This window comes from Gorilla gorilla, chromosome 12, assembly GCF_029281585.2.
Source record: "Gorilla gorilla gorilla isolate KB3781 chromosome 12, NHGRI_mGorGor1-v2.1_pri, whole genome shotgun sequence".
In the NCBI taxonomy this organism is placed as follows: domain Eukaryota; kingdom Metazoa; phylum Chordata; class Mammalia; order Primates; family Hominidae; genus Gorilla; species Gorilla gorilla.
Genome location: NC_073236.2, coordinates 121,596,035 through 121,740,213, shown reverse-complemented (window position 1 = coordinate 121,740,213; position 144,179 = coordinate 121,596,035).

Sequence of the window (144,179 nt, the reverse complement as noted above, 5' to 3'; positions counted from 1 at the left end):
TGGAAATAACTGGGGGGGGGGGGGGGGGGGGGTCAGAGTAACTCTATCTCTATAAACTTTTATCAGACTAGAACATTTCCAGAGATTAAATAGTTTCCTTTAAGAGCTGCATGAACCAAGTATCTGATGCCAGTGTTCTTCAATGCACAGACACTGCCTGGCCTACATAGGCAGAAAGTAGCCTGCTTTGTGCACCTAGGGTCAAATTTTTAAGGAATTCTATGCTGATGAATACTTGTACAGAGCCTTCAATGAAGGAATGTGTAAGAATCAGAAAAGTTGCTCATATTTCTTAGTAAAAATGAATTTTGTATTCAGCTCGTTAAGAATGTACTTGCCTGGGGATTGATGGAGGCTTATCAACAGTGTAGCCTCATACATTTTCACACACCTGGAGACTCACTGCCTCAAGGCTCATGGCTCATTTCAGAAGAGCTGTAGCAAAAGGCAGTCAGGGAGGAAAGGGATTTCAGGGGTTCAACATTCAGAGGCTCATTGACTTTTGTGCAAATGACTTGTGCCTGCCTGAGTGCACATTTCTAAAGTAGAACCTGTTTCTGTTTGCTTTTATTAAAAAAATCATATAAAAATCTGCCAGACCAAGTGCACGTTAATGAGCAAAATGTCTGTAGCCAGCCATGTAGAAAAGCAAACTGTTTACCACAGAGGCTGATAAAAACTGCATCATAAATTCTTAGTGTACAATTGTGTTTTTTTACTTCATCATGGAAAAACCCTGAAACAAATGAAGATATGTTGACGTCATGTATAACAACTTCACAGTGCCTACAAGTCTGAGTCTCCTGAGTCAGTGACATGTGGAAAAATGGGCTTTGTAAGGATCTGCTGGCAGCCCATAAACTCTAACTGAGCTTTTGGGGAGTTCTGTAATTTTGAGGAACAGAGAAGCCTTCCATCCTCCTCACTGCAGAGAAAGGCAGAGAGGCCAGAGGCAGGGCAGCTCCAGTGCACTCACAGAGGCAGCAGGCACAGCAGGGTGGGAGGCTGTGTGCAAGGAAGACAAAGGGGTCCAAGCTGGCAATGCCCTCTTTGGCCATGGTGGGAAGGTAATGAGGAAGGCAGGCCAGAGGCTGTTGTTGCGTTGGAAATCATTGGACGACAAGACTCTGACTTTTTTCTCTCAGTGTCTGACTATTTCCTCTTTATTGACAGGGCAGGAAGGCTGGACAGGATGCTGTGATTGTTGGGGATCGTAAAAACTACATGAGTGGCTCATGCTGAGCCAGTGCTAGCTGAAGGTCAAGTAGGGCATCAGTCTCTCTTGATATCATATTAACTGATCTCCATTTTTTCTTTCTTTTTTTAGATTACACTTTGAGTTCTGGGGTACATGTGCAGAATGTGCAGGTTTGTTACATAGGTATACCCATGACATGGTGGTTTGCTGCACCCATCAACCCATCATCTACATTAGGTATTTCTCCTAATGCTATCCCTCCCCTGGCTCCCAACCCCCTGACAGGCCCTGGTGTGTGATGTTGCCCTCCCTGTGTCCATGTGTTCTCATTGTTCAACACCCACTTATGAGTGAGAACATGTGGTGTTTGGTTTTCTGTTCTTGTGTTAGTTTGCTGAGAATGATAGTTTCCAGCTTTATTCATGTCCCTCCAAAGGACATGAACTCATCCTCTTTTATGGCTGCATAGTATTCATGGTATATGTGTGCCATGTTTTCTTTATCCAGTCTGTCACTAATGGGCATTTGGGTTGGTTCCAAGTCTTTGCTATTGTGAAAAGTGCTGCAATAAACATACATGTGCATGTGTCTTTATAGTAGAATGATTTATAATCCTTTGGGTATATACCCAGTAATGGGATTGCTGGGTCAAATGGCATTTCTAGTTCTAGATCCTTGAGGAATCACCACACTGTCTTTTTCAATGGTTGAACTAATTTACATTCCCACCAACAGTGTAAAAGCGTTCCTATTTCTCCACATCCTCTCCAGCATCCTCTGTTGTTTCCTGACTTTTTAATAATTGCCATTCTAACTGATCTCCATTTTTTTCTCCAGCCATATTTCACACTATACCATTCCACTATATTTTGGAGATCGCATGGAACAATGGAAAACACATGTACTATACAGTTTTGAACTTGAAGTCTAATTTCAACACTGAACTTGGGCACGCTACTTACACTGTCTGAACCTTAGCTTTTAATCTGTAAAATTTTTGTTTCAGAGGTTTTGGTAAATATTAATTAACCATTAATAGAGTGCCAACTATGTGCTAGACACTGTCTCACGAGTACTGAGAGCCAGGATTCTCATAGAGTTTGCAGACTAGTGAGAAAGCTAGACATTAATTTAAAAAATCATGCTAATGACTGTGTGATTGCATTGTGAGAGGGACCAGTGCCCTATGGCTGTGCAAGTTGTGTACTGCACAACTCCAAGGGGAGCCATTTATATCATATTCTATGAAAATGGTGTTCTGTGAAGTTGTGCAGGACATAAACTGTACAGCGGTGCATGGTAGTCCAGTCTGCAATAAGGGCTCTGAAGGAAAGGAAACTGGCTCTGTTAGAGAATATGCAAAAGATAATTGATTTAGACTGGTGAGTTGGATAATTAAGTTAGACCTACAATTTGCTTCTGCAAGGAAATGCTACTTAAGTGGAAATGCAAAATAAATAGTAGTTTAGCGCTTAGTACTGGCCCAGACATAGTATAGAATCTATAGTGCACTTTCATTATTGTGTGTTCTTTCTCCTGAAAGTGTCTCTCTTGGGTCTTATTCTCCTGATATGCGGTGTCATTGGGTAGATTCCTGAGCAAGGCAGGCTCTAGAGCTAGGAAGGGACTGGACCAGGAAGCTGACTATCAGAGAAGGAACTCACAGAATAAATCCACACTTTTGATATCCGGATGGAATCTGAGTTATGATTGAACTAAAGTTGGGATGTAGTGGCTCTAGCTTGGGGTAGAGGCCGCAGATAAGGAATGAAACACAACAAGGCCTGTGATATTATTACTGTTATCAATGACACTTCCAGGTCTGGGTCAGCTCCCAATGATGCTCTCAACCCAGGCTGTGGAAAGCAGGTTCAGGAAACTGACACTAAGATCCACAGCCTGCCTGGCTCTCTTCACCAATCTCTGATGTAGGTCTTGGAGCAGGGGAAGAGGGCCAAGGCAGGAGAGGGTGAGGTGTAGGAGGAGGAAGCACAGCAATTGTGGTGGGGCTCAAAGTGGGAACTGAGCATCAAGGAGCGGAGTCTCATGGCTTGCACCTGATAAGGTAATGCCACTTCCCTAAGGCTGGAGTGAAGACTTTCACAGCTGGCTCCAGTCTGGGGAAGGAGGGGTGTCTCACCTCCCACCTAACAGCTCTGTGGGTTAACATGCTCAACCTCTCCTGAGGCAGGTCTTTGCTCATCCTGTGACTTTGGCCAATCCTGGACAGAAATCTTTGTTGGCCCCTCCAGACTTACTGTATAGCCTTCTTCACTACACTCTCCACGTGGAGAGGCTGGACTGCATGGATGATGTCAGTGGGTTGCCTTGCTCTTTGTCTTCTGGCTTCCACATGGGCTTGGCCAATGCGGTGACCCATGTAAGTGATTAGAAGGAAGAGAGTGAGGTCACAGTATGCATCTCCAGCTCTCACCCCAGAAGGTCACCTCAGACTTCCTTGTCCCTTGACCAGGTGGTCACTGTTGCCTTCCAAGTGTCCAATTCTGCATGATTCCCTCTTTTCAGGTTTTGATAACTGCATTCTTTCCAGCCTAGGGTTGGTGATAGTGCAGCTTCTACCAGCCATGCGTTACTGCATTTTAACCTGGGTTACTGTGATTTCTTTCATTCCCACTTTTTGAAGTTGTCTTTTTGCAATGCCTTCTCTCAAATAATCCCATTTTGAGATTTCCATTTGCTTCCTATTGAGAGTCTGACCCATAGAAATACCCTTCCACTTCTTTCCTTAACGTGAACTTCAACACATATTTCAGGTTCTAACTGAAATGCTGGCTTTTTTCTAGAACACTTCCTACTACCCCACCTCACCACTACACACAGAATTACTTAGCCTGTACTTGGACTACCCACAACATGCCCTCGTGTGTTATTGTTCTTTTGGGGTTTTATGGGTGTTATCTTTTGCGTGTCTAGTTCACGTTTCCCTTCTTCACACTAGGCTATGAGCTCTCCAAGTCAGGCGTGGGTCCCACTCCTCTTCCTATCTCTAGTGTTTTGCTTGCAGCCTGCTCCTTCTGTGAGTTTGCTGAGGCCCAGCCATGAGGAGCTGGCCAGAGCCACTGTGACTTTTTATTGGTTACATCATCCTTTTTGTTGGGACTTGTGACAGTTAATATATATAGAGCTGTGTGTGTTGGTTTTCCAGCCTTATTGAGAGTCTTGGCATAATGACATCTATGTAATCAGGGAGCCAGAGGAAGTGAGCTGATTTGATGAGACTTGGAAGAAAAATTATGCTTTGTAAACCCAATCAAGTCATGGCATAGAAACCACTGTGGATTAAAAATCTACTATGTAATATGCACATCCATTATACATCAATAAAAAAGAAAATAATCTATGTGCTAAAAGCTGCATTCATCCTAGTGGGGTGCCATGACTTTCACATCAGAATTTTGGAATGTTTGCAAAGAACTCTGGAAGAAACATAAGCAGAAACAAAATGCAATTGCTTTTATTTTGAGCCTCACGTCAAATACCTGCTATTCCCTCACAGGGTTAGGCAATCATATCAGCTCAAGAAGTTACTGAATCTTTTCTTCCCTCCTCCTTCATTTTCTTTCTTTATTCTTTCTGGCAACAGATGTCTGCAGCCTAAAATGCCAAAGTTTTATAGTAAATAAACATTTTCTTCATGCTTAGAGTTTTCTCATGGCAGGCAGAGGTGTTTGAAGCCAAGTATGACTCATAGTAAGTTTCTAAATAGTGATTTAATAAATACATAAAGTAACTTAACTTGGTTATAATTGAGAACGCAGAACTTAGATGATGCTCCATGGTATCAAAGGCTTCCAGGCAGAGGGGTCTACTGTCCACCGTTCAGGGCCTCTTGGTCACCATCTCCTCTAATCAGCATGCACAGCGGAAATCCTACTGATAACAGCCCATGTCCTGGGGAACACTGATGCTGCTCAGGTCAGTGTGTCTGGGGACTCAGAGTAATTGATCCAATAACAAGTTCCAGAGCCTCCAGAACAGAGTCGTGAGTATCTGCCATCTTTTTTTCACCTACAGAAGCACAACAAATGTCTTCATTTATTCTCTCTGGGTGAATCTTTGTAAATTCCACTCATCTTTCTTCTTTGGACTTTTTGATTAAGAATCCTGTCAGCAGAGCAATTTGATGTCCAAGGGAAGATGCTGTTTGTGAGGCATTTTTCTTCTTCCTCTTCTTCTTTTTTTTTTTCTTTTGTAGTTGAAGTAGAAGATCCTTTTATGCTTGAAAACCTTTCTATTACTTTTCCCCACCATGAATGTAAAGTTAACTTTACATTGTGACAGAATGTGTTAATGTTTCTTTCCTGTGCAACTTTGCCTGCATTGCTCTGGGACTGTGCACACAGCTTTGGATTCCGCAGGTGCAGAAACACAGCTGCAGCTGCGTGCTGTAGGTGCAGAGGGGCAGGGATCCCAGGTGAGGGACAACTTGCCTTCCTTGCCAAAAGGTGCCTGTCCTGCACGTGCTGATTGTAGGTAGGGACTGAAAAGTGACAGGGCCAAAAGCACTTTCAGAGAAACTACAGGATGAAGAGCAAATTCACAGCCTCTAAATCCCTTTTCCTAGCGCTTGTTTCCTAGCCATGCCATGCCAAGCTAATTTAAATATATGAATATTAATAATGGATTTGAAAATTATTTAGCATGAACCTACTAAGTGCCTGGCACCATGCTAAGCATTATGGGTAGAATGCAGAATTACATCCTGGAGAAGCTCAAGTCTAATGGAGGAGACAGATACATATACCCACACATCAAGTAAGCACAGGGGGTGTTATGGAAGTGAAAAGGAGGGTCTCCCTAACCTGGATCTGGCAAATGCTCCAGACTAAATCATAGCCATTGACTGCAGGGCTGCTGGGAGGACAAGGTCATTGTGCACACTCATGTGGGTTGTCCTTTTGCTCTTCCTCAAGGTCTCAACCACTTGGCTTAGTAAACAGGCATTTAGTTTTCAGTCTGGTGAAATTGTCCTCTAAGGCTGATAAAATGAAAAGCCTCCAGAAGCTTCTTAAGAAAATATAATTTGAGTTAAGGCAAATACCTTAAATGATGCATCTGAACCTCAAGGAGGAGGCAGTGGTGTACACAGGCTGCTGGAAGTCAAGTACTGTTTTTTATATTCACAAAACCTAGGGCAATGCCTGGTAAAGAAAAGAAACTCAGCACCTACTGCTGGCATAATGAGCTGGGAGTTGAGTGATCTGTGTTCTGGCTGAGTAGCATTGGATCCTTCACTTTTCCCTTATCTTTGTTTCCTTATCTAAGAAATGAGGAGTCATATTTGAAAGATCTCCAAGGACTCTTTCTCCTTTGATATCCTCTGGGTCGGCCAAAAAATCTAAAGCACCCCCACCCCCCAAAAAATCCATCCTCTCAGAGAGAAAAGAGACCCAGGGAGGCTGACGGTACCCAGGAGGGAAAGGGCAGTTCTCTGGAGGGTATGTATAACATCAGCTCATAATGTAAAGTGAAATCAGATAAGCTCAAAGCCCAATGTATTTTACAGTGGAGAATTCATGGTTGATTGAACAGTTTGAAGATTAAATATTCAAGGTTAAGTATACATTTCCATTAAGGGGATCTATATCCCCGTGACACCGATTTTTTTTCAGTATCTCTTTGTTTATGGAGTTATTTGGAACATTAAAATGCTAGGAAAAGAAGAGTGGTAATCATATTGCTTCTTGGATTTGGAAGAAAATTAAGATTAGAGGCTTGAGGATAATTTATGAAATTTGTCATAGTTGATTGACAGACGTCCATGATGGAAATGGGATATTGCATCCCTCTCCCATCTAAGTTTTGAACAGGTGAAATGCTTCCTGGCAGTAAGTGATTTACCTGGAAAAAAAATAGGACCACACACTGTTACTTATTTCCTAATCATATCCATAGTTCAATATGAAGTACCACTGTGTTCAAACTCAAAATGCTGGAGGCTCTGAATGGGGAGCCCAATGCTACTAAACCATGTTTGTTGTCTGAATATCTTACCTAAAATTTGGCCCAGAATTTTCACTTGAATCTTATGGTGACATTTGAGGAGCTCTGAAAAAGGAAGAAGTCATGTCTCAGAGGCTCTTGCTTGCTTGCTTGCTTTTCTTCTAGATTCAGGCATGAAAGGACATGAGTTTGAAGTTTTGTCACAAATTAGGTGATTAGTGTAGTGAGAAACAAGACAGGCGGGACAGATGAACAAAGTAGAAATATCACTAATTAAGAATTTTGCAGAGGTTGTACCAGAGAGTAATTGATATAAGAGATGTAGCCATAAAAATATTTTGTTCAGGGACAGAGAACATAATTCTTATAGAGAAGGAGTTGGTAGGTAAGGCAGGGAAGGGCTTGGGAAGAAATCGGAGTTCAGGATGTTAGTCATAGAGGAACCGGAAGCAGGAACCCTTACATGCATTGATTTGGAGCAGAATAAAGAAGATGGTCAAAAAAAGCGGGACCCATGAGTTGTTTCCATCATACTCCATAGCAAATGCCACTACACTTTATGGACTCTACATACCCTTCCAACTGCCTCCAGTATTGACCTCAGAATCCAGGGCAGGCTGAAGTGGAAATCAGCTAGTTGCAGCTTCCAAGAGTGTGAGGTCAGAGTTTTGAATGAGCCATGCAATACCTGTATACTTAGAAAAGTCATATCTCTAAATGCCCTTGTTTCAGAGGGTTTCAGAATTTTGAGCACTCTTAAATTCTTTAGGAAGGGCTGGAATAGTTAGCTGCTCAGTGTTAATGATATTAATAAGTATGTCATCTGTCATGTCCACCAGTGTGAAACTGTCATCTGTGCAGATTCCACCCCACGTGATTCCCTGTTGCAGTTTGCAGGCTGTAGCTCATCCTATGCTGGAAAATAGAGAAAATGTGAGGTCTCCTGCATTTTTCTAAGGGTCTGCACAACCCTCAAGGTAAATCCATTTCCATTTCAAGTGAAATAATTACTTAGGATGAGGACAGTTGTAGTTTTCAGATCAGTTCATCATTAGCTAAGCTATTGTGTATCTGATAATTCCAAAGTTATGGATTTATTTTGGGAAATGAAAATAAACAAAAATTTTAAAAAATGAGACCAGAATCAGTTTCATAGGCTGCCAAACATAAAAGATACCATTTGAATTTGTGAATAATGAATAGACAGGCTTTCACTTGGATTCAATTTACTTGGTTGCTACCAACTTCCCTATGAAACATACAAGCATTAACTTACCTGCTGGTCACTTCTCAGGACACATTGAGAAATATGACAGGAACACTAGATGGTGTCAGAAATCATTGTTAGTGTGAAAGGAGTCTACTTTATTACTTTTGAGTTTCTTACCCTTATAAAAGCCTTCAAGTCTAGAGAAATGCTGAAAATCTTCCTAAAGGAGAGCATTCAGATCAGCTAAATTAATACATGGGCAAGAAAGTTTCCATATCTGATTCTTAACACTGTGATTCCACCCAGGGCTAGAAGAGAAACAGGGTGGATTAGGAAGTCAGAGACTGGTTCTGGTGATGCCATTTAATAGCTATTAAATCTTAGACAAGTCTTCAAGTCTTCTGTTATCACTGGCAACTTCATAAAAGCTACTTACAGAATTGTTTTGAAAACTAAATAAATGAATATAGAGGGATATCACTAAACCATAAAGTATGAGTATTTTAGGTCTAAATCCATTTCTTTTACATATTTAGGCTGCCTATATTAAAATGGAAAGGTACAAACACATTTTCTGTAAATAAGGCATTATGACTGCATGTTTGTATCCCCTGAAGTTTATACCTTGAAATCCTCACCCCTAAGCTGATGGTATTAGGAGGAGCCTTTGGGAGTTGATTAGGTCATGAGAGAGAGTTGAGCCCTCATGAATGCAATTAGTGCCCTGATTAAAGAGACCCCAGAGAGCTCTCTTGATATTTTTTTTCCCACCTGTAGGATACAATGAGAAGTCAACAGTCTGCAACCCAGCAGAGGGCCCTTACCAGAACCTGACCATGCTGGCACCCTGTTCTTGGACTTCTAGTCTGCAGAACTCAGAAGAATAAATTTCTGAGGTTTATAAGCCACCCAGTCTATAATACTTTGTTTTAACAGCCTGAATCGACTAAGACAGGAGTGACTGGGTCTATCAGGGTATTGCTTGGATGAAAAAGTTTTTTGGAAAGAGCATGCATTTCATAGGGGAATATGGGTTTCCTCATTTAAAAATTGCACCAAATGATTAAAATAGAAATCATTACCCACCATTTTTTTTCTCTTTCTTTGAATGTGAGGGAGAATAGGATGATGTAAACTATCCTAAGAGTGGCAGCCATTTCTCCAACACCATCTCTCAGCAGACAGGGTCTTTACCATAAAATTCCTCCTGGGTCAGGCCTTTGTGATTATCAGAATTCAGGGAGCATGACATGAACCTGAAAAGGAAAATCTACTGCCATTGGCAGAATTTGTACTCCAGTTTCTACTCTGGCCTATAAACTCAGACTCACAAACAAGTGATGTGGGTTGGCTGTGTCCTCACCCAAATCTCATCTTGAATTGTAGTTCCCATAATCCCCACGTGTGTTGGGAGAGATAAGGTGGGGATAAATGAATCATGGGGGTAGTTTCCCCCATCGTGTTCTCGTGATAGTGAGTTCTCACAAGATCTGATGGTTTTATAAAACCTTATATGTTTTATAAGTACGCCATCACTGGGCACTCATTCTTCTCCTTGCTGCTGCCATATGAAGAAGGATGTGTTTGCTTTCCCTTCCACCATGATTGTAAGTTTCCTGAGGGCTCCCAGCCATGCTGAACTGTGAGACAATTAAACCTCTTTCCTTTATAAATTACCCAGTCTCAGGTATGTCTTTATTAGCAGTGTGAGAATGGACTAATACAACAAGTGTATCTCTACATTTGAAAATTTGGGCAGCATTTGAAAATATTAAACTTTATTCTGCATAATTGTGTTCCTTTTATTTGGAAGAGAGACCATTTTGAAGATAATGAATGCTGTTGATCTTTAATTTTTCTCTCATGCTATTCTTTCCCGGGACTACAGCCTACATTATTGACAATGTCTCATTAGTCCTCATAAAAAATGATGTCCCCTGTGATTGTCTTTTTCTCAAGTTTCTCCTGAAAGACATGAGTTTGGAACCATCGGTGAGAAATTGAAGAATTCAAAAAATTTCTAAGAGTTGAATGAAAAGAATTTACATTTTTCAATTGGAAACAAAAATCAGCAGGGTCTCTTGAGAAACACAATCTACTGTTCACCTTCCTCTGAGAGACGTGTGCTTGCAAAACCAAATCTGCCAACAGTACACTTCAAGGACTCTCTTGAAACTGAACCCAAGTGCATTTAAAATACAAACTACATTTGTTGGTTTCTGTTTTTTGCATATCACTGGGGTCATAGAATGATGAGGAATCAGGGTTCTTATTTGTTAAATGAAATGTTATTAAATTCACATAGTAAAAAATGTCAAATAAATTTATAGGGGAGACAGAGTGAAAATGGAAATTGCAATCATTTAGGTATGAGCAATATTTTGTGTTTATTACCTGATCCTTCTCAAAGGAATTTAAGGAAATTATATAGTCTTAAAGATTGGAAGAAAACATTACTGAATCACACTTGAGAATGACCTGCAAGTGGGGCAAATCACCCCTGAAAGGTCGTTCTGCTTCAGCGTGAACATTGCACAATGACTGCATCTCCATCCCATTGGTAGGCAGCTTGCAGGTTAGAAGCTTCTTATATTGAGTCTAAATTTGTCTCATTTGTTTTATCCACTTGTCCTAAATTCCACCTCACCAATATATAATTTTTTATTGTAAATTACAGCCTTTCAAGAAGTCAAAGATAAATCCTTTATCCTATACAAGTTTTCTTCAGAGGAATCTGAAAGGAAATTACATGTTGTTTTCCTTTATGCTTCAAATATGCTTGGTAGATGTTTGCAGAAGTCTGAAAGTCTTTCATTCTATGGATGACACCTCTTCCTTACTCTGTTATGATGAGAGTAGGCTGTTATAACATGGCGCATCCTCAGCCAACAGAGATATTGAGATGTCTGTCACAGATATAAAACAGAATTGTTCTTTTCTCCTGGATCTTTGATTTTCTAAGGCAATACATGTAATTTCAGCTCTGCTATCTCATCTTCCTAGTATCTGTTAGCGGAATGGCCACGGATGTTGAAACCCGAGAAGCCAGTTCCAGATTTTCTCTGATGACTGAAGTCCAGTCAATTTTGGGCTTTACATTCCCTTCTTAGTTGATAGTAATTGAAAGTGCCACTGAAGCAGCCAATGATACAATTGATCAGCTTGGACTGATCAATAACTGAGTACCTAGGGCCTGATTTGTGTGTTGCCTTCCAGTTTCTGAGAAAAAAATAAAACTTTCCCCTAAATAAAGACATCAGTTGGGTAGCTGAGATCAGAAACTCAAGGTCAGTGTGTGACTCAATGGCAGAGCGGTGGCCTCAGACTTCCCCTGCCTCACTCCACTTTTGAAGTTGGTTGACTGCCCTGTGACTGTAGAGAGGTCCTAATGGTTTACCCATTACACTGCTTTGTTTGATGTGTACAGTATTCTTATTGCAATTCCCCTGTCTTGATGAATCAGCTCTATCTAGGCAGTGGGCAAGAAGAACACATTGGGCAGTTACATTTTCAACTCAGAAAGATCACTTTGCTGTTTGTGAAGTCCTCCTCTCTTATTTGTATGTACATTACATATATATGTATATATACAATATATTGCTTATCTATTTTTATATATGTAAATTATTTACAGATGTTGGAAAAGAGATAGCAGAAGTATGATCACAGAGAAAAGGGAAAGGATACTTTTACTTCTACTCTGTAATATTTTCCCAGAACTCTATCTTATCATTTTCTGTGCTTACTCATCAACTCTGTAAGAAATGGGGGGAAAGATTTCTTCCCTTAACTTTCTGTCCTTCTCAAGTGCTTGTGTGTACAACTGTTTTTTGGTCAACATTTTATTTTGGATATTTTTGTAAACTAATGAATTAAATCTAAATTATTGAAACCTGAAGATTAAAGATTTATACTATGTTTAAAATGTGGAGTAAGTATAGTTGGGATAAATTATTGATGTCAAAATGAGGGATCCTCTGGCCTGGTGAATAGATTTCTTATTCTTCTCAGAGAGCCTTTGGTGGTTTCATCTATTATTTTCATCTGTTTTTAAATTTGTTATAACATGTAGCCATAATTTTTCAATACAGAAATACAATAATTTTTAAAAATCCACCAGAAGTGTAAAATAAAATACTTACTGGAAAGTTAACCATTTTCTGAGGGTGCCATTTCCCCATTTGTTCTGGACTCCTGGCATTTAGATTTTCTTGACTTTACACACCTGGTAAACATTTGGAATGGGAGGAATACATCATAAATGTCTGAAGAAGTAAAGAAGATTAAGCCTCTGTGAGAGTACCAGAGCTTCTTGGTTACTTACATTTCTCCACCACAGGTTTAGGAAAAAACTTGATGAGGCACAAACATTTCAGTTTTCTCACTTCCCTGTATCAGCCTGTACCTAACATAAGCAAGAAACGCATTAACTCCCAACTTTATGGATCTCTAGGGATTGCCTTAACCCAAGGAAAAAACTTCGCATGTATCAGGAGAGGAAGACCATATGATCTAACTTGGTAACTTGTTTCCCTAAATGTTCAAGGCTTTCTCACATTTTTTAGTTAAAGTCTTATCCCCTCTCTAATCCAAACCTTGCCCATAGTATTCTGTATTCCAGGAATGTCCCCCTACTCTGTCCATAAGGAAACCTTTCGTCACTATCAAATCTCGATTCAAATGCTTCTCTATGAAGTTTCTCTTTCTTTACCAGGTAAATACATTTGCCACTTTTTTATTCTGCCTATGTACTCAATACAATAGTAATCTCATTGGATGTGGTTATTTACATGCTGATATATACACTAATTTTCTTGAGTGCAGGGACATATGATACGTATCTCTCTCTTTTTTTTTTTTTTAATGAAGTCTTGCTCTGTCACCCAGGTTGCTGTGCAGTGGCATGATCTTGGCTTACTGCAACTTCCGTCTCCTGGGTTCAAGAGATTCTCCTGCCTCAGCCTCCTGAGCAGCTGGGATTACAGGCATGCACCATGATGCCCAGCTAATTTTTGTATTTTTGGTAGAGATGGGGTTTCACCATGTTGTCCAGGCTGATCTCGAACTCCTGACCTCAAGCCATCCACCTGCCTCTGCCTCCCAAAGTGCTGGGAATACAACATGAGCCACCATGCCCAGCCAATATATATATATCTTTAATACAGAAGGCTTGCTATGATTCAGATCCTAATGCTTAGTCATCCAGATATACGGAGACATTCTTTAAAGTGGGTATTACCTACTTCTTTTCTTTGCTATCCATGGGCTGTAAATAGTTACTGGGATGGTCTCTCCAGTATTTTGGATCATAGAGCTGCTTCTCTGCTCTGCATTAAGAAGAAAGAGTAATTAGTCTCAAATTACTTTGTGTTTGTATTAGATTACACATTTACATTTGAAATAGAATCAGTTCAATGACTAAGATGAAATACATAACATTTATCCATGCAGTCACAATAACTGTTCCTTGTTACAGAAATCATGGAGAAGGTGATATTTTGTTTATTTTAGATTTTCTTAGGTTCAGTTCGCAGTATCCTAAAATAACAATGATGTTCTAAGTCTTTGCATTTGCACCAACTCTTACACTTTATATATACTCCCTTCAGGGTACATTTTCAATTCATGAAGATGCTTGGTTGCAGGCAGTATGCTTGGCACCTGTGACACAGAGAGTAATAATACAAAGTCCTTGACTTTTAGAAGTCACGGTGAGGTTGTATAAAATACTTTATAACAGCTTATAAATACACACACACACACACACACACACACACATGCATACATACATACATATACCTACACATGTAGATATACAGCAGGACTCAGCTGATAGGGAAATACATTCTATCTACATTTGAAATCTATTGACATGGATTATCTTCTAATCTTGATAAGAATCCTGTGAGGCAGGTATATCAGTTAGGTTTGTATTTAACAGTGAATGATAGAAATCCATAAATTGGAGACTTACACAAGATATGTATTTATTTCCCAAGTGAAAAAAAAAGCCGGGAAGAGGAGCACCAAGGCTGTTTAAATGGTGATTCTACAGCCATCGAGGAGGCAGAGTCCTTAGAGCTTTCCTCCACGGAGTGTCTAGATTATGGCCCTCATGTCAGCAAGGTTGATAACGAATGTTTGAGCTTGGAGGAGAAGGGAGGACACTTTCTCTTTCAAGGAGACTTTGAATGTCTCTTGCAATAATTCCAGTTTGGTAGAGAATTAGCAGTCTGTCATGGAACTTTGCAGTTGAAGAACTGCGGGCTCAAGGAGTGATGTGGTGATGCATGGAGTTAGAAGACCTGTATTCTCGGGCAGCTCAATCATTTACTAGAGATGGGATTTGGAGCAAATCACTCACTTCTGTACATGCTCGATTTGTCACTGGAAAAAAAAAATATCTCCAGTGTGAGAGAGCTTTGTAATAATTAAATGAAAGAGTACATGCGAAAACCATTGCAGACCATAAAGTACCACACTAATTAGTTATGGGTGGAGCTGAAAGTTTGGTTACATTACACCATTAGTCAAGTCAAACAATGATTTCAAAGCCAGCAGGTATAAGATTTTTCAAGAGTTTGCAGCTGCATATCACTTCCTTTAACAAATGTGTGGATTTGTTTCCACCTTTCACTTTAGAGTTCTAGGTTATATTGTTCTGCAGGAAAGATCAAAATGTACATATTTCTGTGGATGTTTCTTAGAGTAAAAAAGTGAAATCCAGCTTCATTCTAGTTTGTGTTCAGAATGAATGAGGCTGAGAAAACACGAGAGTGCTGAGACAAAACAACTCGAGAGGAACATTGTCTCTTGCTGCCTTGGCCACCTGGCGGGAACGGGAAAACCAGAGCCACAGGAACCAGAGGGTATCCAGGAGAGTTCTCCAGCAGCTCTGGTCCCATACTGTACCCCAGCCTTGTAGGGATGAATTTTTATTAGAGCCCTGACAGTGAATGTGAGGACTTCAGGAAATTTATCCACTTGTTTGGGGACTTACTTTCCTCTTATAGGACATAAACATTTCTCCTTGGATTTATGTTTCCTCAAAATCTTTTTCTATTTTTTCTGATTTAATTATTAACTTATAAAGTAGATCTAAATCAATTCATTCCATGAGGGAGAAAATGAGGTGCAGAAAGAAATAACAAGAAGATGAGGTGTTTACAGTTCTGGCTCTGCTGCTTACCAGTTCTGAGTTCTTGAACAAGTTATTTAGCATTTCTGAGCTTTGGTTTTCTCACTTGGAAAATGGGGTTAACAACACCTACCTCTCAAAGCTGTTGTGAGAGTTAAAGCAAATAGTGCAGTGCAGACACACAGGAACTATTCATCATTCAATAAATGATGCTTGTTATTCAGTCCAGGTCAGGGCTGCATCGAGACACCCAGCACTCCTGATCAAAGTCTAATGCTCTTTCTACTTCATAAAATGCCTTTGCTGACCCCTTCCTGGCCTCAGTCAAAATGTGGGCTGCCATCTACTCCTCTGTTTATCTGGGTGGGAGGTAAGAAGAGAGAAAAGAAGTTCACCTGAATTATGGATGGTGTGATGTGGTGAGCGATCTTAGATGGTAAACAGAGACAGACCTAAGAGGTTTATACCTGCCTCAATTCACAGATGAAGAAACTGAGGCCCAGAGAGGGGAGGACTTGCTAGAAATCAACAGCTTTTCTTTTCATGACTTTCTATAAACCTTTTTGGATTGCAGCAAAGCCCAAGTATTTATGGATTTGTCTGTTCTGCCTTGCCTGGCCTCATATGTGCAGGGGCCACATTAGGCACAGAAGGAAAGTAAAGCCCAATTATGGCTGTCTACAGCAGCTGGCACAGTTAGGATTTTAATATACACTTAACAGTGGTTTTATAACCCTCAGTTTGCAGCAGACTGGCTTCTCCTGCATGTCACTAATTAAATGTATTACTCTGGTTCACCGTGGATAGAATGGATCAATGAGTGTTGTAATACATTGAAGGAGATAAAGCACTATTCAAAGGCTTTGTATGAAATGTCATTGGTCTTATTAGTATTTCTAGCTTGATTCTTAAAATTCTCAGCAGCTTAGCAACCAGAATGATTCTTTGAAGTATCATTTTAGTCCACCAGTCAGAAAGCTAGCCTTTGGTTGGGAAGGAGGTGGGAGAGGTCTAAGTCTATAGGAGTGATTCTGTTGGAAGACTTCTAGTACCATGGTCCTCAATAGGTCCTTAAAGATTGCGAATACACATCCCTGAATTTTCATATAAGGAAAAAGACCCGGAGAAAGGATGTAATTTGCTCTAGGTTACATAATCAGATGGTGAAAGAACAGGGATGAAATCTCCTGATTTGTAAGACAATATACAGAACTTATGCATAGTTTGTTTTTGTTCTTTAGAATCCATGGAAAGAAGTAGAGAAGTAAGGTGAAACATTGCCTAGCAATTTGAATTTAGATGGTTAAGTTCATGGGTAAAAATTAAAAGTGTGCCAAGATAAAACACTGCCTGGTGAATACTCTTCAAGCAAAATATAAGCTCGATAGTCATCTCCTTGAACACAGGCTTTTTACCCTTGTAGCACTGTGCTGAGCACTTAGTACATATAGGAGTGAGCAACTGATCAGCTGAGAAGGTTCTGAGATGAGCTGTCATTTCATTTCTTGAGTAGTAATTGTCTTTTTTATTACCTGTGCAAGTCCAGAGAGAGAGGAGGGGTACCGGTCTACCTGCTTATCCATGTCAGTGCTCCAGTTCACAGGTTGGGGTCACTGATCTGTTCCTGCCTTTCCAAGCTGAGAGGTCAAATCCTTAGCCATAGAGCTCTTTTTGCTGAGGTGTAATTACTGTAAAGGGTGCATTTGGCTTTGCTGGGCCCTGGCTGTGTTTTATGAATATTGGACATTTCTCACTTCAGAGCCAGTGCCTGGCTGAGGACAGTGATGCATTTAAAGCTAAACAATGCTAGGTCCATGGTAGGGCCCAAGCACAGCTGCACAGTCATGCTGGAGCTGTGACAGGGGATTTCAGCCTTCCAGAAGTCCTATGATTTGCTGAATGTGCCTGTGGGAGAGGGCTACTTCCATGCAAAGACCTCAAGGGAGACCCAGAACAGCGGGGAAAGATTTCTGTTGATGCTGGTGCAAAGTTGGGCTCCACTGTGGGCCTCTTTTTTTGTACCTCACAGATATGGGTCTGATGCTGTCTGTGCCCCCAGCCTGGTGCAATAAACTCAGAAGACAGCCTGTTCTAAAGACAGCCCCTGTCAAAGAAGCATAGTTCTGTCGTTACTGCTGATCATCCTTACTCCTCCAATGCTAATATAGCAGAAATAATTAAAAGAATAGCATATACAGTAATAAAAAGAACCATAGGGAAATGACAATGGATTTCATATGCTTTACAAATATTATTTTATCTAAACTTAGCACAATCTTTCTAGGAAGGTATTATTTAACCCATTTCACAGATGTGGGCCTTGAAATTTAGCACAGAGAACTAAGTTGCTTCTAAGGACCAGATGTACTTGAAACATTCCTCTTTGGCCCCTAAGTCATTATCTTTTATACAACATGACATATTTGCACATTTCTTTACAATTTATAAACTAAATTCACTTCTGCTAACTCATTTGACTTTTAAAACAACCCCATAACCTCGTTTTTCTTATGATCTTTATACATTAGTTAATGTCTCAAATTTATATTTCTGGAAAGTGGCAGAACATTAAAAGTCAGATATCTAGGTATCTCTTACATTTGAAAACAAAATGAATGGAGTTTTGAATACATTGATGTTGTAATGACCTGTGATTCCAAGAATACCTGCATTGTGCCTGGATCACATCCACTGCTCCTCATGGGTTCCCCAGGGAGACATGCTTTCAGGGAGTTAGGAAAAACAGAAGTGAACAGCACATTATTATTAGCTGAGATTTGGCATAAACGCCAAATGCAGAGAATTCTGACCATCTGAACTGTGTAGAACACTTGTTATTAAGTAACTGGGCCTCAGCCTAAAGCAGGCCATGAGGCCAGCTGCGCTGGTTCATTACCAAACTCAGCATGCATCTTGGATCTTACCCCAATGTGGTCCTTTGAATGGAAGGACCAGCAAAATGGAATCAAAGAACTACAACCAGGCTCTGATTTTTAGTGCATGTTGACCTGCAATTATTAGTTTAGCTTTGACCAGGATGGGAAAGGCAACAGAGGAAAAATGTGGGGAAATTAAATTTCTTTGTATTTATTCATATCTGGCATTGGAGGGCAAACTCCCATGTTGCCTCTTCTTTCTTCAGATTCCTAAGACTGTTGGATCTGGACCTTTACCTGCCTTTCTCTCCAAATTAGCTCTCTTTGTAATTTGTCAGATGACCAGGACACTTCACTTGTTGCCTGCTCATCTACTGGATTCTTGTCAAACCTTTCAGAATGCCGGAGATCTGTTATTTTCCCCATGCTTGGCTGTTGACCCTTCTGTTTCTTTGAGGGCCATGGTTCTCTGTCTGTTATTAATAAGTGATGCAAAAGATCTATTGATCCATCCACTCATTTAGCCTCAAGGTTAAAAAAAAAAACCATAAAGTTGAGTATCTTTCCAGTGTCTGATTTTGCTAGTATAAGAGCAACATCTGAATATTGATGGAATCAAATAAGAACATTTATAGGGAAAACAGCTGTGGGTGGAATTAATCCAATACTGAGATCAAGGATAAATATTGGAGCAGTGATGGGGAGTTATTATATAATTTGCATGAGTGACCACCATATTTCAACTTAGACCAGACTCCAGCACCATCCATATATCCGTGTTTATGCCAAATGCAAACAAAGTTATTGGTGGTCAGGTTCTGCTATAATTTAGCTCTGCTAAGTTAGACATGTGGAAAATGAATATCTAAACAGGACATTAAGCAGGTACTTGCTATTCAGTGAGTATTAATGAGGAGCAGATGATTTCTGGGATGGGAGTCAGGCTATCTGGATTTTCAGCTTGGACTTGCCACTAACCAACCTTATAAGCTGGGGCTAACTCCTCTTTCTGGGTGTCAGTTTTTTCATAGTAAGATGAGAGGAGGGCAGCTCTTAAATGCTGTGGATTGAGAATTTCATGGCAGTGGGGTTATTTGCAAGAGGAAGAGCAGCAGATTGTCTGAGAACCCCTTGTTCTCTTCATCTCTGAAAGTCCAATTTCAACTCCTTTTTCAAGCTTTTGCTAAAATAGCATCTCCTCTGTGAAGACTGTCCTGATTGCCCTGCTAAAGTGACTTCTGTCTTTCATCCAATGCATTTCAATTAGTGCAGTCTGTGCCATTTAATACCTTGTACTTTGTATTATTATTATTTGTGCTTGTATCCTAGTCTTCTATTAAGCTTGTAGAAATCCTTAATAACATTTGATATTGTTTGGTTGTGTGTCTTCACTCAAATCTCATCTTGAATTGTACTCTCATAATTCCCACGTGTTGTGGGAGGGACCCAGTGGGAGATAATTTGAGTCATGGGGGCCCGTTTCCCCTATACTGTTCTCATGGTGGTGAACAAGTCTTATGAGACCTGATGGTTTTATCAAGGGTTTCTACTTTTGCATCTTCCTCATTTTATCTCGCTGCCACCGTGTAAGAAGTGCCTTTCACCTCCCGCCATGACTCTGAGGCCTTATGTGAGTCTGTAAGTCCAATTAGACCTCTTTTTCTTCCCAGTCTCTGGTATGTCTTTATCAGCAGCATGAAAATGGACTAATACAGTAAATTGGTGCCAGTAGAGTGGGGTGTTGCTGAAAAGATACCCGAAAATGTGGAAGTGACTTTGGAACTGGGTAACAGGCAGAGGATGGAACAGTTTGGAGGGCTCAGAAGAAGACAGGAAAATGTGGAAAGTATGGAACTTCCTAGAGACTTGTTGAATGGCTTTGATAAAAATACTGATAATGATATGTACAATGAAATCCAGGCTGAGGTGGTCTCAGATGGAGATGAGGAACTTGTTGGGAATTGGAGCAAAGGTGACCCTTGTTATGTTTTAGCAAAGAGACTGGCAGCATTTTGCCCCTGCCCTAGACATTTGTGGAATTTTGAAATTGAGAGAAATGATTTAGGGTATCTGGCGGAAGAAATTTCTAAGCAGCAAAGCATTCAAGATGTGACTTAGGTGCTGCTAAAGGCATTCAGTTTTAAAAGGGAAGCAGAGCATAAAAGTTTGGAAAATTTGCAGCCTGACAATGCGATAAAAAAGAAAATCCCATTTTCTGAGGAGAAATTCAAGCCAGCTGAAGATATTTGCATAAGTAATGAGGAGCCAAATACTAATCCACAAGACAATGGGGAAAATGTCTCCAGGGCACATCAGAGACCTTTGTGGAAGTCTCTTCCATCACAGACCTGGAGGTCTAGGAGGAAAAAATAGTTTCATGAGCAGGGCCCAGGATCCCTGTGCTGTGTGCAGTGTAGGGACTTGGTGTGCTGCGTCCCAGCCACTCCAGCTGTGGCTGAAAGTGGCCAATATAGAGCTTGGGCTGTGGCTTCAGAGGGTGCAAGCCCCAAGCCTTGGCTGTTCCCACATGGTGTTGAGCCTGTGGGTGCACAGAAGTCAAGAATTGGGGTTTTGGGATCTCCACTTAGATTTCAGAAGATGTATAGAAATGCCTGGATGCCCAGGCAGAAGATTGCTGCTGGGTCGGGGCCCTCATGGAGACCCTTTGCTAGGACAGTGTGGAAGGGAAATGTGGGGACAGAGCCTCCACACAGAGTCCCTACTGGGGCACTGCCTAGTGGGGTTGTAAGAAGAGGGCCACCATCCTCCAAACCCCAGAATGGTAGATCCACCTACAGCTTGCCCTGTGCACCTGGAAAAGCCGCAGACACTCAACACCAGCTCATGAAGGCAGACAGGAGGGAGGCTGTACCCTGCAAAGCCACAGAGGCAGAACTGCCCAAGACCATGGGAACCTATCTCTTGCATCAGTATGACCTATATGTGAGATCTGGAGTCAAAGGAGATCATTTCAGAGCTTTAAAATTTGACTGCCCTGCTGGATTTTGGACTTGCATGGGCCCTGTAGCCCCTTTGTTTTGGCCAGTTTCTCCCATTTGGAACAACTGTATTTACCCAATACCAGTACCACCATTGTATCTATAAAGTAACTAGCTTGCTTTTGATTTTACAGGCTCATAGGTGGAAGGGAATTGCCTTGTCTCAGATGAGACTTTGGACTGTGGACATTTGGGTTAATGCTGAAATGAGTTAAGATTTTAAGGTACTTTTGGGAAGTCATGATTGGTTTTGAAATGTGAGGACATGAGATTTGGAGGGGCCAGGGGTGGAATGTGTGTCCTCACCCAAATCTTATCTTGAGTTGTACTCCCATAATTCCCACATGTTGTGGGAGGCATCCTGTGAGAGGTAATTTGAATCATGGGGGCCATCTCTCCCATACTGTTCTCATGGTAGTGAACAAGTCTCATGGTTTTATCAGGGGTTTCTGCATTTGCATCTTCCTCATTTTGTCTTGCTGCCACCATGTAAGAAGTGCCTCTTGCCTCCCGCCATGATTCTAAGGCCTCCCCAGCAACGTGGAAATGTAAGTCCAATTAAACTTCTTTTTCTTCTCAGTCTCAGATATGTCTTTATCAGCAGTGTGAAAATGGACTAAAACAACATTCTATATCTCTCTTAGTCCCTAGCACAGTGGTTGGCACACAGTGAATATTTGTTTAGTGCTTTGTGGTAAAATAATTAGGTCAATCTGTGTGTGTGTCTGGCTGACTGAATAAATGAATGAATATACACATGAATGAATGAATGATGTATGAGGAATATAGAAATAGACAGATATGTGTCTCTAAACCTAATATTTTTCAGCGTAATATATCTTTGTTTGAAGCATGATGCTAAATATATATATATGGTCTTACTGAATTTCACAACAATCCAGTAAAGTAGGTATTATTCCCCTTTTAGAAAAACTAAGCAATATACTTCCAAAGGTTTGGAACCCCAATGTGTCTGACTACAGAACCCACATTCTTAGCAACTGGACTACATGCCTGGAATCTTCAGCTGATGAGGCAGAGAGCAAGGATGCTGCCATACATCAACTATTAGAGAATAATTGGATGAGTCTTCTCTCCAGTATTTGTCATATGTGTCTATTTTCCTTTTGGAGACTCAGAAAACATGACAATCTCATTTTCAAACAATGTTCAAGCAACTTGTGGCTGTTCCATCTCAGCTCACAGAAGAGTTTCAGGCTTATTGGCCAACAACTCATTATATTGGTTCAATGTCAACTATAGTGTTCATTTTTGTTGCATTTTAGACTGACTTCTATGCAATTATGCATAGTCTTATTGCTATTTATTTGAGAGTTCTAGAAATCTCCTCTGATTTTAGTGAGATATTGGTTTAAGAGATTCATTGTAGTGAGACCTACATTAACACAACTTGAAAATGTTTTCCTTATGGTCCCTGAATTGTAGGGCTATGTCATATTCCTGATGGTTAAGATTGTTTTGGATGCTAACTGTTAATGTCAAAACCAAGTTAGCGATGTAAAATAACAAGCCAAGAAAATCTGTGATTCAACATTGCCTTCATACTTTGCAGTTAGGATGAATGTCTGGGGCAGTAATGGTGAATAACATCATTTATTTTATTTTTAAATTAAAATTAAAATTAAGTTAAAATATTTAATAGACTTTATTATTTTAGAGCAATTGTAGGTTCTCAACAAAATTTAGCAGAAAGGACAGACAATTCTTATATACCCCTTTTCCCCACACAAGCACAGCTTCCTCCACTATCAACATCCTGCACCATAGTGGTACATTTCTTGCAACTGATAAACCTGTGATACATCATTATCACCCAAAGTTTATACTTTACGTTGGAGTTCATTCTTGGAGTTGTACGTTCTATGAGCTTGGACAAATGTATAATGATATGTTTCTACCATTATAGTATCATGCAGAATAGTTTTACTGCAATGAAAGTCCTCTATTCTTTACCTATTCATACCTTCCTCCTCCCACAACCTTGCAAGTACTGATTATCTTACTATCTCTATAGTTTTGCCTTTTCCAGAATGTCATACGGTTGGAATTGTACAGTATGTTGCCTTTTCAGCTTGACTTCTTTTACTTAGCAATGTGCATGTAAGATTTCTCGAAATTGTCTCATGTCTTGACACCTCCTCCCTCCCTCCCTCCCTCCTTCGCTTTCTTCCTTCCTTTCCTCTTTCCTTTCTTCCCTTCTTCCTTGACAGAGTCTCATTTTGTCACTCTATTGCCCAGGCTGGAGTGCAGTGGTGTAATATTGGCTCACTGCAGCCTTGAATTCCTAGACTTAAGCAATCCTCCCACCTCAGCCTCCCAAGTAGCTGTGACTACAGGTGCACGCCACCATGCCTGGATAATTTTGTTTATGTTTGGTAGAAACCAGGTACCAGTATGTTGCCCAGGCTGGTCTTGAACTCCTGGGCTCAAACAATTCTCCCACCTTGGTCCCCCAAAGGCCTGATTATAGGCATGAGCCGCCTTGCCTGGCCCTCATTTCTTTGTATTGCTAAATAATATTCCAGAGTCTGGATGTGCCACAGTTTATTTATTCATTTATCTACTGAGGGGCATTTTGGATGCTGTCAATTTTTGGCAATTATAAATCAAGATTCTATAAACACCCATATGCAGGTTGTTTTTGTGTGGACATAAGTTCTCAATTCATTTGGATAAAAACTACAGAGTGCAATTGCTGAATTGTATGGTAAGACTACGTTTGGTTTTGTCAGAAACTGCCAAACTGTCTTCTAAAGTGGCTGTACCATTTTGCATTCCCACCAGCAACGAATGAGAGTTTCTAATGCTCTACATCTTCACCAGTATGTGGTAGTGTCAGTTTTCTGAATTTTGACCATTCCAATAGGGATGTGATGGTATCTCATTGTTTGATTTGTATTTCATAATATGGAGCATCTTTTCATAGACTTGCTTTCCATTTGTATATCTTCTTTGGTGAGGTGTCTCTTCAGGTCTTTTGCCCCCATTTTTTTAAGTTAAGTTGTTCATCTTTTTATTGAGTTTTAAGAATTATTTGTATATTTTGGATAATAGCTAATCAGCTATGTCTTTTGCAAATGCTTTCTCTCAGTTTGTGGCTTGCCTCTTTATTCTCTTTACAGTGTCTTCTGCCAAGTAGAAATTTTAAATTTCAATAAAGTCCAGTTTATCAGTTACTTCTTTCACGGATTGTGTCCTTAATGTTGTAGCTAAAATGTCATTGCCATACTCAGGTCATCTAGATTTTATACTGTTACCTTCTAAAAGTTTTATAGTTTTCTGTTTTACATTTAAGCCTACAATCCATTTGGGGTTAATTTTTATAAATAGCGTAAGGCCTGTGTCTGGTTTCACTCTTTAGCATGTGAATGTCTAGTTGTTGCAGCACCATTTCTCAGGAAGACTATCTTTTCTCCATTATGTTGTCTTTGCTCCTTTGCCAAAGATCAATTGACTATATTCATGTGGGTTTATTTCTGGACTCTTTATTCAATTATATTGAAGTATTTATTCTTCCATTAATACCATACTGTCTAGATTACTGTACCCCCTCAAGGTTGGGGGTATCAGTCCTTTCACTTTCTCTTTCTGCTTCAATATTGTGTTGGCTATTTTGAGTCTCTTGTTCTCGATATAACTTTAGATGCTTTGTCAATATCCACAAAATAACTTGCTGAGATTTTGATTGAGAATGCATTGAATTTATTGATAAAATTGAGAAATGACATCTTGATGATATTGAATCTTCCAATCCACAAACATGAAATAGCTTTTCATTTTTGTAGTTCTTCTCTGGTTTCTTTCATCAGAGTTTTGGAATTTTTCTTACATATGAGAAAAATAGATCTTGTATATGTTATGTTAGGGTTAAATCTAAGTATTTTATTTTTGGAGGTGCTAAAGTAAATGGCATTATGTTTTTAATTTTAAATTCTACTTGTTCATTGTTGGTATATAAGAAAATGATTTACTTTTGCATATTAACCTTATATCATGAAACATTGCTATAATTACTTATTACTTCCAGAAATTATTTTTGTTGATTATTTCAGATTTTCCACGTAGATTTTTATGTCATCTATGAATAAAGACAATTTTACTTCTTCCTTTCCTGCCTGTATACCTTTTTTCTCCTTTTCTTGTCTTATTGCATTAGTTAGGGCTTCCAGTATGATGTTGAAAAGGAATGGTGAGAGGGGACATTCTTGTCTTATTACTGATCTTATTGGGAAAGCTTCTAGTTTCTCACCATTAAAGATAATGATAGCCGAAGGTTTATTGTAGATATTCTTTATTGAATTGAGAAAGCTCTCATCTATTTCTAGTTAGTCAATCATTTTCATCATAAATGGATGTTGGATTTTGTCAAATGCCTTTTATTGCATCTATTGCTATATTTATGTAATTTTTCTTCTTTAACCCATTGAAGTGATAGATTACATTAATAAATTTTCAAATGTTGAATCAATCTTGCATACCATAAGACAAATCTTACTTGGCCATCATTTATAATTCTTTTTCTACACTGTTGGATTCTGTTTGCTAATATTTTATTGAGGATTTTTTTCATTTCACCACTTATTCTTGTTGCATCAATTATCCCATGATTCAGATTAAGTCAAAATACTTTGTATTGTTGAATCCAATAAAAATATCATAAATATAGTATTCTTGTATAGACAACACAATATGATAAAAAAGAAAGTGAATATTTATTGGTTATTCATACTAACTATATTACTTAATTTAATTCTCACAAGTAATGTAGAAGTATTATATATTTTTCAGATTAGAAAATAATTCTCCCTTCATTTAATCATCAATGCACTTTATCTGTACACAGAATACATTGTAGAAAATAATTAGATTCAGCTTCAGTACCTATCCAGGAAGTAGCAAAGCCAATACTTCAACTTGGGTCTACCTGATTACAAAGTTTATGTTCTTTCTACTATAGCATATGGAGGCCAGTTTATTTTAAACTGATATGTACTATCATCTTTGGAAGTGATGCTGAAATGGGAGAAAGTCATACGAATTTATAATTCTTCAAACAGTAGATGTAAGGCTCTGCCTGAGCTTAATCCTTCTGAAGGCTTTAGGCCATCTGTTGTAGCCTCAGGGCTTCCTAAAAGAAGGATGCATGAGAACAAGGTTTTCCCACCCCAGCTGACTCTCCAGTCTAGAGTCAAGGACTTAAAATCTGACAGTCATTGGTCCAGTCATTCAGTCACAAATATAACCTCCCATGTGGCATCAATAATACCTCTTTTCTTTCAATTGGACTCTGGGGAGTGTCTAACTGTTTCAAGGATGAACCATGGACAACCAATGAGTCTGCATCCTGTAGGTGGCCGAGGGTCATGTCCATAGGCAAATTGTCTGCCTTGGAACACTTCTATAGTTGTAAACAGATGCTCAGCCCACAGTGGGGTTATGGGCACAATATCAGCTCACTGCAATCTCTGCCTCCCGGGTTAAAGCAATTCTCATGCCTCAGCCTTCTGAGTAGCTGGGTTACAGGCAGGTGCCACCACACCTGGCTAATTTTTGTATTTTTAGTAGAGATGGAGTTTCGCTATGTTGTCCAGGCTGGTCTCAAACTCCTGACCTCAAGTGATCCGCCTGCCTCTGCCTCCGAAAGTGCTGAGATTACAAGCGTGAATCACCACACCCAGCCCCATCCAAGTTTTTGTCAATCCCTCTTTTCTTGTCTTGCATCCCATTTCATCCCCTTGGCCACTACTCAGAGCCTTATTGCATATGTATTGATTTCCTAGTACAATGGGCAACAATAATCTAACTCTGGAGCATCTGCTCAAAGTCCAGACTTCCTGCTGCTATTTTCAGTTTACCTGAGCAACGGCATAATGGAGATTGTGACCATCTCTCCTCCCACATGCCTACTGTCACCTGAGCATCCTGGCTGTCCTTTCCAGGACTGATACCTGGAGTAGGTAATTCTCGTGTTCTCAGTGTTTCTGCAGCCCTATCTTTGCATCAAGGCTATGGCAGGATGTTACAAATGCCTAACGCAGGATGCACTGTGAAGTCCAGTTTGTCATATGACTTCTTTTCAGAACTGTGAAGAACCAGCCTTGGCTGAGCTGTCCTGACCAAGAGGGCAGTCAGTATTATGACAACTTCCCTATTAATACTTTCCAATGTGGGCTGTTTCAGGCTTGGGGAGATTGGGAATTCTGATTAGCTCAAATGCATTGTATTTAAATGATTGCATAAACAGATGTGATCGATGATGACTACTCATTAATCTCACAGAGCGGCTAGACCAGTGCAAACTCAACAGCATCTCAATTCCACTGCCAAATTAGTCCAGGCTGATCCTAAGGCTAGACAGTCCTTTGTTATGAGTAACTCATGCAGCTGTACAAACATGCCTCAGGTCTATTTGTTTCTTTAATCCAATTGAATTCCACTAGGACATCTTTTCATTCTCTTACTGCTTTGATTTATGGCTGTAATGATAAGCCTTCTGTAATCCTAAAGCTTAAAGAACTTCAGCACCCTGGCCTGGGGAAGTCATCAGGTTTAATGGAAACAGAATTGGTCTTAGCATCAGATACTCTACCTCAAAGTCATGTGGCAGCAGATCATAAAGTTTGTCTGTTCCTTCTCTTCCCTCCACCTCTCTCTACAGTCTCTTTGGCAAATTGATGAACATATATGCTATTGAATTAAAGCTAATTTTAGTCCCAAAGCCATTACAAAATAAGTTCCTGGGGGAATTTAAAGTAATTTCATTTCAGCTGATTAAGATATTTAGATATAATGCATCACATTTTATGCTCGAAAACACTGTCAAAGTCAAAAGCACACTAAGTATAGTGTGTCCTATGAGCTAACATAGTGGTAGTGGTATCTATTAAAATTTTTGACAACTCAGAGAAAAATTCCTTAAAAGCTTTCCTAATTTCTTAGTCATAAGAGAAAAGTTCAGAGTATCTAGACACCTGTAAGATGGATTCCTAACCATCAAAGATCTGTTTGCAAATTAATATTTTTACAGTTTGCTCTTAACTTAGATGTAGCCTTGTTTCTGAGCCTGTTTTTATTCCCATTTTGATTTTAGTCTTATTTAATGATTTCTAATCCCTATGTCTCAAGAACCATTTAGCCATATACACAGAGTTAATTACCAGCAAATCCCATGTGACAGGTAGTAAAGAGGCCCTTGAGAAAATATCTTATTAGTCTTTTATATAAAAATAATGTCATGCCCAGAAATACATAGGCACTTTACAAATTGCCACTGGCTGCTCTTTACATACATACCAAGCCTATAAATAGAAGACCAGATTAATATTGTTATCCTCAGTGTATACACAGCCTTCTACACAATACACAAACATTCCTTAAGTACTTACTATGTGCTAAACATTTCACTGGTGCTGGACATGAACCATTTCATTTAATTCTGATAATAGTCCTAATACTCGGTTCTGAGATTACTTCTCTTTTAGAGATGAGAAAACAGAGGCTTCAAAGGTCTTAAATGACTTTTCTGAGATAACGTATCTAGGGATTTTTGGAACTGGGATTTGAATCAAATTAGTGTAATTATAGGGCTCTGACGTGTAACCATCATATGACCCTACGTATGGAAGCACAATGTACGATTTTTATATAAAAGAGTATCGTGCAGCGTTCTCTGGGATCAAGAGGAGGCATTACCTGCCTTTGGTTTACTTAAGTACCACTTATGTGACAGCCCTGTTTCATGAATGCTGGCCATGAATATGAGGAGGAATGTTCCAACTGGGAGCCACCCTGGGTGGCATTGTGTTAAATTAAAGGGTATTTTTAGAGCCCCCAACTCCTCACCCTAAAACACTTTCTCCCTTACTAGAGACCTCTTTCTACCTGTCCCCCTTAAGACAGTGTTCTTGTCACTACAGTGTAGTACAAGGAACAGGGAATTTGCTGTCAGAAAGATACAAGTTCAAATCTCTGGTCCATGATTTGCAAATTTTATGATTTTGAGCATATAACTTCAAACCTCTGAATTTAATTTTACTGTTATACAAACAAGAAATTATACAAATGGGGATTTATACAAATGAGTATATTACTGTTGACTTCAGAAGCATATTTGGAGAATAAAAGACTAAAAGGGAAGAAAATGGGTGAGACATGACCGATGAAGCTCAACACCTGCAGTGCCGTGTGTGCTCAGCCAGTGCAGCGTCTCCTTTGTTCGCAGGAAGGTTTTTACATCACTCTTTGTAGTTTGGTACAATCACACTCCAAATTAGATTTTCTTTCTCAAAAGGACAGCTAAACACCAAGCTCAACATTTCACTGGCTTCCTCTTTTAAAGGAAATTAAAATGTTAAATGTTTTACTAAGGCTGTGTTTTAGGGGTACGTATTAGTGCTGCAAAATTCATCTCCAGGACAGGTAATTTTTCTTGGGATGTGTTGTTTCTAATCTGATAGTTATAAGCACTAACTGGAAAATGGATGAGAGAGTTGAGTCCAAAGAGATGTTCTAAAGAAAGCAAAACTAAGTTCTCTGCCATAAACTCTAAAATGTAATGAAAAGGTGAGGGTCCATGGGTTCTTTCAAACTCTAATGTGAAGTTTCTATTTCCTTGGACAGCGATACCAAGGCATAGCTCTGCTCTGCAAAACTACACTGGAGTTACCGTATTTCCAAACAGCTCCTTCCCATCAGTAAGTAAGCAGTCTTGGTCATAATCAATATGTGCAATTAGAGAATCAGTGACTGGGCATCCCATTCCTTAAGCTACTCACTATAATGCCATTCTCAGATGATTGCCAGGCAAAGAGAAAGCATTTTGATCATCATTCCAGTTAGTTGAATACATTTATTTAGTGTTAAATTCTTCTGCTTCGCCCCAAGACCCACCTCCACATCCCAAAGAATTGCATCAGCTGTGACTCTACATAACTAACATCTTTTCCTTTCAGTTTCCTCCTGCTCATATCCTACCTTCTTTCTCTTCCTCCTCCTCCTTTTTTTTTTTTGGAGACATTAAGGGTTCATGTGGCTAAAATTATTTTTTCTCTGTTCAGACTTCAAGTCTTTGGTGAGATTAAATAAACTATTTTTCAATAATGAAATTTTTAACTTTCTTAGTTTTCTAGGGTGCTAAATATGTTTTTGTTTTCAAAGTCCTGTGTTCCTTTACTCTTTCATTGTATGGATGCTCGCTGAGCACCTTATAGGTGTCCTCGCTGAGCACCTTATATGTGTCCTGGAATATAGACGCCTCTATCCTATGGTTCCTGCTCTGAAAGAGCTCGTAGGAAGTAAAGATATGACTAAAATTACTTAAAAAACAGAAAAAAAGTGATATAGGAAGATCAAAAGGGAATAAGGCACTGTTGATTGAACCTTGATTGTTTACTGAAAGTAGTGAAACCAAAATGCTTTGTGGTCAAAATACACAGGAAGGATGGATAATTAGGGATCATCCCTAATTAAAGCTGTTCAGCTTCTCTGGAACCCCAGGTACATAAAGGGAAGTGGTAGGAGATAAGGATAAGGAAAGGTAGCTTTATGCCGATGGACCTGAGGTGCTAGAGGAAATACAGGATAAATGGGTCGCCCCCACACACTCATCCAGTGATCTTTCTTTCTTTTTCTTTCTTTTCCTTTCTTTTCTTCCTTCCTTCCTTCCTTCCTTCCTTCCTTCTTTCTTTGTTTCGTGAGACAGAGTCTTACTCTGTCGCCCAGGCTGGAGTGCAGTGGCACGATCTCGGCTCACTGCAACCTCCACCTCCCGGGTTCAAGCAATTCTCCTGCCTCAGCCTCCCGAGTAGCTGGGGATTACAGGCGCCCACCACCATGCCCAGCTAATTTTTGTATTTTTAGTAGAGAGGAGGTTTCACCATATTGGTCAGGCTGGTCTCAAACTCCTGACCTCAGGTGATCCACCTGCCTCGGCCTCCCAAAGTGCTGGGATTACACACATGAGCCACCGTGTCCGGCCCAGCGATCTATTCTTCACACTGATCTCTCTTTTCAGTGCTCCTTTTAACATGATCTGTTGCAGCAACCCCATAGTACTGCTCAGTGTCAAAAGATTGGGTTGGAGGAGGGAAAGATACCCGAAAGAGAAATAGGAGAAGGCATCAGCCGCTGTGAGAACCACGATGATGCCAGATCTTGCCCTCTCACTCCTACGCGGTGCCCGCAGCCCCGGTGACCTGTTGTTGCAGTTTTTACCCAGTTTGCTAAAGAGGGGGCTATTTTGAGATAGAAAAAAGCTGTGATGAGGAAGAGGGGAACTATAGTGATCTTAGTACTTTTTCTGCGAAAAGCAACAAAAAGCCAATTTGATTATTATCAGAACACAAAATTTAAATTAATCTGAAGTCAAAGAGACTGGAAACATCTTTTGTCTTTTGAATAGTACCCTGCATTCATGGTAGAGCAAAACATCTCCCAGTTAAAAAGCTTTTTATTGATAGACTGGTTGTTCATATTGATTAAATATACCAAAGCCAAAATTTATGGGTAAAACTCAATGTTTTCTAGCAAAATCACCATTTTCATCAACTAGGGTATATTGAGGGTATTTATTTCTTTTAAATAATAATATGCAATGCTGAGGTCTGTGTAGGAAACACAATGAGCCCAATAAACTGAATTTGAGTTATTTAGCACAGTCAATAAAAAGCAGGTTTGAGAAATAGACTAATAGTAGATATATTTGCAAAAGGGAACAGTTTGTGTCAATGGCATGCCACAACTCATTTTTTATATTTATTAATGAAGAAAAGCATAATATCTCTATTTGTCAATATATTATTAATAGTTATTGAGAATCTGTGCATACCCATGAATAATCTGAACTTGCTCATTATTTAAAAAGTTGCTTGACTTATAATTTTTCAAAATTCAGACTGATTTTCCATTTATATTACTAGTCAACAGTGTTTTGTATTATGCCAGATATTGTAGAATGGAAGAAATAAAACTCATAAATAAATTTGCTTTCGTTGTTTACATAGATTAATAAGTTGGCTTGCCATATATAAATCCTCTGTTCTGGAAGGCTAACAGAAAGATGTTTCTTTTAGTAGTTAAGGAAATTAGTAGTTACATGACTCAGTTCTTTGCATGGGAAAACAATTGAATGAGACTTCTTTCAGACATCAGTAATAGAGAAACATACTGGACTATCACATTATTTTTTAAAAGAGGAATCGAATAAACTATGGACTAACAATAAAATTTTCTTTGTGATTGAGAACCAAATCTTTACTATATAATCAACTAATGTTCATGTGACCTAGAAGAAGTCTGACTTAGAGTAAATATTTTATCAAGGTGAGGTGAAAATTTAACCTGAAAAAGTAGGTTTTGATTTTAGTTTGCATGTAAATAAATAGAAAAGATCTTCACTCTTGTGGTAATACTAAGAAAAAAAGACAAGACAAAATAATAATTATGCTTTCTGTGAGACAACTGAGAATTAGCGGACAAGAGGAAACCTAAATGAATTGACTTTCACAGAGAGAAGCCCTTCAAAGGTGAGTGGTGGGCTGTGGCAGCTGCCTGGAGGCTGGAGGAACAAGAAGCCTGCCAGAGGCTTTGCCTGGCTGGAAGAGGCAAGCTGTACTGTGGGTGATGGTTGATGTACCCAAGATGGATTGAAACTGGAGTACCTCAAACACAATAATATTTCTGTGGCCTGAAATCTCTTCCTGCTCTCCTCTAAATTTTACTTTAGCAGGACAGTGAAAGAGAAGCTGAGACACAGAAAGAATTCATGAAGTCTCGCATATTCTCATTGTGTCTGGAACTGGGACCTCCTGTGTTAAATCCAAAGGTGGAATCTCAGCTCACCTCCTCCTGACTCAAACATGAATAATATCAAAGAGATTCAACACCCCAAACCCTCTCCCCTCCCCACCACACGCACACACACACACACACACACACACACGCACACACACACACACACACACCTGTGCACTCGCAGTGGGACTGGGCTGAAAAGAGATGAGTTTAATCTTATTAATGCTGAAATCCAGTTCCAGATCAAACTGACTTCTGGCAAAATCCAAATGACTACCTAATTGCTTCAGCTGCCAAAATAGGAAAGAGTTTGTATTCTTTGGGAGGAGATAAAAATGACCTAAAAGAAACAAATCAATGAAAATCCTCAAAACTTTAGCGTTCTTCAGATGCCACTGTTTTTTAACACAGTGTCTGCTATAAAATAAAAAGGTTATGAGATGTAAGAGGAAACAAGGAGATGGGACCCGCAATTAGGAAAAGCCCTTCTGGTTTTAGCCTCCCAAGTAACCCTTCAGAGACACCTGCTGCCTCCAAATACTGAGCCTCCCAGAACACCTCGCTGGTTCTTGTTCTATGCTCTCTACTGGCACCTAAGTTTCTATTTGTGCCTCATGGTTGTGTTATTTACCACTCACTTGTATACTTCCTTCTTCGAATTTAAAAAAAAAAAAAAGGAGTGGGAGGCGGGGTGGGCGCTGTGGCTCATGCCTGTAATCTCAGCACTTTGGGAGGCCGAGGCAGGCGGATCACCTGAGGTCAGGAGTTCAAGACCAGCCTGGCCAACATGGTAAAACCCCATCTCTACTAAAAATATATACAAAAAAAGTAGCCGGCCATGGTGGTGGGCGCCTGTAATCCCAGCTACTCGGGAGGCTGAGACAGGAGAATTGCTTCAACCCAGGAGACAGAGGTTGCAGTAGGCTAACAGTGCCATTGCACTCCAGCCTGGGCTATAGAGTGAGACTCCATCTCAAAACAAAACAAAAAATCTGGCCGGGCGCGGTGGCTCCAGCCTGTAATCCCAGCACTTTAGGAGGCCGAGGTGGGTGGATCCCCTGAAGTCAGAAGTTCAAGACCAGCCTGGCCAACAAGGCAAAACCCCATCTCTACTAAAAATACAAAAATTAGCCTGGCGTGGTGGCATACACCTGTAGTCCCAGCTACTTGGGAGGCTGAGGCAGAAGAATCGCTTGAACCCAGGAGGCAGAGGTTGCAGTAAGCCAAGATCACACCACTGCACTCCAGCCTGGGTGACAGGGTGAGACTCAGTCTCAAAAAAAAAAAAAACCTCTCATACAGTGTTTATTTTTATTCATTTAATGCCATTTTCTCGTTGCTTCAGGAGGAAGAAGAGGTAAATGCATATATTCAATCTGCTGTGTATAAGCCCAAATTGTTATTTTGATGATGATAGCTAGATTGCCGCTGAACTCCACTGAGATTGTCTTTTTATTATTCTCTTTACACTTCGAATATATAAAAATTCATATATTTATATATGTAAATTAGTATATACAGCTGGCTCTTCATATCTGTGGGTTCTGTGTCTGCTGATTAAACCAACCACAGATTGAAAATATTTTTTAAAAAGAATGGTTGTGTCTGTACTGAACATGTGCAGATATTTTTTTCTTATCGTCATCCCCTAAATAACACAGGATAACAACTACACAGCATTTACATTGTATTAGATATTACAGGTAATCGAGAGATAATGTAAAGTACATGGGAGAATGTTCCTAGGTTATATGCAAATACCTAGCCATTTTATATAAGGGATTTGAACATCCACAGAGTTTGGTATTTGCAGAGGTAGAGGGAGACTCTTGGAACCTAATTCCCCATGGATACCAAGGGATGACTGTGTGCGTGCGTGTGTGTGTGTGTGTGTGTGTGTATTTATATATATATATGTATAATTCATAAAATGAATATAAAGTTCAAGATTACAGCCAGGTGTAAGATAACTTTGACATGGTCTTGTCTCTTAGATTTCCACAGTCATATTATGGTTTGTGGAGTCCTAATTTCCCTGATTCTCTCTCTCTCTAGGTATCTGTCTCTCTATCTCTGTCTCTACCAGCATTTTTAGCTGTTTTCAATGGGAAAATTGTTTTTTTTTTTTCAGGGTCACTAATCTGACACATTGCCAGAAATGATAGTCTCTAGGTTCTTCTTTACGAATAAAATTGACAACATGATAGCCTGGCAGTTGGGTTCACGTTTAAGTTCAATGATTCAACATAGTCAGGCCTAAGTCTCTTCTAAACCCCTTGTAACCAAAACTAGGAATGTGGAAACCAAAGCCTGAGTCTTCATGTGGACAACAGCGTGTATTTCTTCCAGAAGACCCAGATGAAGGAAATTTTGAAGGGCTGCTGATATTGGAGCTAGGGCTTTGAGATCGGACAGATCTGGGATTGATTCCTGATTTCCCACTTTTGCTAATAGTGTGAATCTTCTCAGATTATTTAACCTCTCCTGAGCTTGTAACTTTATCTATAAAACAAGTATAATCATGCCTACCTCGTTGTTTCTATGAGGATTACTCACAACTGAAAACAATATTTATCACTATGTCTAGCACAAAGTAGTTACTCCAATGGCAACTATTAGAAAAATAATTTTTCATACTGTCATTCTGTGATTTGGGATGTCTCCGAGTATATATGTGAGGAGCAAGGCCGTGTAATGAATGCCCATACTTTCTTGCTTAAGAGGGAATATTCTGAATCTATATTTTGAGATTAGATTTATGGGCTTAGGTAGAAGTGATTCTTTACCAATTCTCAGCTTCCCATGAAACATTAGGGAGGCAATTTGTGCAATGTTTTGTCGTGATCAATCTTTAGACCTTCTGAGCTCAAATTGCACCGATTGATGGACATCAATCTGATGACCTCATCACCTGGTTATGATGTCTTGAACAGGTATGACAATCATCAGCAGATTTTGCTGGGTGTCTTAAGTTGAAAAAGAATGGTTCCTTACCTCTTTTGTGAAAAAATGACTGGAAATGAATATACTTGCTACCTATGGCATAGTTATTATCTTTAAAACCTGAGCTGCAGTGACGTAGATAAATTATTTAGAGGTACAATGACTTCTTTTATATCAAATAACCTGAAATGATTCTCCAAGGGTGTTTCAATGTGGCCTGTCTACATCAATATGACTGAGGAAATAAAGTGTTGCACCAGTATTTCATTGCAGCAAATCTTCAATCTTGTTGTCATACCTTTCAGAGGAAAATAAGTTCTGGATTAAACATAAACAAGTGGATTGGATAATGCTTCTCTTAGGAAATCATTTCTTATTCCTTATTTTAAATAAAACTATTTTTTTTTAACAAATCAAAGGAATTTTCAGGTAGAACAGTTGTATTTTATGAAACTCAGAGTAAGGCAATAACCCATTCCTGTGCTGCTTAAAGAGTGATTGGAAACACTTAAAATACAATTATAATTTGATCTTTGAAGTGAAAACATCATGTGCATTGATCTGTTGACAGTTTCCTTTTCTTTGTTATTTTATTGAGTTAACAGAATTCCCCTCAGTCTTTCTCCTACCAATATTATTACTGAACACCTAGTGCATGCCAAATGCTGGAGACAGGAATGAAAGAGACTTTGTCTCTTTCCTAAAGAAGGTTACTGAGAAGAACAAGGAGCCTAATGAGCAAATCAAAACTGGAAGATACTAAATGTAGAGAAGGAAGATGTTTACTGTTTTAGGAGGTTGGTGTCCTTTGAAGCTAAACTGAAGCAATTACTGTGAAAAGGTAAGGAGAATGTTGTTTGGTTGGTGCAAATGTAATTGCATGTTTTTTTTGCCATTAACCACAATTACATTTGCTCCAACCTGAAAATTCAAGAAAAAGGAATGGCAGGCATAGAAAGAGGTACAAGAGATCTTTGTGAATTTAGGAAATAAGACATCATAATTTAATGTGATTAGAATTAAGGGGAGATACAGCTCAAAGACAATTTGATAGTGGACACCCCTAAATGACAAGCTTAGCATGTCTTTCATCTTCCATGCCACTAGGAGCCAGCAGTAACATGATATGATCAGATTTGTGTTTTGGAAAGATTCTTATAGCAGTGTAGGAGAATTTGGGAGGATTTTCAAGGAATTTAAGTTAGATTTAAACTACAAAGCACAGCACAGATATTAGTTATAAATACTACCATCAACGTTTTGGGGATGAGAGAGACTAAAGGTGGAGAACTTCTGACTCCTTTCTTTGGCAAAGACTGGGGCTTACTGGTAGGTCCTACAGAGATGGATGGCGGCCACACAGGGCCTGTTACCCAGTAAAGCTCATGGTGCTAGAGGAAGATTCTCAGGTCATGTCCAAGTGTGATTCCTGAGCTGATTCTGTGTAATATGCTGTAGATAGGTGGTCGAAACTGGAAGCATTCCACATGTAAATCAGGAGACAAAACTTGGACCAAAACATGTCAGTGAGTAAATCACAGAGATTAGTGCAAAAAATGTCAGCAGAACTGGCAGAAACAAGAAGTATGGACAAATTCCAGAGTGGAGAGGCTGATGAAGGATTATTATTATTATTATTGTATATTTTTTGTTCCAGAATCTATTTCTCGAGCAGGTTTATTCAAATGGGCCAGGTCCAAATAAGCAGAACAGATGAGAGATGATGAGGGCACAAACCACCAGCGACACCACAGAGGATAAGGAGAAAGGAAGAAATTCCAGAGATGTGAAGGAGACTTCATGGCTGATTAGACTTGATGGCTGATTAAGGCAAACTTAAGATCCTTTTTTTGTTTTTTGTTTTTTGTTTTTTGTTTTTGCCTGAACAACTTGGGCAAACAGAAGTAGGACTAGATTTAGGAAGCAAGTAATAATTTCAGCTTGGGAGATTCTGAAGATCTAAAAGAAATGGTCAAGGTAGGAAGTCAGCGTGTAGGGTTGGATGTTAGGGGAAAGTTTAATGCTAAGCATATAAATGAGAGAAGAATGTCAAATACCCTGCAACAGTAGTCTGGGTTACCTCCATCTGTATCAATAATGCACTAGGCTCCCCAGCTCTGCTAGGTTGTGATCTAATGGACCCATTTGTAGGGCTAAAGAAAAGGGGGATGGAATGCAGACAAAATGGGGGTGAAAGCCTGGGCAGTCACCTGCAGGTGTGTACACAATTACACATCAGAGATGCTATTTTGGGAGAAACAGACATATGTAATCCAGGTGAAACAGGGTCCTGGTAGTGTTTCTTACTGTCTGTGAGAAATTGGAGAAGTTGTTCTTTTGATTCCCTGTGCTTGAAGAAGGTTCTGCTGTCAATGGTTCCACCTAGTACTGTACAGGAGAGGACCCGTTGGAGTGCAGAGGTTGCCACTCAGATAATCTCATTTAGGCCCAAAACATATTGAAATACAATGAAGGTTGAAGCACTTGTTTCACTGAGCTTTTCCAGAGCAATTGAAGCAAACTGGAAACTAAGACTTAAACTTTGTTCTAGTAGGGAAGGGCTCACTCTTCCAGGTCTTTAGTGGGTGTCTCAAGTAGGATTCCAGATCTCTTTCTCACTTTTAACTTCTTCATCTTCCTTGTGCAGTACCTCAGCCATTCTTCAGAGTCTGTCCCCATTCCCATACTGAAAAACATCCCATCAGAGGGCTTGTGAATGTAAGTCCTCTGATGTCAATCGACATGTAAATAGTAGCTTTCTCCTGCCTAGATTTGGCAGGCAAAGTCTTCAGTTCTGTTGCCTCACCTGGGGAAGGTAACAGGGATTTCAGATCACATCTAGTCTCTCCACTCTGGAGATTTGAGGCTGGTTTCCTCTTGCCATGACTAAAAGCAACATATTTTATCTGGAGGAACATTTGTGTTCTCTTGTAGGCAATAGTCTTGTTACAAATGAGGATGCTGTGTATTTGTTCTCAATATAATTTTGACCATGAACATGGCATTAATTGTACAAAGGGGCACGTCACTCCTTCTGACCCTGTCACAATGGAGGGACCAGCACATTAGATGATAGTGGCTCTGTTTTTAGCCACCAAGATGGTAGCACTTGCTCCTGGCACATTTTTTTCTGATCTGCCATTTCTTTTCTGAGAGGAGGGATGAAGTGGCCCTCTGTTTATAACATCACCTTTGTATCACCGAGAACTGGTTTTGGGAGTATCTGCTACTGTATTTGTCTATGATTTTTCTCCTCTCCTCTTGAGCTGGTGGCTTGGAAGGAGTTGTGTCTTCCCAAAGTTCAGAGTAGCACACTTTCCTTTATCAGAAGAGTGGGGATTAAGGGTACTGTTAGCAGAAACTCTCTGTTAAAAAGTAGTACATGGCACATATTAAAAACATCAAGTCTAAGTCATACGTTTTTAAAAATATGTTTTTAAGTACCTTTTCTCACTAAATATAACCAGGAGTCCTTGGAAAAATGGCTTATTTCAAGGCAGAGAGAACAGAATATGAATAAGGAACATTTCATGTCAGAGGGTAACGAAGAGTTCAAAAAGGAATGAAGACATGTCAGAAAAAAATCAAAAGCCAACTTCAAGATGCCTCTTCTGGCCAAATCTGAGACAATTTGAGCATCAAAATTGATGATAACAATGGACTATAATCTATTGCAAAGGATCCATGAGTCTATATTGAAATAAAAAATGAGTGTAAAAATGAATGAGAGAAAAAAAAACTCTCTTACAATGAGCCTCTCTGGTCTTAATAAAATACTATTACATATGGATATAATGATGGAGATTTAAAAATCATTATTTTGCAAGCATAATAATTGATTTGGGCAGGATTCATTAATTAACACTAAAACTGTAGGTGACCATTTGGTAAGGAGCAGAATATATAGTCTAAAAGTGTCTCTTAAATTTACTATTAATTATAAAGGGAAAATAGTGACTTTAGAGTGGGGAAGCCTGGTGGACACTTCCTTAGGCAAGTGTTCAAAGTTACCGTCACCACTAATGGGACAAACCTGCATGCTATATCTCCTAATATGATGCACTGAGAATCTATAAAATAACTACTTTCACTGTCAGGGTTTGAAGAGCTTGGGGGAATGAGTAGGGTTTTCGTGATGCCTTTTTTTTTAAACAATCTAAAGTGACTGATCTTCAACCAGCACTATCTGTGCCCTTCTCTCTTTCAGGAAGTCCCTTAGCCACAAATGCCCTTCCTTCCTCATTGAGACTACCGGTAACCCATCTTTAAGACCCTAGTCAACTTTGTGTCTTCGAAACTTTTCAGGATATTTCAATTTGTAAGCTGGAAATGATTTTCCCTACGTTGGACTACTACCACATGTCTAAGTCCTCTTTTGAGGTACTATTTCCTACTTATAATTTGTCTACTTGTGCACGATTATTTTCCTTACTAGACTATAAGTTCCTTGAAGAGCAGTATCATGTCCAATTTATCTTTGTATTATCAAGTGCATCTTACACATAGGAGGAGTTTCATAAATGTTTGCTGAGTGAATGTAAGAAGGACCATCTTGTTAACATTTATGATCATAAATAGCTTTGAGGTTAGTGATTGGGTAAGTGTCTGAAAAGAGCATCAGTGTTTTGGATTAGTCTGGAGTTGTGATGTTAAATATGGTATCCATTAGCTATGTATCACTATTTAATTTTAAATTGAGATAAAATAAAAAAATCAGTTCTACAATATCACTAATCCACAGTTGAAGTGCTTAGCAGCCACATGTGCCTAGGCACTACCATACTGGAGACAGCAAGTAGCAAAACATTTCCATCATCACAGAGAGTTCTGTTGTCAGTGGATATTTGGATTGTTTCTGCTTCTTGGTCATTACAAATAATGCTACAATGGATATTTGAATAGAATGTCTTTTTGTGGGCATTTGTTTTTATTTCTCTTGGGTATATAGCTAAGAGTAGAACTCCTGAATTATATGATAAATCTGTGTTTAGTATTTTAAGAAACAGACAAACCATTTTCTTTTTTTTTTTATTTTTTGAGACAGAGTCTCGCTCTGTTGCTCAGGCTGGAGTGCAGTGGCACAATCTCAGCTCACTGCAAGCTCTGCCTCCTGGGTTCATGCCATTCTCCTGCCTCAGCCTCCCAAGTAGCTGGGACTACAGGCGCCCACCACCACGCCCGGTTAATTTTTTGTATTTTTAGTAGAGACAGGGTTTCACTGTGTTAGCCAGGATGGTCTTGATCTCCTGACCTTGTGATCCGTCTGCCTTGGCCTCCCAAAGTGCTGGGATTACAGGCGTGAGCCACCGCGCCCGGCCCCGACAAACCATTTTCTAAAGTGGCTGCACCATTTACATGTCTGTGAGTATTATATATTGTTCCAGTTTCTCCACATTCTCCCATATCTTTGCCAACACTTGTTATGGCCTGTGATTTTATTATCATACATATTTACTAATATGACATCTCATTGTTTTAATTTTCATTTCTCTAATAACTAATGATATTGAGCATATTTTATGTGCCTATTAGCTAATCATTTGTATATCTCCTTTAATGAAATGTATATTCAAATATTTTGCCAGTTTTAAACTTAGGTCATTTGTCTTTTCAGTATTGGGTTATGAGAGATTTTTATATATTCTGGAACAAGTCCTTTATCAGATATATCATTTGCAAATATTTTCTTATACTCTGTGGCTTATATTTTCATTTTGATAATGTGTTTTGAATTTCAAAATCATTTATTTATTTATATATTTTTGCACATAAGAACTCAGCAGGTAATTTATTTGCTATTGTGATAGTACAAGTTTCTCAGAATTTTGCTTCTGTTTCAAACTCATCTGCTAATTTTTTTCTACATATTCAGTGAATTTTAGAATAAGAACATGCATCTGCTTCCTGTTTAAGAGGAGGGTATAAAAAAGAAAGTTTCCCCATCCCTGTTTTTAAGTTAAAACATTTATGTTCTGTTTTGTGAATTTCAGAACAATATTTAAGATTCTGCTGACAGTTGAGAGAATATGTTCAGGCTTTGTTTATTGAGCTGGGAGAGAGAGAAGATTCCAGGGGTGGTTGAGACTTTAGGAATAAAATGATGCATTTTTATGCAGTGTCAACTTTTACTCTGTTGTACAATGTAATTAATCTTTTTCTAAAACTTTTGTTTTAGGTTCAGGTTTATGTTATTTTATTTACATGTGCAAGTTTCTTACATAAGTAAATTGTGTGTCATGGGGGTTTGGTGTACAGATTATTTTATCACACAGGTAATAAGCATGGTACCCCATAGGTAGTTTTTCAGTCCTTTCTCTCCTCCCATCATCCACCTTCAAGTAGCCCTGGTGTTTATTGTTCTCTTCTTTGTGTCTTTGTGTATTTAATGTTTAGCTCCCACTTATACATGAGAACATGCAATATTTGGTTTTCTATTCCTGCATTAGATTGCTTAGGATTATAGCCTCCAGCCATAATCCATGTTGCTGCAAGGGACATGATCTCATTCTTTTTTATGGCTGCATAGTATTCCATGGTGTATATGTACCACATTTTCTTTATTCAGTTTTCTGTGGATGGGCATTAACGTTGATTCCATGCCTTTGCTATTGTGAATAGTGCTACAGTGAACATATGTGTACATGAGTCTTTATGGTAGAATGATTTATAATCCTTTGGGTATCTACCCAATAATGGGATTGCTGTCAAATAGTACCCCTGTTTTAAGTTCTTTGAGAAACTGCTACACAGGTTTCCACAGTACCTGGACTAATTTCATTCCCACCAGCAGTATATAAGTGTTCCTTTTTTTCTGCAACATCACCAGCATTTATTATGTTTTGACTGATATGGTTTGGCTGAATTCACACGCAAATCTCATCTCAAATTGTAATCCCCATTATCCCCATGTGTTGAGGGAGGGACCCCTTGGGAGGTCATTGGATTATGGGGATAGTTTCCCCGATGCTGTTCTCATGATAGTGAGTGAGTTCTCACAAGATCTGATGGTTTTATAAGGGGCTCTTCCTGCTTTGCTTCCATCACACACTCTCCCATCTGCTGTCATGTAAAACATGCCTGCTTCCCTTTCCACAGGATTGTAAGTTTCCTGAGGCCTCCCCAGCCATTGAAAACCATGAGTCAATTAAACCTATTTTCTTTATAAATTACACAGTCTTGGTATTTCTTTATAGCAGTGTGAAAACAAACTAATAATGGAAACTGGTACCATGGAGAGTGGGGCACTGCTATAAAGATATCTGAAAATATGGAAGTGACTTTTGAACTGGGTAACATGCAGAGTTTGGAACAGTTTGGAGGGCTCAAAAGAAGACAGGAAGATGTGCGAAAGTTTGAAACTTCCCAGAGACTTGTTCAATGGTTTTGACCAAAATGCTGATAATGATGTAGACAATGAAGTCCAGGCTGAGTGGTCTCAGATGGAGATGAGGAACTTACTGGGAACTGGAGCAAAGGTCACTCTTGCTATGCTTTAGTGAAGAGACTGGCGGCATTGTGCCCCTGCCCTAGAGATCTGTGGAACTTTGAATTTGAGAGAGATGATTTAGAGTATCTAGCAGAAGAAATTTCTAAGCAACAAAGCATTCAAGATGTGATCTGGATTATTCTGAAAGCATTCAATGTTATGCATTCACAAAGAAATGGTTTGAAATTGGAACTTACGTTTAAACGGGAAGTTGAGCATAAAAATCTGGAAAGCTTGCAGCCTGATGATGCGATAGAAAAGAAAAACCCATTTTCTGGCAGGGGAAGTTCAAGCTTGCTGCAGAAATTTGAATAAGTAACGAGGAGCCAAATGTTAATCACCAAGAAAATGGGGAAAATGTCTCTGGGGTCTGACAGAGACCTTCATGGCAGCTGCTGCCATCACAGACCTGAGGCTTAGGAGGGAAAAACGGTTTCATGGGCTGGGCTCTGTGTGGCCTCAGAACTTGGTGCCCTGCATCCCAGCCATGGCTAAAAGGGGACAACATACAGCTCAGACCATTGCTTCAGACACTGCAAGCCCCAAGCCTTGGCAGCTTCCATGTAGGGTTAGGCTTTGGGGTTCATAGAAGTCAAGAATTGAGGTTTGGGAACCTCCACCTATATTTCAGAGGTTGTATGGAAAAGCCTGATATCCAGGCAGAAGTTTGCTGCAGGGGCAGAGCCCTTATGAATAACCTCTGCTAGGGCAGTGCAGAAGGCAAATGTGGGCTCAGAGCCCCCACACAGAGTTCCCACTGGGGCACTGCCTAGTGGAGCTGTGAGAAGAGGGCCACCCTCCTCCAGATCCCAGAATGATAGATCCACGGACAGCTTACACCATGCACCTGGAAAAGCTGCAAACATTCAATGCCAGCCCGTGAAAGCAGCCAGGAGGTGGGCTGAATCCTGCAAAGCCACATGAGTGGAGCTGTCCAAGACTGTGAGAGACTACTTTTTGCATCAGCGTGACCTGGATGTGAGACATGGAGTCAAAGGAGATTATTTTGGAGCTTTAAGATTTAATAAATACCCCACTGGATTTCAAACTTGGATGGGGCCTGTAGCCCCTTTGTTTTAGCCAATTGGGTGTATTTACCCAATGCCTGTGCCCCCATTTTATATCTCCCACTGTGTCTTGGAAGTAACTTGCTTTTGATTTTACAGGCTCCTAGGTGGAATGGACTTGCCAAAGGTGGATGAGACTTTGGACTTGGACTTCTGAGTTAATGTTGGCATAAGTTAAGACTTTGGGGGACTATTGGGAAGGCATGATTGTGTTTTGAAATGTGAGGACATGAGATTTGAGAGAAAGCAGGGGTAGAATGATATGGTTTGGCTCTGTGTCCTCAGCTAAATCTTATCTTGAATTGTAATCCCCATTATCCCCACATGTTGAGGGAGGGAGCTGGTGAGAGATTATTGAATCATGGGGGCAGTTTTATCCATGCTGTTCTCATAATAGTGAATGAGTTATCATGAGATCTGATGGTTTTATAAGGGGCTCTTCCCCCTGTGCTTCCTTCACACGTTCTCTTGCTTGCTGTCATGTAAGACATGCCTGTTTCCTCTTCTGCCATGATTGTAGGTTTACTGAGCCTGCCCCAGCCTTGTGGAACTGTGAGTCAATTAAACATCATTTTTTAAAATAAATTACCCAGTCTTGAGTAGTATCTTTATAGCACTGGGAAAATGGACTAATATTAAATACATTGACTTTTTGATAATAGCAATTCTGATTGGCGTGAGATAGTATATCATCGTGGCTTCAATTTGCATTAAAATAATTCTCTAATGATTTGTGATGTTGAGCAGTTTTTCATATGCTTTTTTGCCATGTGTATGTCTTCTTTTGAAAAGTGTCTGTTCGTGTCCTTTGCCTGCACCCCTACCCTGGTCTTTTTTTTTTTGTAGAGATAGAGTCTCGCTCTGTCACCCAGTCTGGAGTGCAGTGGCATGATCTCAGCTCACTGCAACCTCCACCTTCTGGTTCAAGCAATTCTCCTGCCTCAGCCTCCTGAGTAGCTGGGACTACAGGTGCACACCACCATGCCCGGCTAATTTCTTTTGCATTTTAGTAGAGACAGGGTTTTACTGTGTTGCCCAGGCTGATCTTGAACTCCTGAGCTCAGGCAATCCACCTGCCTTGGCCTCCCAAAGTGCTACGATTACAGGCATGAGCTACTGTGCCTGGCCGGCCTTTATTTTTTGAGATGGAGTCTTGCTCTGTCACCCAGGCTGGAGTGTAGTAATGTGATCTTGGCTCACTGCAACCTCTGCCTCCCAGGTTCAAGTGATTCTCCTGCCTCAGCCTTCTGAGTAGCTGGGATTACAGGCATGCACCACCACACCAAGCTAATTTTGTATTTTTAGTAGAGATGAGGTTTCACCATGTTGGCCAGGCTGGTCTTGAACTCCTGACCTCAGGTGATCTGCCCACCTCAGCCTCCCAAAGTGCTGGGCTTACAAGGGTAAGCCACCGTGCCTGGCCTGTATTTGCCCATTTTTTAATGTGGTTGTTTTTTTTGTCTGTTAAATGAAGTTTCTTGTAGATTCTGGATGTTATACCTTCGTTGGATGCATAGTTTGTGAATATTTTCTCCCATTCTGTAGGTTGTCTGTTTACTCTGTTGATAGTTTCTTTTGCTGTGCAGGAGTTCTTTAGTTTAATTAGGTCACAATTGTCCATGTTTGTTTTTTGTTGTAATTGCTTTTGGCATTTTCATCATAAAATCTTTGCTGAAGCCTATGTCAAGAATGATATTTCCAAGGTTATCTTCCAGGGTTTTCATAGTTTTAGGTTTTACATCTTAGACTCTAATCTATCTTGTATATCATGTTAGATAGGGATCCAGCTTTAATCTTCTGCATATGGCTAGACAGTTATCCCAGCACCATTTATTGAATAGGGAGTCCTTTTCCCATCACTTCTTTTTGTCAGCTTTTCCTATCCATGAACATGCAATGTTTTTCCATTTGTTTGTGTCATCTCTGATTTCTTTGAGCAGTGTTTTATAATTCTAATTGTAGAGATCTTTCATCTCCCTGTTTACCTGTATTCCTAGGTATTTTATTGTTATTATTATTATTTTGCTACTATGAATGGAGTTACACCGTTTATTTGGCTCTCAGCTTGAATGTTGTTCATGTATAGAATTGCAACTGAATTCTGTACATTGATTTTTGTATCCTGAAATCTTGTTGAAGTTCTTCATCCAATCTAGGAGTTTTGGGCAGAGATTATGGGGTTTACTAGATAGCGAATCATATTGTCTGCAAACAGAGATAGTTTGACTTCCTTTCTTTCTATTTGGAGGCCTTTTATTTCTTTCTCTTACACGATTGCTCTGGCTAGGACTTTCAGTACTATGTTAAATAGGAGTGATGAGGCTGGGTGCAGTGGCTCACACCTATAGTTCCAGCATTTTGGGAGGCCAAGGCGGATGATCACTTGAGGTCAGGAGTTCGAGACCAGCCTGGACAACATGGTGAAACTTCATCTCAACTAAAAATACAGAAATTAGCCAGGCACGGTGGCACATGCATGTAACTCCAGCTACTTGGGAGACTGAGACAGGAGAATCGCTTAAGCATGGGAGATGGAGGCTGCAGTGATTGAGATCTCGCCACTGCATTCCAGCCTGGGTGACAGAGTGACATTTTCTCCACCCCCTCCCCAAAAAAAGGAGTGGTGAGAGTGGGCATCCTTGTTTTGTTCCAGTTCTCAAGGGGAATGCTTCCAGCTTTTGTTCATTCAGTATGATGTTGGCTGTGGGTTTGTCATAGATGGCTCTCATTATTTTGAAATCGAAAAATTCTTTGAAACTAATGAGAACAAAGATACAATATACTAGAATCTCTAGGACAAAGCTAAATGAGTGTTAACAGGGAAGTTTATAGTGCTAAATACCCACATCAAAAAGTTAGAAATATCTAAAATTAACAGCATACCTAGAGGAACTAGAGAACAGGAGAAAAACCGACCTTAAAGCTAACAGAAGACAAGAAATAACCAAAATCAGAGCTGAAATAAAATAAACTGATACACAAAATCGTACAAAAGATGAACAAATCCAGGAGTTGGTTTTTTGAAAAAAATGAATAAGATTGATGGACAGCTAGCTAGACTAATAAAGAAAAATAGGGAGAAGATCCAAATAAATACAATCAGAAATGACAAAGGGGACATTACCACTGGCCCCACAGAAGTAGAAAAAAAGCTCTTAGAGAACACTATAAAGACATCTATGCACACAAAGTAGAACACCTAGAAGAGTGGATAAATTCCTGGAAACATACAACTTTCCAAGATTCCATCAGGAAGAAATTGAATCCCTAAACAAACCAATAAAGAGTCCCAAAATTGAATCAGTAATAAACAGCCTATCAACAAGAAAAAGGTGAATTCACAGATAGATTTACCACCAAATTATATTAGATGTATAAAGAATAGCTGGTACCATTCTTTCTTACTGAAACTATTCCAAATAATTGAAGGGAAGAACTCCTCCCTAACTCATTCTATGAGACCAACATCATCCTGATACCAAAACTTGGCAGAGACACAACTGGAGAGAAAACTTCAGGCCAATATTCCTGATGAACTTTGAACGTAGATGCAATGATCTTCAATGAAATACTAGCAAACTGAATCAAGAAGCACATGTAAATGCTAATCCACCACCTGCAAGTAGTTTTTATCCCAGGGATGCAAGATTGGTTCAACAAACACAAATCAATATATGTGATTTACTATACAAAAACAAAAGCACACAATCATCTCTATAGATACAGGAAAGACTTCTGATAAAATTCAACATCTCTTCATGTTAAAAATCCTCAACAAACTAGGCATTGAAACAACTTTCCTCAAAATAATGAAAGCCGCCTTTGACAAATCTTTTAATTTTGATGAAGTCCAATTTATATGCAGTTTATTTTTCCTGTAGGGATAGAAAATCATGCAGCTTTAGGGTTGAACTGGGTAGAATATAAAAATATAAAAAATTGACTTCTTTCCCCATTTTAAATACATTTTACCTATTCAAATTAAATTGTTCCATAAAAATTACTGGCTTTGTTGGAAATATCAGTTTCATTAATATTTAAGAAACAACTTTGGCACAGTACATCTCCTAAATAAAATTTTTCTTTTCCCACATACCTCTTTCCTGAGGATAATTTCTGTGTATAGCCCCTCTGCACACTATCACTTCCTTTATTAATCTCACAAGTTGGTCAATATCACCAAACATCCCTCTGCCTCAAAATTTACTGTTTTCTTTGGTGTCCACACCTGTATTTTATACAGGAGGAAGAATATCTCATCTATGTTGTTTCTATCCAGAACATTTTATACATTTTGTATATTTACCAAGTGGCATCAACTTCTCTGAGGGTTATGTGACCTGGGATTACTTTATATCAACATTTTCTCATACTTTACAAGGGGGTGAAATGGTTTTTCCTTATAAGACCACGTCGGTTAAAAATTATTAATACATTATTGTCTATGTACCATGTCTAAGCCCTGTAATACATGTTTTATATAAAACTTTTCATTCATTTTAGTTAATTGTTAAATAGATATTATTATCCCTGTCTTACAAATGAAGAACCTAAATCTTGGAAATGTTAAGTAATTTAATAGCTCCTAAACCATGGATGGGATATTTTACTGACCCTAAAACCTATAGTCTTCAATGCCATTTGTTCTTAACAGGCATCAATTGGCCACAGATGTGTATATTTTATGTCTTAATTTATCTGAAGCCTTTGAAGAAAAAAATGTTTATCCCACAATAGTTTTATTTGAATATATTGTTTACTTGATATCCCAGTTTTTCTTTTGAATCCAGAATTCAAACCACTATTCCAAGGGTACTGTGATCTTATCTCAAAAATTACGGAAAGCATTTTGCAAAGTATTAAAAAGTATATACTAAAGTGCTTTGGAATTGCCATTATAAAATAAGTGCATAGAATTACAAAGTAGTTAAATGATATAATGTTGAAATGATAGTTTGATTATTAAATTCTTTACCATTTTGTGAATTTGTTGCAATTAGGGTGAAAAAAATAGATGCTGACAGCCTTAACAGTCTTATTTTTAGCATCCCTACTGTATTAACACTGATGGCTTCATCAGTCTGAGTGTCCTTGGTATTTATTGTTTTCAGTGAGGGGTAGTATTTATAATTGTCTTAACGAGAAATTCTAGCCAAACCTGCTTTCATGTCATAAGTAAAGGGAGTTATTCATGTTGAAAATGATGTAAGAAGTGAAGCATAATTTCAAATATATAAATTAACATTTCTTTTTAATACATTGCTCACCATTTTGTTCTTAATATAAAATAAAGAAACTGTGACACAGACAGTGAAAAATGACTAAGAAATGCCTGTCCTTTAAAAATCACTTATAGGAAGAAGTTAGGACTTATCTTTTTAATCCAAAGAGTTTTTCTCAAATAAGACTCACTAAATTTTTTTTTAATTGAATGTAATGATCCATCGCGTCTTTCTTTGCCATGTCTTCCTGTGACCATCAGCACTAGTGAGTTACAGATAAGTACTCACTTTGTGGAAGTCTGTCTCAATTCAAATAATGGTTTAAAACTTCTGCAGTGATCTATGGACCTTGCTTCGGGAAAATGGGGCAATATGACAGAGATAATTTGGTCAAAATCCAAGCTAAACATACTATAGTTTTCAAAGTCCTTTTGGCTCTGATACAGACAAATCAGCTCTGGCTGAAAGTTGGTACTTTTTTCCTCAATATTTTGATTTTGTCCTTTGTAAGCTAGCTCTAAACACATGTTCTTTATCTCAGAGTTACTTGTTAACTTATTTGATGGCAAAAACAATTTTAAAAATCTATGAATTTCCTCAATAGGGCTGACCATCAAAGTTTTGGGAAACTGGGCTAAATAAATAAAAACAAACAAACAGAAAAACTTCTCTTGCTTTGTAGTCTACCTCTCTTAAGTCCTGGTGGGTGTTTACTCTAGATCCCTAGGCTGATAACATTCTTTGCCGTATAAAGGGCAGTGTTTCATTTTGAGTCAGCTAGCTAGCACGAATAACCCACCTAATTTAATTGAATAAAAAACTTTGGCCTAATGAATACAAAACTATGCTATAGAATATATCTTGACTAATACAATTGTCTTACTAAGGCACAACCTTGATCATAATTCTTCTCATTCCCACACTCACTGTCGTAGTCATTAGTGATATTTCCCTAAAAATTTCCATCTCTCTTCCACTCCAGGTAGGATTGCTCTTCTTGGCCTCTTATGTTTGGATGGGACGCTCTAATTATTTCTGGCCAATGAGATGAGAGCAGGAGTAACATGTATCCTTTCTGAGCTGAAATTTTACTTGACAGTGCAAACCCCGAAGAGCTCTTATTTCCTTGATGAACAGTGGTGTTTGAGATGTGACTGCTTCTTAGACTGAGACCCTGGGTGATTGCAATAAGCAAAAGCCTCCCTGCCAAACCATAATGAACATTTAGCGTGCACATAAAATAAGCCTTTATTTTTGTAAACTACAAAAGTTTGGGTCTTGTCTGTAACTGCAGCATAACCAACCCTATTTTAACTGGTACATTTTCTGACACCCTTCCATTTACTAAAACACATTCAGTAAATACAGGATAAAGTATGAGCTGTCTGGCACTCAAGAGTCTCTTAAATTTGAATTCATTCTACTCTTTCTTTTCTCAGCTTGATTAATGCATTTTGTTTTCCAGTAGAACTGGACTCTATGTCCTGTCTTTCAATTTCTAAGACTGAGCCTTCCCTGAGAACCTCATTGCTTTTCACTTGTGATGAATGTTCTTTTTTTGAATTCCCATTAGTGTCTTGTTATTGTTGTCATTATTTATGAGACTTTTAATTCCATATTTTACTTTACTTATCTGTAAACCTGTTATTCCCTTTACAAAAAACTAATAAGTGAATTTGAGGGCAGGGCCTATGCCTTATTTATATTCATATCCTTATAGACATTAGCTCTGTTTTTAGCTCACAGGAAGTGTTCCATAAATATTTGTTGTATTGCATTGTCTTCTGGTTAAAAATGTAACTGTTAAAACGGTAGGATTTTTTTTTCCATTTTTTTGGATCCTGTCTTTCTTCAATTGAAAGTTACTCACAATAATTTTAAACTGATGGAAAGAAGTAGAACAACTCTATAAATTAATTATTCTCCCGGCTTTCTATTCTGACTCTTATCTATTATCTATCTATCCATCCACCTATCTATCATCTCTCTCTCTCTCTCTCCTATTTATTATTATCTCAATCACCTATTTGCAACTATATGAAAGTAATATATTTTCATGGTCAAAAAGGTACATTTGACCTTATAAGTAATAATCCACTGCCACATTTTGACCTATTACCACCTGTACATCCAAGAAATAAATACTTTAAAGCACTTCTGTTTTGGGTTCTTCTGGAGTTTCTGCCACGTTTTAAAACAACATGCATATGTAGTCATTAATTGATATATTAACCTTAGACATTGACTATTGACTTTCTAATGAAGACTTATCTATTGCAATAATCCGAGACACACACCCCCTTCATTGCCATGTTCTTATATCAATATTTTTAGTATTTTTATTAGTTAACTATTTTAATATCTTTAAAATTCTGTTTCTTGTTTAATCACTTTTGATAGTATCTCTTGACTGCCCACTTGGGGGATGAGGATATGAGAAGCCCATATTTCATCTTTTTCCCACTCACACTGACCTACTTCTCTTATCTTCACCTTTACTCTTAAATTTTCAACTTTTACATTCTGCTTTGTAACCCTAGTTAAGTCTTCTGTGCTTTGTCCAGAGGGTCATTCTAAAAGTTTAAAATCAATAAAGTGCATTTATTTTATTGACTAAATAAAACTATTCACTGCAGAGCCTGAGTACTATGACTTAATTTGCTTCTTGTTTGGCCATTTAGTTTTTTCTTCCTGTTGTTTTCAATTGCCTTTTAAAAGGGTCTAGCATTGTCTAACTTTATAACAATATTACATTTTGCCAACATTTCAGTAAAATTCTTTAACCTAGGACTCCCCTCTTGGTGGGAGGTCCTGGTTCTGACGTGGTCCCACTCCAGTCTGTACTGACTCTTTGTAGGCCTGCCTTCTCTTTATTGCTGGCTTGGGTTGGATTCTGAATCTCATTCTTTCTCTTTCTTGGCTTATCCCCTTACTTTCCTGGAGCATATATTTAAGCAACTTCCTATTAAATAATTTGTGAGAGGAAAATTTTCTGAAACCCTTCATATCTGAAAATGTTTTTATTCTGAGCTTATTTTCATATATTGTCTGGAATAAAATTCTAGGTTCCTTTAATGATGTGAAGGCATTGCTGGTGATAAACTAGATGCCAGCATGATGACTCTTTTTTCTATGCAAGCTTTTTTGTTTTCCTATCTGTACCCCTTCCCTACCCACTTTCCCCCACAAACACACAAAATTTTAGGATCTTCTCTTTATTCTTGGTGTTCTGAAATTTTACAAGCATGTATGTGTATGAATTTTGCATTTAAAATCTTATGTATTAATTGGTAGGCCCCTTTAATTTGTTTTCTTCATTTCTGCAAATTTTTTTTTTTTTTTTTTTTGAGATGGTGTCTCACTCTGTTGCCCAGGCTGGAGTGCAGTGGCGTGATTTTGGCTCACTGCAACCTCCACCTCCGGGGTTCAAGCAATTCTTCTGCCTCAGACTCCCAGGTAGCTGGGGTTACAGGCATGAGCCACCAGGCCCGGCTAATTTTTGTATTTTTAGTAGAGACGGGGTTTCAGCATATTGGCCAGGCTGGTCTCAAACTCCTGACCTTATGACCTTCCCGCCTCGGCCTCCCAAAGTGCTGGGATTATAGGCGTGAGCCACTGCGCCCGGCCATTTTGCTTGTATTTGCTAATTTCTTTTCATTCTTTTTCTTTGTTCTCTACTTCTCAAATCTTAGTGCTCTTGATTTAAACTTTTTTTTTTTTTTTTTTTTTGAGACCGTCTCGCTCTGTTGCCCAGACTGGAGTGCAGTGGCATGATCTTGGCTGACTGCAACCTCCACCTTCTGGGTTCAAGTGATTCTCATGCCTCAGCCTCTCGAGTAGCTGGGATTGCAGGCATGCACTACCATGCCTGGCTAATTTTTGTATTGTTAGTAGAGACGGGATTTTGCCATGTTGCCCAGGCTGGTCTTGAACTCCCGACCTCAAGTAATCCACCCACCTCTGCCTCCCAAAGTGCTGGGATTACAGGCGTGAGCCAGTGTGCCCGGCTGATTTAAATTATTTTGTCTTTGGTAGTTTTGCTTATATTGGTCTTTTTATTCTTCGTTTGAGATTTCTTGCCTTTACATGTACATGCTTCTGCAGAATGATTTTTACTCAGTAAGCATTTTATTTTTCTTTTAAACTAAATTAAATGAATTTTTAATTAACTTTTTTCTTCTTTCTCACTGCTTTTTTCTTATACCAATATGTCATCATGTTCTTATTTTATAGTGGCTTTTGAAATTTATGTGTTTGATGGATGCTCTGTTCTGCCACCCAGATTCCCCTTCCTATAGGGAGGCACTCATTCCTCTACACCCTGCTGCTCAGTGTTGCTTATGAGTCCTTTCTTGGGAATTATACAAACCTCTTCCATGGGTAGCCTGAATCCAATAACTGATCAATGGGGGTGGGGGTGGGGTTGGGTTCGGTATAGAGCTGGCTTCTTGCTTTAATTCTAGAAATATATGAAGGACCATTCCAACCCCGGAGCACCTCCTAGGGTTACCTGAAGTGTCTGTTGCAATTGTATCACTTTTTAACTTTTTTTTCTGTTCAATCCTGCTTCTCTTACTTGTTCACTCCCGTCATTTGGGACCAGGCAAATCTCTCTCAAGCCTATTTCCCTTGGAGACTGGCCTAAGGCATTATATGAAGATAATATTTAAAGGTTTTTTTTTTAAAAGAATTTTGTTTGTGGCTTGGGGTAAACATTGGGCCAGTTTTCAATTGTATGTTTAAGAGGTGTAGGAAGGTAGGTAAAGAGGGAGTCAGCTCCTCAGAATGACAATTAACCACTTTTTAGCCTTTTTTTCCTCCCATGCTCTCCATTTTTACGTCTACCTCTTCTGCAGGGTTTTGCTCTGTAGGGTAGGGTGCCTCCTCAGTCTTCACTGACATCATCTCTGCCGACCTTCTGCACATTGGCTTGTGCTACTCTATTTTGTCAATCAATAAGCTTAACCTGCTTTTTGTGTTCCAGAAGTACATTAGCTTATCTCTTTTGTTGATACTCCCCCCCTTCTTTCAGTTGTAGTGCTGAGTTGGATCTTTTTATTCCTTTAGTGTTCATGCGATCCTAAGAGAAGCACTGTTCTGTACTCTTTCTTAAACCTGAAGTCTTTTCTTGACTTTTATTTGACTTTAGGAAAATTATATTACTGATTGACTTTCAGTGAATGAAATTTCAATTCTCTAAGATGGTATAAAGATTCTAGACTTTCCCAAATTCCATGGTGGTTATTTGGGAAAACTACCAAATGTAAACAAATGTTTTTATATCAAGTATCTGGGGAACTTAGGACTAGGTGCAATTATAGGCATTTAACTGTGTTTCTTATAATTATGTAGTCAAATCATGACTGAACATCTCCTCTGTGTCAGACTCTGAATATAGTGCCATGTATAGGTTAAAAAACAACAACAACAAACAAAACACATAGTGTCTGGACTCATAGTCTAATGGAGGTGGCAAAAACAGTAGAGATGTTTTTACTGCAAAATAGCAAATGCCAACTAATAGTATTAGTAAGCTTGTATAGAGCTAAATGTTTCAAATGTTTACTATTGCTGGGTCCTCTACAAATGCCTTACATTTATTAACTAATTAATATTCACAACAAACTTTTGATATAGGCTTTATTCTCTTCCCCATTTTGCAAATGAGGGCACTGAGGCGTTTGCCCATGGGCTGACAGCTGTTAAGTGGTAAAGCCAGGAATCAAATCCAGAAAGTCTGGCCCAGATACGGAACTCTTTGCCACTGGCTGCATTGTTTCTCGAGAGGAGAACGGAATAAGCAGAGCACAGAAGTCAGACTCCTGATGGAGTTGGAGATGACGCCCTGAACACTTTCTTTTGTTTTGTTTTGTTTCTATGGGAGGAGGGAATTCACAGAACTTTTTATCTTTTCTTGATAATCTTTTGGAAAAACCATTCCCAGCGTGGGCCAAAGTCCTTAAGCCATGGTCCTTTAAGAAAATACTCCATGTTCACCTAAAGTTGATGTGGCTATGTATGAAAAAAATTCAAAAGAATTTTATTGAATTCTAAATAATTTTGATAATTACAGGTTAAATAATTTTATTAAATATTTAGGTATTTTGTTAGTTTTTTTCTTTGAAACTTGCCCTTTCAAAGAATATTTAAGGATAAAATATTACCCTTACCAGTTTGTCAAAAATGAAATAGCAAATGCCAAGTCTTGGCAAAGATGTGGAAATGTGGGAATTCACATATACTGTTGGACATTGAAACTACTTTTGAAAATCATTTAGCATATTCTAGTTATTGGAGTGTGTTTATTTCCTATAACCAAGGAATTCTACACATAGGCATGCACTTTGGGGAAGCTGTTACATATAACCTCAGAAGAAATGTAAAGGAATATTCTTGGAAAGAACCACTGCTTGTTATAGCAAAACTCTCGAAATGATACAAATGTCCATTAAATGAAGAATAAGTAAATCAACTTTAGCACCTTAATAAAATAGGATACGAAGTAGAAATATGAGTGTCCAAATACATTTCACTGGATACAGTACTTTGTGTATGTGGTATATTTCATAGCATAATTTTTTAAAGAAATAACATAATATTTTTAATTGGCTTTAGAAGAACAATGGCCAAGATTTATATAAGAAATTAATGTAACCTTAATTAATGTAACATTACTTCAAGTAATAATAGCAGAATTCCTAAGTCACTTCAGACATTAAGTGCAAACAGGCTTTACACTAAAGACTTAAAGAATTCAGAACTATTAAGCTGGTTAAAGTTTCTCCTTTCTAAAAATGCAACTTAATAAGGCCATGTGGGTATCTGTGAGATCAACTACTTTCACTTTTATTGGTTTTATTCTTCAGAAAGGATGCTTAAAAAACAAATAGGAGTTAGCCAGGCAAAGGAAAGGGGGAAGTCCTTTTTAGAGGACAAAAGCAGCACAAACAGAGTAAAAATCATGGTCCTTTTATCTAACACTCTCTCTGTGGCTGCTTTAGCCTAAGATGGCACAGCTATAGTTAGTCTGCTAAATCCTTTGAGGTTCTAAATCATAATAAGTGTCAAATGTATTTTTAACACATGCCATTCACTTATTCATTAGTTCACTCACTAATTTAACAAACATTTATGGAGTACCTACCATACGCTAGTTCTTGTGCTGGGGAAATGCTAGTGAACAAGACATATATAGTCCCTGCCCTCATGGAACTTACTCTTTAGAAGAGGACAAAGAAATAGCCAGAAAAAAATGGACTTTCCCTTAAAGCAACTTTTATATTGACTACATATCTAGTGCTAAAAATTGACTCAGAGATATTAACTCAATGAGTTAATAGATCTCCATAATGATCTATACAGAGATCAGTTATAATGGGAATAGGATGCACTATATAGAAGTCGTTTGGCCTGAAGGATGTTCTGGGTGGAATGAATCCTTTAAACAATTCAATTACTAGGTTCTTTTATGTGTGAGGCACTGAAAAGAATAGAGAAGCAAATCAGGCATAGACCCTACATTCAGTCAGGTGACAGTGGTCAAATTCTGCCCACTTCCCATCATTTCTGCTTCCTGGCTTCTCCCAGTGAAGCTCACTGATCTTTCTTTGGGATACTCAGCTAGAACCTAGTTTCAGACCCATTTTGGTGGGAGGGAGTTCTTCTTTCCTCTGGTATCATGCTCTTTTTTGTTTGTTTGTTTGTTTGTTTGGGATGGAATTTCAGTCTTCTTGCCCAGGCTGGAGTACAATGATGCGATCTCAGTTCACTGCAATTTCCGCCTCCTGGGTTCAAGTGATTCTCCTGCCACAGCCTCCCAAGTAGCTGGGATTACAGGCATGCACCACCATACCTGGTTAATTTTTTTAGTAGAGAACGGGGTTTCACCACATTGGCCAGGCTGGTCTTGAACTCCTGACCTCAGGTGATCCACCTGCCTCGGCCTCCCAAAGTGTTGGGATTACAGGCGTGAGCCACCACGCCCAGCCAGGTATCATGCTATTTTTTGATGTCTGCTATTAAGGAACTATTTCCAACTCAGTGTGAGGTGTTGCTTGCCCCCTTCACTGCATTGCTCAATATTTTTAAAAAGAATTGGACTCATATCGTTAATGTAAACCAGTGTCTCTGTTCTTTGCTCTAACCCTCACACTTCTCCATTATGTATGACAATCCTTTTGTTACAGATAAGGAAAGGAGACTACAGTTTGACAAGTTTTCCCAATGATATATCAGCCCAAGAGTAGTAGAAGAAGAATTTGGCCCTAAACTCCAATTTTCCCAAGAAGCTCTATTGCCTCTCTTACAAAAATTCATCTTTTTTGTTTTGTTTTGTTTTAAGGAGGTTGCCTGGCTTTCGGTTTTTTTTTTTTTTTTTTTTTTTTTTTTTTAGAAGGAGTGTTGCTCTGTCGGAATGCAGTGGCGCAATCTTAACTCACTGCAACCTCTGCCTCCTGGGTTCAAGCGGTTCTCCTGCCTCAGCCTCCCAAGTAGCTGGGACTACAGGCACATGCCACCACACCTGGCTAATTTTTTTTTTTTTTTTTTTTTAGTAGAGATGGGGTTTCACTGGATGTTAGCCAGGATGGTCTCCATCTCTTGACCTTGTGATCCACCCACTTCAGGCTCCCCAAGTGCTGGGATTACATCTGTTTCTTTTATTGGTAATTTTACTCTTCTTTCTTCTTATTTCTGAGTGTCCACTATCATAATTCAAAATTGACTTGTCCATAAGTGATAACACAGGACTCCAGTGTCTAGTCCAATTTTCTTTCTGTTTCCCATGCTGCTGATGGATTTAAAGTTCTCCTTTGAGTTTTAGCAAAGCTAAAGCTCTGAAGCATCCATCAGAGTGAAGGTTTACTTCATTCTCACTTTGTAAAATCCCTACGAACTAGTAAAACAAAGTTTTACTTCATTTTGACCGTGTAAAATTCTAGACACATAAATATATGAATCCATGGAAGGAAAGAGATGATCAAGGTTTTGTAGGTAGGTCATACTAAGCCCAAAGTGAAAGGAGCAAACAGATGCAAGGGAGTTTGACATTCTGCCAGAGCAAAGCCTATGGCATTGACACATACTATAGGCTTTCATTTCAGTATTGTATAATAAGCAATTACTGAAAGTAGCTATGTATTCATTAATAGTATTCATTTCTTCATTCATTTATACATTCTATAAACATTTTTTGAGTGCCAAACAAGTATCCAGTATTATTCTAGGCACAGGGGATATAGCAGTAACCTCCAAGGTTGAGATTCATGTCTTTAACGTATTAGCTGGTTAGTGATGAAAGACAAATAGTAAATAAGTGGACACATAAATAACATAATTCTTGGTAGTGATAAAAGCAATGAAGAAAATAAAACAGGTAATAAATTATGATTATTTGGGTGAGGGCTATGGTGGGTGACGTCTATCATGGCCCCTAATGACCTATCTCAAGACTGTATTTAAGGACTCAAGACCTTATGGGCTCTCCTAGCAACTTCTCATTAGTTGCTTCTCATCAATTGAAACTGGAAAAGATGATGGGATGTTACTTTCATGATCAGATTTTAAGAAATTTATAGCTTAGATCTTGGTAGCAGTCTCTCTATTGCTTTGATAAGTGAGCTGCCATGTTGGAGAGCTCAGTATGATAAGAAAATATGAAGGCTCTTTAGCCAATAGCCAGTGAGGAACTCAGGACCTCAGTCCAACAACCCTCAAGGAGCAAATTCAGCCAGCAACTTGAGTGAGCACAGAAGCAGTTCCTTTCTGACTTGAACTTTCAGATGAAACGCAGCCCTGACCAAGCTGATCTGAGAGAAAACCTGAAACAGAGGTCTCAGTTAAGCCTACCTGGATTCTCGACTCACAGAAACTGAAATAATAAATATGTGTTGTTTTAAGCCTCTAAGTCTATCATAATATTGTCATGCAGTGGTCACGTTTGTGTATCACACATATATATCACATATATATGCTTAAAACTTACAGGAATCTCTTTTAAGTTGCTTATGACAGTGGAAGGCTTATTTGTTATCTATGTTGTACTGTTATATAACTGGGTTTTTAGCCTCTTTGTGACAAACATTGATCTCTATCTTCTGATATGGTTTGGATTTGCGTCTGCACCAAATCTTATGTCGAATTGTAGTCCCCAGGGTTGGAGGTGGGGCCTGGTGATTGGATCATGGGGACAGATTTCTCATGAATGGTTTAGCACCATCCTCTTGGTACTGTCCTTTTGATAATGAGTGGGTTCTCATGAGATCTGGTTGTTTAACTGTGTGTGACACCTCCCTTGCATGCTCTCTCTTGCTCCTGCTCCTGTCATGTAAGATGCCTGCCCCCACTTTGCCTTCTGCCATGAGTAAAAGAGTAAAAGCTCCTCAAAGCCTTCCCAGAAGCAGATGCTGCCATGCTTCCTGTAAAGCTTACAGAACCATGAGCCAATTAATCCTCTTTTCTTATGAATTATCCAATTATCCACTTTTGAGTCTCTCTTCCTTCTTTCCTTCCTTCCTTCCTTCCTTCCTTCCTTCCTTCCTTCCTTCCTTCCTTCCTTCCTTTCTTTCTTTCTTTCTTTCTTTCTTTCTTTCTTTCCTTCTTTCTTTCTTTCTTTCTTTCTTTCTTTCTTTCTTTTTCTTTCTGAGTCTCTCTCTGTTGCCCAGGCTGGAGTGCAGTGGCACGATCTTGGCTCACTGTAACCTCCGCCTCCCAGGTTCCAGCGATTCTCCTGCCTCAGCCTCCTGAGTAACTGGGATTACAGGCACGCACCACCATGCCTGGCTAATTTTTTGTATCTTCAGTAGAGACAGGTTTTCACCATGTTGATCAGGCTGATCTCAGACTCCTGACCTCGTGATCTGTCCACCTCAGCCTCCCAAAGTGTTGGGATTACAGGCATGAGCCACCACGCCTGACCTCAGGTATTTCTTTATAGCAATGCAAGACTGGGCTAATACACCTTCTGAAGTGTCATTGGATTATTTGAATCCTTTATTTCAATATCAGTTATCTAATTTGTGCCAGGTTATGTGAGTTGCTAAAAGAATCAGCTTTAATGAGGTCTTTTTCACTTTCCACATTTATCAACTTCTCTTTAAGATTTTACAGGCTTATTCATGGACTATTACAATTAATAATGTTTAAGTGTGCTAAGTGGTAATACCTTGTCAAACACCATTTTTCTTTGAGACATTAGGACTTATTGAGGTTCTTGGTCTAGAGAAAATTCCAGGCTTACAGAAATAGCAATAGTGCTAATGTATTAAAAAAATCATATTGAGTCTATTCTGTTAGAACTCCATGGGAGTCTGCGTGAAGATCTGTGCATGCAGCCTGTGCCTGACAGCTAGTGGTTGGGTTTTAGACGCCACCATCTAAACATCTTTGGTACCATTTCCTAGAATGAGCTCAACATAACATGCTGCCTAGTAGCTTCTGGAATCAGCTCTTAACAGAAAATCTTCAGTGGAACAGCTGGGCCTGCATCTGTTCCATGACTTAAGCAGAGATTCATCCACAGGCTGGCCTGCAGGAGAATGAACAACAACAAAAAACTTTCAGGAGGATGACAGGGAGAGTGAACAAGAGCCACACAACCATACATGTCCTGAGAGAAGCAAAGGATGGAGAGACAGGCCACTCAAATTGTTGGATCAGCACCCTGGGTATGACAGAGGATACCACATTAAAGAAAGACTAATTTCAAACAGGGAAAATTTTCTAAAAATATGTGATAGATAAAGGGACAATATGCATAACGTATAAAATCTACCTACAGATCAATTAAAAAATGGCCAAATCGAAAATGGGCAAAAGACATGAACATAGATTTTATATTTAAAAACACACAGCTCAACAACATCATTATCAGAGGAATGAATATTTAAAAGACAATGTCTTGCTTACCAAATAGCAAAATTTAAAGGCTGGTAATACTAAATTTTAGTCAGTAGGTATAAGAGAAAATAGGTATTCTCTACACCGACAGTAAGAATATAATTGATTAAATTTTCCTACAGGGCAGTATACATTAAAATTAAAAACCACTATGTTCTTTGATTCAACAAGTACATTTTAGGGCATTTTTCTTACCAAAATATTTGTAAAAGTTGACAAAGATATTTGTATAGTAATAATGGTCACTGCAATATAGATTTTTAGTAACAGAAAATTACCATCATTCCACACTTATTTAATATTGGTTACACAGATGAGCTTTACTGAATGTAGAGGGAGAACAGGCAAGGCAATGAAGAGGTCCCTCTTTAAAAGAGCATTCTTTTCTTGCTTCTGATTGTAATAATGCAGCCTCTGGTTTCCTGGTCCTGATGGGGATGTGTGAGCTTGACATTCATTTGGGATGTGGGGGCCCACTGTGAGTCTAGAGCGATGGTTCTCTGTGCTGGCTTCACTTCAGAGTATTAGTGTCATATGGGTAAATCAGTTGTTGGGAGACTGGCTCTCACATCAAGGCAATGCAGGGGACAGACAGCAGATGGCTTCCCTCCAATCTCTACTCCTCCTGCTGTGTCAAGAGGCTCCTTTTTCAGGCTTGCCCCTGTCGTGCCCTCTTCCTGCCTCCATGCACACACACCAGCTCGTGAAAGCCTTTGGCCTCTTAAGGTTTTTATATTGGTTTAGCAGATAAAAATTTCCCTCTCCTGTGTTGTTTTTCTGGAGTTGATACTGGAGGAAAGAACTAGCAGCCCATGCTTGTTCAGCATCTTAGCAAGAATTACAAGTAGCCTTTATATTTTAAAAAATCAAATGAAACATATCAGAATTTTAAAATATTAATTTTCTTTTGTTTGAGTTCATGATGTGGCTCTTTCTAAAAGTATTCTGAATTTAATATTTTTTTCATATATTTATAGGGAACATATGTTTCTTTTAAAAAATATCAGGAAAGCTAGATCAATACATAATTAAGGAAAGGGTTTCCGCAGCAGAGCTAGGAGATGACATATGAAGCTTTGTCATTTCCCCTGGGGAGTTGGCTGGAAGCAGCAGCTGCAGCTTTCTGAGCTCATCCCAAGGCAGGGTGACTGAGGGAGACTTTGCACATTGGGACCAACTCCACCTCCAAGAGTGAAGGGTCTGACGTGACTTGGCCAATGTAGAGCCAGCTCAGCAGTGGAGGTCACCGTGGGACTTTTTGAGGTCCCTTTGGGAAGGGTGTTCTCTCTCTGGTTCTGGCTCTAATTCTGCAAGCACCTGTTTTTTTTTTCTTGTCCCAATGGGGACATGTGAGCCTTGGTATTTATTTGGAATTTTGGGGCCCACTGATGCTGCACAGCAATAGTTCTCAGAGTGGTTGGCTTCTCATTACAGTTACCTGGGTGCATATGTTGGTTCCTATGCCTCCCTCCTAATTGGTCTGGGGTTTCGCTTAAGCATTGCTTTTTGTTTTAAAGGTCCTCAGCTAGTGGAATGCCTCATCTCACAACACAGCTTAAGCCAACCCTTGAGGCAGGAGGCACCTGCAATTATAGATATGGAAAATCATGCTTCCTTCCATCCTACTGCCATGTATAGAGCAACTAGGGTTACTCTCACACTCTCCAAATTCTTGCACCTCTCCAAAGGGGTCACATGCTGCCCATGTCCTTCATTACAAGCAGCCAAAGTCAAAAGGCTGATCCATCGGTGAACCCACTTGAGTGGGTAAACAGATGTATGTAAACTTCACAAGGTCAGAGCATTTTTGAAGAGACCCAGATCATTAATTAAGCATCTTCCAGGTGGACAACATTATCACAGAGGGAAATAAAGTAATTTATTTTGTATAGTTGTGTTGTCAACTTTTTAATCAGCATAAAAAATAGTTAGACCAAATTCATAAATTGATTTGGCAGAAGCAAATGGTGTAGGAGACCAGAATAGAAATGCCAGGAGGCTTTAGTAGGGAAAAACAAACATGGAGTACAAAATAACCCACCCTCTAGGAAAAAAGTGACAACACTCGTTTTTTTCTAACCATTTTTCAATGGTTCTGTTGGTAAAAGAAAACAGAATTCTAGTATTATGCTTCTAACATGTAGAATTCTGGTCTTAATCAAGACTTGCTATGTTTTTGAGCCTTTTTTCCCCCAAGTCATATTTAAACTAGGGATAAAGCAAACTAAGTATTTCCCCAAATCTGGTTCTATTTAACAACGTATTCATGTAGCGTAGTGTTATTCCTGCAAAAGTGAAACTTAATTTGCATGTGAATTTTGGGTCCCAAATTTTGCTGTGGACTGTTGTCTGCATTCTATGAAACTGGTACTTCCAAGCCTTCAGAAAGAAAAGACCTAGAGAATCAGGCTCCTCTGTGGGATATGGGGATGCTACCATGTGTTCAGGAGACCCAAGTTTAACACACACACACCAGAGTGTGTAGGATTTTTACTATTGACTTTAGAAGACTTGTTTGGCGTTAAGAGCTCAAGTGCAAGCAGTCACCCCGGATAAGATCAGTGGGCTCTAAAGATCTAGATGAAGCCTCCCGACATTAACTAGCTAGAAAACAGATAAACACAATGAAGGTGGACTAGAAGGAGTTGAAGCATTGCTAAAACCAGTACAGTTGAGTGACTCTTTCTAGCATTCCCCACCATCAGAGCTAAAAATAATTTTTATCATGACTGGAAAACCAGGCAATGTTATCAGGTACTAAACCTCTTATTTCAGAACCCATTTAATCTCTTGGGCAGTGAAGTAGAAACAAACAAAAAAAATAGCTTTACTATGGAATTGTGAATGAAAAATTACAGAACACACACACCTTCTGTTTTCCATAAATCCCTTAAGTGCCAGTATAAAACCTCACCCTTTCGGGAAGCTGAGGCAGGAGAATGGCGTGAACCCGCAAGGTGGAGCTTACAGTGAGCCAAGATAATGACACTGCACTCCATCCTGGGCACACAGCAAGACTCCATCTAAAAAAAAATTAAATACATAAATAAAAAGAAAAGAAAAGAAAAAAAAAACCTCACCCTTTGTAGCTTCCCTGAGGCAGCCTGATTTTATCATTCAAAAACTGGAAACACTAGGACAGAAGGTCTATTAGATCTATGAACTTATCTAGGAGGTCTTAGTACAATGTCTAAAAATACCTGAAAGTTAACTTTCAAAATAACCTGGCTGACAATTTGGCTATGGAAAAAAATATAAAGGACTTTGCGGTTTCTTTCCTGCTTTCCAACATTTCCCCATTGTTCCTGCCACGCACTGCTGTGTTTGTTTATATCAGTACTGCATTATGGGTGGCAATGCAGACTGAAAACAGACAGCTTATTTGAATTCCAGCCTGCCACTTTCTTGCTGGGTAACTATGGACGGGTTACTTAAACACTCTGAACCTCAACTTTCCCTTATTTAAATTACGTATGGGTAATAATAGTACCTACTTTATAGAATGTGGCTAGGATTAGATAAAAGGCCCTCTGGTTAATGCCTGACGCATAGCTAATGCTAAGTAAAAGTTAACCCTTGAAAGAGTGAAAAAGCTGTTCCAGATGAAAGAGTGAAAATTAATTCAGGCTGTTACTGGGGCTGGAAGGTCAGACATAGAAAAAGCCAGCTAAAACATTAACAAAAACCACTATTCCTCCCCAGGTCAAACAGCAGCTGTAGAATTCATAATGACCTCTTCTTTGAGTGGGTCCAGCTTTCCTACCTATGACTCCCTGAGACCCATCTTGAAATTCCCTAATATTATTGGGGATATCCAATTGCTAGATGACTGTATTAGACTGTTTTTGCATTGCTCTAAAGGAATACCTGAGATTGGGCAATTTATAGAGAAAAAAGGTTTAATTGGCTCTCAGTTCTGCAGGCTATCCAGGATGCATGGTGCCAGCATCTGCTCATGGTAAAGGCCTCAGGAAGCATACAATCATGGTGGAAAATGAAAGGGGAGCAGGTGTGTCACATGGCGAAGGCAGGAGCAAGAGAAAGAGGAAGCCTCTTTTAAAAGAAAAGCACTGCCAGGCTCTTTTAAACAATCAGCTATTTTTTGAACTAATGGAGTAAGAACTCACTAATCACCAAGGGTGTGGTGCTAAACCATTCATGAGGGATCTGCCCCCACGATCCAATACCTCCCAGCAGGCCCCACCTTCAACACTGGAAGTCACATTTCAACATGAGATTTGGAGGTGACAAACATCCAAACAATATCATGTCACCTTTGCCTCATGACCTAATTCCTAGTCAATCTCTGTTTCTCTTAGTCCAGCCTCAGGATAAGCAACCAAGCCAGAATTAATTCCTGCTTCCTTTACATCTCCCTTAAAGCCTTTCATCAGGATCTCAAACCTTAAAAAAGACATTTTCCTCCTCCCTCATGGTATCTGGATTGCCCTCCCTCACTGTTGAATCAATTAATCTGATCTGCCAGACAGCAGATTTGTGGCTGGTAGTCTCTGCTGATAAGGTTTGGCACTATGGCTGTTGTTATTGTTGTAGTGACAGCAGTAATAGCAGGTGCAAGGTGTTCAGGGACCTAGAGATGCATTGCATATGTTCTAGAGACATTTTATTCATTTATTACTTACTTAAGATAGATTTTGTATATGTGTGGGTAGGGTAGGGGGTCATAAATTTTTGTTAAATCTTTGAGTAAGAGCCCCGTTCTCTACTACAGGAGTCTCATTGGATGGCAATGAGAAAAGCCCATGTCACAGAAAACTTCAGGGAATCTTAGAAATCTGGGCATCCAAATACCAAGATGTAGGTCAACAGGACCTTTGTATGTGGATTTTTGGTGCCTTTTCCCCAAAAGTAACATTGACAGTTTACCCAAACAAATAAATGCTCCCATATTGATGGAAAAGTTTACATATCAATCTAAAGAGATATGAAAGTAGTGTGGGGATGAAGAGGCAGTATACAATTCACTATTAGTGAGTCCTACCACCTTTTGAAGAAACACAGTATACTGCATTTTCTAGGTATAAGTGCCATAGTGCATTGGCAGAGAGAATGCAACGGGGTGCCCATCGGTTGGGGAAGGCTTTGGGAAGCAATCGGTCCTAAAATGATGTTTGAAACCTGGGCAGACTGGGAAGGGCATTCTAGCCTGGAAAAAGTGTATGAAGGAAGAATGGTATGAGTCTGGCATGGAACAATGCCTTCTCTCTAACCAGTGATTATCCATTATTGAATAGAATGGGGAAACATATCACATGAAGCTGGGCCAATTTTTAAAACTCACAGTGCCCATAGGAGGGAAAACAATAGTTCATCATTAGTGGTGAAGAAATTAGAAACTACTAATCCCTGCCAGGTTCTTGTGTGTGTTCACTGTACCATCAGCTTAGTGGTTCAGGGACAAAGCCAGATGTCAGATAAGTGAGTAAGATCCTGGGACATCAGAGGTCTTGAGCATCCAGGCAAGCCCAGGCCTACTTTTACTTCTGCATCTACAATAGAGCTTCAGTGGAATTTTCTTTTATAATGAAAATGTTTTATATCAGTACTGTCTAATATGGTAGCTGTGTGGCCATTGAACAGTTAAGGTGTGGCTAATGTGACTAAGAAACAGAATTTTGACTTTAAATTTGACTAAAGCTATTTAGATTAATTCAAATTTCAATTTGTATGGCTAGTGGTTATCATATTGGACAACACAGAAAGAATTGATTGACTCCTGAATTCCATGGCAGAATGCTGGTTTGACATATTAACAGTGTTCCTCTCATTGATGGCAGTTTCCAGAAAGAGATCATCTTTATAAATCATGCTTACTCTTTTCTTTAGGAATTAAGGACAACACAAGCTACCAAGTTCAGAGCTCCTTAGAACTGAATGTTTCCAATTTCTAGTCTCTGGCTACACCTGAAGGGAATTCTTGGGTAAAGCAAATAAACAAACTAAAAATGAAAATCAAACAAATACACTTTAGAAATGGTGACCAAGTTGCTTAGATGTTATCAGTTGATACAGGTGATCATTTGGGGCACTTATTTCTGTTTTTAATTCTCAGGATCTAAATCCCTATTAGCAGTGGAATGAGTTATAACATGTTTTATTTTCATGCTGTTCATTAATTTAGCCATGGAAACGATGTTTATTCATTAAAGTATTCAAGATATGTATATGAAGAATCGTAATCCCCTCACAAGCTTGATTAAGTTCTGATGTTCTGTTCTAAGGTTGGGAACACTTGCTTTTCCCACACTGTTGAGCTGCCTAATTTTTGAGGGGAGTAAGTTGAATCAGGACCTATGTTTGGGGGACCATTCCAGGGTCCAGCCTGACACAGGTGTTAACAGAAGTCTTATGACTTGGTAAGCCAACAGTCGAGATTGGCCTGGTTTGGAACCCATCTTTCCACTTTCCTCTAAGAGTACAGGCTGATGTTTTGCAATCTTGCTCTTTTCTTTGTAAAGGTTAGACTGGATTTTAATTTTAACCTAATACACCTCAATAAAAGTATGATTAGGAGGCCCTACCATTTGACTTTCCACTAGGTCTAGTGTTTCAAGACAGGTTACAATATATTACCACTGGGATTGAAAATACTTGTTTCATACCTGCTGAATAACTTGCTTCTGATTGTATTTCTTCTGAAAAGCTCTTCTTTAGTAACTATAAATGATGCATTATGCAAAAAAACTGATCCATTATTAATCATAATCTATATCCCTTGAGAAGAACAAGGCAGAGTCTCAGCTTGCCAAACAAGGCAGTCAGCAGATGATACTCTTCAGGACTCAACAGAATTGATAACTGTAGGAAACCAAAAGATTTCCCAATTGCTAAGTGTATTAAAAAAGCTAAGAAATACCTTTGTTGTTAGCAAAAAAAAAAGATATTGGTAAACACTTCTGTTTTGTGTTCTAATAAAAGGGAGGCCATGTGAAAAACGGATTTGTATCTGTTTTATTTTTAAATCTATTCAGTGTTATGTGGTGTTTTAGTTCATTTTCATGCTATAAAGAAGTACCTGTGAATGAGTAATTTATGAAGAGGTTTATTTGACTAACATTTCCACATGGCTAAGGAGGCCTCAGGAGACTTAAAATCATGGCAGATGGTGAAGGGGAAGCAGGCACCTTCACAAGGCAGCAGGAGAGAGGGGGGAGGGGAGAGAGAGAAACAGTGTGAGCAAGCATGAGGGCTGATGTGCCACACCTTAAACTATCAGCTGTTGTGGCAACTCACTCACTATCATGAGAACCACATGGAGGAAACTGCCCCCATGATTCAGTCACCTCCCACCAGGTCACTCCCTCAACACATAGGGATTATAATTCGAGATGAGATTTGGGTGGGGACACAGAGCCAAACCGTATCATGTGGAGAGCTAAGAAATAGACTACAAAGGGTTTTCCCATAAAAGCCCATAATCCACATGGATATGCAGCTTATGTCACAGTGCCTCATTTCACTTCCACATTTTGCTCTGTGACTTTCATCAAATTTTATTTTAATGAACATTTTTTTCCTGAATTAAATTTGCCAGAGCTGTAGTTCTACTTTTGTTATTTACTCAAAGTAAAAAATGTTGCAGCTTTTTCACTCCTGTTGTTTGGCAAGTAGGAGGGAGTTTTACAGCTCTTTTACTCCCACCACTAGTAAGCTCCAGGTTCTTGTTCCATAACCAAGAAGAATAAGCCACGCAGACATTGGAGAGTGAGTAAGGCAGATTTGGATGTATTAGGTGACAGGAAAGCTCTCAGCAAGAAGAGGGGACTCGACAGAGGGTTGCTGACTGCAGGGCTTTTGGGGGGTTTTCAATGGGCTGGAAAGAGGGAGGAGTGTGCTGACTGGTCTGCAGGCCAATTTGGAGAAAGCACCACTCAGAGAGGGACATGATAGTAGAAAGAATCAGTTGGAGGCAGAGGTGAAGCCTTGGTCCAGGACCTTGGCCCAGGACCAGTCAGGGGCTGAAGTGAAGGCTTGGCCTGCCACAGTGAGGGGCTAGAGTGATGTTCCACTTTATGTAAACAAGGTCACAGAAAGATAGGTATATATAAAATAGGTGAAAGGTGTCAGGAGGAAATGAGTGCAATGAGACAAAGGTGTGCCAAGGAGAGAGAAATGTGTCCAAAAGAGGAGTGGAATTTATTCACCTGGGTTCACAGAGTAGGCATTTACCATTCAGGGACACAGGCTCTTTCTTTATCCAGGACCTGCAGCTTGATTTTCAGGCAGTTCTGCGTGTGGAGTTTTGCTGAGGACGCACCCTAACTCCCTGCCTGATGGGTTTCTTTCTTCCTCCTCTCTCACAAGCTCTTGAGTTTTAAAAATAAACTATATTATTTTAAATGTATTAATTTTAACTTATTTTTATTTTTCACCTCTATTTTTCTTAGGACTTCACCTATGTAGTTATTTAACTTAGTGGTGGCAGTGGTCTTGATTACGACTTCTTAAGTTTAACATCTAGCCTCTTTCTTTCCATTTTCTTCCCTTCCCTCTTTCCCTCCTGATATGGTTTGGCTGTGTCCCCACTCATATCTCATCTTGAATTGTAACTCCCACAATTCCTACGTGTTGTGAGAGGAACCCAGTGAGAAATGATTGAATTATGGGGGCGATTCATTCCTGCACTGTTCTCATGATAGTGAATGAGTCTCCCAAGATCTGATGGTTTTAAAAAGAGGTGTTTCCCTGCACCAGCTCTGTTCTCTTGTCTGCTGCCATGTGAGACTGCCTTTCACCTTTCACCATGATTTTGAGGCCTTCCCAGCCACATGGAAATGTAAGTCCATTAAACTTCTTTATTTTGTAAATTGACAGTCCCATGTACGTCTTTATTAGCAGCATGAAAATGGACTAATACAATAAATTGGTACCAGTAGAGTGGGGGCGCTGCTGAAAAGATATCCAAAATTGTGGAAGTGACTTTGGAAATGGGTAACAGGCCAAGGTTGGAACAGACTGGAGGGCTCAGAAGATAGGAAAATGTGGGAAAGTTTGGAACTCCCTAGAGACTTGTTGAATGGCTTTGGCCAAAATCCTAATAATGATATGGACAATGAAATCCAGGCTGAGGTGGTCTCAGATGGAGATGAGGAACTTATTGGGAACTGGAGCAAAGGTGACTCTTGTTATGTTTTAGCAAAGAGACTGGTGGCATTTTGCCGTTGTTCTAGAGATTTGTGGAACTTTGAAATTGAGAGAGATGAATTAGGGTATCTAACGGAAGAAATTTCTAAGCAGCAAAGCATTCAAGAGATGACTTGGGTGCTATTAAAGGCATTCAATTTTATAAGGGAAGCAGAGCATAAGAGTTTGGAAAATGTGCAGCCTGACATTGCAATAGAAAAGAAAATTCCATTTCCTGAGGAGAAATTCAAGCTGGCTGCAGAAATTTACATAAGTAACAAGAAGCTGAATGTTATTCCCCAATACAATGGGGAAAATGTCTCCAGGGCATGTCAGAGGTCTTCACAGCAGCCCCTTTTATCACAGGCCCAAAGGCCTAAAAGGAAAAAGTGGTTTTGTGGGCGAGGCCCAGGATCCCTGTGCAGTGTGCAGCCTAGGGACTTGATGCTCTACGTCCCAGCTGCTCCAGGCCTGGCTGAAAGGGGCCAATGTAGAGCTCAGGCCATAGCTTCAGAGGGTGCAAGCACCAAGCCTGGGCAGCTTCCACATGGTGTTGAGCCTGTGAGTACCCAAAAGTTAAGAATTGGGGCTTGGGAACCTCCCCCTAGATTTCAGAAGATGTATGAAAATGTCTGGACACCCACGCAGAAATTTGCTGCAGGGTTGGGGCCCTCAGGGAGAACCTCTGTTAGGGCAGTGCAGAAGGCAAATGTGGGGGCAGAGCCCCCACACAGAGTCCCAAATGGGACACCACCTAGTGGAGGTGTGAGAAGAGGGGCCACTGTCCTCCAGACCCCAGAGTGGTAGATCCACCAGCAGCTTGCACTGTGAGACTGGAAAAGCCACAGATACTCAATGCTAGCCAGTGAGGCAGCCAGGAGGGAGGCTGTACCCTGCAAAGCCATGGGGGCGGAGCTGCCCAAGACCATGGGAACCCACCTCTTGCATCAATGTGACCTGGATGTGAGACATGGAGTCACAGGAGATGATTTTGGAGCTTTAAGATTTGACTGCCCTGCTGGATATCAGACTTGCATGGGGCCTGTAGCCCCTTTGCTTTGGCCAATTTCTCCCATTTGGAATGGCTGTATTTACCCAATACCTGTACCCTCATTGTACCTAGGAAGTAATGAACTTGCTTTGATTTTACAGGATCATAGGAGGAAGGGACTTGCCTTGTCTTGGATGAGACTTTGGACTTTAGACTGGACTTCTGAGTTAATGCTGAAATGAATTAAGACTTTAGGGGACTTTTCGGAAGGAATGATTGGTTTTGAAATGTGAGGACATGAAATTTGGGAGGGGCCAGAGTGGAATGATATGGTTTGGCTGTGTCCCCACCCAAATATTATTTTGAGTTCTAACTCCCACAATTCCCATATGTCATGGGAGTAACCCAGTGGGAGGTGATTGAATTATGGGGACAGATCTTTCTGGCGCTGTTCTCATGATAGTGAATGAATCTCATGAGATCTGATGGTTTTAGAAAGGGGAGTTTGATGGTTTTAGAAAGGGGAGTTTCCCTGCATGAGTTCTCTTCTCTTGTCTGCTGCCATGTGAGACTTGCCTTTCACCTTCTGCTGTCATTGTGAGGCCTTCCCAGCCATATGGAACTCTAAGTTTATTAAACCTCTTTCTTTTGTAAATTGCCCACTCAGATATGTTTTTATCAGTTGCGTGAAAACAGACTAGTACACCTCCCTTCCTCTTCTCACTTCTCTCTCTTTCACTCTTTCTAATATGTTTGCTTCTGAGTATAGCTTAAGTTCCAGTCTATAAAATTAGAAAATTAGCATTCCTTTTGTTTTCTGAATTATCTTACACTGATTTTCCTCTTTTGCCTAATAATAATTTATAGGAATATTTTAGTATTCCTCAGCACTTGGACTTTTTATTTAAAATTTGTTTGACCACATTGTTAGAATGTATTCTCTACAATATCTGTCTTTCAGAGTTTATTGATAATTGAATTGCTTTGTTTTATTCCAGCTAGTGTTCAATCAATTTTTATAAATATTTCATGGACACTTGGATGCATATTTTTTGTAAAGCACAGCATCCAGTAGGTACCTATTGATTACATCTTATTATGTACTTCAAATTATTGATAGCCATGGGATGGACTATGAGTAGCATGCAAAAATCTTCCTCAATATGTGTATTTTGATTAGTTTTTATCTTTTAAACTAAGGAAGGTACCTTATTTCAAAACTATGCTATTTCTCACATAGAAGCTTATGACTCATGTTTTAGTTGTGAACAGAGCTACTAATTAGTATTAACTAACTTTCTGCTCTATTGCTTAATATCTTAAATGTATTGAATGTTGTTTAATATCATCACTACTGTTGTCTTTATATTTGCTTTTGGCTATTTATACTTTTACTTTAGCTTTCTCTTATGAAGTGTATCTCGTAAGTAATGTGTATTTTTTAATTTGATGTAAGATATTTGATTTTTAAAATAGAGCTTAAACTATTTAAATTATTGTAATTGCTGACATGTTTGGTCTTGTTTCAATCATCTTGCCCTGGCTTTCTGATTTTTAGTTTTTCTTTGTAATTCTTGTTTTTCTTGATAATTTTTTGCTTTGTTCTTTTCACTTTAATGATTTGAATGACAGAATAGTATTTCAAACTCAAAAAATTTAGGCCGGATATGGTGGCTCACGCCTGTAATGCCAGCACTTTGGGAGGTTGAGGTGGGTGGGTTGCTTGAGCTCAGGTGTTCAGGATCAGCCTGGGCAACATGGCAAAACCCTGTCTCTATTAATAAAAAAAATTGTGATTTTTTTTTTTTTACGTTTCTAAAATGTAATTGGATAAGCCATTTTTGATACTCAAGTTATTGATGAATCTGGAAAATAACTAACTTTGTAACCGGGGAGATGAATGCCACTTTTACATTCTGTTCTGCTTCCCCCCTCTTTTTTTAATTGATTCCAGAATTTTATAATTTTGCATCCAGATATTGTTCATGAAAATTTTAAAAAGTAAAAATTTGTGACTTCATAATAAACACACTAAAACATACCACACACACCACATGTCACAGTTTCCATACACACATACAGGCAGTTTTTCATGTTAATATGGGACTGTAAAAAATTACTATCCACCTAAAACCCTACAAAATGATCTTATGATTCTTCCATGACCCTTTTTGACAAGACATATATAACTCTCTCATTGTTAGCTATATAATGTACAGGGAAATGAAAGAAATAGTACAACTAATATTTATTACATGATTTTTTAAAAAAAGGCTTTATTGATATATAATTCATATATTATAAAATTTAGCCTTTTAAAATGTATAATGGAGTGTTTTTTAGTATATTGAGAGAGCTGTGCGACTACCACCACGACTTAACTTCAGAATATGTCTTCACTGCAGAAAGAAACCCCATTCCCAGTAGCAGTCACTCCTTATTCCTCCCTGACTCCAAACGATGGCAACCACTAATCTAATTTTTCTCTATGTATTTTCTTATTATGAACACTTTATGTAAATGGAATCATACAGTATGTGGTCTTTTGTAACTGACTTCTTTCACTTAGCATAAGTTTTCAGGGTTTATCCATATTGGAGCATATATCAGTATTTATTCCTTTTTGTGGCCAAATAATGTTCCATTGTATGGATATACCACATGTGGTTCATCTATTCATCAGTTGATGGACAAATTTTAAGCAACCAAATAATAAGTGACCAAATAAATAAATGGCTAAGTCTCTCCTCTAATAACCATGTTGATCTTATTTTTCCAAGTTCCAACACTAAATTCAGAAAAAAAAATCAAAGGTGTCTTTTACAACTGAACCATCTTCCGTGTTTCCCAGAGAGCCCGTGGAAAACACAGAAACTTGTTGTTTTACCTTATAATTATGTTTGTTATATATGCTTCATGTTTTTAAGATGGCTCAACATTATGGAAATGCTGCAGGGTGAATGTCAAGTGAAAAAGTGAAGATTCTCTTTCCATATGTAATTGCTGGTTAATTTTGTTCAGATAAAAGTTAATTAATGTAAATATATTAGAGACTGTACCATTTTCAGGAAGAATCAAAAGGTCCTGGAGATTTGTCAAGCCATCCAGGATTCATATATGTCTTCTCCCACAGGATAAATATTAATCAAATTCTTATGGAATAGTTGTGTATGGTATACTCTGAAAGATAATTTTACTCTCATTCTGATCCTTTTGGTTACTGTGCTATTTATTCTTATCATCAACTAGTTGTACTTTCCCGTCATGCTTGTCTGAGGCTCTCTTATAAGCTATAGAATAGAAATGAAATCTTCAGTTGTCCAAAGATGGATAGTTTTAGAGTCTTCTGGTAAGGACCATGTCAAATACTCTTAACTATTTATACTTCAAAGAATAGATGTGGATATAGGTTCAAAACTAACATTGCTTAGACAATTGTCCCAAGCACCAGGAGACATGCTGTATTTTCAGGCCTCTTTATAGTCTAAAGCAGATTACTTTATAAGAGTAGACTGCAAAGATCCAGCAAAACAAGAATTAATTACACAGAACTAAATTAATTTATGACAGCAAACAAGTTGTGGTTATTTGTCCTGGAATATCATCAACATTGTTTTTAACATTCATATTTTAATGGGAATATGAGGAGGCCCTTTATCTTTCTTTTTGATTTATCTTGAACCCTGCATTGAGTAGACAACAGAAATAAAAACTTTAAAAAATAAAATTGTATTCTTCCTGATTACTAAGAATTCACAAACAAATAGTTTTACTGGGTCTCTTTACTTGTAAAATGGCAATATAGTAATTTTTGAAGGTTCAATAAAAACCTTATTTTACCATAGAGGCTATATCTGGCCAGTCATATTTGAAAATGAATCTAATTTGATTAGTTATGACAAACTCACCATTAAGAAATAAGACTCTACTTCATCTCTATAGGACAAAAATCTACAATGTGAGCTATAATTTCATAATACTGTGGCCCTAATCAGTCATATATAAGAAGTGTGGAACCAGGGCTCATGAAGTCCTTTCTGGAATCTCTCCTGGTGCCTGTTCTATAGCTGATAGCATTCCAGCCTTACAGGTAAAAAGGAAGGTCACTTCCTGGCAGGCCAAACATTGTAGATGATTTTGGGGACCTCAGGAAAAGAGGAATTCACCTACATTTGTAGGTGAAGCAAGTGAAATAGGATAAAGATAAATTTTGGGGGTTTGGTTTCTTAGCCTCAGAATAGAAGTCAGAATAATAGAGGCTTTTAAAAGTCTACTGGTATCATTATGAAGCCTCCAGTCAGAAGTTAATCTTCTGTCCTTAGCAGTTACTCAACACATTATGATGCTGGATTTATGACATGGATACTAATGCGTTGCCACATTTTTTGTTGGTAAATTAATCAGGCCAAAACACAAGAAAGCTAGCCTTTTTGGGATCAACAAGAACCTTTAGAGATTATTTATAATCACTAGGGTTAAGAAAATTTATCCAAAACTTGGAAATAAGTGAAAAAGGTGACTGCATGTCCTTTCAAAATACTAGAGCACTGTTTAACAGACCTACCCAAGGACCATTTCATCTTTTGGGGTATAATCATTTGTTTGACTTCTTACATATGATTGATTAGGGCCACAGTATCATGAAATTACAGCTCACATGGTGGATTTTTGTCCTACAGAGATGAAAACATTTCTGTGCATTAGAAATGATAAACCCAAATGTTGAAGCTTTATTGTTCTGTCAATTATTAAGTACTTATATTTCTAACCCAGCAGTTATTGTCCAGCATTTATTTTTCAGAGATTCTATATATTCATTTTCTTGAATTCTCCTGTGAACCAGATTTATTATCTTGCCAAGTCCCTTATTAGTTAGATGACATATGTTTATAATATTATGAATCATGTTTTTAGCTTTTTCAATATGATATTTTGACACTAATATGTCCACTTACCCTCATTACCACACAAAGTCTAAGAGTAAGGATCTTTTCCCTTCTTTTGCTCTCTACAAGGAAGATCCCTTTCAATAGAAAGTGGTTTTTTTCAGATAAAGGAATACTTTCTCCTATTATGTTTTTTTCTTTTATATATTTTTAGTTTCCAATAAACCTGTTACAAACTTTGATCTCAGTGTACTCTATTTGCTATTTATCCTCTCTTCTTTCATCGTCATCATCTTTGCTCTTTGATCTACATCTTGGACCAAAGACCTATAAAACTTTCCTTCCACATGTTTTCAACTTTAGGGAATGTAGATTCTGCTTTGCCCAATTTTCAAAAAAAATTTCAATTTTGTACATGTGCTTTCAGTTATTTTTAATCTAATTTTCCTTGGTCCCATTTTAACTCAACTTTCAGTTTAACAACTCAACCCCTTATGACTTTCTATCTATGTTTTATGGAAGTCATGTTTCCTTATATTCTATTGAGTCAAAGCCTATATTTTATGACATATTCTGTTTATTATGGAAAAGTTTTTGTTTTTCTGAGGTTGAGTTTTCCTCTCCACTTTCAGGGTATTTCTCTCCTTATGTGGCAGAATGCGTGTGTGTGTACCCACATGCATGTGCGTGTGCACTCTAAGTTGGCAATAATTCTTTGTTTTCTCATCTGTCGATGAGGAGAAATCTCTCAAGACCTGGTGTCTGTCAATTTAAAAAAGACATAGATTTCCCTTGACCTTCTCCATCCACTTGCATGCTTATAGATCCCAGAATAGCTTTAAGTCTTGTGTCTGAATTAACGTACTAAGTCCCTAGCCAAGTTTTACTTTCTTACCATTCCTCATTTTGTGCAGCCCTGATAGACTGCCAACATGACCTCGTTTCCTTACTTGAGTAAAGAATGTCCATCTCCAGGGCAACACTTTCCAAATCAGACTGTTCCTCAGAATCCCTTGAAGAACCTAAGAAGTAAGTAATTTCCCAGATCCCATCTCATCTTGACTGAATTTTAATCTCTGGAGATAAGACTTGGATTGCATTTCTTAAAGGTTTCCCAAGTAATTGTGATGCAGCTGGTGAACAATACCATATTTAAGAATGACTGGGCCGGGCACGGGAGCTCACACCTTTAATCCCAGCACTTTGGGAGGCCGAGGTGGGTGGATCACGAGGTCAGAAGATTGAGATCATCCTGGTTAACACGGTGAAACCCTGTCTCTACTTAAAATACAAAAATTAGCCAGGAGTGGTGGCAGGTGCCTGTAGTCCCAGCTACTTGGGAGGCTGAGGCAGGAGAATGGCGTGAACCCGGGAGGCAGAGGTTGCAGTGAGTGAGCTGAGATCGCGCCACTGCACTCCAGACTGGGTGACAGAGCGAGACTCAGTCTCAAAAGAATAACTAAATGTATCTGCGACAATTTATAGCTCTGATTTCACCTATAATCTCAGCTGGTCTTACATCCAGAGTTCACCTGTAGCACTCTATTGGCCATGACCACACCTGATAATATTTCTTCTACCCCAAACATTGTTACACAGCAGAACTGCAATCTATAAGTGGATGTAGATGGTGATGGATTGAGAGGAGAAAGAATAAACCCTACTTATAAAAAAAGAATCTTCATAATAAGGGAATAGTTTCCTGATTTCCAGTTTTACATAGAGCTAGGCCAATGGAGTGGATTGGAATTATATTCACAGCTAATTCCTGGCTGGCATAATTCGGCTGTTTCAGAACATGGGTTTCTCTCAAACAGTTGTCTTATAGCTTCATTTAATGGACCTTCCCCCAAGGCACCAGGGTTTGCTGTCCTTTCCTAGATGGCAAGCTGCCTGAGGGCAGCAACTATGTCTCCCCAACTCTGTATTCCCATCATCTCCATGGTGCCTGACACATAACCGACTTTCACAAATATGTGCTAATGCCTGAATTAATGGTTTTGGTGATTGCTTACCTACACTCCTCAGTATTCAAAGTTATAACTTTGTCTATAATGTCTACAGAGTCTCACTCTGTTGCCCAGCCTGGAGTATAGTGGAGCAAACTCAGCTCACTGCAACCTCTGCCTCCCAAGTTCAAGCGATTTTTGTGCTTCAGCCTCCCAAGTAGCTGGGATTGCAGGCGGTGCACCACCATGCCTGGCTAATATTTGCATTTTTTAGTAGAGACAGGGTTTTGCCATATTGGCCATGGCCAGGCTGGTCTTGGACTCCTAGGCTCAAGTGATCCACCTGCCTCCGTCTCCCAAAGTGTGGAATTACAGATGGAGCTACCGCACCTGGCCTACAATGGGCATTTTAATAGGAAAGTGGGAAAGGTGCTATATCAGGGCCTGTAACATGATAGACCACTTCCACCCATAAGCTCTGTTTTTAACTATCTCATCAGAAAAATGAGAACACTATCTTGGAATGTGTACTTGAGTGAGAACAGATAGAGGAAGAAACATTCAGAAAACTGCATTTTTATATGCCTTAGAGATTGCAAATTACCTTGTTTTAGTAACATATTAAATTTCAAACATCAGCAACATTGCTGTTTTTATAAACTTGATATTACAGCTTTTGTATTTATGCCATGTTATAAAGACACAAAAACGTAACACCAAATTGATTCTAACCTCCAACGTACTTTTTATGAAAATTTAAATTTGGATTAACAGCAAAGAGTGAGTTTTTTTTCTTTAGGATCAGATTGAATAATTAGTTTAGTAATAAACTTAAAGCAGAAAAACAAAGAGAGCACTGTCCTTATGTTGGCAATTCAGTTTCCTCAAAACTGTTTTACTAAAAATTATGCCATTTATTTTAATTTTTTTAAAGAGTGAAGATTGCTGATTTAGAGTGAAAGTTATTGTTTGTTTTGTTTTTGGCCAATCTCTTCTCTTTATTAAGTGACCTATTCAGAAATTATTTTTTAAATAGAAATTTGTATGCCATCTAAATTTGAGTGCAAATTTGGTATGTAGAAATTCTGATTAAATTAGGGGCCAGGTGTGGTGGCTCACACCTATAATCCCAGCACTCTGGGAGGCTGAGGCAGGAGGATTGCTTGAAGCCAGGAGTTCAAGACCAGCCTGAGCAACAAAGCAAGACTCCCATCTCTACAAAAATTTGAAAAAATCACTAAATAGACTGAGAATATAAAATACCTCTTCTCTTGCTTTTATGAGCTATGTGACATTTGATGTTGTCATGCCTGTGTTTCATGTCATATATTGTCATGGGCCATGTTTGGATATCTGGAATTGTGTTGTTTTGCCTTTTGCCTTTGGTTTGGTAACTTTTGAGGACTGAATAGGGAAATGTGTAAATAATTTCAAAATGATTTTAAAGTATTGTGTTTTTCTCAGTCAATTGGAATTCATAAATTATATCCTGTTAGAAATGGTGTAGATGATGTGTGGATTTCCAGGATGATGTACACAGATCTCTGTAGCCCACAGTATGTTACTGAACTTTTCTCATAGTTGGGGTATCCTAAGACCTAGGTCCTGGAGGTTGGAGCCATGTCGTATAGGCTTACAGTGTAGTAGGAGGCATAAATATGTAAGTGGAAGGAAGGAAGAATCCTCCTCCTTTTTCAGGTCTACTTTTCAGTAGAAAATGTGTATTTTTTTAACCTCTTCTCATTCCAACTATTTGAGTTCTCACCCATTTCCTGGTGCACACAGAGTGTTATACCCTGTACTGTGCTATGCCGTGTCCCAGCTTGTCTCTTTACCTCCAACCACTTCATGCTTTCAAATTCCTATCTTCTCATCTTCCCAAATTAAAATTCTCATCTCTTCAGTATGGTCAACTCTTGTTGGAATGGTAATAAGATGACTATTTCACCTTTATGTATTAAAACCAAATATGCTTTCAGAGGACTAACCATTTTTAAAAGAGAAGGTAATTACCATCAGTATATTTTTGTTGTAGCATAGGACAAGGTGACAAAAAGTAGATAAGGAAGGACTGATATGTGTGTGAATGGGGTGGCCAGGGGGTGCCCATTGAAGTGAATACCATATAGGTAAATTATATCTAGCAGGGAGGTCTGTAAGCATTAGCTCCATTTATGTTTGTTTTTAAGAATGGCAAAAGCAAAAAGACATCATTAAGTCAGTCATTTGTGTACATGAGGAATTTATGTTCTCATATGCTAACTGTGCTATGCATGGTAAAGCCGGTCTACTGAGAAGGAAGAGGCTGTAAGGAAAGAGTCAGGAAAATGGAGCTGGGTGGGTCTGAAAAAGTGAGAAAATATCCAACTTTATTTTGAAAAATACATGCAAGTGCCAAGGAAAATTTATGCACATTCCAAATTCTAACTGGATTTCAGCCAGATTATCTTAAGATATTGAGTCCCAATGGCTTTTTCTTTTGTGCTTATTAAAAAAATATTTACATTGAATTGTTACTTTTTTTTCAAGTAAGCCTATTCTGTGGCAGCTTCCAAATATGGCCAATCTGAAGATTAAAAACACAGCCTGTGGAACCTTAACTATCCATGTACTGGCAGGTGAGGACACAAGTGTATCTTGTCAGGGTTAAAGTTAACATTGTGTGAAATTGTGGGAACTGGGGAATGACTTGCTCTCACAGTGAAGAATACCATAAAGGGTGTGTTTTATAGCTGTGGCTGGCAGGATGAACTGCACTGTCTTCCATCTAAGGCATCACCAATTTTATATCTAATAAGCTTTGTCTGAGATGGAAGACTGTGCAGCTGGAAACAAGACATGTATAGTCTAGGATGAACCCCACTCACAGGAGAACATTCCCTGCTTCCTTTGGTGCCCACTTCTTGCTGGAAGCCAGACTAACAGCACTCATCCTGCCAGCCACAGCTATAAGGAGTGCCAAGATTAAGCCAAATGGATTAAGGCAGCAGAATTATTATCTGCAACTTCTGTCCCCAAGTTATGGGTGATTTGGTTGGAGTGTAGAATAAATACCCCAAATTTGGAAGACTAGGTGCGCTTTGCTTTCTGGAGCTGTCTGGAGCTGGCCAAGCATCTCTCTCTGTTCAGTTCATCTCAGAGTCTTCCCAACTGTGGTCTAAGTTGGACTTCACAGCATGGTAGTTTCAGGTCAATTGGATTTCTTACATGGAGGCTGAAGTCTTTCAAAATGATTATCCTATCTAGCAAGATGGAAGCTACATTGCCTTTTATGATCCAGCTTCACAAGTCACTCAGTATCATTTCTGGTGCATTTGACTGGTTATAAGCAAGGCACGAACACACTCATTGAAAGAGAGGAGTATGAAACTCTACCTGTTGATAGATGAGAAGGAAATATTCTAGAAAAACACACAGGGTTGGAGGTACTGTGGAAAATATTTTTGGAAGGTTACAATCTGCCACAGTCATCACCATGCCACTTGTGGGAGGCTTCAATCACCAGTCACCTCTGCCTCTGGCTGTGCTTGTTATGTTCTCTCCTCACAAGGAACTTGTCCTCTGAGATGCAGCTTTCACATGAGGTCTAGAGATCATCCCTTATTATAACTATTTCAGGAACAGGGACTCAGATAAGTCTTTCCTAGTGTCCTAAAATCACACTAGGCTGCATTCTCCTAAATCCAAGCTAACATGCTTCCATGAGCATGTATCTGGTGGCGCACATTGTGGCTTTTCTTCTCTGGAAGTGTGCCTGCATCTGTGGGCCTATGTGCAGAGTGGGGCAGGAGGACAGAGAAAAGCGGAAGGAAGAGAAAAAAAGCACAAGTATGACAAAGCAGAATTTGAGATCTCTCTCATCTTTTCTGAGCCTCCTGAAGATGATATTGGGCCTGTGGGTTTTGGAGAGACAGCTAGATTTGTTATCTAATTATCTAGTCACACGCCGGAATATTTAATTTCCTTTTTTAAATTCCAAAGCATTTAGTAGAGGGTTATTTAATTGTTCCTGGCTGATCTCAGCTGTGCTGCAGAGAATTAAGCATTGACCAGAATTTCTTCTGGGGTAAAAGTTTAAAGGAGGGGGTCAGCACCCCTGGAGGCCAGCAGGGTAGTTGCAGCCACGATCTGTAGGACTCCTAGGGAGAAAGCGAGTATCCTTCATTTACTCAATTATTCAGTCCACAAATATTCATTAAGTGCCAACTACACTGCCAGATTCTTTTCTAGGACTGAGACAATAATGGAGAGCAACACAAAACAAAGAACCTGCCCTCAGGGAGCTTCCATTTTAGTGAGTGTATTAGTCAGTGTTCCCTAGAGGGACAGAACTAATAGGATAGATGTATATATAAAGGCGAGTTTATTAAGGAGTATTGAGTCACAGGATCACAAGGTAAAGTCCCACAATGGGCCATCTGCCAGATGAGGAGCAAGGAAGCCAGTCCGAGTCCCAAAACCTCAAAAGCAGGGAAGCTGAGAGTGCAGGCTTCAGTCTGTGGTTGAAGACCTGAGAGCCCGTGCCAAATCGTTGGTGTTAAGTCCAAGAGTCCAAAAGCTGAAGAACTTGCATCTGATGTTTGAGGGCAGGAAGCATCCAGCATGGGAGAAAGATGAAAGCCAGAAAACTTGGCAAGTCTAGTCCTTCCACGTTCTTCTGCCTGCTTCATTCTAGCCGCGCTGGCAGCTGCCCACCCAGATTGAGGGTGGGTCTGCCTCTTCCAGCCCACTGACTCAAATGTTAATCTCCTTTGGCAACATCCTCACAGACACACCCAGGAACAGTACTTTGCATCCTTCAATCCAATCAAGTTGACACTCAATATTAACCATCACAGACAGACAAATAAACACATAGATAACTATACAGATGCACACTCTGGAGAAGAATAGTAGGTAATGCAATGCAGCATAATGAGGGTATTTAGACGGTGACTCTGAAGAGGTGACGTTTGAAGAGAGACTTGAATTAATGGAGTTTATTCAAGTCTAGATCCCCTGACTTCCTCATCATTTAAAAGAATAGTTTAAGTGAGTGCATGTTCTGGATTTTTCTTTCAGACTATAAATGTTTGTTATATGCAATGATTTTTCTGTGTGTGTGTGTGTGTGTGTGCATGTGTGTGTGTGTGTCAGAGTCTCACTCTGTTGCCCAGGCTGGAGTGCAGTGGTACAATCACGACTTATGCAATCTCAATATTCTAGGCTCTAGCTATCCTCCCACCTCAAGCTCCCAAGTAGCTGGGACCACAGACATGCACCACCATGCCTGGCTAATTTTTAAAAGTTTTTGTAGAGATAGGTTCCCGCTATTTTGCCCAAGCTGGTCTTAAACTCCTGGACTCAAGCGATCATCCTGTCTTGGCCTCCCAAAGTGTTGGGATTACAGGCATGAGTCACTGCACCCAGTGTAATTTGTGTGTTTTAAATACTGTAGTCACTTTCTTACATATTAACAGAGACTCAACAATAATTACCGGCCAGGAGTGGTGGCTCATGCTTCTAATCCAACTTGGTAGGCTGAACTGGGAGGATTGCTTGGGCTTAGGAGTTCAAGATCAGCCTGGGCAACATAAAGAGGCCTCATGTCTACCAAAAAAAAAAAAAAAGAGAGAGAGAGAAAAAAAATTATTTGGGCATGGTGGTGCATGCCTTTAGTCCTAGCTACTCTGGAGGGGAAGCAGGAAGATCGCTTGAGCTCAGGAGGTGGAGGCTGCAGTGAGCTGTGATTGCACCATTTTACTGCAGCCTGGATGATAGAGCAAGACTCTGCCTAAAAAATAATAATAATGAAAATTGTTGTTATAATTACTAATTCAATGATTAGTTCCCTTACTTTACAAGTGCAATTTTCTTACTACATTTATTTAACTCTGTATTCCTTTGGCCAGAAGGTGAATTAATTTTTTCCCAAGGATGATGAGTGATTTTTGTGGTACTGATTGGGCCTTAGCGGAAAGAGGCAGTATGACACTCAGAAAATAATGTGGTCACTCTAGTTTGTAATTTACTCTTCGTCTGCCACTTGCCAGCAGAGTAGTCTTGAAAAAGTCATTTAAATTCTTTCGGCACAATTTTTCTTATCTGTAAAATGGGGGATAATAGCTAATTTCTAAACATGTTGCTCAGTAATGTTCATCCTTTTCATCCTACTCCACAATCAGAAATTCCTATAGACAAACAGTTGCGTTTTTTATTAGTGACCTTAGTCCTTAAGTTCCAGGACAAGCTGGCATACCTAGTAAAGACTGAGTCATCCCATATCAACAAGGCATTGAGGAAACTTCATTGCTGGGATTGTTTTTATTTCTCATGTTTCAGTTTAACCTGTGACTCTCGACTTCTCCAACAGCTCATATGTAACCAAAAACTATAGCATGTGTTACACTAAGAAGCTAAGGGATTAGTCTGGGTTACTCAGTCTGTGGATAGTAGGGGTGCAACCAGAATCACCTTTTCGTGACTGTGCTGAACATTGTCTTGAGAGATTAAGTGACTTTGACCAAGTCTTAGGACCTAGACTTAATCAAAACGCTGAAGTCCAAAAATGGCCTCTAAAAAATGGTGTAAGTTACCAAGTGATTAATTTTTGCTTTTAAATATTTGGTCAGTACCAAAATAAATATCTCTGATTTCTTAAGAAGGAAGGAAAATTATTTGATGAAGAGAAGCATGAAAGATAAAATTTGTCACTGACAGATCATAGAGAATTCAGCCTTGGCCGGGCAAGGAGGTTCACGCCTATAATCCTAACACATTGGCAGGCCAAGGCAGGCAGATCCCTTGAACTCAGGAGTTTGAGACCAGGCTGGGCAACATAGTGAGACCCCCACCTCAATAAAAATAAATAAATAAATAAGAGAATTCAGCCTTGATGAAATCATTAGCCTTTTCTTTTATTTTCCACTTCTGAACATGATATAACTGATCTAACTGTGGAATGTAAAAAAATGAGTAGTCAAAAAGCGATACTCAAGCCTTTTAAATCTGATTTTAGACACCAGTCTTCCCCTTAGTATTCAGAAAGCTATCGACAGTCTCATAGAGCAGAAACTCAATGTTAGTTAAGTCTAAAGGAGAAAGCAGTAAATAATCTCTGTATTTAAATATTGTCACATTAACTTATTTTTGATTGTGAGAACCACTCTTTGTCTTCTCAGACAATACAACCTTCTGGAAATGCACCTCCTGTGACACTCACAGTGGCTGGAGTCCTCCTGTGGGGAACGTCTGGGGGCTCCATTTCTGGGCCATTTCCCAGCTCACTGCCAAAGTGTCCATCTGGATATCTATTACTGCACATTACAACCTGCCTTGCCATCGTCAGTTAGGGATATTTTTTGGCTCTGAGAGATCTGTGGAGAAAAAAAATGCCTATATTTCTTTTGTTTTTGCTATAAAAATATAAATGCTCTGGTAGGCATTTTCTCCTGATGTATCAAAAGCCACTTCCATCCATCGATTTTCAGAATGCCCTTATTGCTACTTTTCTTCATGGTCTGGAGAGATTGAGTGACTTGACCAGTGTTTCACAGTGATTTAGAGGAAGAGTTAAGATTGAATCCTGAGTTCCCTTATTTTTTCCTCTAGTGTACTAAATTACTACTTTATGCAACCTTTAGGTTCAAATGCCTCCTTTTAGCTCCTAGCTCACCACTTCATTTCTTAAGAATGTCAGAAGTTACACTTTTCTTCTGGAAAAGTATTCATAATGACATGAAAAATTCTAATTATTACCCTTGGAATACTTCACATTTGTGCGAATATTTTAAACTTTGTTTTCAAAGCTGTTAAATGCTCTCAGGGTATAAAGTAATTAAATAATTATTGAATTTCTTTTTTGCCTGCTTGGATACTAACAGTAATCTTTTTAATTTCAAAATATGACAAATTTACTTGCACCTTGGTAGGTTTCTACAGTGCCATCATTCCACTGAGATGATCTGCTGTGTGACTTTTTCATATTGTCCCCTTGTGGGCATGCTGACACTGAGGTGCCTCAAAGGCTGATGTTGCTGATCCTGGTGTACTATGGTGTGCCTTCTTACATATGCACTACCTTATTTGAGGCAAGAGAGGAATGAAAATCTTGAAAGTTGTATCAGTAGGCTCTGAAATAATTATTATAGGGCAATTGAGAAACATGTCATATCAGTTGTGTTTGAGTATTGTCTTAGGGTTCTTCTCCCCATTAAAAAAAAATAGAACCAATTAGATACACACACACACACACGCACACACACACACACACACACACACGAGGCATCTTCAAAGAGTTCATGGAAAATGCATGTTATATATAAAAAAAACTATGCATGGATGTCAACATTGTTTGGACTGCAATAAATTATACTAACATGTTATGTCTAAATAGGATCTAGTTTAAGGCACTAAGAAGGTTAAAGTATCAGTTTGAAAAGAGTCCCTATTTAGAGCAAAATGATTTCTGCTAAAATTGAAGCAAGAACAAACATCAGATTTATGGTGAAGAGGGCTGGAAGAATGGTGAAATTACTGATGCTTTACAAAAAGTTAAAGGGAACCATCCCTTCCCCCCACCAAAATCAGCAGTTTCCAAATGGATAACTCATTTTAAGAAGGGATGAGATGATGTTGAAGATGTACACTATCCACATCAATTTGAGATGAAAGAATTAATCTTGTTAATGTCCTAATTGAGGAGGACCAATGATTAACAGCAGAAACAGTAGTCAGCATTATAACATCTCAATTGATTCAGCTTATACAATTCTGAATGAAAAATTAAAGTTGAGCAAACTTTCCACTTGATGAATGCCAAAACAATGCACCCAGATCAGTGGCAGACAAGAGCAGAGCTTTCAATGGAAACTTCAGTCAAGTGGGATTGTTATGGGATCTTTGGGGTGTTGCTTTTCTGGTCAGAAACTTCTGTGGCTGGTGGCACCTTTGCCCAAGGTCTTGTCCTGCATCCAGGAATGAGGTATGTAGACAAGTGGAAGGTGAACAAGATGAAGAGGAGCTTTGTTGAGTGTTACAACAGCTCAGAGGAGAAACGCAGTGGGTAGCTCCTCTCTAGTCATCTCATCCAGTGTTGGGCTCTCAGCAGAGAGGAGGCCCTTGAGAGGATAGCTCCTCTCTGCAACTGGTCCTCCCGATGTCTCTCCAGCCCTCTTCCGCCCTGCTTCCGCTGAGCCCAGGGCTTTTATGGACCACAGAGGTGGGGTAGAAGTGCATGCTGATTGGTCCATGGGCAGCTGCCCCGGACCTGCTGATTGGTTCATTGGTCACCTGCTCCGGGGCCTGAAGGTGGGGCTTAGCTGGGGACCCACCCCCTTTTGCCCAGGAGCCTGTTTGCCTCCTGCAGTCATCCATGGCATTCAGGCTGCTGACACCAAGGGACAACTTCAGGCCAGCACCCAGCTAACCTCAGCCCCCCCATCAGCTTCCCCTCCAGTGCTCGTTGGTGCCCAAAGTTTGGAGGGGGCCGAGGCGGCAAGGGGCCGGCATGTCAGCACTGCCCCAAGTGTGTCCCCACCCAGACAAACTGTGATATCACCTGGGGTTGGCTGGAATTGCACTCCGAAATTGGAGTGAGTGCCAGGAGTTGGGAGAGGCCAGGCAGTGGGAGCAGGCACCTCTGAGCCTGCAAGGGCACGGGCGCCTTCCCAGGACCCCAAGAGTGCGGGAATGCCTGGGTCTGCCGTTCCAGTTTGGGCGACTTCATCTGCCAGGGGTGTGGGCGGGGCTCCTGCCTGCTCCGTGTAGCAAGAGGCCGGTATCTTGTCTGCGGCCACTGACTTGGGGGCTTGGGCGGCTGCAGTTTCACCTGGGGAGCTCCCACCCTGCCAGCTTGGAAAAGGCAGGGCTCCTGCTTGTCCCTGGCTCCCGGGGGCTCAAGGGAGCACAGCACCCGGCCATGCCCCCTCACAGCCTGGGGCTGGGGCTCCAGGTCCTTGCATCCAGGGCAGGGGCGACGTTGCGGTGAGCTTCCCCTGTGGCCCTGGTGTTCAGGGGTGGCCTGGAACTCCCCCTTACCTGGTATGTGACCTAGCCCAGTCCCATTGTGGCGGCCATCTGGGTGGCTGGCTAGGGGATGGGGGTGGTGCTCTCTGCCTCCTCCATGTGCCCTCCCTGCAGTGGCGGGTGTGATGGCAGTGGCTGAACCAAACAACCCGCTGCTGCCATCGGGATAAAGATTCTAAAGGTTTTCTTTGAAAAACTGTAACAAGAAATGAAACATGGCTTTACCAGTACAATCCTGAAGATAAAGCATAATCAAAACAATAACCACCAAGGGGTGGAAGTGGTCCAGTCAAAGCAAAAATGGACCAGTCGTGAGCAAATGCTATGACAACAGTTTTTTGGGGGATGCACAAGGCATTTTTGCTTGTTGACTTTATGGAGGGCCAAAGAACAAGAACATTGACTTATTATGATAGTGCTTTGACAAAGCCAAAGTTTTAACAGAAAAATGCACCAAAAAGCTTCACCAGAGTGGCAATGCTCCTGCTCATTTTTCTCATCAAATAAAGTCATTTTTGCAAGAGTTTCAACAGGAAATTATTAGACATCCACCTTACAGTTCTGATATGGCTCCTTCTGACTTCCTTTTGTTTCCTAATCTTAAGAAATCTGTAAAGAGAATCCGTTTTTCTTGACTTAATAACGTGAAAAAGACGTCATTTACGTGATTAAAATCCCAGGACCCTAAGTTCTTCAGGTATGGACTAAATGTCTGGTCATTGTTTATGAAAATATCTTGACCTTGATGAAGTTTATGTTGAGAAATAAAGTTCATATACTATTTTTACCTTTTAACCTCATTTTTCCACAAACTTTTTGAAGCCCCTTCATACCTAGATATATAAGAAGAGATTGTTTTATGGGAATTGACTCAGGTAATTATGAAGGCCAAGAAGTCCCAGGATATGCTGTCTGCAAGCTGGAGAACTGGGAAAGCCAGCGATGTAATTGGTTGGGTGTGGCTGGAGGGAGATGCGAGTATAAGTCCTGGAATCCCAAGGCTGGAGAACTTGGAATTCTGACACCCCAGGGCAGGAGAAGATAGGTGACCAAGTTCCAGAAGAGAGGAGAGTCAATTTTCCCTTCCTCTGCATTTGCATTCTGTCTCAGCCCTCATGAATTGGATGATGCCTGCCCACACTGGTGACGGCAGATCTTCTTTACTCAGTCTAGTGATTCAATTGCTAATCTTTTCTGGAAACACTCTCACAGACATACCCAGATATAACATTTTATTAGGTATCCAGGTTTCTCTTAACCCAGTCAAGTTGGCAAAATTAACCATTACAAATATCAAGTCAACCAATCAATTGTTTTTGAGTGGAGTGCTTTAATGTCTTATTTGAACAGCCGGAGCATTCAATCTTTATTTATTAGAGCAACTACCAATTGATGCAGCAGAGTATAAGTTGTTCAAGTTTTAGTCTGAGTCCTTATTTGAAATAACAATTTTAGATACTCAGGCATACTCAGCTTGGTTCCAGAGAGGTAGTAGAAGGTAGAGGTTAGAGCAAAGACTGGATTAGATTCATGTGTGTTTGTTTTTAACCTGCCTTTATAATCTCCCCACTAAAGGCCCCTTCTCCTTTTAAGGGCCACTTCATATTTGCAGCTTTTATTTTTTTATTCTCTCTGCCAATTATTGTTTTTTAATTGGTGTATTTAGATTATGTACATTTAAATTTACTAGGGCTTAAATAAGCTATTTTATTATTTGTTTTCTTTGGTGGTTTCTGTTTTATTTATCATTTATTCCTGTGAGATACTTGAATATCTTAAGGAATTTATTTTGATTTATTTAACATATCTTTTAGTACATTGCTTGGTATAATTTGTTAATGGTTGCTCTTGGTATTACTATATATACAGATATACATATATTTCTCTGTATGTCTTATAGTCGATTGATATCAACATTTTATCACTTTGAGTGTAGCATGAAAGTCTCACTTCCATTTGGGTCACTTTACCATCCTCACTACTGAAATACCATTGTCTTGAGTTTCAGATGGTGTTATGGACTGAATGCTTGTGTTTCCCTCCAAATTCGTATGTTGAAGCCCTAACACCCAGTATGGCTATACAGTTGACCCTTGAAGAACATGAGTTTGAACCACCTGGGTCCATTTACATGCAGATTTTTTTCAATAAATATTTTTAAAGGTTTTTGAGAGATTTTCAAAAATTTGAAAAAAAAGCAGATAAATCCCATAGCCTAAAACTATTAAAAATTTAAGAAAAAAAGTGTCATGAATGTATAAAATCTATATAGATAGTAGTATATTTTATTATTTATTACCATAAAGTACCCCAAGACAGCAAGACCAACTTCTCCTCTTTCTCTTCTTTCTCAGCCTACTCAATGTGAAGATGACAAAAATGAATACTTTTATAATTCACTTCCACTTAGTAAATATATTTGCACTTTCTTATATTTTTCTTAGTAACATTTTGTTTTCTCTAGCTTACTTTACTGTAACACATATAATATATAATGTATATAACATACAAAATACAAATTAATCACTCTTTATGTTACTGGTAAGGATTTGGGCCAGTAGTAGGTTCTTAGGAGTTAACTTTTTGGGGAGTCAAAAGTTATACATGGATTTTCAACTGCACCAGAGTTCTGGAAGCCCAGATATTATTCAAAGGTCACCTCTATTTGGAGATAGTCTCTATAATTAAGTTTATAATTGAGGTCATCAGGGCAGGGCCTCAATCTAAAAGGCTTAATGTCTTTAAAAAGAAAGACATCAATGAGTGCTTCCTCTTCCTCTGCAAGTACACACCTTTGAAAGGCAAAATGAGGACAGAGGGAGAAGTTGGCCATTGGCAAGCCAGGAAGAGAGTCCTCACCAAAAAACTGAACCTTGCCAGAAACTTAATCTTGAATTTTCCAGTCATCAGAACTGTGAGAAAATAAATTCCGGTTGTTTAAGTCATCTAGTCTATGGTATTTTTTATGGTAGCCTGAGCTGATGAATAAAGATTCATTATGATTTTTGTTTAATTCCTCAAATAAGATTGAGAAAACTCATCAAGAGAATAGTCTATTGTGACTAGCAATGTATTAGTCCATTTTCACACTGCTATAAAGAACTTCCTGAGACTGAGTAATTTATGAAGAAGAGAGGTTTAATTGACTCACAGTTTTACATGTCTGGGGGAGCCTCAGGAAACTTACAATCATGACATAAGGCTAAGGGGAAGCAAGGCACATCTCACATGGTGGCAGGAGAGAGAGAGAGCAAGGGGGGAAATGCCACACTTTAAAACCATCAGATCTCATGAGAACTCACTTATTATCATGAGAACGGCAAGGGAGATATCTGCCTCCATAATCCAATCACCTCCTACCAGGCCCTTCCTCTGACATGCAGGGATTACAATTTGAGATGAGATTTGGGTGGGGACACAGAGCCAAACCATATCAAGCAATATTTTGGTTATTTTCATTACTATTTTTTCTCATTTCTCATATTTGACTATTTTGACACTCTAAGATTTCTCTTTTTTATCATTTTAGTTTAAAGAATTTTCTTTAGTCTTTCTGTAAGGGTACATCTGTTAAGTGACAAATTATTTTTCCTTTTCTTCATATGAGAAAGCATTTATTCTCCCTTCATTCTTGAAAAATAGTTTTGCCAGTTATAGAATTTACAGTTGGCAGTTCTTTTCTTTCAGTACTTGAAAAACATTGTGCCATTTCCTTCTGTCCTTCATTGTTTCAGATGAAAAATCGACTGTCATTCTGATTTGTATTTCTCTATAGATAATGCTTTACTTCCGTCTGGCTGCTTTCAAGCTAATGTCTTTGATTTTAGTGTTCAGAAATTTAACTACAATGTGTCTTAGCATGGATTTTTTTAAGGCTTATCTTACTTAAGTTTCTGTCAGCTTATTAAATTCTTAGATATATATCTTTCTTCAAATTTGGGAAGTTTTTAGCCTTTATTCCTTCCAATATAGGACCTCTAATAATAGGATATTGGATTTTTAGTTATTGCATGGATTAAACAGATCTGCATTAAAATTCTGTTTAAGCCATTTAGTAGCTAGATTGTCTGAGTGAAATTAATCTCCTTTAGCTATATTTTATTTTATTTTTTTCAATGAAATGGAATATGATGCCAGCCTATATTGGACTTTTGTTGTTTTGATTAGCAACTCTCCCATCTCTGATCCTATATGCATAGGCACAAATCATTTTCTTTGAAAATGCCAATAATGTTACTATTTATTCATCTCTGACTGCTGATTAATTTGAATTTTCTGTAGGATAATTGCTGTTAATAGAGAAAAAAATCTCGATCCCTAGTGTAAACATGGGTCTTTCATGGTTTTTATTAAACTAAGGCTAAAGCCACCAACAGTGACTGTGACAAGCAGGCCTGATGACAGTAATGCTAATTAATCTCCATATGCCTGAGCATCTGGTTTTAGGAAACTGAACAGAAAACACTCAGCACTAGCTCAGCATCCTGGGTGTTCATTGATTGATGAATATTGAATATGTGCATTAGTCATCAGAATGTCCAGATGGAAGAGCACATTGAAGCCAGTGATCTGACAGTGTTGACAAACCTATTCTTTGACCCTTCATTCACCCCGTTCTTCAGACCTCAATTGAGACCCTATTGATGGACTGCTGCAGGGTCTGACTTCAGCAGAGAAGAGAGAGAGAAGAAACTTCTCCCTTGTCTCTGCCTGAAGGATGGCCGGTAACATGGTTTGCTTGTTCCTTGCAGTCACTCATATTGTGGCTCTGGCTGACCCCTTTTACTATTTTCCCTCTCTATGTGTTTCTTCCCCTGCGCTAACCTATTCCAAGTACTCAGTGCTCTGTTCTCTACATCACAGCCCAGGAGAAGATTTTTCTCTTATTGAGTTAATATTATAATCTCTCTCCCAAGAGGATTTTCAACCTTGAATATTGGATCTCACTGGGAATAAACAGATCTGTGCCCTGGGGCCCTGAGATACTTGATGCTCTCAATTTCTGCCCTGTATTCCACCCCCATTCCCTGACAATATATGCCCAGGACTTATCAACATTTAATTACTTTTCCTCCTTTGGTTATCCTATAAATAATGAAATTACACAAGATCTTTCAAAATACTTAAGTGACATTTTGTTATTATACACTTAGGGTGAATACATTTACATCAATTAGATAATTATCAGGATAATTGGCCCCCAATCTAGCAACATTTTATTTTTTATTTTTAAAGGCTAATATTTGCAGGGAGAAGGTATTTTTTTCAATCAAAATGGGTTCTTCTGGGACAGCTTATGATGCTAGATTACAGACTGAAAATGTACTTACATCCTTCTGCAATGAGGACAGAAAAACTGAGATCTGCAGAATTAAACAATAATTTTATTACACAAAATCTGTGCTTGAGTTATTGACACTCGATTTCCCTGATTACTCAGTTAATGAAGTCAGTGAATGCACTGTGCTTTGCAGTAGCATCAGCAGCAACTAAATTAGCATTTTAGGGAGATGTTTACGGGTATTGTTGATTTCAGGAAAAAGAGTTGACTGATACGGGTAGCTGCTTAGGGGGAATAGTTTGCACCCAAATAGGAATGAAACGTAAGACTCAGCAGCTGTTATACCATCTTCTTAGTACCTGGAATGTGGTGTGATGTTGTCACCTGCTTTTCTACCAGGGAAGTCTAAACTATAGTCACAGCATTCTATAGCAATATGGCAGCATTTATTCTCAGGAAGGTATTTAGTCATTGGTCTCTCATATGTCCTACTAATCAGTTAAAAATATACAATAAAATGGCCAATAAAAATAACTTTCTTATTATGGAATAATTAAAAAAAAATTGAAATCACTTTGTATGCATTTCATAATTATTCCAGCTAATTTTGATATTGGGGAAAGCAAAAAACAAGGATAACAAATAGGGTCTCTTATTTTTAGAGGGCAAATGTCCCAGCTGCAGTCTTTCTGGAAGACATCTACTCTCTGCCTTTTTCTACATTTTAATGTGGCTGAACTACAATAGGAAGCAGACAGAAGCAAATTCCAATTATGAGTGTCCCCACATAGCTTGTGTGCCTTTGGGTAAATTATCTCGGGTAAGTTATTGAAGCACAATGTATCTTGGTTTCTCTTTCTTTAGAATGAGGATACATATACCTGCTTCATAAAGTCAAATCAAAAACATATGCAATCATTTGGTTGTGTTTTCAATATTCTAAAGTACCATATTTTATGTGACAGTCCCAGAATTTATTAATTTACAAGAGGATGGAGAAGGCAGAAAAAGGACTTTATATAGATAAACTTTATAGATTGACTATAAAGATACTTCCGATTTAAAAAACATGAAAATGTGAAAGGAAAATCTTATGCCTTAGGTTTGAGAAAATACCATAGTGGATGCTAGAGAAATAACTACTTTCCTACTCCTTGAATATTCAGAGAGCAGACAGAACAGTCCAACAAATATTCAAGGAGACTGGAATTTCTTGATATTTATTTAGAAGATACTTTATTTGTAGTATGAGTATATAAAATCCAACATACACAGATCAAAGAATCCTAACCTGAGATGTGTGAGCATATCACATGGCCTTTATTTCTTATGTTAAGCTTACAAATAAAACGAGACAGCCTGCAGGTTCTGTTTTGTAATCCAGACTCAATCAGTTTTGTTTTTTGGGGAAATAGAGGATGCTGCAAAAATTATCTTTATTTGACTATAAAAAGAACATTTCTAGCACAATAAAAAATGGTAAACCCAGAATAATTGGTTATGTATAATCATTGTGAAGCCTATTTCTATTTGTATCAAAGTGAGGCGTGAGGTTTTGGATGTGTTTATGTTGTTTTTGGTTTTGGCAGGAGAAGAGGAAGTTGGGAGAGTTTTGAGAGAATAGTGTTGCTCTATAATTGTAAAATTATTTTTTTTTCATAGTATAGCAATGCTAATTTACTTCGCTCACACCCACTGATTACAGCCAAAGAGCTCGGCCTGGTCAGTGCTGTGGAGAGTGGATTTAGAAACATGGGAGATAGGTAGAAATTTGGGCCTTTTGGAGATAGAGAGATGGGAAAATTATATATTTATATGAATAAATACTTTATATATTATATGTAATAAATACTAATATATTTATATATAAGTTATACAGAAACATACTGCTAGAAATATAGATACAATGGTAGATAGATATCAGACAATACAAAAGCCTTCTTTCTTGGGAAGCTGTATTAGTCTATTCTCACACTGCTATTAAAGACATACCTGAGACTGGGTAATTTGCAAAGGAAAAAAGTTTAATTGACTTACAGTTCCACACGGCTGGGGAGGCCTCATAATCATGGCAGAAGGCAAAGGAAGAACAAAGTCACATCTTACATGGCAGCAGGCAAGAGGGCATGTGCAGGGGAGCTCCCCTTTATAAAACCATCATATCTCCTGAGACTTATTCACTATCCAAGAACAGCACAGGAAAGATTCACCCCCATGATTCAATTACCTCCCACTGGTCCCACCTGTGACATGTGGGGATTATGGGAGCTACAATTCAAGATGAGATTTGGGTAGGGACACAGCCAAACCCTATCAGAAGCCTAAAAACTTGACCCTGTAGGGGGTTACTTTTAACCCCACCCTCCAGAACTTATAGTATCTCTAAGATACTTTGACCTGTAGCCTGAGACTTGTTTCATTAATCCAAGCCACATTGAGCATCTTGCCTGGTCTAGGCCCACCCCTTAACAAAGCTGTCACTGCTTTTGGACTCCTCTTTTGTAATCAAGCTCTTATGTCTTCAATTTCTGAGTTCCTGGGAGGCTAAAGTACAACTTTTTTTTTGAGATGGAGTCTCGCTCTATCGCCCAGGCTGGAGTGCAATGGTGCTACCTCAGCTCACTGCAAGCTCCGCCTCCCGGGTTCACACCATTCTTCTGCCTCAGCCTCCCAAGTAGCTGGGACTACAGGCACCCGCTACGATGTCCAGCTAATTTTTTGTATTTTTAGTAGAGACAGGGTTTCACCATGATAGCCAGGATGGTCTTGATCTCCTAACCTTGTGATGCGCCTGCCTTGGCCTCCCAAAGTGCTGGGATTACAGGTGTGAGCCACCGCACCCAGCCAAAGTACAACTTTTTAATACAAGATTTTAGTTCTCTTTCTCATTAACAAATAAGTGCAAATAGTAAAAACCTATTATTGTATTGAACACCTGCTATGTTCTAGGCAAGCAGTTTAGTTAATTACCTAATGCAGTTTTTGCCCCAGTTTTAGGAGAAAGTTATTATTGTCTTTCAATTAAGCACACTAAGATTAATTGAATAATGTAATAGCAATAGTGTTGTATCACGGACATTAGTTTTTTGTTGGTGAGGGCTGAGGGAGCTGGTCAGGGGAGATCACTTCAGATGATTTAGTTCACTGATTCATTTTTACAGAGCAAGAAAATAAGTCTCGGAAACAGAAAGTGATTTGACCACGGTCTTGCTGCAATGTGTGTTGGAGCTGGGAACAGAACTCAGGTCTTCTGACGACCAGCCCGTGGTCCTTTGTGTGAAATCAGCCTCCTTCGGGAAATAGAATGACTTGGTTGTAGAGTGGCCAGCTGTAACTGCTAATATTCCAATAATGTTACTGAGACTCCCTGCAAGCTGGACCAAAAAAGGGAGAAAGGCTTTGGGGAGCTGTGCTTATCCTTCTTGGATTTAGAGAGCCCATCTTTGTCTTGGCACTTGGGCCCCTTCTCTCTTTTCAGGCCCTTCTGTTAGACAGAGGCCTGATTACATCTCCCAGAAATAAGCAATGATTAGCTCAGCTACAGGATAAGAAATAGGGCATTTGTGAAAGCACATTAAATAAAGGACATACAGAGCAAAGTTAAAAATTAGGAAAATACTTTCCTCTTCAGTGCCAGTCTCACCTCTTACCTCCCATGCCCTAGCATCAGCTTAGCCCGCATTAATTTTAAAACCCCAAATAAGAAGGTGCAAGTGCTAGATTCCGGGCACAATGTCCTCAAACACTCTCACTCCCACCCATTCCCAAGGCACTCAGGGCTCTCTTCTATGCTGCCTTCTTGATAGGGTCTGTAGGGTCTGCTCTCTGTCCCTATGCTCAGTCTGGTGTCTGCACTTACTCCCTTCTACAAAACCTTCTCGTTCATGGAGCAGCATGAAAAACCAAGTTTGTTTTTTTTCTTTCTTTTCAGCTCTTTAGTCTTCCAAGATTAGAGGTGGGTTTATAAGGGACAGGGTGAGAGCTGTGAAGGTGGTAAGGTAGAGAAGTCAGGTGGGAGTTGTCATATAAGTGGAGGGAAACAAAACACTTCAATCTTATTTCCTCTGTGACTCCATGGCCTAACCTGGGTGCATTCATTAGCACACTTCTAATTCACTGATACTCTCTTTGTGTTCAGTCTAGAGTTCATCCCATTTACTGAGTTTTCTTTACATACATATTTTTATTTCCCTAATTTATCTGTATGTTCTTGTTTTATTTCTGCCTTTCATTCTTTCATACTTCTTACTCTGTTTCAGTGGACATTCTAAACCTATTTATTTTATAGTATTACTTAGATTGTTCCACAAAATGTACTATATCTGGAGTAATTAATGTTCCAACTGTTGATATTTGCCTATCTTTTATACATTTAAATTTTTTTACATTGTTTTAGAATTTTGATTTGTGAGCTAATTTTGGTAGGAATATATATATATATATATATATTCTCCTTTTTTTAGTGCTCAATTCTCACTTCCTAGCAATTTTACATTTGCTTCTACTGAGTCGTTAGTCCTCTAGTCCAGTCTGAGCTGCCATTTTAGTGACATAGAGGATATCACAGATGGTCATGTGTAAGAGGCTTGGTTCACTTCCTGATCACCAGGTAGCTTGCATAAAGGTATATCCTTGCCTGTAGTTGGCAGCAGTTTTCTCAGCCTCCTTCTGTGAGTGGGGAAACCTCAATGGAATCTCTGGTCTCAAGCAGTAGGGCTGGCTCATGTTCCCCTTCTGAGTGGAACACCTGAGGGCATTCATGTTATAGATTTTTTTTAACCCATCCCAGACTCTGTGGCCTGGCCTAGCTCTCAGGTTATGTAAAGCACAAAATTAACTTTTTACATAAAATAGAGATAATATCTACCTTCAGAATCACAATGAGTCAATGAAACATGTAAAGCAGCACATACAGAGTGGAACAAGTAGCAAGCCCTCTACAAAAGCTTGCCGTCATTGGGAGAAATTATCCAGAGGACTCCTCACTCCTTATTCAAAAGAGCAGGTGCATGGGAGATAAGATTAGCTGGCTTTTTTTGGTGACAAGATGTCACAACACATTTACCCGCACATAAATGGAGAAACCAACAGAAGTGTAATCTTCAGCATATAAAGTAAGAGAAAAAAATCAACTTTCTGTGTCACTCAAGATTCTCAGACCTCGGATTGGTAAAAAAGAAAAAACAAAAAAAGAAAGAAGATGTGCTCATTAAGTATATGGTACAAACCAAGAGAAGATCTCTTTGCTAGAGTGATATACTGGTAGCCCAAGACCACAGTACATGCAACATTTTGACAGCCCTGACCAGTGTCTTCTGGTGGCCACTTTAGATACTGAAATGTAGCACAGAGATAATGTGAATGTAGTTTTATGGGCACAGGCAAATCACAGAAACAAAGAGATGTATAGCTAACACAGGAAATGAATTATATGGCCAACACACAGAAAGTGTTAGATTTTGTTCATGCAAGGGACAAATCTTAATTTTTCCAAAATTGTATTTTGATTCCTGGCTTTCCTATTACTCCACCTAAAATACTTCCTATTCAGTTCTATCCCAGCTCTTTGGGAGGCTGAGGTGGGTGGATCACGAGGTAAGGAGTTAGAGACCATCCTGGCTAACACGGTGAAACCCCATCTCCACTAAAAATACAAAAAAAATTAGCTGGGCGTGGTGGCGGGCGCCTGTAGTCCCAGCTACTCGGGAGGCTGAAGCAGGAGAATGGTGTGAACTCGGGAGGCGGAGCTTGCAGTGAGCTGAGATCGCGCCACTGCACTCCAGCCTGGGCAGCTAAGCAAGACTCCCTCTCGAAAAAAAAAAATACTTTCTATTCAATTCTAACACCAAACTTTGCTATGGCTATGTTCCTGGCCTGGAGTGTATTTTACTTTCTATTCCTCACTATAAAACACTTTCTATTCTTAAAGGCCAGCTAAAGAGAATTTCTTTTGGGAACTCTTTCTCATTAATACCATCCATAAAGAACTGTCCTCCTCTGAGCTCCTGGATGCAGGAGTCTGTTGGTATTCTCCAGCTTGCAGAGTCTGATAATCTTGATATTAATGAAGTTTATGCTTCAAGTCCCCTCACCTGCAGAGGTCCCTCTCCTGGTTCCAGGAGGGGTGCTAGCAATGAATTAATGTAATTCTATTTTTCTAAAACGTATAAATATAAGAAACGTTGGCCGGGCACGGTGGCTCACACCTGTAATCCCAGCATTTTGGGATGCCAAGGTGGGCAGATCACCTGAGGTTAGGGGTTCGAGACCAGCCTGGCCAACATGGTGAAACCCCATCTCTACTAAAAATACAATTAGTCTGGCATGGTGGCGGGTGCCTGTAACCCCAGTTACTCAGGAGGGTGAGACATGAGAATCGCTTGAACCTAGGAGGCAGAGGTTTCAATGAGTCGAGATTGCGCCACTGCACTCCATCCAGGGTGGCAGAGTGAGACTCTATCTCAAAAAAAAAAAAAAAAAACAATAAAAAGAAATCCTAGTGCCTCTATTATTTTCTGGCTACATGTGTTTTTATCACATCTTTGTGTAGAGTTTGTAAAATAATTTTACATGAGGAGAATAGCATATAATCCTCTCATTTCATATGACTGAACAACATTTTTTTTATTAGTTGATAACTGAATTGTATAAACCCAACTTCATATATACATGTATTTGCTGTTTGTAGGAATGCAATCAGGTAAAGCCATGAATCCTTTTCACTCTGACATCTCCTCTATCCTGGGTGGCATTGGAAGTGTTGGCTGAACGTCACTGGGTTTTGGCTGACGAAAAGTTGGGGATATGTTTAGTTTGGATTTAGTGGGACATGTTTACATGGCTTACAGTATATTGGTGGTCATCCAGTGTAGCAACAGTTTCTAGAAACTCTCCCCCTAATCAGTATGCTGAGTTACTTAGTTTCCTGGCACACTAGGCAGAGCCAGGCTTGCATTGTGACATGAGCTTGTCTGGAGGTGCCCGAGATTGGTAGACAATAAAGAAAATTGTAAATGATGAAACCAGAAGTGAGTCAGTGGAAAATTTTTCCTTTAACCAGATGTATGAAATTTCAAGTAAAGTTATCAGTTTACTTTGATGCCTTAGTCAAATGGGAATTCTCTTCTGTCAAGAATGTTCCCAATAATGTAACATATACAATTATAAATGGAAGATAAGGGATGTGAAGGGCCTCTTCAAGGAGAACTACAAACCACTGCTCAAGGAAATAAGAGAGGACACAAACAAATGGAAAAACATTCCATGCACATGGATAGGAAGAATCAATATCGTGAAAATGGCCATACTGCCCAAAGTAATTTATAGATTCAATGCTATCCCAATCAAGCTACCATTGACTTTCTTCACAGAATTGGAAAAGACTACTTTAAATTTCATATGAAACCAAAAAAAGAGCCCACATAGCCAAAACAATCCTAAGCAAAAAGAACAAAGCTGGAGGCATCACACTACCTGATTTCAGACTATACTACACAGCTACAGTAACAAAAACAGCACGGTACTGGTACCAAAATAGATACATAGACCATTGGAACAGAACAGAGGCCTCAGAAATAATGCCATACATCTACAACCATCTGATCTTTGACAAACCTGACAAAAACAAGCAATGGGGAAAGGATTCCCTATTTAATAAATGGTGTTGGGAAAACTGTCTGGCCATATGCAGAAAGCTGAAACTGGACCCCTTCCTTACACCTTATACAAAAATTAACTCAACATGGATTAAAGACTTAAGACCTAAAACCATAAAATCCTTAGAGGAAAACTTGGGCAATACCATTCAGGACATAGGCATGGGCAAAGACTTCATGACTAAAACACAAAAATCAATGGCAACAAAAGCCAAAATAGACCATTGGGATCTGATTAAACTAAAGAGCTTCTGCACAGCAAAAGAAACTATCATCAGAGTGAACAAGCAACCTACAGAATGTGAGAATATTTTTGCAATCTATCCATCTGACAAAGGGCTAATATCCAGAATCTACAAAAAACTTAAATAGATTTACAATAAAAAAACAACCCCATCAAAAAGTGGGCAAAGGAGATGAACAGACAATTCTCAAAAGAAGATATTTATGCAGCCAACAAACATATGAAAGAAAGCTCATCATCACTGGTCATTAGAGAAATGCAAATCAAAACCACAATGAGATACCATCTCATGCCAATGAGAATGGCGATCATTAAAAGTCAGAAAACAACAGATGCTGGAGAGATGTGGAGAAATAGGAACACTTTTACACTGTTTGTGGGAGTGTTACTTAGTTCAACCATTGTGGAAGACAGTGTGGCGATTCCTCAAGGATCTAGAACCAGAAATACCATTTGACCCAACAATCCCATTACTGGATATATACCCAAAGGATTATAAATCATGCTACTATAAAGACACATGCACAGATATGTTTATTGTGGCACTGTTCACAATAGCAAAGACTTGGAACCAATCCAAGTGCCCATCAATGATAGACTGGATAAAGAAAATGTGGCACATATTCACCATGGAATACTATGCAGCCATAAAAAAGGATGCATTCATGCCCTTTGCAGGGACGTGAATGAAGCTGGAAACAGTCATTCTCAGCAAACTAACACAAGGACAGAAAACCAAACACTGTATGTTCTCACTCATAAATGAGTTGAACAATGAGAACACATGGACACAGAGATGGGAAGATCATACACTGGGGCCTGTTGTGAGGTGGGGGGCTAGGGGAGGGATAGCATTAGGAGAAATACTTCCTGTAGATAACGGGTTGATGGGTGCAGCAAACCACCATGGCATGTGTATACCTATGTAACAAACCTGCACATTCTGCACGTGTACCCCAGAACTTAAAGTATAATTTAAACAATAATAAAAAAAGGAAGATAAATTGCTTTTTTTGATAGGAATTGTGTAAATTTATCAGAATATACTAGAATTTCTGTGTTTGTATGGCACAAACCTGTTGCCGTCCTACAAACAGCAAATACATGTATATATGAAGTTGTGTTTATACAATTCAGTTAACTAATTAAACAATTTTTGTTTAATCATACAAAATGAATTATTTTCTATTCTCTTCATGTAAAATTATTTTACAAACTCTGCACAAAGCAGTGATAAGAACATATGTAGCCAGAAAATGCAAGGAAAAAAATCATAGAGGCACTAGGCAGTTATTTAATAAAACTAGTATGTTGACATTTCTGAATGGTATGATATTTATAGTATTTGTCAGTTCTTTTAAAATTCATAATTTGTTTTTCTTATCTCGATAAATATTCATTCTTATATTTAGTTTTTTACTCTTATTTTTTAAAAGAATCCTCAAAATAGAATATGTTGCGGTCTCACATCACCTGGATTGGCCTCTGCCTGTCTAAGGTTTCAACCCCCCTTGTGGAGTGAGTTCCTGGATAACAGGGGTGATTCTTTGTGCTGTTTGTGAATCTGTTGTTTCCACCCAGTGCTGTACATAGCTCAGGTGTTCTTCCACTACTTGAGTAGTTATTAATAATATGCAAGAGAGCTCTCCTTCCATGTGGTACTTGGCACTGCTCTTGGAGTTAAATAGAATGATTCTGAAGGGTTTCTCTAGTTTTCAAGATTGATACCTGTTTATTTTAAGCAATGCTGCCTAATCCTGTCATGAGACTATGTCAATATTGACTAGTTTATTAAATAAGATTAGAAGATGCTCAAATCTTGAACTTATCTATACACAGTGCAAATTGATACCACTTCTCCCTCCACACACAGAAAGAATCTTAGATAACTATATATATAAAATACTTTTCTGTAATCTTTATAATTGTAATATCTGAGGAAGTTTAACTCTTCAATATATTAGAATTGTTTTGAACAATTTATTGTGCTAAAGGAGTAATTTCATGAACTTCCTGTTACTGTGAATCTTTTGCTCAATGTGTCTCTAAAATGGCTATCAGAGGGTAGTTATGTTAGGGTCTTTGAGGGAGGTTTGCTCAAAGTAAAATATTTTTCCATAGATAAACAATTCTGTTGAGCAAGAGATTGCCTTGCAAGAGTACAACAAATCTGCTTAGAAAAAAACTCTCTTTAATCTTCCATTTGCGATATAATAGGTCCTTGGATTTAGTTAACAGTGGTTGAAGAAACATTGTTGGCAAAAGATATGTGCTCAGAAAGATCACAACATTAATTTTCACTATGTTCTCTTGAGCACAGAAATTCACATACAATTCTGTTGCGTTTTGTGTTTTAATATCCTGATGTTCTTTTTGGGTCTTTTTTAAAAAGTGTAATCTGTGCTGGAGCAAGTGATATATGTGAAGTTTTCTAGACTAATATGCAAACAATGCCAAACATCCCAATTACCTTTGGGAGATCCCAAAACCTTGTCTTTCAAGGCCTTGATCCTAGGGTTGCTGGGCTCAACAATAGGGACTGCGCTGATGAGGACCTGGGTCAGAAAGCCCTAGAGAACACCAGTGGGGCAGAAAAGCTGTTGCTGTCTTCTCCCATAGTGAATGGCAGGGGTCAGGGCTTTAACCTAGAGAAGATGTTAAAGAAAAAAAATTATTTATGACACTTGTTAAAACATTAAAGCAAGCTTTATTCAGGATTATTGCAATAGGTATAGGGATTGCAGCAATGGAGTTTTGCAATAGGAGAGAGAGATTGGGCTCAACTCTGAATACAAGAAAAAACGAGAATTTATAGACAAGGAGCAGAGTGGGGTCAGTGCATGGAAAATTCTTAAGAAGAAACATCAGGGGTAAGAAGAGATTCTGGCTGAACTGACCAACAGGAGTCTTGCTAAAATTAAGTGATAAAAAGAAGGACACAGAAGTCCAAAAGTTAGGACTGAGTTGGAAAGAGGATTCAGAGAAGCCCAGCTAAAATTTGGTCAAGGAGAGACTCCATCAGTGACACACCAACAATATTGCAATCAGCAATTCCAAGAGTTAAAGGGGAAAAGAGTATTTCAGAGTATCAGGTAGCAGTGTCAGAAGCTGGGATAGAACCTTCCCTCCATGTGGGCTAGGCTAGTCTTAGCATATCGGGAAGTTGAAGCTGTCAACGGTGTTCATTGAGGAGCTGTATGCAACCACTTCTACTGTGTTCAGAAGCTCAGTGAAGGTAGAAATGCTTTGAGGAGACAGAGAGGGAAAGACCAAATGCAGTTGTGGTTTATAACGTTCCTATCATTTAGAAAATTAAACATGTTGAGTTTCATGTTTCTCTTTCTCAGTGACTCCCAAAATGAAGATTTAATCTTCTCTACAAGAGTAGTGAGTTAAGCTTTGAGATATGGCCACGTGGTGCTGCTGATATCTGGGAAGCCTTTGTGCAGTTTGTGTTTGGGACTTTTAATTCCTGGGCCAGTAGAAGGACTTTTTTTACTTGATATTTCTCATTTTTTTTATCACACTCTGTACTTTTTGGCTTAGTGGCTTTATCTCTATCTCATCTTCTATTCTCTTGGATTTAGGAGAGGGAAATATTTATGCATTTCCACAACTGAGAGTGGAGGAGGGGAGAGGGGGAGAAAGACAGAGAGAGAGAGGGAGAGAGAGAAAGATCCACCTGCTGCATATATTGGACCTTGTCATGGTGACCCATTGCCTTGTTAGCCTGTGATCCTAGGATTCCTTCCTCACTGTGGCCATTTCACAGTAGGACCTTTTTCCTCTTATATGTAGCTCTTGCTCAACCTAATTTCCTTTCAGAAAACTGACCTTATTGGTATATTTAATTTTCAGATTGACACATATACTAAAATAATACTTTTGTCAATAGTTGCTTAATGTGTATTCAACATTTTCTCCTTTTATAGATTATATTATCTGGATTCTTAAATCATTTGTATGAAATTACAAGTGTAGCAAGAGAGACACAATAGCTTAGGTTCCATGTCTTTTTGAACTTTTCCTGACTTGAAATGGGTAGATTTTAAGAACAAATATTACTTATTAACAAATAAGTACAAATATATTATTAATTTTTAGTAAAACAGAGACTATGTGTGGGACTTACGATGCATTCGATTTACTGTGCAATTCTACAGACTATGATGTAGTATTTCCAGAAGGGCTGATACCTGTCGAGGAGTTGGGATCTGACCACTGTGAAGCAGTCAGTCATTCTAAGGAGCTGCAGCCTTGTCAACGGTGGGAGACCAGTAATTCCCAGGCTTTAGATGAGCTACTGGTGTGTTTGGACTTATGCAAGAGTCCATGGTCACATAGGCAACTAGAGGGAGGTAAGAATAAGGTGGAGAGATGCTGGAAGTTGTTTCAGGTTGGCTCCTGGAGTTTATATTTCCACCAGTTAAGTATAAATAATCTCACCACTGAAGATCTCACTTAACTCACACTCATTCTTTAAAAAATCTCTTAGGAAGACTATATAATCATAACTAAGCTACTCCTATAGAAATCTAGATCAGTACATTTAAAATGGGTCATTCATTCTGACTTTCTGGACTTAATGTCATTTTTCCTTTTAAAAAAGAATATGAACAAGAATTTTCTATTTCCTATCACTATCTGTTACCATAAGCTCATAGAGAAAATATATCTACAAATCATAGTTTCTAAAAATTTACTCTTCTTGTCTCATGGGATGTAATTATGAGTGTGTGTATGTGTACATTTATAGATTCACATTATCTTTACTTTCTGTGTGTTTCCTCCAGATAAGGAGCAACGTAACCTTCTTAGCAGACATTATTATAAGCCCCAAATGTAGAGAAGAGTGACTTTGAGCTTCTAACTTAGCCAGTGATCTTTAACCAGCATTGGTCAGTTTTGATCAATTTCTGTGTGGGTTAGATAAAAATTGATTCTTTTATAAGGCTTTGCTTTTCTCTTTTTAGTAGCAGACATTGGTCATTACAGACTGAACTTTAAGTTGGGTCCAATTCTGTACACCCAAGTCTGTGTGGTGACTCTGCTGAGGAACTCACGTGCCTGCAGATTTGGATTGTTAGCACATAAACATCTTGCTGTAATCTCTGCGTAATGCTTTTGACCACATGCTTGTGAAAGAGATACAAGAACAACCAACATGTTTTTCCTATTCTCACACACAGTTAAACAATATTCAACACAACATCCCACTTCTGGTCAACGAAATGTGTATAGAGATTTCTTCCAATTCTCCAGTGGACACCCACTCAGTGTCTTATAATTTAATTATATTCTGGTACTATCTACATGGACATAGTGTCAGATCCCACAGGCTAAAGGCTCAGCTCCACAAGGCTTTCACCCAATTCGGATGCCAAATGCAAGTAGTAGGTTGTCACTTATACTTCTGACTGACCAGCTATAAACTGGGGCTCCAATTGCCCTCTCCTTGGGTTCAATTAATTTGCTGGGAAAGCTCACAGAATTCACAGGGAAACATTTAGGTTTGTTTACTAGTTTATTATATAGGACATTACAGTGTATACAGATGGTCATCCAGATGAAGAGATACACAGGGCAAGGTATGGGATGGGGTGTACAAAGCTTCCATACCCTCTCTGGGTGCACCACTCTCCAGGAACTTCCACATGTTCAGCTATCTGGAAGCTCTCCAAATCTAGTTATTTAGGTTTTTATGAAGCATTCATTTCTTAGGCATGATGGAGTAAATCATTGGTCATTGGAGATTAATTTAAACCTCAGCTCCTTTCTCTTCCCTGGAGGCTGGAGAGTGGAGGTTGGAAGTCTCAACTCCCAAATCATGCCTTGGTTTTTCTGACTATGAGCCCCATCCTGAAGCTACCAGCCATTAACCATCTCACTAGCATAAAAGAGGCACTCACACTTTAGAGATTTCAAGGGTTTTAGGGATCTGTGCCAGGAAACATGGAGAAGACCATACATATATGTACATACATACGTATATCTTATTATAAATCACAGTGTCACTGTTTGCAATATGTTGTGTAACTCAAAAGCAAGAACAAATGAACAGCAATGGGAAAAAAATTCAGGACTATTTTCTTAAGGAAAATAACTTTTACTCTTTGAATAAAATATTATATAGAAATAAAAAAAATAAACTCTACAAACTTATAATACCTTGAACCCTGACCAATAACTTAAGAAACAAAAGAGGATAATTCATCTGTGCTTCAAAATGATTTATATGGTAGCTGCTAATTACCTTTAGTCTCTTTCTGCTCTGATTATCAGCAAGAGTACTGTGTGCTAGATTGCGATAACTATGTAATTCAGCATGAATAATAACTGTACTTTACATGGTGTGGAGGGGTGATAATCCTCCCTCAATTTTCCACTGAACTATTTGGTCATTTTCTTCTGAATTCTGCAGGGTAAAGGAATTATTTTTTTCTTACACCTACAACTTTCTGCTGTCACCTTAGCTGCACCATGGTATTAAAAAATTTAAATTACTCTGGTGAATATCCAATTGTGACCTTTCTTTTTATGGAAGATGTATTCTATTTCCAGTTTTGCTTGGGCTGAAGCAGCTTCTAATGCAAATGGTTAAATGTCTTATAAAATGTCACTAATAAACACACTGTCATTTGACATTACAGTAAGCTGCCTAATAAGAAATCATCTTTATGTTTCAACAAAAAAAGAACCTAGGTAAAATAACTAATTTCTTTTATTATCTTCTGATATTAGAGTAAAATGTGTGTGTTTGTGTGCGTGTGCATGGTGATTTATTGTTGTGAATTAAACTATTGTGTACATAGCCACTTTATTTTCAGATCAGGTAAGATGGTCATTATACTTAATCTTTGTTTTTATGCATATAGGCAAAAACAAGAAAAGTAGACATCAGGCAACAAAAGCTAGACATCTTAATGTGAATAAATAAATGCTATATCAGAGTCCAGAGATTTCAATGTTAGCCCCATCCTGGCCTTTTGCTACTCATGTGACCTTGAACAAATCAATCTGAGCCATTATTTACTTGTCTATAATCTGGAGCTATAAATACCTATTCTATCTTATTGGTTTGTCATGTGAGATAATATTCTTGGCATTTGTGAAGTACTACACAAATATGAGGTAAAATTATTTTTTAAATTGAGCTAAATTATTTTTGGCTGAAAGGCAAGTCAATAGTCAAGTAACTGTTTATGTCAGAGTATCCCTTTTTCAGTGGAAAATTTATCAGTGAAATCTACCATAGGTGGATACTTTTATTAATCATTGCGTTTAAATAATAACACATAATTATTTGCTGACTTTGAGGCACATATTGTGCTGACTTTGAGGTTGCTGGTAATAAGTGATAGTATGAGCATCCATCATTGCCAGTAAAGTGCCAAGCACTGTGGCTGGGGCTTCACACATATTATTTCTGCTTCTTACCAAATCTCTGCAAACCACTGATACTAAGCATTAACGATGAGTCAATGACTTGTTCAGGCCCTAGAATTCTCCTACACGGGGTCAGGATTCATATTTGGCCAGGACATATACTGGGAATAATTTGGAACTCATATATTGTTATGAGGAATTGGAAGGCATCTTGGGGACCAGCAAGAAGCCCAGAGAGAGGAAGTGACTTGCCTATGGTCACACAGCCAGTTGATAAAGATTCCAGGGGTACCCAGATCTTTTAACAAACTATCTTCTTATTTTCTTAGGTTCTTATTTCCTTTGCTTTAACAGAATCTTCCTGTGTAGCAGCAGCTGTTTTTCTTACCAAAGTGAGAAATAAGTTGGCTCTAATCCTCATCTTCCATTGTTTGTGAATTTGGGGCCCTACACTAACATCTCTCCCAAAATACAAACATTTTTAATTCCCAGAGGACCATGGAAGGTCCCTCATGGTCTTTTTGTGCTCTTGATAAGTCTTTTGCTGACTAATTTTAAGCTGATCCTGCCCCCTCACAACTAGTTTAAGGCCAGTTGGCCGTGCTCCTGAAGAGTGGGCTTTGGTGAAAATCTCAAAGCCTTGAGATGGCAATGCAAGTCCGTAGAAAGCAGAATTCGATTTACACAAAATATTTTAGTACCCTCATATATATTAAACATACTGTTCTTACTCCAAAATGTTGTGCTTTTTACAACCTTTCTACCATATGTAGAAAAGGAATGACATATAAGGACAGGATTCCTGTGTGTTATTTAAGAAATTAATCATTCATATATGAGAAAAAATTAAGAATGTATGTAATTTTGTTTTGCTTTTGTGTCTGCCTCACCAGAATTACTACCCCCAATGTATATACCATTTTCTCAAACTATCACATTGAACAGTTTCTCCTGAAATGTGATTATAAAGATAAGTGTCTGTGTGACACACAACATAGAAATGTCGCAGTTAGCGGTGGTCTATTCATAAATGTAAGCAGAGTGGAGTGTCATGCTTGGAATAGAAAAAAAATTAATATGTAGGTCCTGGTCCTTCTACAATATAATTTATTGCTCAGATGTGCCCTTTTTCATTTAAAAGTGGAATTATTATAATTTGCACTTTGCTTCTATTATTGCCACTCGAGTGACTCATTATAATCTTTAATCAATTCTATTTATCTTTTCTTCAATAAAATAGTAAGATTTGGAAAATACTAATATATTAAAATATTTTTGTCTTCGTTCTATTTGGTCTTTTAGATTTGGATAGGTATGTTGTATGTATGTATGTATATATACACATGCATCACCATAATACTATATATACCCATAATATATATTTTATATATACATAAGGATATATGTGTGTATAACAGTCTAGTATACGATACATGCTATAGTGTATATAGTATACTAATATATAATCTATGTGTCTGTATACATATACACATATAATATATACATATAATATAATCTATAGTATAATATATAATAGATAATGTATGATATATAATATATAATATAAAATGTACAGTATACTATATATTTATATGTAGTATATAGTATGCATAGTATATATACTATATATGTAGTATACAATATATAGTGTATATATACTATACTATATATAGTATAGATATACTACATATAGTGTATATATGCTATACTATATATAGTATATATACACTATATATAGTATATATACTATGCATACTATATACTATATAGTATACACTATACTATACTATATACTATATATAGTATATATATATAGTGTACATATAATATATATAGTATATATATAGTGTATATATACTATACTATATATACTATATATACACTATAGTATATATAGTGTGTATATACTATACATATATAGTATATATACACTATACATAGTATATATAGTATACATATATAGTATATCTAGAGTATATATATAGTGTGTATAGTATATATAGTATAAATACTATACATACTATATATATACTCTATAGTATACTATATAGTATAATATACTATATTATATAATAATATACTATATAGTATACTATATGTAGTATAGTATAGTATATATGTATAGTATATATAATATATACTATATATGTATACTATATATAGTATATTGTATACATAGTATACTATATATAGTGTATATAAAATATATATAGTGTATATATAATATATTTATACTATACGGTATAGTATATATAGTATATATAGTATACTATATATAGTGTATATATAATATACTATATAGACTATATAGTATACTATACTATATATAGTGTATATATAGTATACATATAGTATATATTATATATACTATATAGTACATATAGTACATATAGTATATATACTATATAGTATATATAGTATATATAGTATATTATATATAGTATATAGTATATATAGTATAATATATATACTATATGGTATATATATACCATATACTATATATATAGTATATATGGTATATATATAGTATATATGGTATATATATGGTATATATGGTATATATATGGTATATATATACCATATACTGTATATAGTATACTACGTATACTATATAGTATACGTAGTGTACTACGTATACTATATAGTATATGTAGTATACATGTATATCTAGAGTATGTAGTGTGTATAGTATATATACTATACATGCTATATATAGTATATATATACTCTATAGTATACTATATAGTATAGTATACTATATTATAATATACTATATAGTATAGTATACTATATTATAATATACTATATAGTATAGTATAATATATTATACTATACTATATAGTATACTATATGTAGTCTAGTATACTATATATAGTATATATAGTATATACAGTGTACTATATATAGTATATATAATATACTATATATAGTGTATATATAATATACCATATATACTATATAGTATAGTACACTATATATAGTGTATATATAGTATATTATATATACTATATAGTATATATAGTATACATATATAGTATATATTATATATACTATATAGTATATATAGTATACATATATAGTATATTATATATACTATATAGTATATATAGTATACATATATAGTATATTATATATACTATATAGTATATATAGTATACATATATAGTATATTATATATACTATATAGTATATATAGTATACATATATAGTATATTATATATACTGTATAGTATATATAGTATATTATATATACTATATAGTATATATAGTATATTATATATACTATATAGTATATATAGTATATTATATATACTATATAGTATATATAGTATATTATATATACTATATAGTATATATAGTATATTATATATACTATATAGTATATATAGTACACATATATAGTATATACACATTATATATAGTATATATATACTATATATATGGAGAGAGTATATACTATATAGAGTATAGTATACTATATATACTGTATATACTATATATAGTATACTATATATAGTATATACACTATATATAGTATACTATACTATATATACTGTATCTATACTATACTATATATACTGTATCTATACTATATATACTATATACAGTATCTATACTATATACAGTATATATAGTATACTGTACTATATACAGTATATATAGTATCTATAGTACTATATGGTAACATATGAACCTGTATTTACCATATATGGTAAATAAGAACCTGTCTCTTAACATATGGTAACATGGATGTTGATTTGGTACTAAATAGCAGCAACAACAAAAAGATTATCTGCAGAGATATTTTATAATATGTCCAATTGATCAGTCTAAGTTTCAGAGTTGAGAAGGAGAAAGACTAACGTATATTAAGTTATAGTCTTTAAGTACTACAGTATATATAGTATAGTACACTACATATACTATATATAGTATAGTACACTACATATACTATAAATAGTATAGTACACTACATATACTATAAATAGTATGGTACACTACATATACTATGTATAGTATGGTACGCTACATATACTATGTATAGTATGGTACGCTACATATACTATGTATAGTATGGTACGCTACATATACTATGTATAGTATGGTACTCTATATATACTATGTATAGTATGGTACGCTATATATACTATGTATAGTATGGTACGCTATATATACTATATATAATATATATAGTATAGTACACTATACTATATGTAGTATATTATACTATATATACTATATATTGTATAGATACTGTATATACTATATATAGTATACTGTACGATAGAAACTATACTATATACAGTATACTATAGTATATATACTATACTATATATATAGTATGGTATATATCGTATACAATACTATATATAGTATAGTATATATACACTATATATACTATGTATACACTATACTATATAGTACATATACTATATTATATACACTATATATAGTATATTATATACATTATATATACTATATAGTATATATAGTTTATATAGTGTATATAGTGTATATATAGTGTATATAGTGTATATACTATATAGTATATATAGTATATGTAGTATATATAGTGTATATACTATATATACACTGTGTAGCATATATAGTGTATAGTATATATAGTGTATATAGACTATACCATATACAGTATGGTATATATAGTATAGTATACTCTATATACTATACTATATATCGTATAGTATATATAGTATATATAGTATATTGTCTCAAAATCTCTGTGTTTGCAAGAAGTCTCTGCTTAGTTTTTTACTTTTGACACACTGAAGTGTGTATGTGTAGATATTATGTGTGTACATATAAACACACAAATATATCAATTATTATATAATATATATCCATTATATATGAAATATATTGTGTGTATATATATGCATATATATTTTTACATATATTAGTATATGTTAGTATACATATATCCATGTATACATGTGTGTATATATATACTATACTATATAGTATATGTATAGTATATATATATACTATACTATATGTAGTATATAGTATATATAGTGTATATACGCTATATACTATATATAGTGTATATATAGTATGTATACACTATATATACTATATATAGCTATATATATAACTATATATATAGCTATATATACTATATATAGCGTATATAGTATATATAGCATATATACACTATATATAGTGTATATATAGTATATATACTATATGTAGTGTATATATACTATATATATGCTATATATAGTATATATAGCGTATATATAGTGTATATATAGTATATATACTCTATGTACTATATATAGTGTATATATAGTATATATACTCTATGTACTATATATAGTGTATATATAGTATACATAGTATATATACTATATAGTGTATATATAGTATACATAGTATATATACTATATAGTGTATACATAGTACATATAGTATATATACTATATATAGTGTATATATAGTACATATAGTATATATACTATATATAGTATGTTATATACAGTATGTATACTATATAGTATATATAGTGTACATATAGTATATACACTATTTATAGTATATATAGTGTATATATAGTATATATATACCATATATGTATAGTGTGTATATAGTATATATTATATATATATACTATATATACTATATATAGTATATATAGTGTAAAGGTATACTATATGTACTATATAATACTATATATAGTATGTTATATATATACACATGTATACCTGTGTATATGTATAGTAATATAATATATGCTAATATATGTATAAATATATATGCATATATATATACATAATATATTTGATATATAATGGATATAATATAATAATTGATATATTTGTGTGTTTATATGTACACACATAATATATACACATACACACTTCAGTGTGTCAAAAGTAAAAAACTAAGCAGAGACTTCTTGCAAACACAGAGATTTTGAGACAAATATTCAAAGAGGGGAAAATATGTATAACCAAGGTGTCTGTTAACGAGAAATTATTTCAGTACTGATACTGTTAACCTAGAAAGAATAAGAGAAAAACTGAAGAGTGTGTTCTACTACCACAGAGAAATTATAGTGTTAAACAAGCAAATGTACCTAAATCCAGAGAAGAGAAAAATGTGTATTTTCTGGGTCCTGATCTTTCTGCAGTAGAATTTCTTGCTTAAATGTACATCCTTTCCAGTTCATAAAATAAAATTGTCACAGTATTTATTGAGGAATTCGAATAGAAACACTTGGTGATTATAATAGTATCCTCTTCCTGAGCATATCAGAATCAAAAGGGCCAGAGAAGGCATGCATTCATTCTCCCTCTTTAGATATAACCCCGCCCAACACATCCAGCATGTGGAATACATATGATTATGCAGAAGCACCTCCCTCCCTGTACTGATAGTTTCCTCCCTGGATGTCGAATTTACTCATTCAATCAACAGTGAGTTCCTAAAAAGGGAAAAATAAGAACCTGTCTCTATCCTGGAGCCTAGCACAGTCCAGTGAGATGAAAGAAATAGAAACAGCTTATTAGTACACTAGGCAATAAGCCTATAGCAGGAAAAGCTAGAAAATTCCAGATGAAATCAGAGAGAGAGTGATGGACTCTGAAGTATTGTGAGAAGATTGGACTAAAGAGTTGACATCTGAAATCAGTTTTGATACATTACAGGTACCTTGTTAAATTCTCCTATTTTGCCTTCTCCATCTCTCACTCTCTTTTTCTTTTGCTCTGTAATACATGTGGTAAAATTATGTAGCCCTTTTAAAATGCTTCATAGTCATAATTTTATTTTTAATCTTTCTGCATCTGCTTTGCTTATGTTCTTATCAATAATCATATTAATAAATTTTGCCAAAACTATCATATCTAGATGAACCTGTGAAGCATGAATTGAGCTAATGTGCCCCCAAAAGGCATAGCACAGGTTTACAGTAAGGTTATAGGACTAAGTGAAAATAAATATTTTTGTAATAATAATAATAGATATTCAACAATGTAACAGGCTGCTGTGGAGAGTAGTAAGTTCTCTATCTTCATAACAATTTGAGTAATGCTATACTTCTATTAATGTGGGATCATGTTATATTGACTTTAGGTTAATATAGCTACAAAGTTGTGGGTTGGGTCTATGAGAAAATCTTTACATATATTTACTTAATCATCTTGACCTTTTTTATTCTCTCTTTGGACGTAATTCTACAAGTCATGACTTTGATGATAATATTTCAGGACCAATGACAGTGATTTTCATCCATGGTAACATGGATGTTGATTTGGTACTAAATAGCAGCAACAACAAAAAGATTATCTGCAGAGATATTTTATAATATGTCCAATTGATCAGTCTAAGTTTCAGAGTTGAGAAGGAGAAAGACTAACGTATATTAAGCAACCCACTGTACTATCTCATTCTATCCTCCCCCCAAAATGTGTGGTAAATATTTTGTTCATACATATGTGATATATGTGTGTATATATATGTGTGTATATATACAAGTGAACACACAGATAATACTTTTACAAGCTGTCGATTATATGTTTACGAGTGAGGAAGTGAAGGCTTAAAATAACTTTTTCATGGTCATGTTATTAATATTCAGTCCTCTTATGATTTCAAATCTCATTGCCTTTCTACTCATAGAAGATAAAATAAACAAAAAAAAAGAGGAAAGGTTGTATCTGCATAGGCAAAAATAAGCATGCAATTTAACCAAATTGAAAAAGGAGAAATGTGCACTTTTATAGAGAATGGAGGAAAGACATTACTGAGAAAGTAACTTATTACCAGCTATATTTGGTTGTTTAAAAACACGTTGCCTTGTAATAAAAATTATATTTATACGTACATTGAATCTTTTTTTCTTTTTTTGAAGACAGGGTTTTACTCTGTCACCCAGGCTGGAGTGCAGTGGAATGATCATTGCCCACTGCAGTCTGAAACTCTCGGGCTAAAGCGATCCTTCTGCCTCAGCTTCCCAAGTAGCCGGGAGTACAGGTGCACACCATCACATTCAGCTAATTTTTTCAAAATATTTTGGAAAGATGGGGTCTTTTTATGCTGCCCAGGCTGATCTCAAACTCCTGGCCTTAAGCCATCTTCCCACATTGGCCTCCCAAAGTTCTGGGATTACAGGCTTGAGTCGCCATGCCCAGCCTACACACTGAAACACTGAATCTTTATTTTCTCAAAATGAGCCTGACTCAGTTTAGGTTACCTCCTGAGGTCAAACAGTTATGAGCCAGGACAAGTGGAAGTCTGTCTGCTTCTGTCAATGTGTAATCAGCCTGCAGAAATTTCTGGAATGCTGGTTGCTGAGATGCCTTTGGTGTTACTCAAGGAGTGTCTTGTCTGTAAGACTACTTTTCTAAAGGAAAGGGAAAATAATTCAACCTAAACTTTCTGAATTCACAAAGATTAAATGAGGACATTGTTGTTGTGGGGTGAATGAAAAATGAGTACAATAGTAAAATAATATAAAGGGAACTAACTCTAGGGTAAGTCCATCAAAATAATTATACATAAAATCTCACGAAACAAATACAGGCTTTGTAGGAATAAGCACTGTTAGAACGCCTGAACAATACCTTTGAAATAGTTGCATAATTGTTGTAAGGAAATTAGGCGATGGCTTATGCATATTTCATGAAGCCTGTACGTCGCCCTGTCTAGGCATGTGCACACACTTACGAATGAACAGCAGCCAAAGCACTCACTTTTGCATTTAATAGCAGTGTAAATCTGATCTGCAAATGTATCCCCACACTTTCTCAATATGCTTTTCCCTAATTTTTTTTTTCCTGTAGAAAATTCTACTCATCCTTTAAAGCCTCAGACATAGCCTTGTTGGTAGCTGGTAATATATGGATTACTGATTTAAATAAAAAAAGACTGAATTTTGCATGTTTCTAGTACTATTGATAAACACGTTTTGGATTATCCAATTTTATGAACTGCAGTAGGTCTTTTCTGTTGTAAAAGAACATCTCTTCTGAATGTAGAAAAAAAAAAGCTGCAGAGCCATCTGTTAAAGGTATACTGAACATGAACTCTATGTGAAGTAGTGACAAGAACACTAGCCTGGTGGTTAGGAGATATTGGTCCTTATCCTAACTCATCATCGATTCCGTGTGCAACTTTTAACAGACATCTTTCTTGTTTCTGTTTGTACGACTTAGTCAGGAAAGATACCTTGTTAAAAGTTGCACAGAGAGTGCAGCTTAACTTACAGAGTAAGTTGCTATACAGCACATTTAGCTTCTTGCCTTTTCAGCTAGACTGTGGTCAACAGGCATTGTTGTGCATCTTTTATGTCCAATAACACTCAGCAGTGTGAGGTACCTAGAAGATACTAAGATATTTCACTTTAATTGATTTAAATTAATTGGATTTTATTGTTCTCCTGTGTGGACTAGAAACAACCATCCTTGCTCTGCATACTGCACACTTTGTTCTGTGGCAAATCATTGCATGTGAGGTTATGTTAGGGGAAACAACACATAAGGCATTATGTAAACAGACAGGTCGGGGCCAGCATCTTCATCTCAAGAGAAGCGGATCTGACTTATATGGCCTAACATGTGAATTCAGTAAAGGGAAATAAATCCTTTGTAGGTTGAATAACAGCAACCAAAATACCAGCTCTAGAATCTGCATGTTGAAACCTCACAATGCTGCAGCGTTTTTTTCTGCAGGAATATTGCATCTGAGCTTCTCATCTATTTTTCCGCCCTCATGTATGGGTGTCTCTGATTGATTCATAAATATGGAAAGTCGTCCTTATTTAGAATCAGGACTGTGTCATCTTTCCCTGTTATACAATGCTGTCTCACAGGGGCACAACACTTTCACCCACAGTGTTGCTGGAGCTTCACAAAAACGGTGATTCAAGTAAGGAGATTCTCCATATTTTTGAAAGACAAACTCAATAAAATGAATTGATTTGCCAATATCAAAAGGCTGCTTAGTATCAGAGCCAAGATAAAAATAAAGGATGCTTGATTCCCAGACCTCATCATGGTTCTTTCCCACCATAGTACCTTGGACTTGAAAGGAAAAACTGGTTCATGTGACGTAGATCCTTGAGATCAATTACAGCCCATCTCTAGTGTCCGTGTTTGACTTCACATTAATGACCTATAACTATTTAGTTACATTCTCAGTCTCCTGAGTTTCAGTTTGATGCCTTGGTTTACTTCCAGAAAAACCCACAAGGTAGATGATAAGCCATTAGGGAATTATGTTCTTACCACTCTAACAGCAGCTGTTCAGCATGAGGTTATACCATCTCTCAGCAGGGACATTGGCATATGATTACCACTCTAAAGACTTCCAAGGATCTTTTTTCTCAGGACCATCCTTACATTGGAATATTTGGCATTCTGTATCTTCTAGAAATGTAGATACATAAAATTTTTGTTAGGTTGGGATCTTTAAGAAAGCTATGTTTATAATATCTTCTTAGAGAGGGCTCCAGCCATTGTATTCTCTATTCTGACAGCTCATCTTTTCGTATTTTCAAAAATCCCCAAATTATTATGCTAGTATCAGCCATTAAATTTCTTTCTTGTCCATCCTCATAAAATAACAGATGTGATTAAGTCAATATTTTGGATACTTTAACATTATCTGATTCATTTTCAGACCGAGTGAAGCTTTATCCAGATGTTCATGACTTTGATCTAGAATGGATGGCAAGTATATTTATCAAGACATTCACTGTCTTCTAACCACCAGCTCTTGCATATAACCACGTCATGAATAAAAACTTTAAAAATCAAGTTATTGCCAGTCTAGAAATATGCAAAATATTTTGTTTCCTTACATTGATTATAGACTCTGGTTAATGTTTGATCTAGAATGAATAGGTGATATCTTGCATATCACTGGTTTTCCAGAATCTTTGAAATATATATTTTTATTTCTAAGTAGAGTTATTCAGAAACATACATTTAAAGAATGTATAAAATAAAACAATCTGCTTTGTAGCAGCCTTGGTTGCAACACTTTTGTGATAATATATGTAATAAATTTATTAAGGTAAGACTATTATTTTTCTTACTCCTTCCTGTTTCTTAGTGTTATGTGCACAAAATGGATTCTGATGATTTTAACAAATAAATAGGTACCACTAATATGTGTAAGCAAGTATTCTAGGTTCCTCATGAACAAGTATCAGTGCTATATAATTTATTTAATTGTATAGATAATTCAGCATGTAGATGTAATTATGACCAATGTTTATAATGTGTTGTGTGCTTCAGTTACTGTCATTTTACTTTAATCAACTGCAAAATCTTAAAAAGTGTGAGTCAGAAGCTGAGTGCTAATTGGTATTCTAGGTTTTCAGAATGGCATAAGAGTAGAATAAATGTCATTGCCTACTTTTAAGGTACTTGTCACCTATATAGGGTGAAAAACCAAGAACAGGTCAATGCCCTTTGGAGCTCCAGGCCTTACCTTGGGAGGAACATTAAGCACAGGGGATTTCATCTTTTAGGCCTCCATGACATTGTTCCTGGCACAGAAAATTCTCTTTATCATTTGCTGATAGACAGGGAAGGTTGAGGGACAGAACAGTCCCGTTCAAAAGCAGGGTCAGCTAAGAGGGAGGCCAATAATATGGCCTGGAGTTTTTGGCCACCAGCCTCCATCGATCCTTCTGGAAGGCCAAGACTATTGGCTATATTAAACTGATCTAAAACAAGCCCTATGATCCCAATTACATGTCCATGAAACATGAAACTATAATATGATATAATATATATTTTCTATATTTTTTCTATATATTTTCTATAATATATATTTTCTCATTAAGCTTTTTGTCAGGAACACTCACACTAGTGTTTCCTTTTCTAAGTATTATGGTTCCTTCCATGTCCAAGTCAGCCTCCCTATGCTCAGGCCTGGGAAGCCTCTCCTTCATTTCCATTGACTGCTCCAACTTCTTCTCTTCTCTATGAGAGGTTTTATAACTAAGATGAGCCTACAGAGTGAGATGTGATCCTCTACACATGTTCTTTCTTGCTGCCCTACATTATAAGCTTTGTAGGAGAACATATGGTAAAGGAATATAAACATGCAAAAGTGTGCTCCCAAGTTCTTACCAAGGACTTACCAAGTTCTCTTGGTGTCTCTCTCCAGCCTGACTCCTTCTAAGAGGTTAATGTTTGTTTTGATTCTCTTGAGGGTGGTATTATTGACTGCTCTCTTCCCCAAACCCTTGAGCCTCTTTCATCCTAATTTTGAGGAGTTTATGTGAATTATTTATGCCTTATTGTCCTTTTATATAAGCCTGAAGTTGATGTACAGACAGAACAATGTCTATGAACCTAATTTTATGAACGATAAAATCACAGGAGATGGACCTGGTTACTGAAAGGAAACAAAGCTATTTGTCTGAATATCATTTACGGAAAGTATACTGGGTGCCAGAAACTGGTTTGGTGATAGCTGGATGAATAGGACAAGGCCTTTGCTCTCTAAAAATTTTAGATTTTTGGGAAATAAGTGAAAAGTAAATTACATGTTGGAAATAAGAAATTGAAGTGTTTTGGCCTGGAGAATAGAAGCCTAGGAGCAGAGGAGGGAAGGGAAGCATGGTAGCTGTCTTCAAATAATGGCTGAATAGTCTTAGACAAAGGAGCTAGGAATGGTGATTAATAGGAGCAGATAATTTTGATACTGCTTAATGTACTGAAGGCCTTTCTAATAATCAGAGCTGCTTGACTTTGAAATTAGCTCCAGTGAGATGTGATGAGCTTCATCTCTGCAGAAGAGGAGATCTCTCACTGAGACATTATGGGAATCTCAGGGGTGTTAGTGGGGCCCCAACATGCTATTAATCTACTTAGGCTGTGTTTTGTATAACTTTCTGACCTGGGCTCTCAGAACTACAGGGACTGAGTGGGAAACTCTTGAGCCTCAAAGCTAATTTCTCACTTATGATTTCTATCCCAGTTTATTCACCTCGATGTCAGCCTTTCCAAAGTAGCACTTCTATTAAGCATTGTAAAAACATTTTCAGAAATGAATTTTCTTCTTAAATCTATTTTTCTAGCCTCCCTTTGGTGAAAAACCTTGTTTCTTTTGGTTCTTTAATATTCAGCCTTTGTTTTGACTCAGTGTATTTTGCAATGTTCTAATCATTATTTCTTTGCTACTGTTAAATTACCCCCAATCCCCAGGCTTTGCTAGATAAAAGATTGATAAATATTTTTATTGGAATGCTATAGTCTCTAAACTTCAGTGACTTTGTAAAGTTTCATCAGAAGTGAGGCTTCTGAGTTTTTAGTAAATATAAATACTCATTCTCACTACTGCTTAGAATTTCACTGATTACACTTTGGAACTGCATAATTGTGTAATTAATCTTGAGAGTGTCAGAATGCATATTTTTAAAAGTAATTTCCTTAGGGAAATAATACATATCTCATTATTTTTTACTGTAATTGATATTCATGGGCTCTTAGTTTATAGGTATAAAACCTGACAGACACGGCCAATATCAATGCCATATATTATTAAAATGGATTAATTTTTCAAACACATCTTCCATTCAATTTCTCATTAAACGAGGCATTGTAAATTCTGCTGTCAAGGGATACAAATAACATGATTATGCAATACTTGCATTATTCAGATTTTTCTTGGCTAGGATGGTTATCTGCCATAAACACTGCATTCATTCTTCATGGAAGAGAATTTTAGGACGCAGTTGTCAAACCTAATGAAGAACCAGCTGAAGCTCAAATCTTGAATATTCTCATTGCTTTCACAAGTAAAGAGCATGTGATCATTTATTTACAAATCGCATCCTGGGAGAAACCTAAAGAAAGAGTTACTTTACCTGTAGTTTCTGAAAAAAAAAAAGTATGCCTCATTCAAGGACCACCATTTCTAACACAAATATGAACAAATGGATGGATGAATAAATGAATCATGATGGTTAAAGGAAGAGTGATACATACCAGCACTGACATGGGTAAATTGAAGTAAAAACACATATGTCTGTCAATAAGGGTATCTTATACTGTGCATTCACTCACAATCACATGGACACCAGTTTGCCACCTACACATAACGATGCTGCCCTGTGCGATGGCTTTCAATTTCTCAGTAATAAAAAGTTTAGTGGAAATCTTGAAGCATTAGGCCTAGATGAATGCCAGGCACTGGGCTATATGAAGTTGAATAAGACAGGGTTATGCTGGTGAAGATCTCATCATGTCATTGGACAGGCACATAACTGAGCACAATAATTCGAACATGATGTTTTTGCAAGTGCCGGCAAAATGCTATGTGCGCCCAAAGAAGACATCATCTCACACTGCAGGGGGTTAGAGGCTAGTAGGGGAAGCTTCTCAGAGGAGGAGAGATCTGAGTATTGGCTTGAAGGATAGCGAGGGCTATGCCTGTGGGAGGAAGGAAAAGAACTCAGAACTGAGAGACCAGCAGGTACAGAGGTAGAAGGTAGGACTGGGCCTGGCATTGGCAAGAATCACTATTAAGCTCCTCAGGGATGGAACAAAGGGTTGGTGGCAGTTGTAGGCCTACCCTGGTCCTATTCTGTGGTTAGTGGAGTGGGTCTGGAGGTTATGATGCAGGGAGGAAGCTAATCATACTGCTTTCTGGAAGGCCACTCTGAAGACAAGGTGGAGGGCAGATTGGAAGATAGCAGAGCTAGAGTGAAGAATTGTTTTTAGTACAGTGCCAGGAAAATGAAAAGAGAAAGTTTGATCTGAAAGATATATACAAGATTGAATTCAATAGGATATTGTGACTGACAGATTCAAGGCACAGAATGAGAGGAGTGGAGAATTAATTTTGAGCCCTGGGTAGATTATTAGGCCATTAATGCAAATCAGAAATTGAAGAGTGGTAGAGACATATTAGATGATGAGTTCAGTTTGGGGCATGCTGCATTTGACTTGCTTATGGCATTCAGGCACACATATAAGATTTGCGATATCTAGGAAGCAGGGTTTTTTTTTTAACTTTAATTTTTGGAGCATATTTAGGTTCATAGCAAAAATGAGCTGCAAGTACAGAGAGTTCTCATATATCCGCTGTACCCTCCTGATATGGTTTGGCTGTGTCCCCACACAAATCTCATCTTGAATTTTCACATGTTATGGGAGGGACCCAGTGGGAGGTGATTGAATCATGAGGGCAAGTCTTTCCTCTGCTGTTCTCATAATAGTGAATAAGTCTCACAAGATCTGATGGTTTTAAAAAGAGGAGTTCTCCTGCACAAGCTCATTCTCTCTTTGCCTGCCACCATCCACACAAGACGTGACTTGCTCCATCTTGCTTTCTCCCATGATTGTGAAGCCTCCTCAGCCACGTGGAACTGTGAGTCCAATTAAGCCTCTTTCTTTTGTAAATTGCCCAGTCTCCGGTATGTCTTTATCAGCAGCATGAAAACAGATTAATATACCTCCTTCTTACCCATACAGCCTCCCCAACTACCAACATCCCCCACAGTTGATGGACCTACATTGACACATCATTGTCATCCAAAGTCCATAGTTTATATTATGGTTCACTCTTGGTGTTATACATCCTATGGGTTTCAACAAAAGTATAATGACATGCATCCACCATCATAGTATCATACTGAATCACTTCACGGCATAAGTAGTCCTCTGTGCTCTATGCATCCCTTTCTACCCCCTAATCTCTGGCAACCACTAATCTTTTTATTGTTACAAGTATTGCCTTCTCCAGAATGTTACCGAATCAGAATCATATAGTATGTAGCCTTTTCAAGTTGGCTTCCTTTCCTTAATAATATGCATTTTAAGTTCCTCCATGTCTTCATGGCTTGATAGCTCATTTCTTTTCAGGGCTGGATAATATTTCACTGTCTGGATGTGCCACAGTTTATTTATCTATTCATCTACTGAAAGACATATTGGTTGCTTCCAAGTCTTGAAAATTGTGAATAAAGCTGATATCAACACCTGTGTGCAGTTTTTCTATGGATTTGTTTTCAACTCATTTGGATAAATACCAAGAAGCACAATTGCTTGATTATATGGTTGAAATGTGGTTATTATTGTAAGAAACTGCCAAAGTGCTGTATCATTTTGCATTCCTAATAGCAATAAATGAGAGTTCCTGTTGCTTCACATTCTCACCAGCATTTGATGTCAGCGTTCTAAATACAGGCCATTTTAATTGGTGTGCTGTTGTATCTCATTGTTGCTTTAATTTACAATTATATGATGTGGAACATGTTTTCATATTCCTATTTTCCATCTATGTCTTTATTGGTAAAGCATCTGTCACATCCTTAACCTATTTTCATTTTTTAATCAGATTTTTTGGTTTTCATTGTTGAGTTTTAAGAATTGTTTGTGTATTTTGGATAACAGTCCATTATCAGATAAGTATTTTGCAAATATTTTCTCCCAATCTGTGGCTTGTTTTTTTCATTATCTTAAGCAAGCAGCTTTTTATATTTATAAAATGGAGAAAATAATTATAATTACTCACTGTGACTTATTTAAACTTTTAATTTTGAAATAATTTTAGATTTACAGAAGAGTTGTAAAGATAGGACAGAGTTCCTACACACTCTACTCAGCTTCATTTAATGTTACCATCTTATAAAACAAAGGTACATTCATAAAATCTAATAAACAGTAGCATAACAATATTAACTAAATTATAAACCTTATTCAATATCATTAGTATTTATTTGATGTCATTAGTATTTCCACTAATGTCCTATTTCTCTTCCAGGATCCATTCAAGGCTACCATGTTGCATTTAGTTATTATGTCTCCGCAGTCTACCCCAGTTTGATTGTTTCTTAGCCTTGTTTTTCATGACCTTCTTACTTTTGAAGGGTGCTAGTTTAGTATTTTGTAGAATGCTTCTCAGTTGTGTTTGTCTGTTGCTTACTCATTATTTACTGGGGTTTATAGCTTTTGGAATGAATACCACAGTGGTAAGGTACACTTCTCATCATATCATATCAAAGAATACATGATATCAACATGACTTATCACTGGAAATGGCAACTTTTCTTAGTTAAGGTGGTATCTACCAGATTTCTCGGTACCTGTAACTACAGTAACTGTAAAGTTACTATTTTTCCCTTTCTGTACTCTATTCATTAGGTACAAGTCACTAAGTCCTGCTCCCACAAGGGAAAGGAAATTATCTCTACTCATCGTAATTTTTTGAGTCTCCAAAAAGTAAGGATCAGTACAGTTATTCATAATAACATTAGTAACAATAATTCTGCTTTTTTTTCTATGAACATCTAACAGAAGTTATTAGTCACTAAGAAGGAACCATAAAGAAGAAACATCATGAAGATTTCAGCAACTCAGCTCCAGATATACTTTTCTTTCAGTTACTTGAAGCTTCCCAGAGAAAAACATCCCTTAGGTATTTGGTGGTATTGTACAGACTGACCATCAATTAGGGGATGATATAGATTGAATATTTGTCCCCACTCATATCTCATGTTGAATTGTAATCCCCAGTACTGGAGCTGGGGCCTGGTGGGAGGTGTTTGGATCACATGGGCAGATCCCTCATGGGTTGATGCTGTTGTCCCAATAGTGAGTTCTTGTGAGATCTGATCATTTAAAAGTTTGTGGCAACTCCTGCCCTGACTCTCTCTGTCTTGCTCCTGCTCTGCCATGTGAGACATCTGCACCTTCTTCACCTTCCACCATGATTGGAAGCTTCCTGAGACCTCCCCAGGAGCAGATGCCACTATGCTTCCTGTACAGCCTGCAGAACTGTGAGGCAATTAAACTTCTTTTCTTATAAATTACCCAGTCTCAAGTATTTCTCTAGAGCAGTGCAAGAATGGCCAAATATAAGGGATATTCTACAAAACAATGATTCTGTACTCAGCAAGAAGACTCAATCCAAAGCTAGCCATCTGGGCTGTGCCAACTTTATTTCAAAATCACCAGAGGTTGAAATGTTGGCCAAGGGACTAATCTGAATTATGTACCTGAAGCAGCACCTTAGCTGGGAGATGTGAAAACTCAATAATAAACAAATGGCAAACAAAACCAACTCTCTGGCGGAGGCTGCGTAGATTAACTGAATTCTGAACTGAATGTTTATTCATTTCTACAACAGTACTGTGTTCATAGAACAAATATTTATGAGCCATGGCACATGTTTAGACCAAGAATTGGGGTAATAAAAACTGAATTTCAAGTTGAATGTAAATACAACTATGCACAAGTTTCTGAACTGAATAATAAACATCCATATAGCTTTTAGGAACCATATGTGATTTATAGTATTTAAATATCTAAAATATCTTTTCTCTGTTTATAAGTGCTGATATTTTCTTCCTAGTCTCTTTTTCCCTTTCTTCTTTCACAATATTTGGCATATTGTGACATGCAGGAATTCCCCTGAAGGAGCAGCCATACCTTTCCAAACAAACCCGGCCATGCTGTGTTCAGTGATAAGGGACAAATTTCACCCAAGAGTTCACTTGGCCAAAGGACTAATCTGAATTATGTACCTGAAGCAGCACCTTAGCTGGGAGATATGAAAACTCAATAATAAACAAATGGCAAACAAAACCAACTCTCTGGCGGAGGCTGCGTAGATTAACTGAATTCTGATCTGAATGTTAATGGAAGACAATGGAAGACACAACAGGAAGAAGGCTTATGAAGCTGGAACCATGTTTGGGTACTCTTTGTATCTCCTGCTGGGCTCACGTTTCTTTGAGGACAAGAATAAGGAGTGATTTTTTTGGAGAGTCATGTGCCCAGTAAAGAATCTGGCTAAGCCATCCATTCTTTCCTCCCACAGCATCCATGGCTGGCAACTTCTATTATAAAAGTGAATGATCAAATTTGAATTGAAAAGCCACAATCTGAAGGCAAATCCATCTTGGCTAGAATTCCTTGATTCTTGACTACGTGAAATGCATATTGCTACTTACACCTTTTAAGTAAATAATAACAAATTCTTCCCTCCAAACACAAGAATTTGATCCTAATATGGCATGTGTTAATCTGACCAACACTTTTTTTTTTTTTTGCAATAAATCTATCTTTAGAAGGAAGTGAATTTCTTTACTAAGGTCCACACTTTATCAAAGTCACTGCTTGGAGATAATTGTAGAATAGTACAAAGAATACAGGATTTGAAATTAAATGATTCGGTTCAGATACTAGCTCAATTTGAAAACTGCATGAAGATTAAAAATGATACAAAATAAGAGATGATATTTGACCTGGGCCTAGAAGGCTGAGTTGGTTTATCATCTGGGGAAGGAGCAGAGCACATGAAGGTGTGAAGCGTGAAGATGCTGGTGTGTGCCTATGGAGGGAAGTGGTGGGAAGTAAAAAAAAAAATTAGATTAAGCCTAGGTTTAAAAGTGACAGATGCAATGTTGAGAAGTTTAAGACTTAGCTATAGGGCGTAGGAAAGCATTAGAGTTTCCTGAGTAGTTTTAAAAGGGTGATTTTGGGGGTGATGTGAGGTGCGATCAGAGGAGGTAAGACTAATGGCAGACAGATGTGTCTGAGGGATGTTTCAAGAGTCCACAGGAGGGAGGATATATGAGGGAATGTAAAGGAATACTGGATGGGATATTTGTGAAGTCAAATCTCCAGACCCTCCCATCACTTCATGGATGTAGTAGAAAGACAGCAGATTCCAGAGCAAGGGAAGATACAAGAGACAATGAAGGAGAAGGACGGACAGGACTGGATGATGAAGTGGGTAGGAAGGAGAAGAGGAAAGATTCTAAGAAAACTTCCCTGTCTCCAATTGGGGTGATAAGAGTGTGGGTGTAAGGGGAAAATGTGACTTGAAAACAGAAAAAGTTGCAGGTTTGGAGTGAACAATGAAAAACAAAAGCCAGTTGCAAACAGAGGGCTTGAAATCTTGCCATTTACAAGAGGGTTTGGAAGGCTGCTTCCCTTTCCTTTATTCCTCACCTGTGGGAGGGTTTGGTCCAAATGGTCTCCGGGGGCTTTCTGGATTTAGCTATAGATCCCGTGTTTTTCAGCAAGGTTCTGTAAGCTTCCTGGCTCCCTGAGGCTCTCGGGGCTGTAAGAGCTTTCTGCTGCTGTTGGATGATCTCAGACTCAATTATGGGTTCCCACAAGTGTGCTTTGAGGCCAGAGATTTTCACACACTGGAAAAATGCTACATGAGAGGAAAACAACCTCCCACTTTGGGGAATGTAATGAGGAAACATGAATGTTTCCAGCTAACTGCTTTTTATGGGCTATGAATAAGTAAATACAGAGTGAAATGGGAGAGCAAACATGTGCTTCAATGGAGAAATATTTGTTTAGTGAGCTAATCAGTACTAGCCCAATTTATCCTTCAGAAGGGCAAAGCTTGGTGTGCTCAATGTGGGACCCAAGTCTGAGGCAGACCTGCTCTGGTCCAGATGGCATCACTGGTTCTTTTGTTCATTTGTACTTTCATATATCAAACACTTATTTGGCATCCACATCATGCCAGACTTAGTGCTAGGCCCTAGGACACAGATATGCACAGCTTATAACTTTAAAGAACTTCCAGTTCACTGAGTGAAAGAGGCTTGCATGCAATTAATTACAATGTCATTTGGCAGATCTGAGATGAGAGATACATGTATGCACTTTATTTCCTTATCTCTTGTCTTACAGGCATTAGCATGTAAGAGTAAGTGCACATTTCTATTCCATGGAGCTTTTCTGGGACTGGGAAACAATATAAAACATCTGAAGCATGTTGTGTACCTACAGTGTGTTTCTCTTTGCAACAATCCTGCCAATAATTGTTTTTATAGTTGAATAGCTAAGACAGAGTGAGGTTAGGTGATGTTCCTCAGATCACAATAGTAAGCATACAAACCTAGATAGAAGCAAATGTTTAGCTCCAGAGCACATGTATTTTTCTCCTTTATTGCATGGTTTGGAAATGTGATCTGAGAGCCCTGCAATACCCAGCCCCTGTAGCAGGTGTGGGTTCAGGACCCCAACACAGCTGAAGATCTGCTAAGATGTCTCCTGTTTACCCCTTGGCATTTCCCATACCCTTTCACGTCCACATTGGTAGACCAGTCATCATAGCAATAGAAGTGCCATTCCTTGCAACCTGGTCCTAACTGGGTAGTATGCTGCTCTCAGGACTGTTTCAGAGTCCTTTAAGACTGAAGACAAGTATTTGAAGCAAATTTAACCTGAAGACATCACCTGGCAAATAGGATAGACACTCAGAATCAGCCTCCTGCTTTTGCTGACAATGCCTGTCAATCTGGGCCTTTGTGATGAAGCAGGGTATCTTTTCCTGTGCCCTGGTATGAGATGCTTCCTTGGCTCAGGCTTACATAGTAACCACATATGGGAAAAGAGCTTGGATGTAGGATACCTCCAGGGTGAAACACTAAACTTAGCACAACTTGGAGATAAAGTCCCAACTCACATGTGTGAGTTTTCTTCCTCCACTGCCAGAAGTATTCCTCCTCATCTTCCATGGCTTCTTATGGATTGGTGGCCTCATGTTTTCTTCTCCCTTCTCACAGACGCCTTTCCAGAGCATCTTGCAGCATGGTGCAGTGAAAAGAGCATAGGATTTTGAGGTGGATAGGTTTGGACTTGCAGTGTGACTCAGGCAAGAAGCTAAGTCTTTCTGAGATTCATTTCCTCACCTGTAAATGGGTCATAGCACCTATCTTGAGGAATATGGTGCAATTAAATAACATTCAGTTGGTAAATTGGCACCTTCCTGTGCTATTATAATTGACCTGTAGTTGACAATTTTTTTCCAAGAGACCTTGCTATTTACTATGAATTAGTAAGCAATTGAATTCCCTTTCACATGATATATTAAGCTTTACTTTTCATCTTTGTAAGAAATGTTTTGTTCTCAGTTAGGGTTATTTTCATGACCACAGGAATGCCCCAGAAGTAATTGTTCAGGGGCAGAGTGACCTTCCTCTTGCTCCTGAAGGACATAGATACTCAAGGAAATGCATGGTTGTTCTTTCACCAAGTACCCCTCCAGTGAAACTCTTGACATCTGTCTCCTGAGTGGCCTAAGAACAGTGCTGGTTTTCTACCTTTCCTCAGGAGCAAGGACATTTCTTGCTTCCTGGCTCTCTCCTAATGGGCAGTACACATTGGACGGAGAGTTGGGGATTAGAGAAGGCATCCTTTAAGGACTTCATCACAACCATGTAATGATTAAAAAGGAACACTGAGAAATTTGAAGGCAAATATACAAAGAACATTTAGTTCATTCACACAGCAAGCATTTCTTTGGAGCCTTTTAGTGCCAGACATCAAGCTAGAAACTAAGATAGAGAAACTAGTCAGACACAGTCCCTGCCCCAGAGAAGCTCATAGTCTTCTGTAAGAGGTAGATAAGTAAAAAGACATTTCCAAACTTTCTAGAAGGTGTTAGGGTAGAGATAGGTACAGCATGACAGTGGGTGTGCAGGAGATGGCATTCTAACCCAGGCTTCCTTCAAAGACATAAAATCAAGTGAGTGAGAGTTGGTCAGGATGTCACAAGGGCATCCCGGTAATAGAATTAACCTGCTTTGCTAAGTCAATCCTAAGCCAAAAGAACAAAGCTGGAGGCATCAAGCTACCTGACTTCAAACTATACTACAAGGCTACAGTAACCAAAACAGCATGGTACTAGTATCAAAACAGAGATATAGACCAATGGAACAGAACAGAACCCTTAGAAATAATATCACACATCTACAACTATCTGATCTTTGACAAACCTGACAAAAACAAGAAATGGGGAAAGGATTCCCTATTTAATAAATGGTGCTGGGAAAACTGGCTAGCCATACGTAGAAAGCTGAAACTGGATCCCTTCCTTATACCTTATGCAAAAATTAATTCAAGATGGATTAAAGACTTAAATGCTAGACCTAAAACCATAAAAACCCTAGAAGAAAACCTAGGCAATACCATTCAGGACATAGGCATGGGCAAGGACTTCATGTCTAAAACACCAAAAGCAATGGCAACAAAAGCCAAAATTGACAAATGGGATCTAATTAAACTAAAGAGCTTCTGCACAGCAAAAGAAACTACCATCAGAGTGAACAGCCAACCTACAGAATGGGAGAAAATTTTTGCAATCTACTCATCTGACAAAGGGTTAATATCCAGAATCTACAATGAACTCAAACAAATTTACAAGAAAAAAACAACCCCATCAACAAGTGGGCAAAGGATACGAACAGACACTTCTCAAAAGAAGACATTTATGCAGCCAAAAGACGCATGAAAAAATGCTCATCATCACTGGCCATCAAAGAAATGCAAATCAAAACCACAATGAGATACCATCTCACACCAGTTAGAATGGCAATCATTAAAAAGTCAGGAAACAACAGGTGCTGGAGAGGATGTGGAGAAATAGGAACACTTTTACACTGTTGGTGGGACCGTAAACTGGTTCAACCATTGTGGAAGTCAGTGTGGCAATTCCTCAGGGATCTAGAACTAGAAATACCATTTGACCCAGCCATCCCATTACTGGGTATAAACCCGAAGGATTATAAATCATGCTGCTATAAAGACACATTCAGACATATGTTTATTGTGGCACTATTCACAATAGAAAAGACTTGGAACTAAGCCAAATGTCTAACAATGATAGACTGGATTAAGAAAATGTGGCACATATACACCATGGAATACTATGCAGCCATAAAAAATGATGAGTTCATGTCCTTTGTAGGGACATGGATAAAGCTGGAAACCATCATTCTCAGCAAACTATCGCAAGGACAAAAAACCAAACACTGCATGTTCTCACTCATAGGTGGGAATTGAACAATGAGAACACTTGGACACAGGAAGGGGGCCTGTTGTGGGGTTGGGGGAGGGGGGAGGGATAGCATTCAGAGATATACCTAATGTAAATGACTAGTTAATGGGTGCAGCACACCAACATGGCACATGTATACATATGTAACAAACCTGCACATTGTGCACATGTACCCTAGAACTTAAAGTATAATAATAAATAAATAAAAGAAAAATTCATAGAGGCAAGATGTATATAACTGTCTGGGGCTCAAGATCCATGTTAATGGGTGGCAAGAACTGAGATTGGAGAATGAGCAAGGCAAGATTTCACAGAATTGTATTTGCCATGATAGTGGTTCATTTATCCTGAATATAATAAGATGCTATTGGAGGTTTTTAATTAATTCATTTATTTCCTTCTTCATTCCTCCCTTTACCAATATTTGTTGAGCATGGGTCCTTCCTTTGAACCCCTACTCTGCATTTGACAAAGAGTAGAGGTTAGGAGGAAGAACCTGTATCCAAACCACTTGGGCTCAAATCCCTTTTCTGCTACCTGCAAGCTCTGCAACCAACGGAACAGTTTTTTAACCTCTCATTGCTCCAGTTTTCTCATTTGTAAATTGGACATAAGAATAGCACTCACATTAAAATATTGTAAGATTAGTTTAAGATACTATATATAAAGCATTTAGAATAGTTCCAGACTTGTGAACATCCATACTTTGTTAGCTATAAACCTTGTGTCTGACAGGTTCTGGTGACAAGCAGAAAAAGACACCATCTCTGCCCACCACAAGCATGGAGTCCATGGAAGCTGGACTTTCTCCATGCTGTGAAAATGAACATACCTACTATTGTGGGTTGTGTGCCTTGAATGGGATACTGTGGAAGCACTCAGTGAAAGGAGCCGGGCACATTCCTCAGCCCCGGGCTCAAAACAAACAAGCCCAGTACAAACACATCCCATCCTCCCATCCCACCACATATCGCCATATATCTCAAACTTCCTGAGCCCAGTACAAACACCACCAGGAAAGTCTCCGATAAGGGGACAGCCATTCAAAGTTTTACTGAGAGAGCGGGAACCAAAAGAATTTCTTTGTTCCCCTGTAACTTTCAGGCTATAAAAAGCAAACACTCGCATTGTTCAGGGCCCTCTTGTATGCTGTGGAATGGAGGGACCAGGTTCGAACTTGTAGTAAAGATCCTTGCCACTTGGCTTTGACTCTGGACTCTGGTGGTCTTCTTTGGGGAACTAACGGTCTGGGCATAACATCTGGGGGCTCGTCCGGGATTCCCCAAGGCCACCAGACCCCTGGTCAACGGATCTGCTAGGATCGATCTACTGATAGGTGAGCTGGCTCGTCTCCGTTTGTCTGTCTGTGTCTGTTCTGAATCTGAATCTGTGACTCGCGAGGTCTGAAACGAGCTGGCACAGTCCTGGCGGACGCGCTATAGGACAGCCAGTGGAGACCAGTGGGAGACATCCCCTGGCTCTCATCTGATCTAAATTGCAATCTGAACTGCCCCGGTTTGGCGGGCAGCAACTGTCTCTGATCTGGGCTGCCCCAGCATGATCGCGATCCAGGCAGCTAACTTTGACCCGGGCTTCTGGTGCGCGCTTGCAATCTGAACTGCCCCGGTTTGGTGGGCAGCAGCTGTCTCTGATCTGGGCTGCCCCAGCGCGACTGCGATCCAGGCAGCTAACTCTGACCCGGGCTTCCGGTGTGCGCTTCCGATCTGAACTGCCCCGGTTTGGTGGGCAGCAGCTGTCTCTGATCTGGGCTGCCCCAGCGCGACCACGATCCAGGCAGCTAACTCTGACCCGGGCTTCCGGTGCACGCTTGCGATCTGAACTGCCCCGGTTTGGCGGGCAGCAGCTGTCTCTGATCTGGGCTGCCCCAGCACGATCGCGATCCAGGCAGCTAACTCTGACCCGGGCTTCCGGTGCGCGCTTGCGATCTGAACTGCCCCGGTTTGGCGGGCAGCAGCTGTCTCTGATCTGGGCTGCCCCAGCGCGATCGCGGTCCAGGCAGCTAACTCTGACCCGGGCTTCCGGTGCGCGCTTGCGATCTGAACTGCCCCGGTTTGGCGGGCAGCAGCTGTCTCTGATCTGGGCTGCCCCAGCGCGATCGCGATCCAGGCAGCTAACTCTGACCAGGGCTGCCAAAGTGTGCCTGCGATTAGATATCATTAATAAGTCAGATCAGATTTCCTTTACAGGGATTCAAACCCACATTCCTTTACAGGAAGAGACTACAAATTATTACAGGATGGGTAATACCCAGAGCACTCCTCTATCTCTCCTTACGAGTAATTTCAAAGAAGTTAGAGCAAGGGGCCATGATCTTGATATAGAAATCAGGAAAGGAAAGCTAATTACTCTGTGTCGCTCCGAATGGCCTGCCTTTGATGTGGGGTGGCCACCCGAAGGGACCTTCCGACTTGCTGTCATCACTAGGGTAAAGTCCAAGATTTTCCTACCTGGGCGTGCGGGCCACTTAGATCAAATCCCATATATCTTCATATGGCAGGACCTTGTTGAGAACCCGCCTCCTTGGCTGTCCCCTTTCCAATTAGCCTCTGAACCCTGTAAGGCACTGGTTGCTCGACCACTAAAATCCAAGCAACCAACTGCCCCCCCCATCCTGTTCTACCTGACAGCGGGGACCCACTGTTCATAGAACCCCCTCCGTACCCCTCCAGGCCCCAGGCCCCAGCCCCCATGGCTGAGCTGCGGGAGGGAGCAGGCGGACGGGAGGCGGCTGGCACACACGGGCCCGCTGAAAGGGAAAGTAACTTTGAAGGGCCGGCGGGGCGGACGCGAGGGCGCACTTCGCGAACTAGCCCCCCTCAGCCACCTGACTCCATGGTGGCTTTACCCCTTCGGGAAATAGGACCCCCAGATGACACAGGAATCCCCAGGCTCCAGTACTGGCCATTCTCCACCAGTGATCTGTATAACTGGAAGACTCAGAGTGCTCGGTTTTCAGACAACCCCAAAGATTTACTGGCTTTACTGGATAGTGTCATGTTCACCCACCAGCCCACTTGGGATGATTGTCAGCAGCTCCTCCAAATCTTGTTGACCATGGAAGAGTGAGAGAGAATACAGATAGAAGCTAGAAAGCTGGTCCCGGGGGACGACGGTCAACCGACTGCCAACCCCGACCTCATAAACGCAACCTTTCCTCTGACCAGGCCGGCGTGGGACTACAACACGGCAGAAGGTAGGGGACGGCTACACCTTTATCGCCAGACTCTAATGGCAGGTCTCCGGGCAGCTGCTCGCAAGCCCACTAATTTGGCTAAAGTATATTCTATTCTGCAGAGGAAGACAGAGAGCCCAGCTACCTACTTAGAAAGATTAATGGAAGCTTTTAGACAGTACACCCCCATAGATCCAGAGGCTCCAGGAAGTCAGGCAGCTGTTGTAATGTCTTTCGTAAATCAGGCAGCCCCAGATATTAAGAGAAAACTCCAGAAATTAGAAGACTTGGAGGAGAAGCAGATTCAGGACCTCCTTCAGATACGGGTTTACAATAACAGAGATACTCCAGAGGAAAAGCAATTTAAGGCCACTGAAAAAATGACCAAGGTCCTGGCAGCAGTGGTACAGAAAGAGCATCTACAGCCAGAGTACACCCAACCTAGGCGGCCCCCCCGGCATGATAATCTGAGCAAAGACCAATGTGCCTACTGTAAGGGGGCTGGCCACTGGGTAAGAGACTGCCCCAAAAAGAAACCACGAGGACAGGGGCCCGGACCCCCTAGGTCTACACCCGTACTAGTCACTCAAGACGAAGACTAGGGAAGATGGGGTTCAGACCCCCTCCCCGGACCTAGGGTAACTGCAAGTGGAGGGGTCCCCAGTCCAGTTCTTGGTCGATACGGGAGCACAGCACTCGGTCTTAGTTAAAACTAATGGGAAATTATCCTCCAAATCCTCGTGGGTACAAGGGGCCACAGGAGTTAAGAAATACCCATGGACAACACAAAGAACAGTAAACCTCGGAGCCAAGAATGTAACCCATTCTTTCCTGGTCATCCCTGAGAGCCCCTGTCCCCTATTGGGGAGAGACCTGCTAACTAAAATGGGAGCACAGATCCATTTCCTCCCTGAGGGGCCTGTCGTGACCAACTCCCACAATCGACCTGTGTCCATCCTGACTACAAACCTAGAAGATGAGTACCGGCTCCACCAGGAGAAAGCGGCCCCTGACCAGGACATAGCATCCTGGCTCCAGCAATATCCAGAAGCGTGGGCGGAAACGGGGGGCTTAGGTCTAGCAAAACACCGTCCTGCCTTATTTATTGAACTTAAGCCTGGGACAGACCCCGTGCGGGTACGCCAATACCCGATGCCTCTAGAGGCCAAGAAAGGGATTGCCCCGCATATCCGCTGGCTCCTTGACCAAGGGGTCCTTCGCCCATGTCACTCACCCTGGAATACTCCATTGTTTCCGGTACGAAAACCTAATAGTGGAGAATACAGACCTGTAGAAGACTTAAGAGAAATCAACAAGAGGGTTGTGGACATACATCCAACTGTACCTAACCCGTATACCCTCCTAAGTACCTTAAACCCTAAACATCAATGGTACACTGTTTTAGATTTGAAAGATGCTTTCTTCAGTTTGCCTTTAGCCCCTCAGAGCCAAAAGCTCTTCGCCTTTGAGTGGAATGACCCTGATAGGGGCATAAGTGGCCAACTGACACGGACCAGGCTGCCGCAGGGATTCAAAAACTCTCCTACCCTGTTCGATGAGGCCCTCCATGAAGACCTGGGTGAGTACCGACGTAAACACCCTGAAATAATTTTACTACAGTATGTTGATGACCTCCTAATTGCTGCTGAGACCCAAGAAGCTTGCATCCAAGGGACCAAGGGTCTCTTACAAGCTCTGGGGAGTCTAGGCTACCGAGCCTCGGCAAAGAAAGCTCAAATCTGTAAGCCAGAGGTAACATATCTAGGGTACCTGCTTAAGAGAGGGCAGCGCTGGCTAACAGACGCCCGGAAACAAACTGTTCTGCAGATCCCCAGGCCACAATCCACCCGACAAGTGAGAGAATTCCTGGAGTTGGCAGGATTTTGCAGACTATGGATACCTGGGTTCGCAGAACTGGCTAAACCCTTGTATCAGGCAACACGGGGCAACAGCCATTTAATTGGACAGACGAAGCCGAGTTGGACTTCCAACAGATTAAAACCGCCCTGCTCTCCGCGCCTGCACTAGGACTACCTGATGTTACCAAGCCCTTCCACTTATACGTGGATGAGAATAAGGGTGTCGCCAAGGTGGTAATAACTCAGAACTTAGGCCCCTGGCGGAGGCCAGTTGCCTACCTGTCAAAGAAGTTAGACCCAGTGGCTGCCGGGTGGCCCCCTTGTCTCCGAATGATTGCGGCCACGGCTCTGTTGGTGCAAGATGCTGATAAACTTGTCATGGGGCAAGAATTGCGGGTCGTTACTCCACATGCCATCGAAGGTGTACTCAAACAGCCACCTAATCGATGGATGAGTAACGCCTGGCTCACCCACTACCAAGGACTACTACTAAATCCTCTCAGGATAATTTTCCTGCCCCCAACGACCTTAAACCCTGCCTCGCTGCTGCCCAACCCGGACCTGGACGCCCCACTGGACCTATGACTGCACCAGGATACTAGCTCAGGTGCACGGAGTTCGAGAAGACCTGCAGGACCGCCCACTTCCTGACGCCGACCTCATCTGGTTCACTGATGGGAGCAGCTTCATGCATCAAGGCCAGAGGTATGCTGGAGCGGCAGTAACTTCAGAGACTGAGGTAATCTGGGCGGAACCCCTGCCTCCGGGGACATCGGCCCAGAAGGCCGAACTGATAGTGCTCACCCAAGCTCTTACCTTAGGGGCGGGGAAAAAGCTGACAGTATATACAGACAGCCGATATGCTTTTGCAACGGTGCATATACATGGGGCCATTTACAGGGAGCGAGGGTTACTGATGGCTGAAGGAAAAGAGATAAAAAACAAGCAAGAGATCCTAGCCCTGCTAACAGCCCTATGGAGGCCAGAAAAATTAGCCATTGTACATTGCCCAGGGCATCAGAAACTAACTACTCCAACTGCTCAAGGCAACTTTCTGGCAGACCAAACTGCAAGGAATGTGGCGAAGGCTCCCAGCCAACTCCTTGCACTCCAGCTTCCTTGACGAACTTCCCCTGAAATAAATCCAGAATGGGTGGTGGACTGATACTAATGACCAAACCATCCTACCAGAAAAATTAGGACAACAGGTGTTAGAACACATCCACCGAACCACCCACCTGGAGGCCTGGTGGATGATAGACCTGATCAGACGCTCCAAGCTCAAAATCAGACATATAGCTGAGACGGCCAGCAGTATCGTGACAAGTTGCAAAGTCTGCCAGCTTAACAACGCATACTCCCAATCTCAAGCTGCAACAGGAACAAGGCTCAGGGGAACCAGGCCCGGTATCTACTGGGAAGTAGATTTTACTGAAATAAAGCCAGGAAAGTACAGGTACCGGTACTTACTTGTCTTTGTAGATACTTTTTCAGGGTGGACTGAAGCATTCCCAACCAAAAGAGAAACTGCTCAGGTCGTAGCAAAGAAAATTCTGGAAGATATCCTTCCCAGGTATGGCTTCCCCATCCAGATAGGGTCAGATAATGGGCCCACTTTCATCGCTAAGGTAAGTCAGGACTTGGCTTCCATCCTTGGGGCAAATTGGAAACTACATTGCGCTTACAGGCCCCAGAGTTCAGGACAGGTAGAAAGGATGAATCGGACCTTAAAAGAGACCTTAACTAAATTGACTATAGAGACTGGCGCTAATTGGGTAGTCCTTCTCCCCTATGCTCTGTTCCAGGCCCGTAATACCCCTTACAAACTGGGCCTTACCCCTTACGAAATCATGTATGGCAGACCTCCACCCCTGGTTCCTAGCTTAAAAGATGACCTGCTTAAGTCTGAAACAGAAAATGTCTCTGAATTCTTATTTTCCCTACAAGCCTTACAGAAAATTCACCAAGAAATCTGGCCCAAGCTGAAAGAGCTATATGAGACCAGTCCCCCACCGACACCCCATCCGTACCAGCCGGGAGACTGGGTTCTGGTTAAGCGACACCGACAAGAGACCCTAGAGCCCAGGTGGAAAGGACCACTCCAAGTACTCCTGACCACACCCACCACCCTGAAGGTAGAAGGCATTGCGTCGTGGATCCACTACACCCACGTCAAGCCAGTGGACCCAACCTCCAACCTTCTGGGGCCAATCACGGCGGCGGCTGAAGCACCAGACACGTGGACTGTGGACAGAGCTAAGAACAACCCCTTAAAACTCACCCTGCGCCGGCAGCATAGCTCACTGCAAACATGCAGTTAGGTAGTCTAACTCTAACATTAGTCGCCCTAGTGGCCGCTGGGGAAAACATAAAGCCAGCTCCTAATCCCTTTGTCTGGAGATTCTGGCTTTATGAAAACCAAACCCACCCTGGGCAACCTCATAAGCCCGGGAAATTAGTGGCCAGTGCAGATTGCCCCTCCTCAGGGTGCAATAGCCCAATTTTACTAAATTTTACCAATTTCCCAGTGGCCAAACCAGTGGCACCAATAATATGCTTCGAGTGTGATCAGACTGAATACAATTGTAAGCACTATTGGTGGCACCAAAGTGCCAGCTGCCCTTATAACTATTGTAACATCCATAAATACCATTGGTGGGGTGGAAAAGAACAGATAGATCCCAGATGGCCCTTCCATCACAGACGAGATAGAGACCTTTCATATACATGGATAGTTAGAGACCCCTGGAACTCCCGCTGGACCACGCCTCAACACGGGGCTGTATACTACTCCTCCGCCTCCACATGGCCTAGCAGTCACCTCTATCTGTGGTGGGGTCTAGTGCAGGTACGGCCCCTGGTCCATGGAAATATCCAGCGACAAGAAAACCGCCTGACACAAGATTTACGTCCTTTTTCCTGGTTAAAATTATTGCAAGAAGGATTAGAACTTGCCAACCTTACAGGACTTCACAGCCTGTCTGGCTGCTTTCTGTGTGCCACTCTAGGGCGTCTACCGCTAACTGCTGTCCCCCTGCCATGGGGATCCTCCACCTCTGCCCAAGCTAACAACCACCAAAACCTCTCATATGCCCCTATCCCTAACGTGCCACTATACCTAAACCCCAGTCAAGAAAAGTTTCCCTACTGTTTCTCAGGAACTAATTCCAGCCTCTGCAACATCACTGCAACGCCCCCTAACATCACCTTAAGGGCTCCGTCAGGCATATTCTTCTGGTGTAATGGAACATTATCTAAAAACCTATCAAGCCCCTCTGTTACCAACCTACTGTGTCTTCCTGTCACATTAGTTCCCCGGTTAACTCTGCTTACTGCCGGCGAGTTCCTAGGGTATACCAGTAACTGGACTAGTGCTGTTATTCACCCAGACCCTAGACCGAGACCTGCACGAGCCATATTTCTCCCCCTCATTGCAGGAATCTCCCTCACCGCATCCTTCATGGCGGCCGGACTGGCTGGGGGAGCCCTAGGTCACACCCTCATAGAAAGTAACAAGCTGTACCAACAATTTGCCATTGCTGTGGAGGAGTCAGCTGAGTCCCTTGCCTCCCTCCAGTGGCAGCTCACGTCCCTAGCACAGGTAACCTTGCAGAACCGGAGGGCCTTAGACCTACTCACTGCTGAAAAAGGGGGAACATGTGTGTTTCTAAAAGAAGACTGTTGTTTCTACATAAATGAATCAGGGCTCGTGGAAGACCGGGTCCAACAGTTACGCAAGTTAAGCACAGAAGTAAGAACACGGCAGTTTGCTTCAGCTGCAGACCAATGGTGGAACTCATCTATGTTTTCTCTGTTAGCCCCCTTCCTTGGACCCCTGCTGAGTCTACTATTTCTGCTTACCGTAGGACCTTGTGTTGTTAACAGAATTTTGCGGTTCGTTAAAGAAAGGTTTAACACTGTACAACTCATGGTCCTCAGAGCCCAATACCAACCTGTAAACGCTGAAACAGAATCAGACTTATAAGACCCAAGATTGGCTCTAAAAAAATACCTGAAAAGAAAGGGGGGGAATGAAAGGAGCCGGGCACATTCCTCAGCCCCGGGCTCAAAACAAACAAGCCCAGTACAAACACATCCCATCCTCCCATCCCACCACATATCGCCATATATCTCTCAAACTTCCTGAGCCCAGTACAAACACCACCAGGAAAGTCTCTGATAAGGGGACAGCCGTTCAAAGTTTTACTGAAAGAGCGGGAACCAAAAGAATTCCTTTGTTCCCCTTTAACTTTCAGGCTATAAAAAGCAAACACTCGCATTGTTCAGGGCCCTCTTGTATGCTGTGGAATGGAGGGACCAGGTTCAAACTTGTAGTAAAGATCCTTGCTGCTTGGCTTTGACTCTGGACTCTGGTGGTCTTCTTTGGGGAACTAACGGTCTGGGCATAACATCAGGAGAGACTTAGACTTGGGAGACCAGAAGGGGCTTTTGGAAAGAAGTGTTGTCTCAGCTTGAACCTAAGAAATGAGTAGAAATTAGCTAGACAAACGAAACAGAAAAAAGTCAAGAGCAAGTCACAGTAAATGTGCATTTCAAAATGCTTCCTCTGGCAGCAAGTGTAGGGTGGACCAGAAGGGGAGGAATCTACAGTCATGGAGGACCATTAAGAGGCTTTCTGTAAGAGATGCCTACAGCTCATGGAGCACGTGGGCCAGAGGTTGTTATCCCTTTTAGATAAAAGAGACAAATTCCAATGGCTTCTCATGCTGTCCACCTGGTGACTGAGCCAGGGTTAGACTCTGCCTCTCCTCATTATTATCCCACCAGTTCTCAAATCCTCTAAAGGGATTTTGTTCCTACATATCCTGTAGTTGACTCTCACAGACAATGGTATGAGCATTGGTAATTTTGCACGGGAGGATCCTGCCACTTGAATAACTTTCTCCCTATGAAGCATGTGGCTATGGTTACCATTTCACAGAACATCTCAGATGAACATACATACTGTGTACAAGTCCTAAAATCTCACAGTCAAAAAGGAGAATAAGATCCATTTGTGGCCAAAGGACTATATCATTTTAGAAATGCAATTCTTATTGTTGCCTTTGAATATTCTTCTCGCTAGCCAAGAATTTTTCTGCCTGCCTTTCCCTAATGTCATTTTTGGTAGTGAAGTTTTGATTGTTGGGTGGGGCAGACAATGAGGATGACATGACATAAGTGTTCAATAAAATCCAGCCAGGTTAGTGAGTTCCACTGCAAACATGTCCCTGGAGCTGGCAAGGCAATGCCACTCAGATACACACTGTCTACATGTTTACAAAAGTCTTTACAGAAATAGTAAATAGACCCCTAATCGCAGGACTCCTAATCTGGTTTCCTTTCCACCACAGTTTGCTGTAGCCTTTATGTACAAACTGTCACAGGATGCCTCCTCCACTGTCAGCCCCTTGGAGGGTGGGTGTGACATTTCTGTGTCTTTCTTATTGTTAAGCGCAGTTGATATTCAGAACATCCTTGGTTAATTCGTTTAACACAGAGAAACTGCAAAGATGAGGAAAACATATTTGTTTTGACTCATCAGGAAATGTTTATTTCCTTACATTTGTGTTTCCCTTAAAGGTATGAACTACTCAGGGGTAAAGTGAGTAAATTTAAATTTGCATTCCAATGTCTTAAACTGTTTCATCGATTCTTCCAAGAGCATTGAAATAATTTTTTTCCTTAATTCTGCTAGTTTGCTCAGGATTATAAATTACTAATGCTCCTAAGAAATCAATAACCTCCCAAAGGAGATAGAAGTCAGGCTTTGAAATATTACTACTGAAAAAAAAATTTCCCACCAACATCTAGACAATAGGCCGATGAAGTAGGTGAACTACCTGTGTCAGTTTCACAGTGTGAGTACAAATTGTGGAAGAAGATGGAAAAAATTATACCTGAAAGCTCGGGCTGATGTGTTTTGTGTGTTGTGGCTCTTGCATAGGCCAATTTGCTATTGGACAGGTCGTTAGCAGAGTGAT